At 33.2% G+C, this 144,179-nt stretch overlaps 10 protein-coding genes across 15 annotated transcripts; 6 read left to right on the top strand and 4 right to left on the bottom strand.

The window, feature by feature from the left end:
- The first annotated feature begins 59,298 nt into the window (after positions 1 to 59,298).
- LOC108484271 (galactinol synthase 1) lies at positions 59,299 to 61,048 on the top strand. Its single transcript, XM_017788000.2, has 3 exons — positions 59,299 to 59,760; positions 59,887 to 60,342; positions 60,422 to 61,048. The coding sequence occupies exons 1-3, from the start codon at positions 59,431 to 59,433 to the stop codon at positions 60,647 to 60,649; spliced, it is 1,014 nt and encodes a 337-aa protein (XP_017643489.1). The 5' UTR covers positions 59,299 to 59,430; the 3' UTR covers positions 60,650 to 61,048.
- Positions 61,049 to 67,913: 6,865 nt separating this feature from the next.
- On the top strand, positions 67,914 to 68,462 carry LOC108473798 (pectinesterase inhibitor 5-like). The gene has a single exon (XM_017775565.1). The coding sequence runs from the start codon at positions 67,914 to 67,916 to the stop codon at positions 68,460 to 68,462; it is 549 nt and encodes a 182-aa protein (XP_017631054.1).
- A 2,136-nt stretch (positions 68,463 to 70,598) lies between these two features.
- On the bottom strand, positions 70,599 to 72,015 carry LOC108473807 (putative pumilio homolog 8, chloroplastic). Its single transcript, XM_017775576.2, has one exon. The coding sequence runs from the start codon at positions 72,013 to 72,015 to the stop codon at positions 70,624 to 70,626; it is 1,392 nt and encodes a 463-aa protein (XP_017631065.1). The 3' UTR covers positions 70,599 to 70,623.
- A 16,056-nt stretch (positions 72,016 to 88,071) lies between these two features.
- On the bottom strand, positions 88,072 to 89,439 carry LOC108473814 (nitrogen regulatory protein P-II homolog). Its single transcript, XM_017775587.1, is given in 6 exon segments — positions 88,072 to 88,142; positions 88,264 to 88,299; positions 88,819 to 88,888; positions 89,000 to 89,072; positions 89,304 to 89,358; positions 89,361 to 89,439. Coding segments are annotated over 6 exon segments (384 nt in total).
- A 2,831-nt stretch (positions 89,440 to 92,270) lies between these two features.
- LOC108451960 (probable protein phosphatase 2C 49) lies at positions 92,271 to 94,915 on the top strand. Of its 2 annotated transcripts, XM_017749680.2 has the most exons (4): positions 92,271 to 93,049; positions 93,358 to 93,555; positions 93,646 to 93,881; positions 93,978 to 94,915. In XM_017749680.2, the coding sequence occupies exons 1-4, from the start codon at positions 92,882 to 92,884 to the stop codon at positions 94,546 to 94,548; spliced, it is 1,173 nt and encodes a 390-aa protein (XP_017605169.1). In that variant the 5' UTR covers positions 92,271 to 92,881; the 3' UTR covers positions 94,549 to 94,915. The 2 variants fall into 2 exon arrangements, with proteins under 2 accessions (XP_017605169.1, XP_052886305.1); XM_053030345.1 differs by lacking the exon at positions 93,358 to 93,555.
- Positions 94,916 to 94,955: 40 nt separating this feature from the next.
- Positions 94,956 to 96,745, bottom strand: LOC108452002 (uncharacterized). Of its 3 annotated transcripts, none has more exons than XM_017749731.2 (7): positions 96,269 to 96,737; positions 96,069 to 96,168; positions 95,901 to 95,996; positions 95,767 to 95,819; positions 95,580 to 95,628; positions 95,368 to 95,415; positions 94,956 to 95,300 (listed from the first exon to the last, which is right to left on the bottom strand). In XM_017749731.2, the coding sequence occupies exons 1-7, from the start codon at positions 96,478 to 96,480 to the stop codon at positions 95,214 to 95,216; spliced, it is 645 nt and encodes a 214-aa protein (XP_017605220.1). In that variant the 5' UTR covers positions 96,481 to 96,737; the 3' UTR covers positions 94,956 to 95,213. The 3 variants fall into 3 exon arrangements, 2 of the variants coding, with proteins under 2 accessions (XP_017605220.1, XP_052886307.1); XR_008285460.1 differs by having other exon boundaries at positions 95,163 to 95,300; positions 95,509 to 95,628; positions 96,269 to 96,745; XM_053030347.1 differs by lacking the exons at positions 95,368 to 95,415; positions 95,580 to 95,628 and having other exon boundaries at positions 96,269 to 96,744.
- An 834-nt stretch (positions 96,746 to 97,579) lies between these two features.
- On the top strand, positions 97,580 to 103,921 carry LOC108451970 (short-chain dehydrogenase reductase 3b-like). 3 transcript variants are annotated; one of them, XM_053030346.1, is made up of 5 exons: positions 97,580 to 98,070; positions 98,149 to 98,235; positions 98,356 to 98,445; positions 102,757 to 102,854; positions 102,945 to 103,921. In XM_053030346.1, exons 4-5 carry the CDS (start codon positions 102,841 to 102,843, stop codon positions 103,723 to 103,725), a joined length of 795 nt encoding a protein of 264 aa, XP_052886306.1. In that variant the 5' UTR covers positions 97,580 to 98,070; positions 98,149 to 98,235; positions 98,356 to 98,445; positions 102,757 to 102,840; the 3' UTR covers positions 103,726 to 103,921. The 3 variants fall into 3 exon arrangements, with proteins under 3 accessions (XP_052886306.1, XP_017605179.1, XP_017605203.1); XM_017749690.2 differs by having other exon boundaries at positions 97,581 to 98,070; positions 98,196 to 98,235; XM_017749714.2 differs by having other exon boundaries at positions 97,581 to 98,070; positions 98,196 to 98,235; positions 98,323 to 98,445.
- Positions 103,922 to 108,015: 4,094 nt separating this feature from the next.
- Positions 108,016 to 108,833, bottom strand: LOC108457788 (ubiquitin-40S ribosomal protein S27a). The gene has a single exon (XM_017756969.2). It carries the CDS (start codon positions 108,668 to 108,670, stop codon positions 108,200 to 108,202), a length of 471 nt encoding a protein of 156 aa, XP_017612458.1. The 5' UTR covers positions 108,671 to 108,833; the 3' UTR covers positions 108,016 to 108,199.
- A 6,193-nt stretch (positions 108,834 to 115,026) lies between these two features.
- On the top strand, positions 115,027 to 117,876 carry LOC108470246 (uncharacterized). Its single transcript, XM_017771535.2, has 9 exons — positions 115,027 to 115,338; positions 115,446 to 115,511; positions 115,596 to 115,931; positions 116,008 to 116,257; positions 116,413 to 116,470; positions 116,799 to 116,885; positions 117,001 to 117,126; positions 117,219 to 117,357; positions 117,488 to 117,876. Exons 1-9 carry the CDS (start codon positions 115,250 to 115,252, stop codon positions 117,714 to 117,716), a joined length of 1,380 nt encoding a protein of 459 aa, XP_017627024.1. The 5' UTR covers positions 115,027 to 115,249; the 3' UTR covers positions 117,717 to 117,876.
- A 460-nt stretch (positions 117,877 to 118,336) lies between these two features.
- LOC108467814 (uncharacterized) lies at positions 118,337 to 120,676 on the top strand. The gene has a single exon (XM_017768605.2). The coding sequence runs from the start codon at positions 118,422 to 118,424 to the stop codon at positions 120,549 to 120,551; it is 2,130 nt and encodes a 709-aa protein (XP_017624094.1). The 5' UTR covers positions 118,337 to 118,421; the 3' UTR covers positions 120,552 to 120,676.
- Positions 120,677 to 144,179: the final 23,503 nt, after the last annotated feature.

Genomic DNA, 144,179 nt, shown 5'->3' with positions numbered 1-144,179 from the left:
CCATCCGAAATTGGCTCGTTCAAGAGACTCATTGCCAATTGATAGCAACCCATCGTTTGTAAATAAAACCATGCATAAAATCGTAGGTCATAGCTCACTTAAATTGAGCCAACTTTCATGGCTATATACAAAGAGATAAATATATTTCTACATGCCTTCATTTGTTAAATCAAATGACACATATAACAAAATGCTCAAAAATACTATACATGCCATTAAACAAAATGAACAAAGTCTCGATACCAAAACTTATTTAGTTGATAGTGTGTTGACTCTCCAATTGTCTTCCAATCCTTTCGAGTCCCCGAGCTCTGTGAAATAGGAAAAAAGAGAGGGGTAAGCATTTACATGCTTTGTAAACTCGAATAACCGGAAAGTAAACTTATCGAGTAATTAGCATACATCCATACTTAAATCATGGAATCATCTACTATAAAATGATTTCCTATCACATGCACTCAGTCAATGAGTTAGTTACTTAACAAAACATCATGTAATTTATATAGATGAGTTCATCATTCATCATCTTGTTAGCATACATTATATTAACCCCGTTGAGTTTCTAGGAAATCTAGATGGAATACCCAGTATCCGTCAATTCTCACGAATTATCATTTTACATATATGCTCTCCCGTGAACCTCACATTTCATGGCAGAATTAGCAGTCCAGGCTAAATCCCCCATATCATGAACTCATAAGGTGATGTCGGGATTAGTAGTTCAGGCTAAATCCCTTATAGTGATAAACACCCTTAATGGGTTCGGATCTGAATTACCAGTCCAGGCTAAATTCAGACCCTAATTAGATTACCCGTCCGGGCTAAATCCATAGTGCACACATATTCTTCGGGAGGCTTGATCATTCAAGGAACACCCATCCGGGCTAGATTCCTTTTTATACTTGAGATCACGGATTACCAGTCCGGGCTAAATCCTTATTGCAACACATGCAGGGTCTCATTCCACATGTAAAACATGGTTTATCCATCGAATTCTCTTTTTAATCTCAATTGAGACGGTTATCAACAATTCATTATCAAAGATGCATTTCATACATTTTCATGCCATCAATAAATGAAAATATCATGCATTCATAAATAATGCAATTATACATATTAGGGGTTTACTTTAAGTTATCCAAACTTACCTGGTACTCTTTTCGAAAATGGGTTTCGGTTATTCCGAAACCTTGCGTTTACCACGATCGACCTCCAGAATTTGTTCCTCGGGGTCTATATCAGCAAAATTAGCCCATTAATACCCCACATTATACATTTTGAGTTTAATATCTACCCCTGGTCCAGATGACCATTTTGTCCTTAACCTTTCACTTTTTTACGATTTAGTCCCTAGGTTCGTATACTGAAACACATGCACTTTCTACCTTACCCAAGCCTAACCAAACACTTTTCCTTCTTATGGTAGCCCAAATTATCCATTAATTTCTCATTTCTACCACACATTTACATCTTTTACAAAATGGTCCCTATAAGGGTTTCTTATGAAAATCGACTAGAAAAAGATGTTTAACACACATTAATCTTTCATATTCCTCCATAATCTATTAAAATACAAGCAACTCATGCATGGGTAAATTTTTAAACATGAACCCTAGCATGAAATTTGGGTAGAAATGGAGAGATCAAGCTACCGGGATTTCAAAAATACAAAGAACGTTAAAAACGGGGCTTGGGAGCATTTACTATTAAGCTTGAAAATTTTGAAAACCCTAGCTATGGTGTCTCTTCAATTTTCAGCAGCCATGAAGAAGAAAATGGCTGATTTTGGCTTGATTTTTCCCATTTTAATTCATTAAAATGACAAATGACCAAAATGCCTTTATGCCCTTTCTTTAAAATTTCATCCATGCAAGCCCTTTTTGTCCAAAAGTTTAGAATTTGGGAAAATTGCTCTTCAAGACCTTCTAATTTATAATCTAAAGCAATTTCATATGAATTTCTTCTAGAAACCAAGTTTTGCAATTTATTCAAGTTAGTCATTGATTTCCAATTGGACACCTTATACTTAAAATTTCTTCATGAAACTTTAACACATGCATATACTCATATTCTTGGCCTCATAATAATCATAAAATAAATATTTTGATGTCGAATTTGTGGTCCCAAAACCACTATTCTGACTAGGCCCTATTTCAGGATGTTTCACATGTGAACTAAACGAATTACATTAACATTACCATGCTTGACCTCAAACCTACAAATTCCATAATTAATCCATTTTCATAGACAATTGCCCACCTTGGCCGAATACTGATATAGTCATTTTAAGATATTATTAATCAACTTCCAAACCAAATAGTCATAATAAACCATACATACATTTACTCATATACGCAAGCTCAAGAATCATAGTGTTGTAACAGTCCGATTTAGACCTTAATCGAAACGGTGGCTTCAGGACCACAAATCCGAGTCAAAAAAATATCTGAATATTATTTTTCATGTTTATTATATGTGAATTTGCATGTGTGAAAGTTTCATATAAAAATTTGATCGTTTGTGTGCTTAATTTAATAAAAGGGTCTAATTGCATAAGTTGAAAAATAGATAGTTTATTTTATAAGATCCAATTTGTTAATGGCTTTCTAAATTGAAGTATTTAAGTTGCAAATAAACCTTTAGACTATGTGGTTGCCGAATGTGTCCATATTAAGTATGTTTTATTATTAGTTTTAAAAGGTTAAATATGTAAATTAATAAATAATATACATGTTATCATAAAACATAAAATAAACATAAGTTTCATTTTATTTTCTTGGTGACCGAAACCTTAAAAAAGAAAAGAAAGAAAGAAAGCTTAGGTATTCGGAAACTTTGAAGCTTGATTAAGGTATGGACTTTGCTCGATTTTTTGATAATTTTTACGTTTTTGAGATCGTTGCTTCGAGTACTACCCGACCCATGCTTAAATTTTTGATTTTGGTGAATATTTTGAGTTATGCCATTGATGAATATGTAAGTACCCAAATTTACCTGGGCCCAAAACCATTAACTAGCCCAAACAATTAAAAATATATACATAAAAACAAAAAAAAAACAAATAATTAAATGTCCACTGTCCAATTTACACAGCCCAAAGTTAAAACCCAGTTACAAGCCCAATCCTACAATTACAAAAACCCAACAAAATAGAGCCCGATAGGCCCAATCCTGACAAAGTTTTTGGAAACCCTAACCCCAGCCCCATCTACTTTGCACCGTAGCAGCCTCCAACGCTACCATCGCTTGCGCATCCACGTCGACACGCCCGTACCACCTCCGTACACGCCACCTAGTTCCTCCGTACCTGCGAACCAATGCAAACACAACAGAAAAAAGAAAAAATGGGACAAAAAGATTATATTTTTATTTTTTGGCTATAAAGCCATTTTTCATTTTGGATTGTAACTCTTCTATGCACACAGAAATACACACGCATACTGAAAGAAAGAGAAATCAATTCGAAATCAGTTTTTAAGGGGATTTTAGATCGTTTTCTTCTTTAATTTTCTTTTCTTTTTCTTGAATCTTTTTACACGGAAATTGAAAAAAGAGAAAGCAATCTTAGATCAATTTTTAAAGGGCAATTTTAGATATCGATTTTTTAAAAAAAATTCTGGTTCTATTTCTCTGGTTTTGATCCATTGAAAATATAAAAGGGAAAGAAGAAAAGGGTTTGCATACTTGCCTCTTTAGAGTCGACCTTGTCGACGCTCACTCCTCCTGCTCAGAAGCAAAAGGATCCCTAGGTCCGATTAATGCTGCGGCGGAGATGATGGCACAATAGGTACTGGTCAGAGGGGCTTAGGAGAGTTTTTTTAAAAGAGTTTAGGGTTTTTTTTTTGATGAAATGATCTGTTAATTGATTCCTAGGGCAGATTTTAGCCTTTATTTGTGTTTAAAAATGGTGTCGCTTTAAGCTAGGAATATTGGAATTGAAACGGTGTTGTTTCATGACTTGATCCGATAACCCGACCTGGATTCTCCTTAGATCCGCGGGTCTCATGGGGAGGGGATAATTGCGACTGTAGTCCTTTCACATTTCTGTTGCGTTTTAATGCAGTTTTTCTTTGCTTTTAATTTCTCTCCTTAATTTCAATATTATTTCAAATTAGCCCATGATTAAATACTGCGTTTTGCGACTTGAAATATTTACATTTTTAATCCTCATATGTTTGTGATCATTGCGCTTTAGTCCCTTTTTTATTTCAATGGTTTATTTTATTTATTAAGTATCTATTTTATCTTAATCTTATTTTAATTGAGTCCTTTTAATCTATATAATTCATTTTTTAAATTCACTTGGCATTCATTTTTTATTGTTTGTATATATTTTGAATTACTTTGATAGTTATATTTTGTTTTTTATAAAATTATTATTTTAAAGTTCCTTTTATGCCATATCATTTTAAATTTTTGTATAATCATTAGTTTAAATTATCCTTACATTAATATATATATACATAGTCTATGTAAAAGTTAGTTGTATTTTGTGAATATTATTAATCTCATGTTATTTTATATATACGTAAATTCTTTTTAAATCTATTTATATATATATATATATATTTAAAAAAACCTATCATGTACATAATCCATTCTTTAAGAACATATTTTAGCCTTACATATTTAATTATTTTTGTTATTGTATGTGCAATGTCAACTTTAAAGAGATGTATTAATTTTAATATATTTTGTACGTTATTTGATTCAAATTTCTTCTTTTATAATATATATTTTAATAATCATTTATATATTTGAAGTTTTTTTTGTATACATGTAAATTGTTTTAAATTCTAGCATGTGTTATTTGTTCATCAATTCATCATTTTGAAAATTGTTTTGTATCATATTGGCTCTTAGTTATATTTCATTTGGTACACTATGTGTTGACTATTTTATATTATGCCATATACATTATTGTTACATATTATTTATTGGTTTTTTGGTGTTGTTATCTCAATTGTTCTCCATCCATGCTTGAAAATTTAGTTACATTTTTCTTAGATTAGTTATATTTAATTGTTTGTTTTGTTAGTAGGTTAAATAAAGTTATATTATCCTCATTCGTCAAGTATTGTACTTTATTTGTGCATGTTATCCCATATTTATTATTTCCTTTTTTTGTTTGCAAACGTTGCTTGGTAATTTCTGACTTTTTTTTGTAAAACTGATTATTTTATTTTATTTCAAGTCAAATCAAGGCATTTCAAGCTAGTTTACAAATCATTTATTTAAAATTTTTTAAAACAAGGCCATGTTCAATATTTAGAAATTCGGGAAATTGTGCCTTACCGTGCTGGGTTTCTATTTCTCGTTGGACTAAATAAATGGACATCCTTTTGTAATTTTTAACCTAAGAGCTATTGGAAGTCAAAAACCAATCGAGTTTTCAAAGGAATGAAGAATCGTGTCCAATCGTGCTGGATGTGATGTTATATACCTTTGAAACCAGAGAATTTTAATGACCAGCTTGAACCACTCGAATACTTTAAAAGGAACCATATTTCAATTTTTTTTTAAAAAAAACCCTAGACATAAGGACAATACTTAATCAATTTGGTACCAGTTTTTGGGTGTAGTGAGTGTTCTAACCCTTCCTCATACGTAATCGGCTCCCGAACCCATTTTTAAATTTACATGGACCAAAATTGATATGAATGGAACAAAATGTTTAGTAGGTGATCCAATCACACCTAAACAAAAAGAGTGGTGGCGACTCCACATTTTACTTTAAAAGTCGATCCCATTTTTTCCTAAAAAAATGGTTTCGACAGAATATTTGTGTTTTGTGATGTTTGATGATAAATTATGAAAGATATGTTTTGGATTAATATGTTTTGTATTGGGTTAGTATGAAATATATGGATTAGTATGAGCATAAGGAAGATTCGGCCTAACTATGATGTGGTGAGATTTTGTGTATTTTGCGTTTTGTGCAATTAGGACTAATTTATAAAAGTATGAAATATCAGGGGTAAAATGGTAATTTTCCCATTTTGTGTTGTTGGATTAAATTGAATGAAATTGTGTTTAAATGAGGTTAATTTGAAATTATATAGATTAAGAACAAAAGAAATCGAACTTGGATAGGGGAAAAGCAAAAATAATCGAATAGCCGATTTAAATCATTCGTCGATATCCGAGGTTAGTTTATAAGCAATAAACGTTGTTGAATTTGAATGTGTATGATTTTTATATGTTGAATTTAATTGTATAAATTTCTATGGTTAGAGCCGAATGCATGAATGTTTATGATATTTGGGAATATTTTCGGTTCAATTGAGATATGAATTATGAATAAGATTAACTTTGTAACACTGATATATCAAGCATATTGCCTAGCAGGCTTTGATGCCGGTGTATGATATCAGGCTTATTGCCTAGCAGGCTTTATGCCAGTGTATTGAATCAGGTTTATTACCTGGCAGACTCTGTGTCGGTGTTTTATTCAAGGCTTTATGCCTAATGAATTTTATGTGAGCAACGGTAAAAGCAATCAAATGTGTTAAGTGAGCTAAAGCATTCAGGTCTGTGAATATGGTTTTTCTATTTGAAATGAAAGTTAATTCATTGAAAGATATGTGACAGAAATGTTTTGTGATGATATTGGAAATGTATGAAATTATGAGTAAAGTATTCGGTTTTATGATAAGTATAAGTATGTGATTTAAACGTTTGATTCATGTGATTGTATATATATGAATACATATGTATAATCGATTATCTATGATATTATGACTTTGAAATTGGAGAATATATTGATAATATATATGGTATATGCGACCATGGCATATTAATGTATAAATATATGTTTGATTAGGGTTATTTTATATATAGAGAGAGGTTGTTAATTTGCTTAAATTGCTTATAACTTACTAAGCTATGATAGCTTACTGTAAGTATATTTATTCTTTGTTCTTATGGATTTTTGGAAGTTTGCTACAAGCTCAGGGACCGTCAGTGAAGTTATCCACACTATCGTCAATCTTCTGTACTTTTAAAAGTCTTATTTCAAATTTATGGCATGTATAGGCTAATATGTATTTTGTCTGATCTTGGATATGTATAATTTAAGCCATGCGAATATGGCTTGACTCCTAAGCTTGAATTTGGTTTTGTTTGATTATGGTTCAAGTTCATTTTTGGTTAAAATGCTATGTGCTTTGGATAACTAGTATTTATAGTATGTGTTTGTGTATTGAAGTTGATTAAAAAGTTTTGGATGTGATATGAATGAATTGGCCACAATATATGCATAGGTATTTTTGATTGGTTTGAATGTGATTTTATATGTAAATAAAGTATATAAATGAATTTAGTAATTTGCCTAGTTAAGGTTTATAAATGATTTGGTGTTAAAGGATATCTTGTATTAACCGAATATGGTTGGAGCTATTTTAATATATATATATATATATATATATATATTATGATTTTATAAAATTTGTGTATTGATATGTATGTATATATATATTCAAATGAGTACATATATTTATATGTGCATAAGTCATGAATATTAAAGTGTAATGAATTGGCTAAGTAAAGTCAAGTAGTATATGTTATTTAATCCTATCAATATGCTTTATATGTGTTTGGCAAATATGATTAAATTAGGTCATTATTTGTTCTCTTGTATGTTTATGTTATAAGTAAGATATTGTATATTTACAATTAAGTATTATATGTTATTAAGGTTTGTTAATATTGATAAGTGAAATGGTCATTATCACACATGATATTTATATGAAGTATAATGATGTGTTTTGGTTATGTGTGAATGGGAATGTATATGGTGTTATATGTGGTATAATAAATTATGAAAATTACATGTGTTTTATGTGATGTATAAATGTTTAACTTAATATTAAATGAATACCTAATATGATATGATTTTTATCAAATGATTATAAGTAGTACATTTCGTATAATCCATTTGTGTTTGGTTATAGTATGTGACTAAAGTTTAATGAAGTCTGTTTATTTGCATGTATTATGCGTTTAAATTAAAAGTATATTCGACTATGCGGCAATAGAGGTTAAATTGACTATTGAAATTCAAGTACGTGTATATGATCGTTTTAATTTATGTTCGGCGACGGATATGGGTTAGGGGTGTTACAAGTGTAACATCACATATATATGTATTACCTATATGGTCGAATATACCAAATCATATTTGCATCGTACATATCACAAACACATATATTCTTCATTTGCATCGTACATGATTTAAAACAAATATTCAAAGTACTTATTACCTTATCTCAAGTAGGTATCAAGTTAATTCATACCTGGCCATTTAGCTCGTTTTACACATTCGAACACAACTTATCTTTGCCCGATGAACCATTTAGAATTGGATAGAACACTAAGATAATCACACATATCGTACAATTCCAACGTCCCAGACGTGGTCTTACATGTAATCACATATCAATGCCACTATCCCAAACAGGGTCTTACTCACACACATATATCAGAATCACATATCGATGCCATGGTCTTACTCGCACATCACATATCGGAATCCTATGTCATGACATATGTATCCTAGCTATTCCTAAGGTTCATACAGGGATTTCAGGCATCGTAACTCGATCAAACGAAGTCATAAACATAGTTGCTAAGCTTAACAACATTCGACTATTGCATATATAAATTCATATATTTCATTTCAGCATACATACTTTGTATTTAATTAAAATTAAGTACGTCTATTTGCTTATAAACTTACCTCGGACGATATAAAACGGAACATGACAGCTAGTCGACAACTTTCGTTTTCCCCCGATCCAAATCCGATTTCTTTGGTTCTTGATCTAAACATATTAAGCTCATTCAAACATATTTTCATTCAATTTAGTGCAAAAACAAATAAATCAGCAAATTACCATTTTACCCCTGACATTTACACTTTTTACAATTTAGTCTTTATTGTACAAAATACAAAATATACAAAATTTCACTATACCCATGTTAGGCCGAATTTTACCCATATTCATACAAGTCCATATATTTCATTTATTTCAAATTTTAGTCCCTCAAACTATTATTTTTGCAATTTAGTTCTAATTACTCAAAATCATCAAAAATTCCAATACAAAACATGTTAATCCAAAACATATCTTTTATATTTCATCATCAAATAACAAAAACACAAGCTCTCATCAATGGCATAACTCAAAATATTCATCAAAATAAAAAATTCAAGCTTGGGTATTGAAGATAACTTAGCAACGATCTCAAAAATGTAAAAATTATAAAAAAATCGAGCTAAACACATACCTTGATTGAGCTTAGAAGTGGTCGAACCCTAAGAACTCTTTTTTCTTTTTTTCTTTTCTTTAGTTTCGAAAATAAGAAGAAATATGATGAACTTGACTTTATTTTATGTTTTATTATAACATATATTAACATTTAACTTAATTACATATTTAACCTTTGTTATAATATTATACTATCACATGTTTTATGTCCATTGTCGTCCACCTAATTTAATAGTGGCCCAATTACAACATAAAGGATTCATATTATAAAGACATTAACAATTCGGTCCTTACACATCAAACTATCAAGTTTTCACTTTACGCGATTAAGTCATTTTATTTAATCAAGCACCTAAACGACAAAATTAAATCACGAAAATTTCACACACACAAATTCACACATAATAAACACAGAAAATAATTTTTAAATATTTTTCTGACTTGAATTCATGGTCCCAAAACCACCGTTCCAACTAGGGTCTAAATCGGGCTGTTACAAGTTAAGCCTCGTAAGGATCAAGATCAAGGACAAGATAAAGTAATGAACTAGTCGACCCTATTACATCGTTTTTGTGATTGAGGTAAGTTCGTATGTTAATAAGCATTAATGTAATTGTATTTTAAATGATTTATTATTACATTATCGATGAATATGATTTCACAGAAATATTAGACAAAAAATTGACGACGTATGAAATCTCAGTTGAACCTTAAGAATAGATAGGATACGAATGACATGTCATTAGGGGTTACTGTGTTTTGGGTGCTGGTCCATAAGTTCTACCGGTGGCTAAGTTTTTCAGCATGTGTTGTGGTTGCTCATTTGCTTGTGTGAACAACACTGTGTAGCTACGTCTTGACCGTCAGCTTGTGTGAGCAGACCCATTGATAGCTCGAGAATAAGCATTTATATGAGATATGAGATTGAGATGGTTTCGACCATGTAATGGAACTTAGTATGCGAGATTCCTGAGTATCTGATATTATTTCAAATGGTTCAACGAGTATATTGATGATATGAAAGGGTAAGAGATTAATAAGTATCAGTGCAGGTATGTACGTAAACCATATATGCATTCAATCTATGAAATTTGTGAGTTTAATAATTTACTATGTGGATGAATGTATTTTAGCCTTATTATTAAGTTGAGTTGTAGTATATTATGTTTTATATTACTTAAATTGTGAATGAATGGTAAGTTATACTTATTAAGCATACAAGCTTACTAAGCTTAATAGCTTACTTTGTTTACTTTTTTGTGTTTTATAGTGATTTCGAAGCTTGCTCGGATTGAAAGTTGTCAGAGATCTCATCACACTTTCCAGTAGTTGTTTTGGTACTTTTGAACTTATGTACTTGGTTATATGGCATGTATAGGTATTGTGGTTAATATGGCCTATATGTTTGTAATGTATGTAGCCAATTGATTTGGAGTATAAATAATGTATGTTTTGGTTATGTGTTTAGCCATGAGATTTGGCTTATTTTGGTAAACTTGCTTATGTGAATATGTGTAAATGGCCTTTGATATTTGGTTTATAGTTTCTATGTGAACGCTTTGTTATGAATTGGTATTTTGAGTACAAAATGATTGAATTTAAGAATGTGGTATGCATGCTGATTTAGGCACAAAGTCTACTAGGTGAGTTTGATCATTTAGATATACTTTGGAGGCACATTGGTATGTTTTTTGAATGGCTAATTGTGATGCTTATGAGCATTGTGGCTGTTGTATTGATATTACATGATATAAGCTTGAAATTGGTTGGTTATATGTGTTTATTTATGCATTGGTTGTATGCATTGTTGAACCTTGGTTGACAACAATTTGGGTAAGAAATGTGGCTTAAAAACAAAGCCTATTTTGTCCACACGGGCACGGGCATGTGTCTCAACACATGGTTAGGTGACACGACCGTGCGTCCCCTAGTGCTTATTTAGAAATCAAGTCAGTAGCTTCACATGGCCTAGGACACAGGCATGTGGCTTGGTCGTGTGGCATAAGTTAGTATACCCTCTAGTTTTTGCATGGCCTAGCATACGGCCTGATACATGGGCGTGTGAGACCATTTCGAAGGGTACACGGGCCAGTTACACGGGCATGTGGATAGCTGTGTGACCCAAGTCAGAGAGTTACACGGGGTCGACACGAGCTGAGACACGCATGTTATCCCATTTCGAATGTCCACACGGCCTGTGACACAAATGTGTCACTTGGCCGTGTGAGACACATAGTCAGTCCGCATGGGCGTGTGTCCTTTGTATTCGATTTAGTCTCGAATCATCTCTAATACTTGTTTTGGGCCTCGAGGGTTCATATTAGGGACCATATGATTTTATTTGAATGGTTTTTAATTAGTATGAGAATTGTAATTTGAATTGTATGATTGTTTATAAGATTAGTCCGGTAATGCTCCGTAACCCTATTCCAACAACAGATACGGGTTAGGGGTGATACACTACTTCTTTAATGACAATGGAGAGCGCATGAAAAAAAGTCCATGGCATTGCCAGATGATATTACCTTTCGATGAAATTTAACCCAAAATCAAAAGACTCGAATTTAACCTATATTGTAGTAAACATATAACTGTTTTATATTTATTTGAACAATGAATAAATAAATAAAGTTAATTTCACATTTCACTATTATGTCTTCTGTGTTTATGTCTTTTATATTTTGCATGTATAGCGAACTTGTGACAAGCAAATATTAGCTCATTGATTGTCTAAAGTTCAAGCTGAAGATAAGTGACATTGTAAATAATGTTTACTTGTGAGAAAGAAAACTTCCTTCAATAGATAATTTATATAAGTCTGTAATCCCGTAAAAGAATCAAAGTGAGAATTTGACTCAAATACTGAGAAGGATTATTATGTTGTCTACAATTCCAATTAGGGAGATGGCTAGTCTTGGTTATCGGAGCAGTTGACTCCATGAGTAGAGACATAGATGTATTCATTGGTAGAATGATACATTAGACAGGACCCAAGATGAATTAATTCTAAATTCGTTTGTGAATTAATTCACTTGTGACATTCATGGTGTGATTTACCTAAATCCTGAGTTAGTCACTAATCATGTGAAGTCACTAATCATGCGAATGCAACTCGTGTGTTTTGATATAAGTTAAGGCTTATGCTCTAAAGATGATCGAGCCCATAGTCGGTATGTTGGGTACATGACTTGTGTATGACATGACTTTACTAACAAAAATGGAATTCATTGGTAAAGAGTTAATGATATCCTCTTATTGGCATTGTGTGGATTGTTAAATATGGAACATGACCACGGGTTGCTTGTTCTCGAATGAGTAATTTATCACAATCATTTGTTGATAGTGATCATATTAATCATTAAGAAGACACAATGGTGACAATGAGATACAATAGGGTAACACACACATGCTTGAACCACTCAAATGATTTAAAAGGAACCATATTTCAATTTTTTTTTTTAAAAAAACCCTAGACATAAGGACATCACTTAATCAATTTGGTACCAGTTTTTGGGCGTAGTGAGTGTGCTAACCCTTCCTCATACGTAACCAGCTCCCGAACCCCTTTTTAAATTTATGTGGACTAAAATTGATTTGAATGGAACAAAATTTTTAGTAGGTGATCCAATCACACCTAAACAAAAACATTGGTGGCGACTCCATATTTTTCTTTAAAAGTCGATTCCCATTTTTTCCTAAAAAAATGGTTTCGACAGCTTGGTGACTCCACTAGGGGCTGAACAAGAGAGTCAAGCCATAAAATTGATTTTTTCCTGTCCTTGTGTCTAAAATTGAAAATTTGATTTGAAAAATCATGATTCTTTGTTGCATTCCTTTGTATGATTGTTGTTCGAGTCTTGTAGTGTACTTTTGCATTGCATTGCATGACCATTATGGTCACACCTTCTAAGTGGGAGTGAGAAACTATGCATTCGTAAGGTTTTCATCTCCGCATGGGCTAGTGGATTACTTCCGGGATACATCCGTACCTATGATTTCGTGAGATTTTCATCTCAGCATGGCCATAGGGAAATGTATTCCCCTGAACTGAACTCGATCCATATGAGCCTATAATGGGTGAAGATTGAGGAATTTGCTGGTTCAGGTACCCTTTCTCTAGAACTAAGTGACATATAGTGAACCTTAAGAATCCACCTTAGGTAGAATTTTACCCAAATTTAGTGGTCATCCGAATAGGTACTTTATTTGTTATTTATTTCTTCTATACTAATGGGTTCTGTTTTTTGTTTTGTTGATGACTGCATCGCATTACATCATTATAGAAAGGAGGTGTTGATTCATATTTGATTGCTAAATAGAACTTTTTGTCATAAGAAAACAAATTTCTTGATAAAGTGGATTACAATACAGTTGTCTGAATATGCTCCAAGTAAACACGACAGAAGAAGGTTGACGGTTCGCGGAGGAAAACAAGACCTTACCTAAGGATTCAAACCGATAAAGATTATTCATGAGCCGTCGCGTCCCGACTTTCTTAAAGGAGCTAATTAACATTGTGAGGATAGTAAGTCATGGCCTGGATCAAGCAAAAAGGAGCTAGTAGAGGCATTTATTTTAAACTTGCGAGATTTGACTTTCACGAAGAAAAAGAATTAGTGTCTTCACCTGGAATATGAAAGTAAGGTCGTATACGTAATCCGTTTTATGTAAAGGAATTTGCTTTCTAGAAAAAGTTGTTCTAATGGAATTGAATTCAAAATTAATGCCTTTCTTTCCTTTGCATTCATCCCATGCATTTGCATTGCATTGCATCATTGCATCATTTGCATTACATTTTCATAAAAGGGTCCATAATTATTTGAAATCATTTCAGTTAATCTAGAAACCGATAAAAACTTACCGACCAAGCGTCGTTACGGTACCCGTGCTAAGACAAAAGATATGGACCAAAGATTGGAAAGACTTGAACAATTTCAAAGAGAGATGCAAGACCAGTTACAAACATAGATGCAAGAGCAACTGGAAAAGATTAGGCAAGATATGAGAGACCAGGTGCTAGAGTCTCAAAGGAATATGTTGAATCAGTTGTCCCAATTGCTGATTAACGGGCTTGAAAAAGGAAAAAGTTCCATGATTAATGCTGGGGAGAACAATGAGGAGTCTCTCTACCCTCCAGGTTTCATCCCAACAAATGCTCAGACATGTCCACAAGGTATACCTATTATTAGAACTCAGTAATATCAGGTTGGTACCTCGGCACTAGTGAATTACCCGATAGGCTCAGGCTCCAATCCGGGGGGCAACCCAACTAATCTTGAAGTTCTTGATCTGGATGAAATAAAGAGGGAATTGCCAAGACAACTTGAGGATCGGTATAGGTGGTTGGAGGAAAAATTTAAGGCAATGGAGAATGTTGACTTCTACTGCGGGATTGATGCCAAGGATTTGAGTTTGGTCCCCGATCTAGTATTCCCGCCAAAATTTAAGGTTCCAGAGTTGGAAAAGTACAATGGGACTAGTTGTCCTGAAACTCACATCACAATGTTCTATCGAAGGATGACTGGATATGTTAATAACGATCAACTATTAATCCATTGCTTCCAAGACAGTCTGATCGGGTCAGCAACTAAATGGTACAATCAATTGAGTCGTGCTAAAATCAATTCATTGATGGACTTAGCACAAGCTTTTATGAAGTATTATAGCCATGTAACAGACATGGAACCCGATAGAATTACCTTACAGAATATGGAAAAGAAGCAAAATGAAAGCTTTAGGCAATATGCCCAAAGATGGAGAGAGGTATCAACACAAGTCCAGCCGCCTCTTCTAGAAAAGGAGACCAAAGCCCTGTTCATTAATTATATGTTGGGAAGCGCTACTCTGAGCTTTTCAGATATAGTAATGTCTGGTGAGATGATCGAAAATGCGGTAAGAAGTGGGCAAATAAATGCGGGAGAAAGTGCTAAAAGGTCAACCCCGAGGAACAAGGAAAATGAAGTGAACATTGTGAGCATGCCTTCCAAATTTGTCAATGTAGACCAGCCGGGGGCTGTAACTATTAGTTATCCAGACTCTTCAAGGTCAGAATCCAACTTGACGTCACATACAGAAAGGCTCCGGTTTACACCCATTCCAATGTCATATAAGGAATTATATCAGAATCTTTTTGATGTGCATGTAGCGTCTTCGTTCTATTCAAAACCTGTGCAACCTCTATTCCCAAAATAGTATAATGAGAATGCTCAATGCGAGTACCACGCGGGAATACCGGGGCACTCAATTAAAAACTGCACTACATTTAAAAAGTTGGTCGAAAGGTTCGTTGAAATGGGAATTATGAAGTTTGACGATTCTTCAGAACCTAATCGCACTAATGATGAAATAAATGCAATATTTGAAAGTAGGGGCAAGAGAGTTGCGATGCCTTGAATAAGTCAAAAGCCTGGAAGGGATATCTGGGAATCTGAATGACATATCCGAAAAGGGAACCGGAGGGTAAAAGTTTCTAAACCCTTGCATACTTGGGAATATTTTTAACAATAGGACTATGGAAGAAATTCCTATATTTTTAGAACTAATCTAGAGTAATATTCAAAACACGCTTGTTGCTTTAAGCCTAGAAGCAATAGGAATCTTTTTGTGAAATAGGCTTGTGTACAGAATCTTTATTTCAATAAAATGCATCTTTTTGAGTAAATATTCTTTTATTCTTTCTATTTATAGATTCTATTATTCTTTGAATTTTATTTCGAATATTCTTTCATTTTTCATTCATGATCATAACATACAAATAATCATCCTTAGAATCATTTGGAGCTTGCCTTCGTATTTACAACAGGCCCCCAGATATCAATGACATGAGCAACGTTGTAACTGACTCCCTTTTGGGGTGAGATATGTATTTAAGCGGATCTCAGGACTTTGAAGATGACAGAGATCATAACTTATCTCCTAATTTGTTAAGGATGGTAGAATAAGAGCTTACTCTATGAAGAGTCAGTGGATATTGTGAGCAAGAGGCAAAGATCAGAGCCTGAGTCACTGCGAAGACAAAACGAATCGTCATTGAGTTATTCCATGAATTCAAAGATGTTAAGACCTATGGACGCAAAAAGGAAAAAGAAAAGAAAAGAAAAATATCTATACGGGTGTCAGAAGGACATATGTTAATGGTTTCACAATAGCCACACTAATCATGAGGTTCGGATACTGTTGGTCTACCATGGAAGGGGATTGTATCGATTAGGCCGTATTTAGGGAGACAAGATTCATGTGCCTCATTCATTTCTTCACAGATTTTCTCTATGTAGGTCATGGATGTTATCAGGCCATTCTCGTCTAATATTCATCAATTCACCTTGGCAATCGTCGATTACTTCACGAAGAGGGTGAAGGTTGCTTCATATGCCAATGTTATAAGGTCGATAGTCACCAAATTTCAAAAAATAAAAAAAAAGGGGTGCTAACAAGTAATGTCAGAAAAGATCATGTTTAATAAAACTGCACAATGCCAAAAGTTTGCAGTCTGTTCAAAGATTGGGCACCATATCACAGTGCGTCAAAGGCATTCAAAAAGAAAAATAAAAGTACAAAAAAAAGGTCGAAATAAAAATCAAAATAAAAAAGCAAAAATTAAAAAAAATCAAAAAAGAGAGAAAAAGAAAGAAGGAGAGGCCAAGGCGAAAACCCGCAAAGGGCGCTTTGAGACCAAAAGGGATTTGAGTTGAAAACCTGAAAAGGGCGGCTCAAATTTTGAATCAAAGTGGGGCACACAGTAGTCTTTCTATGCTTGAATTAACAATGAAGAAGTATGCTACGTCTTGGGGCATCGACAAAGTACTTCGGACCCCCTAAACACAGATTAAGCTCAAAATGGCCCTCAAGAAGTTGGTACAGAGAAGCTCAAGCTACGATAACTGGGGCACCTAGTTTTCCATTTTACCTATTTTTGAATTTTCTATCTTTGATTACCCTATTCTTTACAAAATGCATCTAATAAATTTCCTTCTCAATTCCATTTGTTATTGGATTAACTTGTTTGTTTCGAGTTATGCTCTCAATTAATTCCTTTCTTGTCCATGATTATGATCTTTTTTCAAGCATTTCGCATTGAAATAACGATTAGTGGATTAATAATACTTTCATAAAAGGAGTTTCACATATTACTTTGGAAGTTTCTGAATAATACAAGAGCCTGAAACGGGACTATTGTTGAGAACACACCAAGCACAAGGGTTGGAAATATTTAAGCCCAAATTGAGATTATCTCCTTCGATTTTCTTCCAAAAATATTGGTTGAACCAAAAAGAAATTACATTGGTGTTATAATCCCAACGAAGAGCGAGCAATGGAATTGTTCTCGAGAAAAAGAAAAATGGTATTCTGTATTCATGCAGATATCCAGCATGCATATCTAGTCCTAATACCCGGGAATGGTGTAACAGATAAAATTGATTGAAGATGATACAAATCTTATACCTTTAAGTTACAGCAGGATGGATGGAAGAAACCAAATGTTACTCCTCTGAAGTGGCAGCGAGAGGTACAAACTTTATGTCCCAGAAGTTATAGTGTAAGGGACTCTGAAATTACAATGAGGCAAGCTTGCTGAGCAGAATGTGATTATTTCTTTGGGTTTCTTGTCAAGAATACCAGCTGAACAAGATGGCAACATAATACATCAGTGATAATGCCCTGATGAACAACGAGGGATGATACCTTAAGCATTTAAAAAATGATCATTCTTATTTTTGCATTCATATATCATTCATAACACATCTAGTTAGGAGCATTTGATTCATTTCAATCATAGCATCCTAATTATTTGGCATAAGTAGAGATACATGAAACCGATTTTACAGATCATGTCTCTAGAGGACAGTGAAGTGATATCGGTGAATTCACAAGTCTTGTCTCCCTAAGCAATAGTGGAGCAGACCAAAGACGACAAATCTTATCTCCATGTATCGGCAATGGAGCATATTTAAGCCGCTAGTCTTATCTTCCTAGGGTAGCAAGGAAGCAGACTGAAGATTGAAGACCTTATTTCCCTGAAGTTGCAGTGGAGCAGGTTGAAGTAGTGAGTCTTATCTCCATAAAGTTACAGTGGAACAGACTGAAGATAGTGAATCTTATTTCCCTGAAGATGCAGTAGAATAGATTAAAGCTATAAATAAAAAGATATTATCTCTCTGAATTTGCAGTTGAGTAGGTCATAACAAACCTTATCCCCTTAAAGTTGCAGTAGGGCAAGTTGAAGTTACAAGTCTTATCTCCCTGAAGTTGCAGTGGAGCAGACTGAAGATAGCAGATCTTATCTCTTTGAAGTTGCAATGAAGCAGATCAAGCTACAATCGTAGAAGAGCAGATCAAAGCCACAATCTTTATCTCTCTGAAGTTACAGTAGAGCAGGATAAAATTATAGTCTTATCTTCCTAGGGCAGCAAGGAAGCAGACTGAATATTGAAGGCCTTATCTCCCTAAAGTTGCAGTGGAACAGACTGAAGATGACAGATCTTATCTCCCTAAAGTTGCAGTGGAGTAGATCAAAGCCATAAACCTTGTCCTCCTGAAGTTGCAGTGGGACAAGTTGAAGTTACAAGTCTTATCTCCCTGAAGTTGTAGTGGAGCAGACTAAAGATACCAATCTTATCTCCCTGAAATTGCAGTGGAGCAGGTTGAAGCTACGAGTCTTATCTCCCTAAAGTTGCAGTAGAGTAGACTGAAGATAGCAAATCTTATCTCTTTGAAGTTGCAGTAGAGCAGATCAAAGCAATAAATCCTGTACCTCTGTAGTTGCAGTAGGTCGAATCAAACCTACCATGGTGAATCTTATCTCCCTAAAGTTATAGTGGAGTAGATTGAAGTCACAAACCTTATCCCCTTGAAGTTGCAGTAGGGCAGGTTGAAGTTGCAAACCTTACCTCTCTGAAGTTGCAGTGGAGCACATTGAAGATACTTGAAGAAAAGAAGCACCAAGAGAAGTCGAGACTCGGTAGGTCCCAGAAAATTTGGCCCTTTTTATAGTCTTTGTTCTATTCTCGTTGCACGACAATGAGCAAAGAGGGGCAGCTGTCAGTACCCAAATTTACCCAAGCCCAAAACCATTAACTAGCCCAAACAATTAAAAATATATATATAAAAACAAAAAAAAACAAATAATTAAATGTCCACTCTCAATTTACACAGCCCAAAGTTAAAACCCAGTTACAAGCCCAATCTTACAATTACAAAAACCCAACAAAATAGAGCCCGATAGGCCCAATCCTAACAAAGTTTTTAGAAACCTTAACCCTAACCCCATCTGCTTTGCGCCACAGCAGCCTCCAGCGCTACCATCGCTCGCGCATCCACGTCGACACGCTCGTACCACCTCCGTACATGCCACCTAGTTCCTCCGTACCTGTGAACTAATGCAAACACAATAGCAAAAAGAAAAAACGAGAAAAAAAGATTGTATTTTTATTTTTTGGCTATAAAGCCATTTTTCATTTTGGATTGTAACTCTTCTACGCACATAGAAATACACACGCATATTGAAAGAAAGAAAAATCAATTCGAAATCAGTTTTTAAGGGGATTTTAAATTGTTTTCTTCTTTAATTTTCGTTTCTTTTTCTTGAATCTTTTTACACGGAAATTGAAAAAAGAGAAAGCAATCTTAGATCAATTTTTAAAGGGCGATTTTAGATATCGATTTTTTTAAAAAAAATTCTGGTTCTATTTCTCTGGTTTTGATCCATTAAAAATATAAAAGGGAAAGAAGAAAAGGGTTTGCATACCTGCTTCTTTAGAGTCGACCTTGTCGACGTTCACTCCTCCGGCTCAGAAGCAAACGGATCCCTAGGTCCGATTAATGCTGCGGCGGAGATGATGGCACAATAGGTACTGGTCAGAGGGGCTTAGGAGAGTTTTTTTAAAAGAGTTTAGGGTTTTTTTTTTTGATGAAATGATCTGTTAATTGATTCCTAGGGCAGATTTTAGCCTTTATATGTGTTTAAAAATGGTGTCGTTTTAAGCTAGGAATATTGGAATTGAAACGGCGTTGTTTCATGACGTGATCCAATGACCCGACCCGGATTCTCCTTAGATCTGCGGGTTTCATGGGGAGGGAATAATTGCGAGTGTAGTCCTTTCACATTTCTGTTGCATTTTAATGCAGTTTTTCTTTGCTTTTAATTTCTCTCCTTAATTTCAATATTATTTCAAATTAGCCCATGATTAAACACTGCGTTTTGCGACTTGAAATATTTACATTTTTAATCCTCATATGTTTGTGCGCATTGCGCTTTAGTCCCTTTTTATTTCAATGGTTTATTTTATTTATTAAGTATCTCTTTTATCTTAATCTTATTTTAATTGAGTCCTTTTAATCTATATAATTCATTTTTTTAAATTCACTTGACATTCATTTTTTTATTGTTTGTATATATTTTGAATTACTTTTATAATTATATTTTGTTTTTTATAAAATTATTATTTTAAAGTTCCTTTTATGCCATATCATTTTATATTTTTGTATAATCATTAGTTTAAATTATCCTTACATTAATATATATATACATAGTCTATGTAAAAGTTAGTTGTATTTTGTGAATATTATTAATCTCATGTTATTTTATATATCGTAAATTCTTTTTAAATCTATTTATATATATATTTAAAAAAACCTATCATGTACATAATCCATTCTTTAAGAACATATTTTAGCCTTACATATTTAATTATTTTTTTATTGTATGTGCAATGTCAACTTTAAAGAGATGTATTAATTTTAATATATTTTGTACGTTATTTGATTCAAATTTCTTCTTTTATAATATATATTTTAATAATCATTTATATATTTGAAGTTTTTTTACGTATACATGTAAATTATTTTAAATTCTAGCATGTGTTATTTGTTCATCAATTCATCATTTTAAAATTGTTTTGTATCATATTGGCTCTTAGTTATATTTCATTTGGTACACTATGTGTTGATTATTTTATATTATGCCATATACATTATTGTTACATATTATTTATTGGTTTTTGGTGTTGTTATCTCAATTGTTCTCCATCCATGCTTGAAAATTTAGTTACATTTTTCTTAGATTAGTTATATTTAATTGTTTGTTTTGTTAGTAGGTTAAATAAGGTTATATTATCCTCATTCGTCAAGTATTGTACTTTATTTGTGCATGTTATCCCATATTTATTATTTCCTTTTTTGTTTGCAAACGTTGCTTGGTAATTTCTGACTTTTTTTTTGTAAAACTGATTATTTTATTTTATTTCAAGTCAAATCAAGGCATTTCGAGCTAGTTTACAAATCATTTATTTAAACTTTTTTAAAACAAGGCAATGTTCAATATTTGGAAATACGGGAAATTGTGCCCTACCATGCTGGGTTTCTATTTCTCATTGGACTAATAAATGGACATCATTTTGTAATTTTTAACCTAAGAGCTATTGGAAGTCAAAAATCAATCGAGTTTTCAAAGGAATGAAGAATCGTGTCCAATCGTGCTGGATGTGATGTTATATACCTTTGAAACCAGAGAATTTTAACGACCAGCTTGAACCACTCGAATACTTTAAAAGGAACCATATTTCAATTTTTTTTTAAAAAAAACCCTAGACATAAGGACAGCACTTAATCAATTTGGTACCAGTTTTTGGGCGTACTGAGGGTGCTAACCCTTCCTCATACGTAATCGGCTCCCGAACCCATTTTTAAATTTACGTGGACCAAAATTGATTTGAATGGAACAAAATGTTTAGTAGGTGATCCAATCACACCTAAACAAAAAGCGTGCTGGCGACTCCGCATTTTGCTTTAAAAGTCGATCCCCATTTTTCCCTAAAAGAAATGGTTTCGACAGAATATTTGTGTTTTGTGATGTTTGATGATAAATTATGAAAGATATGTTTTGGATTAATATGTTTTGTATCGGAGTTTTTGATGATTTTGAGTTATTAGGACTAAATTGAAAAAATAATAAATTGAAGGACTAAAATGCAAAATAAATGAAATATATGGATTAGTGTGAGCATAAGGAAGATTTCGCCTAACTATGATGTGGTGAGATTTTGTGTATTTTGTGTTTTGTGCAATTAGGACTAATTTGTAAAAGTTTGAAATATCAGGGGTAAAATAGTAATTTTCCCATTTTATGTTGTTGGATTAAATTGAATGAAATTGTGTTTAAATGAGGTTAATTTGAAATTATATAAATCAAGAACAAAAGAAATCGGGCATGTGTCCTTTGTATTTTGAAAATTTTCATTGTTTTTCCAAAATTTCCTTGAGTATTCGATTTAGTCTCGAACCATCTCTAATACTTGTTTTGGGCCTCGAGGGTTCATATTAGGGGCCATATGATTTTATTTGAATGGTTTTTAATTAGTACGAGAATTGTAATTTGAATTGTATGATTGTTTATGAGATTAGTCCGGTAATGCTCTGTAACCCTATTCCGACAACAGATACGGGTTAGGGGTGATACACTACTTCTTCAATGACAATGGAGAGCGCATGAAAAAAAGTCCATGGAATTGCCAGATGATATTACCTTTCGATGAAATTTAACCCAAAATCAAAATACTCGAATTTAACCTATATTGTAGTAAACATATAACTGTTTTATATTTATTTGAACAATGAATAAATAAATAAAGTTAATTTCACATTTCACTATTATGTCTTCTATATTTATGTCTTTTATATTTTGCATGTATAGCGAACTTGTGACAAGAAAATATTAGCTCATTGATTGTCTAAAGTTCAAGCTAAAGATAAGTGACATTGTAAATAATGTTTACTTGTGAGAAAGACAACTTCCTTCAATAGATAATCTATATAAGTCTGTAATCCCGTAAAAGAATCAAAGTGAGAATTTGACTCAAATACTGAGAAGGATTATTATGCTGTCTACAATTCCAATTAGGGAGATAGCTAGTCTTGGTTATCAGAGTAGTTGACTCCATGAGTAGAGACATAGATGTATTCATTGGTAGAATGATACATTAGACAGGACCCAAGATGAATTAATTCTGAATTCGTTTGTGAATTAATTCACTTGTGACGTTCATGGTGTGATTTACCTAAATCCTGAGTTAGTCACTAATCATGCGAATGCAACTCGTGTGTTTTGATATAAGTCAAGGCTTATGCTCTAAAGATGATCGAGCCCATAACCAGTATGTTGGTACATGACTTGTGTATGACATGACTTTACTAGCAAAAATGGAATTCATTGCTCAATTAAAGAGTTAATGATATCCTCTTATTAGCATTGTGTGGATTGTTAAATATGGAACATGACTACAGGTTGTTTGTTCTCGAATGAGCAATTTATCACAGTCATTTGTTGATAGTGATCATATTAATCATTAAGAAGACACAATGGTGACAATGAGATACAATAGGGTAACACACACATGACGAAGTCATTGGACAAAGAAGTTCGATGTATTGCTTTCTCAAAGAGTATACAATAAGGAGTTTTTAATCATATCGAAACAATGCTTCTGGACATAATTGCAATCACTAGAGCCTAATCATATATGTCTGATTGGTCCCTCCGTTAGATTTGACTACATTTGAATCAGAAGAAAATTCTTTGACTTTGGGAATAATTTAATTGAGTCGATTTATTTGATGTGGAATTTAATTAGGGGTAATGAGCATTGTTCAATTAGAGAATTTGATTAAAGTATTTTCTTAAAAAATTAATTTGGAAAATATAAGTGATTTTAAAAAAAATTAATTTTGATCAAGTAAAATTAAATTAATCAAATTAATATGATATTTTTGTAAACTAATTTTCAAGTCAAACAATTGGCTCAATGGGTAATTTAACTTGAAAATTGGACCTGAGATCGTAAATTGGGCACAGGAGCCCAAAATCGAGACCAAGACTCAAGAACTGGTCGAACTGGGTCCGATAAGTGAAACCGGACTGATGGTCCAACCTGTGGCTCGACCTGACCAGTTGGGTCTTAATTGACCCGGACTGAACTGGTAGTAGCCGAACCGACTCAGGGTGCCGTACGGGTGTCGCACCTACATCACTGGACATGGTGATGCCAGTAACTGCGAGAACGGCATCCTGGTGCTTGGCGGCGATTGGTTTTCGATCGTTGAGTAGTGGAATAGTTACACTCCAACTGGGACTCTAATAGAGAATTTGATTTCAAGTTAACTATTTCAAAAATAATATTATTTTAATAGTTTAATATGAAATTTAATTTAATACTTATCTTAATATTATTTTATTAATTTAATATTAAAGTGATTATCTTAATATTAAATATAATTTAATGTTTATCTTGATAAATATTATATTAATTTAATATTAAAGTGATTAAGTTCAATCATAAATGAACTTTCTAAACTCTCCCTATATAAAAAGAGTCTTGGGTCATTGTTTTCATACACTTGAATCCAAGAGAAAATTGTAGAGAGAAAATTCTCTGAAGAGATTATTCTAGAAAATTTCTAAAGATATTTTTCTGATTTACAACTTGACCCAAAAGTTTAGAGAAATTACAAATTTACCCCAGTAGTAATTTTTGTGAAAAATTTTTAGATTCGAAGCGGACCGACACTTGGCAAACATGAGCTTGAGGATAGCAGAGAAGACTACTCGATCGAAATGCTCATCCTAGATGAATAAAAAAGGTACAATTTTGATTAAGTGTTCATTACTTTAGATATCACAACCAAAATATTGTTTTGGAAAAATTTTAAAACTTTGGTTTTTTTCTAAATTTATTTTCTGCTTGGTTTTCCAAACCTCTTTTTTCAACAATAACATCACTCTTAACTATAGCAAATAGCTTGGGTCCGGTAATATTGAAATATTGCATTCCCTCTGTTGGCAAATGTTTTTATATTGTAGTAAACATGTAGTTATTTTCTATTTATTTGAAAGATGAATAACTAAATAAAGTTAATTTCAAATTTCACTGTTATGTCTTTTATATTTTTGTCTTTTATATTTTACATGCATAGTGAAATTGCCACGAGCAAATATTAGCTCATTGATTGTCTAAGTTCAAATTAAGGATAAGTGACATTGTAAATAATATTTACATTGTGAGAAAGACAACTTCCTTCAATAGATAATCTAAATAAGTTTGTAATCCCGTAAAAAAATCAAAGTGAGCATTTGACTCAAATACTGAGAAGGATTATCATGTCGTCTACAATTTCAATTGGGGAGATGACTAGTCTTGGCTATCGGAGTAGTTGACTCCACAGGTAGAGACATAGATGATACATTGGACTGGTCCCAATGTGAATTAATTTTGAATCCATTTGTGAATTAATTCACTTGTGAAGTTCATTGCGTGATTTACCTAAATCTTAAGTTAGTTACTGACCATGCATATGCAACTCATGTGCTTTGATATAAGTGGAGGCTTATGCTCGAAAGATGATCGAGCCCATAGTCGGTATGTTAGGTACATGACTTGTGTATGGCATGGCTTTACTAGCAATAGTGGAATTCATAGCTCAATTAAAAAGTTAATGATATCCTCTCATTGGTATTATGTGGATTGATAAATATAAAACATGGCCACGAGTTGTTTGTTCTCGAATGAATAATTTATCACCGTCATTTTTTTACAGTGATTATATTAAACATTAAGAAGACATAATGGTGACAATGAGATAAAATAGGATTGTATTGAGTGAATGAATTTAACTCAAATGAATCAATGATATCATATGAGGTAACACACACATGATGAGGTCATTGGACAAAATAGTTGGATGAAATGTTTTCATAAAGAGTATACAATAAGAAGTTTTCAATTATGGTACTTTTTCTTGACTAACTCCATGATTAAGTAATTACGAATTATTAAGACGATGCTTTTAGACATAATTGCAATTACTAGAGCCTAATTGTATATATCTGATTGGTCCCTCCACTTGCTCAAAAAAAGATCGATGTGGAGCAACTTTAAAATCTGTGGCCAACATCTATCCTCTTAATGGGCCTACAAAATACAAATGATTAGTTACTAGGCTTGCTCTGGTAGATACCTTGAGAAATAAAAAAAGCTCGATCGAACTGCATTTGAACTAGAAAAAAATTCTACGACTTTGGAAGTAATTTAATTGAGTCGATTTATTCATTGTGGAATTAAATTAGGTGGTCATGAGAATTCTTCAATTAGAGAATTTGATTAAAGAATTTTCTTGCAAAATTAATTTGGAAAATCTAAGTGATTTTTGGGAAAAAAATAATTTTAATCAAGTAAAATTAAATTAATCAAATTAATTAAAATTAATATGATATTTTTGTAGACTAATTTTCAAGTCAGACAATTGACCCAATGGGTAATTGAAATTGAAAATTGGACCTAAAATCGTAAATTGGGCACGAGAGCCCAAAATCAAAACCAAGACCTAAGAATTGGTCGAACAGGGCATGATATGTGAAACCGAACCGACGGTCCAACAAATGGATATGTAACAACACGATTTTGGGTCTAGTCGGAACAATGGTTTTAGGACCACGAACCCGACGTAGAAAGATTTATTTTTATTATATTTTTATGGTCTACAGTTTTATGGAATGATTTTGTGAAAATTTCATTCGAAAATTTTAACGTTTGAGCTCTCAATTTAGCAAAAAGGACTAAATTGCAAAAAGTGCAAAAGTTGGGTTCTAGAAGCTAGAGGTGTCTAAGTGCTATGAAACTTTAAATTGAAGGTCCTTGGATGGTAATTAGACCATTTGTTAAGCTAGTGGACAAAAATGGATATGAAGTAAGAGAAATTTTATGTTTTAAGAAAAGGGGCATTTTGGTCATTTGGTAATTAAATGAATTAATAAACAAAATAAAAGTCAAATTTTGTCCATCTTCTTCTCCTATGGCCAAAATTCTCAAGAGAGGACATAGCTAGGTTTTTTTCATCTTCCAAGTTCGATTGTAAGTCCGTTCTAGCCCCGTTTTTAATATTTTCAAGTTTTTAAGATCATTGCAACCTAATCTAGCTTATTCAACGACTAATTTGAAAGAAAGATGAAGTTTAAAATTTTTACCCATGTTAGATATTTGTGTATTTTGATGTGTAATAGTAGAAAATGCATGTTTGGTGTTAGATAAACAACATTTACCATAAAGCCCCAAAATTTCTATTTCAGCTTTTGTGAAAATGTGACATAAGTGTGTATCTGCTTCAATGGTTAAGTGTTCTGGGTGTGTGTGTGTGTCTAGGCGTGTGAAGTCTGCACCTATTTTATGAAAAATTCTAAATTTTAATTCGACCGCACGGCCTAGCACAAGGGCATGTGACTTGGCCGTGTGTCTTCAATTTGTTCTTGGATGACAAACAAAGAGTTACACGGGGTTGGGGCACCAGCGTGTATAACCAGACAGCATGCCCATACGGGCGTGTCCCATATCCACACGGGAGTGTGACTCCTGTTTAGTGAAAAAATTTTCTAAGTGTTGTAAAATTTTTTAAATTTCTCAGTTTAGTTTCGAACCACTTCCAATGTATGTTTTGGGCCTCGTAGGCTCTTATTAGGGACTTTATGATTAAATACAAAAAGTTTTAAATTGGGACAAAAATTTACGGCTCGAAAATGTATGTTTGATTGTGTTTAAGTCTGGTAATGCCTCGTACCCTATTCTGGCATCGAATTCATGTAAGGGGTGTTATAGGCTAGATCAGACCATTCGGGTCATCATTGACCTAGACTGAATCAATAACAGCCGAATCGGCTCTGGGTGCCGAAAGGGTGTCGCACCTGCACCGCTGGACACAGTGGTGATAGCAGCTGTGGTGGCAGCATCCTAGTGGCCGGCGGCGATTGGTTTTCGGTGGTTGAGCAGTGGAAGAGTTACACTTCTCTTGAGACTCTAACAGAAAATTTGATTTCAGATTAACTATTTTAAAAATAATATTATTTTAATAGTTTAATATTAAATTTAATTTAATACTTATATTAATATTATTTTATTAATTTAATATTAAAGTGATTATCTTAATATTAAATTTAATTTAATGTTTATCTTGTACATAAACATTCTATTATTTTAATAAGATTTAACATTAAATTTAATCTAATATTTATCAAGAAAAATATTATATTAATTTAATATTAAAGTGATTAAGTTTAATCATAGTTGAACTCTCTAAACTCTCATTATAAAAGAGAGCATTGAGTCATTATTTTATATACACTTGAATTCCAGAGAAAGTTGTATAGAGAAATTTATCTGAAGAGATTATTTCAGAAAATTTCTAGAGATATTTTTCTGATTTACAACTTGACCCAAAAGTTTAGAGAAATTACTAAATTACCCCACTGGTAATTTTTGTTAAAAATTTTCTGACTCAAAGCGAGCCCACACTCAACAGACGTGAGCTTGAGGATAGCAAAGAAGACTACTCGGTCGAAGCGTTCATCCTAGACGAATCGAAAATGTACAATTTTGATTAAGTATTTATTATTTTAGATATCACAAACAATTATTAATGTTTGATTTGTGTTTGTTAAATAATTCAAAATGTTTGTCTGTGTTCATTTATTAAACATGTACACGAACAATGTTCATGAATAACTAACAAGCAAACAATAAATAAACCTATGCATATATATATATATATATATATATATACACAAAGATTGTTTTTTATATATAAGATAGTCAAATATAAATATTAATAATTATATTATGAATAAAAATAAGCACACAACCTATAATAATTTTATTAATATATACAAATAGAACAATAAATAAGCTTTAAATAATTTATTAAATAAGATTTAAACAAACATAAACGATCTTGTTAGGGATATTATCGTATCTTATATTTTTCTCGTCTCAGTCTTACTATAATTTCTCTTTAGTTTTACAACATTTATCATAATATTGAAATTTTTGTAATATTTTATATATAATTAATTATACAAATAATTTATATTAATCATGAATAATTTAGCCAAAAATGCCAAAAAAATATCTTTCAAAATACGCTATTTTTTGGAAAATTAGGAAAATAGATTGGTTTTAGAGAGAGTGTGAAAACACATCTAGTTGGACGTGTTTTTTTCATAGTTGGTAAGAAAGCGTGCCCAGTTGGATGTACTTTCCTTTCTCTCTTAGGGTTAGGGTTTTTTAAAGTTTGTGGTTTTAAGTTTTAGTGTTTAGGGTTTTAGGGATTTTACTTTTGGTATTTTATGGTTTATAGTTTTAGGATTTTTAAGGTTTATGTTTTTAAGTTTTTAGGGTTTAAGAATTTTTATGTTTAGGTTTTTTACTATTTTGGGATTTAAGGTAGAAACTGTGAAAGCTTAAAAGTATATTTGAGCTGTTGGGGGTGCAATAATGCTCAGAGACACACACATTTCATATGTTGTGCCGGGATGGGACCATTATCTTAGAAACTCATCCTATAGAACTCAGGTTCCGAGGTGATGGCGCTTTATATGGTCACGGGTTTAAGTGTATGTATGTAAAACCCATAACTCGATTCTATCACTGGACTAGGGTTACGATGTATTATTGTACAATTCAAAATAATCAATAATAGATAGCAATATGTTGCCAAATTAATTTAACATAATTTCAAAATTATTCAGATTAGAGTAATATGTACATATATGGGTCTTAAATTGAGCTTATGTAGCCTTAAAATTAATTTAGAAACAATTAAGGACCAATTCGAAACAAAACAAAAAGTTTAGGGAAAATTAAAAATTCTCTCAATAGGGGTCACACAGCCGTGTGGCCAGGCCGTGTGATTCAACCGAGGTCATGTGGTGCAAGGGTACGCCCATGTGCTTAACCGTGTGCTACACACAACCATGTGACCCCTATTTTGAAAATTTTTAATTTTTCCCTAAACTTTATGTTTTGTTCTGAATTTGTCTCTAATTGTTTCTAAATTAATTTTAAGGCCAGATAAACTCAATTTAAGGCCCATAAATGTATGTACACTCTGATCTGAATAATTATGAAATACTATTAAATTAATTTGGCAACATGTTGCTATTTGTTATTAATTGTTTAGAATTGTATAGTAATACGCCATAACCCTAACTCAATGACGGAATCAGGTTATAGGTGTTACATTTAGTGGTATCAGAGCTATGATTTAGTCGATTCTTGGACTAAACATACTGTGTTTGAAGTATAGAAATTGCATGCCATATAAACCTAAGAAAGTGTGATATTGATTGATCCGATCTAACCCATGTTTCCTTGTATCAATGATGTCATTTGATTCTGAATATGGTGAAACCAATGAAGTTAATAGTAACTTTTCGACTAGTAACTTTGGTGTAAGTTATGGTATACTAGTTCTACAATTGTCTAAAAACGAGGGTAAGAATATTTTCTTATAGATTTAATGAATGTTAATAGAATCTAATTGTATTGACCTTGAAGAGGTAAAAGATAAAGGTGATATTTCAACTTTTAAACAATAGGTAAGTTGTAGTTTACCAGTTTCGTAAATGTCGGATAGTGAAGACAAAATGTCTTTTTGATTTAATGAGTTAGTGATTTAGATAATTAGTGCGAGTTAATTTAGTGGCCTTACAACCTCTACCCCTTTCATATGTTCCTTATGGCATCCTTGGGTCCTCAACAGACTAAAATAGTTCGACGACCTTTGATTAATTAAATAGAAGGTATGATACTGAAAAAAAGGTAAAACAAGTGATGACCTAACTAGGACTTGGTACTGGTTTGGAAATATCTAGGGAATTTTGAAGATATGGCTTGCTTCTTTGATGATTATCTCAGATGCATCATGTCTTTGATAAATAAACAGGGTTTATAATTGGTAGTCGACATTAAAAATGGTTGTACTAAGAAATAGGATTAACTAGGATTTCTTTAGATTTGAATTCAGAAGAGGAATATTGTTAAATGTCATCTGGAAAGAAATTTGTACAGGTCAATGAAGATAATCATGCAAATTGTATTTGTGAATAGTGTTAAACCATATATACGTATCAGAAAAGCAAATGCCTTGGTCAAAGTAATAACACTGGAATTAAATGTAGCGGGATCAAAGACATAGATTGTTAGATCTGAAGCTAACACATTTGAAATTATTTATGGTACGTTCTATCTCTTTGATATTATTTATTCCATATGCACTAGGTGATACTGGATCAACTTACTCATATATTTACACTATATTAGTAGCAGATAAGGATTTATCTCTTGAATCAATCTAGTTTGATATTTGAGTCATAATCTAATGGGTTAGAGTGTAATGGTTATTTTGGTATGTCGAAACTATCTACTGAAAATCTATGACTGTGACTTTCCTATTGATTTGATGGTTTTACCATTTTACGAATTTGGTATTATTCTGGGAATAAATTGGCAAAAGTTATATGATACTGTAGTAAACCGTAGACTGAAATAAATTGATTTGAAATGTCAGACTAGTGAAATGATCGTAGTGAGTCTGGTAAATCAGGTAGTACAACCAGAGTTATTTTAGTTATCTCTATATAGAAAATGATTTAGATGATTGTAAAATATTTCTGATATATTATATGTCTGTCTATTTGATACTCAAGAAATAGGATAAAAAATTTATCATGTACCGATTGCAAAAGGGTTTCTTGATCTATATCCTGAAGAAATTCTGGGATTTCTGTCTGGATGTGAAAATTGAATAAATTCTGGACAAAGAATAAATTATTTTATCTTGTATAAACGACCTGTTTGATCAGTTAAAAAGGCGTAATAGTGTTCTCGAAGATAAATTGTAGCACCCCAAACCCAGCCCAGAAGTTATGGCCGAATCCGGCATGCCACATCAAAAACGTAAAAAAAAAATTTCCATTCTAAGTCTAGAAAATCGTACTTGATGTTCAAAAGATTAATTCATTAAGGGTTAAAGTGAATGGAAGCTGTGCACTAGGTAGGAAACCAGAAAAGAGGAGGTGAGTCCATCGGACTGCTTAAGTACCAAACTCCCTTCGAATCCAATCCTAGACATGCAAACCGCCATTGCCATACCTTAACGTCATGTATATTTCTAGGAAACCGATTTGATTAAGTCATTTTTAGGAAAAGTGATTAATTTTGGAAAATACTTTCAATGCGGAAGCTTTGCTTGTTGTCGTGTTATTTTGAAATCAATTGTTATTTTTGAAAACGCGCCCTAAAGCCATCCAATTTCAACAGTTAAAATAAGTATTACCTATCTTAGTAATACATATTAAAAACCATCAAAAATAAATAAGCGGCCTTATTACATTTAAAAGCCCAAAACCTCAAACGTAATTAAAAGGATGTCCAGTTCACCAGAAGAAAATCAAACTTTCAGAACGGGTGGCCATTCGAATTCCCTCACAGCTCCAAGCCCACTATGGTTGGGGATTTCCTGCGTGGATGAAAATAAAAGGGGTGAGTTTGGGGAAACTCAGTGTGTAAGGAAAACCCATTCAAAGCCTAAGTCAGCTCAAGCCCATTGGGCCTAAGCCCATTCAGGTAATGATGATCTTGGGCGAGCCCTTTTGATTACAATAAAGCGGGCCTTAGCCCTTATTGAGATAATAAGTATGGCCCATAGGCCCATTTCAAAATACATGCAACATCAATAAACATATGCAAGCCCATTTGGGGAGACTACTCAACCCACCAACCACTACACTCCACCCGTACCAGCCACACACTCCATGTGGGGAATAGCTCAACCCACCCAGCCCAACACTCCACAGTTGCAGCATTGCTGCTCAGATCCATAAATGCTGCAGGAGCGTTTGTCAGTCCAAATGGCATAACCAGAAACTCGTAATGACCATACCGAGTCCTGCATGTTGTCTTATGGATATCTGCCTCATTGACCCTTAACTGATGATATCCAGATCGAAGGTCGATCTTGGAAAATACAAAAGCTCCTCTAAGTTGGTCAAACAGATCGTCAATCCTTGGCAGTGGATACTTATTCTTAATCATCAGTTTGTTCAACTGGCGATAATCAATGCACATCCGCATCGTACCATCCTTCTTTTTCATGAGTAGCACCGGTGCTCCCCATGAAGACACGCTTGGCCTAATGAAGTCCCTATCCAACAACTCTTGAATTTGAGCCTTTAACTCCACTAACTCCTTCGGTGCCATCCTATACGGTGCGATGGACACAGGCGCCATTCCAGGCAACAAGTCTATTCCAAACTCAACTTCTCGATTCGGAGGCAATCCTTGAAGCTCCTCCGGAAAAACATCTTAGAACTCCTTTACGGTCCTAACCTTATCCACTGTCAGTCCCTCCTCTTCCGACTGACTTACAAATACCAATTAGGCCTCACAACCTTTCCGAATCCACTTTTCGACTCTTAATGCCGACACCACATTGGACAAATAATCCCTTCTCTCACTTATCACCATAACCTCCTCATCCTTTGTAGTTCTTAACACCATTCGTTTAGCGGCACAATCTCGAGTCGCCTTATGCTTAACAAGCCAATCCATTCCCGAATGAGGTCAAACTCTCCGAACAGTAACTCCATCGGATCTCCGGAAAAACCTTGCCTTGAGTTTCTAAGGGTACATTCCTATCTGTTTGTCTACCCTAACCGAGTGACCCAAGGACTTAGTACAGATACCCCACTCACAATCTCCTCGAGAGCGGTCCAAGTCGTCCATAATCCATTCTGTGGCCTCCAACCAATATTCCGCCACATTCGGGCTATACCGACACGCCTTAAAGATTTCATTTCGTTAGTCCCAAGTCATTGAAATTGATCCACGAATTTCATTGCCGAACTTGCTCAAGCAACCCTTTCCGAACATGAAGCATTGCTCGTGACAAGGCATCATCCTCGGCGGCCCTATCATACGGCCCATTCTCATCATCGGTGGTGGTCATGCTACTCCGGTGGGTATGTGTTGAAGACGAAGATCCACTCGAGCACTTCCTCGGCTCCGTCTACGGACTCTTGTACTCATATCGTATTATCTTGATTACAATTTTTATGCATCAATTAATATTCCGGTGTTTATTACGGATGTTTTATGAATCGAATGTAGTTCGAGTTTGTTTGCGAGAATCGAAGTCTAGCTACGTTTCAATCTCTTATCGATTTTCCTATGGTTTCAGTATCATCCTATCTAGAGTGTCCTAGTAGGGTTTGATCAGACAGATAATTCAGGAAAATATTCAGAAAAATTCAGAATACTTACAGACTTGAGCCGGAGATTCGGAATGCCACCTTCTAAAGATCTAAATTTTGAAAATCGAGTTTTTCGCATTCTTTATAAAATTTTTATTTTCGAAAATCTTTATTTTTATAAACCCATTCCACAGCCGAGTTGTTGTAACCTAGGCTCTGATACCACTAAATGTAGCACCCCAAACCTAGCCCAGAAGTTATGGCCGAATCCGGCATGCCACATCAAAAACGTAAAAAAAAAAAATTTAAGTCTAGAAAATCGTACTTGATGTTCAAAAGATTAATTCATTAAGGGTTAAAGTGAATGGAAGCTGTGCACCAGGTAGGAAACCAGAAAAGAGGAGGTGAGTCCATCGGACTGCTTAAGTACCAAACTCCCTTCGGATCCAATCCTAGACATGCAAACCGCCATTGCCATACCTTAACGTCATGTATATTTCTAGGAAACCGATTTGATTAAGTCATTTTTAGGAAAAGTGATTAATTTTGGAAAATACTTTCAATGCGGAAGCTTTGCTTGTTGTCGTGTTATTTTGAAATCAATTGTTATTTTTGAAAACGCGCCCTAAAGCCATCCAATTTCAACAGTTAAAATAAGTATTACCTATCTTAGTAATACATATTAAAACCATCAAAAATAAATAAGCGGCCTTATTACATTTAAAAGCCCAAAACCTCAAACGTAATTAAAAGGATGTCCAGTTCACGGAAGAAAATCAAACTTTCGAGCGGGTGGCCATTCAATTCCCTCACGCTCCAACCCCATTATGGTTGGGGATTTCTGCGTGGATGAAAATAAAAGGGGTGAGTTTGGGGAAACTCGATGTGTAAGGAAAACCCATTCAAAGCCTAAGTCACTCAAGCCCATTGGGCCTAAGCCCATTCAGTAATGATGATCTTGGGCGAGCCCTTTTGATTACAATAAACGGGCCTTAGCCCTTATTCAGATAATGATATGGCCCATAGGCCCATTTCAAAATACATGCAACATCAATAAACATATGCAAGCCCATTTGGGAGACTACTCAACCCACCAACCACTACACTCCACCGTACCAGCCATACACTCCATGTGGGGAATAGCTCAACCCACCCATTAACACTCCACAATTGCGGCATTCTTTGCTCGATTAACGATAAATTGAGGCAAAGCCTCCAAGATCGTGGACAAGCCACTTTCAGTACTTCCTCCGTCAATATCCCAATCCCATGCATCAGATAATAACAACATGGTATGCGATAAATAACAACGATCAAACATGCATTTAGGTCAATTTAACCCTAGGGGTATTTGGTAATTTTGCACAGGGGTATAATAGTAATTTTCCATACATAGGGGTATTATAGTAATTTAGTTACTTTTAGGGTTTTCATGCATATTCCTACTTTTCACGTACTAATGAATCACTTTCCAAGGGTTCTTACCGAATTGGACTCGTTGGCCCATCATTCCAATTTTGGCCCATTAAGCCCAAAATATCGAGGGCACGAAATCATGCACTTTGGTCCAAATTTTGCAGCTTACCAAAAACATTAATCGATTTACCTCACGAGCATTTGCACACTCGAAATCTACAAAATACCGGTTTTGGCATTTCGACTTTTCGACTTTTGCCGATCTAGACTAAGAAAGATGGTGTTAGTTACACACACATTTGCGACGATATCTTGTGAGATCCACACACGAACCGCCTACAATTGGATTACTAACACGTTAATCTAACTATTCAAATACAAACTACATATTAACCCCTTACAATATTCGGCCAACCACACCTACTGATCATAGTAAGCTTATAAGAAATCAATAAGCAACTCATTAACAAATTTTTGTCAATGTTTACCACATAATCATAATTTCACTGCAAGCTGTCTTCCTGAGCAACAGTCACTAAATCATTTATAAATGGATCTACGAAACTCCAAATCAAGTTCCGTTAATTTTCCTTGAAAATAGACTCATATATCTTCTATCCATAAAATTTTCAGAATTTTTAGTTTAGCCAATCAATACCAGATTTTTCTCAAAGTTTCCCATGTTTCACTGTTTGACTAATCTGACCACTCTTCATTACGAATCAAATTTCTCATTGTACAGAATTCAAAATATGTTCTTGTTTATTTCAGTAGAAACTAGACTCAATAAGCTTTAATCACATAATTTATTCAGCTTCTAATTCATCTCCCACAATTTATGGTGATTTTCCAAAGTCACGTTACTGCTGCTGTCCCAAGTAGATTTATTACCAAATCACTCTTTCATACACCTATCTTGCATGCATGTTATTTAAACATGTATATCACCAATCAATCATCACATATCTATGATTTTACTTAAGTATATTCATCATTTTAAAGTACAACATGTTAGCCGATTTTTCCTTTAGCATCTAAGGCACATGCATGTTCATTTGTTTGGCTCAACTTCACCTATCTTCCATTTTTCATCAAAAGAACATGAAACAACAACCATTTCCTTCATTTTAATTCATGACTAAATGCTCACAACACAACTAAAAATCAAAATATACTTCAAGAGTTAAGGTAGAATCAAGAAGAACTCATGAACCTCAAAATAGAAGCAAGGTACCAAGAACTTACCTTCAATTTTCCTCCTCCTAATGACCGAATACTCAAGAGCTTTCTCCTCTCCTTTCTCTTCTCTAACTTTCAGCTATGATGAACAAAGATGGACAAAACTTTGTTCTTTTCACCCCTTTTTCTTTTAATAAAACTTCATATTTCATCCATTTAATTCTTTAATACAAAAGACATGATATTCTTATCATGAAACATTTACCTAACCCATTATCATGAAACATTTACCTAATCCATTATCATGGAACATTTACCTAACCTATTATCATGAAACATTTACCTAACCCATTATCATGGAACATTTACCTAACCTATTATCAATTTGTATCAATTTGTACCATAAATTATGGATATCAAGTGTACATTTTGTCTACAACAACATGATGGCTGGCCACTTCATGTAAAATGGGAGGTTTATCATGCAAATCCTCCTATTTTGCACTCCTATTTATTTGGCCACTTCAATTTAGCCTATAGCATTTTCAAACATTTTCACATAGGTCCTATTTCATAATTTCACTCCCTTTTTCTTATGGAACAAAAATTAACTAAAATTATCGGGTTCTATCTTAAGCTTGGGCCTTCTAGAGGCCCACTAACATAATTAAACCTAAGCCAACATTCACAGGATTCCCGAAAATTGGGGCGTTACAACTCTACCCTCCTTAAAGAAATTTCGTCCTCGAAATTTACCTAATCTAAACAGATGAGGGTATTGCTGTTGCAACGTCTCTTCTGGCTCCCAAACTCAGAAGTTTCCCCTTCCTTAACTTGTTGAAAAAGAGCGACCAAAGACTCATCGTTCAACTATTTTTCCTTAATCTGATCCACCCAGGTTGGCCTCACTTGCAACTTCACCAGCAGACTTCCATCATCATCTGACTTCAGACGAGCAAACATTGCTCTCGGATCGAATCTGACTCTACAACTTAGAGCATCGGCTACCACATTAGCCTTGCTTGGGTGATACTCGATCGAACAGTCATAATCCTTAAGCAACTCAATCCATCTCCTTTGCCTAAGGTTCAGGTCCTTCTGAGTCGACAAATACTTAAGACTCTTATGGTCAGTGTATATAATACACCTTTCTCCGTACAAGTAATGTCTCCAAATCTTAAGTGCAAATATCACTGCTGCCAACTCTAAATCATGAGTCAAATAGTTTCCCTCATGAGGCTTAAGTTATCGTGATGCATATGCAACCACCTTACCCTCTTGCATTAACACGCAGCCCAAACCCACGTGTGATGCGTCACTGTACACAGTAAAATCATTCCCAAACTCTGGCTGAATTAACAAAAGTGCTTCAGTCAGAACTTTCTTAAACTTCTAAAAAGCTTCTTGCTGCTTCTTAGTACATACAAACGGTACTCCTTTCCTTATGAGTTTTGTCAGAGGTGCTGCCATCACAGAAAAACCTTCTACAAACCTTCTGTAGTATCCTGCCAGTCCTAGGAAACTCCGTATTTCCAACACTAACCTAGGCGGCTTCCACTCCAAAATCACTTCAATTTTCCAAGGGTCCACCTAAATCCCTTCGGTAGAGACCACATGTCCTAAGAAGGTTACCTCCCTCAACCAAAATTCACACTTGCTAAACTTCGCAAAGAGTTCCTTCTCCCTTAACACTTGCAACACTATACAGAGATGCTCATCATGTTTCGCCGGTTTGAGAATATACGGGATATCGTCAATAAAGACGACTCTGAACCGATCAAAAAATGGTTGGAACACACGATTCATCAGATCCATAAATCTTTGCGGAGGCGTTAAATCGGTCAAATGGCATAACCGAAACTTCGTAATGACCATCTTGAGTCACGAATGTTGTCTTATGGATATCGCCTCATTGACCCTTAGCTGATGATATCCAGATCGAAGGTCGATCTTGGAAAATACAAAAGCTCCTCTAAGTTGGTCAAACAGATCGTCAATCCTTGGCAGTAGATACTTATTCTTAATCGTCAGTTTGTTCAACTGGCGATAATCAATGCACATTCGCATCGTACCATCCTTCTTTTTCATGAATAGCACCGGTGCTCCCCATGAAGACACGCTTGGCCTAATGAAGTCCCTATCCAACAACTCTTGAATTTGAGCCTTTAACTCCACTAACTCCTTCGGTGCCATCCTATACGGTGCGATGGACACAGGCGCCATTCCAGGCAACAAGTCTATTCCAAACTCAACTTCTCGATTCGGAGGCAATCTTGGAAGCTCCTCCGAAAAAACATCTTGGAACTCCTTTACGGTCCTAACCTTATCCACTGTCAGTCCCTCCTCTTCCGACTGACTTACAAATACCAATTAGGCCTCACAACCTGTCCGAATCCACTTTTCGACTCTTAATGCCGACACCACATTGGACAAATAATCCCTTCTCTCACTTATCACCATAACCTCCTCATCCTTTGTAGTTCTTAACACCATTCGTTTAGCAGCACAATCCTGAGTCGCCTTATGCTTAACAAGCCAATCCATTCCCAGAATGAGGTCAAACTCTCCGAACGGTAACTCCATCAGATCTCCAGGAAAAACCTTGCCTTGAGTTTCTAAGGGTACATTCCTATACAGTTTGTCTACCCTAACTGAGTGACCCAAGGGACTTAGTACAGATACCCCACTCACAATCTCCTCAGAGCAGTCCAAGTCGTCCATAATCCATTCTGTGGCCTCCAACCAATATTCCGCCACATTCGGGGCTATACCAGACACGCCCTTAAAGATTTCCGTTTCGTTAGTCCCGAAGTCATTCAGAAATTGATCCCTGAATTTCGTTGCCCGAACTTGCTCCGGCAACCCTTTCCAGAACATGAAGCATTGCCTGTGACAAGGCATCATCCTCATGCCCTATCATATGGCCCATTCTCATCCGTCGGTGGTGGTCGTGCTACTCCAGTGGGTATGTGTTCAGAAGACGAAGATCCACTCGAGCACTTCCTCGGCTCCGTCTACGGACTCTTGTACTCATATCGTATTATCTTGATTACGAATTTTTATGCATCAATTAATATTCCAGTGTTTATTACAGATGTTTTATGAATCGAAAAGAGTTCGAGTTTGTTTGCGAGAATCGAAGTCTAGCTACGTTTCAATCTCTTATCGATTTTCCTATGGTTTCGATATCATCCTATCTAGAGTGTCCTAGTAGGGTTTGATGCAGACAGATAATTGAGGAAAATATTGAAAAATTGAATACTTACAGACTTGAGGAGATTCGGAATGCCACCTTCTAAAGATCTAAATTTTGAAAATCGAGTTTTTCGCATTCTTTATAAAATTTTTATTTTCGAAAATCTTTGTTTTTATAAACCCATTCCACAGCCGAGTTGTTGTAACCTAGGCTCTGATACCACTAAATGTAGCACCCCAAACCCAGCCCAGAAGTTATGGCCGAATCCGGCATGCCACATCAAAAACGTAAAAAAAAAAAATTTAAGTCTAGAAAATCGTACTTGATGTTCAAAAGATTAATTCATTAAGGGTTAAAGTGAATGGAAGCTATGCACCAGGTAGGAAACCAGAAAAGAGGAGGTGAGTCCATCGGACTGCTTAAGTACCAAACTCCCTTCGGATCCAATCCTAGACATGCAAACCGCCATTGCCATACCTTAACGTCATGTATATTTCTAGGAAACCGATTTGATTAAGTCATTTTTAGGAAAAGTGATTAATTTTGGAAAATACTTTCAATGCGGAAGCTTTGCTTGTTGTCGTGTTATTTTGAAATCAATTGTTATTTTTGAAAAGCGCCTAAAGCCATCCAATTTCAACAGTTAAAATAAGTATTACCTATCTTAGTAATACATATTAAAACCATCAAAAATAAATAAGCGGCCTTATTACATTTAAAAGCCCAAAACCTCAAACGTAATTAAAAGGATGTCCAGTTCACGGAAGAAAATCAAACTTTCGAGCGGGTGGCCATTAAATTCCCTCACGACTCCAAGCCCACTATGGTTGGGGATTTCTGCGTGGATGAAAATAAAAGGGTGAGTTTGGGGAAACTCGATGTGTAAGGAAAACCCATTCAAAGCCTAAGTCAGCTCAAGCCCATTGGGCCTAAGCCCATTCAGTAACAAGTGATCTTGGGCGAGCCCTTTTCAGATTACAATAAAGCGGGCCTTAGCCCCTTATTCAGATAACGATATGGCCCATAGGCCCATTTCAAAATACATGCAACATCAATAAACATATGCAAGCCCATTTGGGAGACTACTCAACCCACCAACCACTACACTCCACCGTACCGACCATACACTCCATGTGGGAATAGCTCAACCCACCCATTAACACTCCACAATTGCGGCATTCTTTGCTCGATTAACGATAAATTGAGGCAAAGCCTCCAGTACGTGGACAAGCCACTTTCAGTACTTCCTCCGTCAATATCCCAATCCCATGCATCAGATAATAACAACATGGTATGCAGTAAATAACAACAGTCAAACATGCATTTAGGTCAATTTAACCCTAAGGGTATTTCGGTAATTTTGCACCTAGGGTTATAATAGTAATTTTCCATACATAGGGGTATTATAGTAATTTAGCTGCTTTTAGTGTTTTTCATGCATATTCCTACTTTTCACGTACTAACAGAATCACTTTCCAAGGGTTCTTACCGAATTGGACTCGTTGGCCCATCATTCCAATTTTGGCCCATTAAGCCCAAAAATATCGAGGGCACAGAAATCATGCACTTTGCAGTCCAAATTTTGCAGCTTACCAAAAACATTAATCGATTTACCTCACGAGCATTCGCTTTTCGCAAATCTACAAAATACCGGTTTTCGGCATTTCGGCTTTTCGACTTTTGCCGATCTAGACTAAGAAAGATGGTGTTAGTTACACACCTGTTTGCGACGATATGCTGACGAGATCCACACACGAACCGCCTACAATTGGATTACTAACACGTTAATCTAACTATTCAAATACAAACTACATATTAACCCCTTACAATATTCGGCCAACCACACCTACAGATCATAGTAAGCTTATAAGAAATCAATAAGCAACTCATTAACAAATTTTTGTCAATGTTTACCACATAATCATAATTTCACTGCAAGCTGTCTTCCTGAGCAACAGTCACTAAATCATTTATAAATGGAGCTACGAAACTCCAAATCAAGTTCCGTTAATTTTCCTTGAAAATAGACTCATATATCTTCTATCCATAAAATTTTCAGAATTTTTGGTTTAGCCAATCAATACCAGATTTTTCTAAAAGTTTCCCATGTTTCACTGTTTGACTAATCTGACCACTCTTCATTACGAATCAAATTTCTCATTGTACAGAATTCAAAATATGTTCTTATTTATTTCATTAGAAACTAGACTCAATAAGCTTTAATCACATAATTTATTCAGCTTCTAATTCATCTCCCACAATTTATGGTGATTTTCCAAAGTCACGTTACTGCTGCTGTCCCAAGTAGATTTATTACCAAATCACTCTTTCATACACCTATCTTGCATGCATGTTATTTAAACATGTATATCACCAATCAATCATCACATATCTATGATTTTACTTAAGTATATTCATCATTTTAAAGCACAACATGTTAGCCGATTTTTCCCTTTAGCATCTAAGGCACATGCATGTTCATTTGTTTGGCTCAACTTCACCTATCTTCCATTTTTCATCAAAAGAACATGAAACAACAACCATTTCCTTCATTTTAATTCATGACTAAATGCTCACAACACAACTAAAAATCAAAATATACTTCAAGAGTTAAGGTAGAATCAAGAAGAACTCATGAACCTCAAAATAGAAGCAAGGTACCAAGAACTTACCTTCAATTTTCCTCCTCCTAATGACCGAATACTCAAGAGCTTTCTCCTCTCCTTTCTCTTCTCTAACTTTCAGCTATGATGAACAAAGATGGACAAAACTTTGTTCTTTTCACCCCTTTTTCTTTTAATAAAACTTCATATTTCATCCATTTAATTCTTTAATACAAAAGACATGATATTCTTATCATGAAACATTTACCTAACCCATTATCATGAAACATTTACCTAATCCGTTATCATGGAACATTTACCTAACCTATTATCATGAAACATTTACCTAACCCATTATCATGGAACATTTACCTAACCTATTATCAATTTGTATCAATTTGTACCATAAATTATGGATATCAAGTGTACATTTTGTCTACAACAACATGATGGCTGGCCACTTCATGTAAAATGGGAGGTTTATCATGCAAATCCTCCTATTTTGCACTCCTATTTATTTGGCCACTTCAATTTAGCCTATAGCATTTTCAAACATTTTCACATAGGTCCTATTTCATAATTTCACTCCCTTTTTCTTATGGAACAAAAATTAACTAAAATTACCGGGTTCTATCTTAAGCTTGGGCCTTCTAGAGGCCCACTAACATAATTAAACCTAAGCCAACATTCACAGGATTCCCGAAAATTGGGGCGTTACATAAATATAGATCTGATTATTATCAGTTGCAAGTTAAAGATTGTGGTATATTGAAAAACTGCTTTGAAGCTTGATATGACCCATATGAATTCTGGTAATGTTGCTTGGATTAATTAATGTCTCTGTTAATGAAAGGATTTGATAAAATGAGTTTTTCAGTTTCATCTAGATATATATATATTGTTACAATTGTGCTTAATGATAATATCCTGATCTATTCTAAAACAGCATCTGAGCATGCACAATATTTGAGAAATATTGTACTACAAACTTTCCATGGGAAACAGTTTGAGTTTTGGGTCAGGGAGGTTGATTTTCTTGATTATGAAAACTCAGCAGACTAAATTCGTATAGATCCAAGCAATTTCTTTTATATTGCTATTTGGAAAATTCTAAAAATACCTCTGAGTGTTATGACTAGTCGGAAGTCTTATTGATGGAAGTTTTGTATTGACCCAGTTTGAATCTGGGAAAGAATGTTTTGATTTTAATAATTGTTCTATATTTTTCGAATTGAAAACTAGACTGTTGTTTTTATAAAGAATTCAGGAGATTGCAAGATGATGATTTGGAAACTAATAGCCAAACGAGAGTAAATCCAAAGTGTACTGTCTACGAGATTTGCAGTGGATACCGATAGCATGAAGTAGTATCGTAATAGATTGTATCTAAACCTCGCAACAGCACAGATCTTATTCTTTCGAATAAAAACTAAATATAAAGTATTGTCGGAATTATTACAGCTTGACATGATTCCTAAGTGGAAATGGGAGTGAGTCACGAGGGATTTTGGTATCTGGTATTCCTATATCACCGAGAAAGAAATATTGAACAGAGTTATAGTTGATAGATTGACAAAACTAGCTTATTTACTCCAGACAGAACTGATTATCTGTTTGAGAATGAGCCAAGTCATATGTGTCAGAGATTGTCAAATTTCATGGAGTGTCAATGTTTATTATTTTTTATACTGATCCGAGATTTACTTCTAGATTTTTAGGGTAAACTTTGCGAGGCTCTGAGCATCAAAATTAACTTTAGTACAGCATTTCACCGCAGGCAAATGGGCAAGTAGAGTGGTAGTACTAGTACTGGAAGACATGTTATGATACTGCATATTCAAGTTTAAAGATAACTAGGAAATGTAGAACCCCGTTATATTGGTTGAATTGAACGAAAACTAAATAGTGAGATAGGCCTAAGTAGTGAAACCGAAGATAAAGTTCACGTTATTCGATATGGTTATTGGATTGTTTTCTTTCATATTTGGATTAGCCAATGATGATTTTAGTTCGTGAGGCTAATTTCAAAATAAATAGGTACTGCGAGGTAAAATTTCAAAAATGAAATTTCCTATGGGGGGAGAGTTGTAATAACCCGTTTTTTAGTGGTGTTGGAAATAGCGGGTTCAAGACCAAAAATTTGACGAGTGAGTTCGTATAATTAGTATTTAAATTATACGGGTTAATAATAATTTTTATAATGAATTTTGATTTGAGGATTTTAACTAATTGAATTAAAAGTTAGTATAAGTGGTTTAGTTCAAAAGGCAAGTAGTTATTGAAAGTGAGATATTAAGACCTCGTTTCTGTAATTTAAAGCTATAAATATTTTTATTAAATATTTACAGAGTCGTATTATATATGAATTGATGTTTGGCCAACTAATTTTGATGATTTCTTGCATAATTAAGGTAAAAGGATTAAATTGTAAAAGATATAAAAGTTAATTCTGTAGATTTAAAATAGTAAAATGACCAAAATGGTAATTAAACCATTGTAAAAAAAATCCAAGCGGTGGTAGATATGATTAAATCTACTAACTTTTGGCCTATTTGCTCATATAGTCCTAATTAGTTTAGAGTTAAATTCAAAATAAGCTTATTTAGTTAAAATTTAAAATAATTGAAGGACCAATTGTGCAAATAAACCTTCCTTAAATTGTAGTTACACATATTCTCATATGATGGAAAAATATTGACATGTTTTATTTATTTTATAATTCATAATGTAAAGGCTAAAATTGTAATTAGGTAAATAAGTAAATTATAACTAAAATAAAAGTCAAATTAATGTGTTATCTTTTTTATTCTTCTTCCTAAAGGTCGAAACACCATTTTTAGATTTGGAGGAAGCTTTAGGCAAGTTTTCTCTTCAAATTGGTAAGCCAATTTTAACCCACTTATAATTTTTATGTTTTTGAGATTGTTTCAACTAGGTCCAGCTAACCTATAACTCCATTTTCAAAACAGTAAAAGATTAGGGATTGTGCCATTGATGAGTTTTGGATATTCTTGAAGTTTTATGGTAGATTATTAAATTTGGTTGTTAAATAGAATTATTTTGTAAAGTAGTTTTTGATTATTTTAATGTTTAAGGACTAAATTATCAAAGTGATAAAATTTCAAGGACTTGATGTGAATTAGCTATAAAAATGGGTTGTAGTAAGATTATACATGATACGACAAGGTTGGGTTTTACTTAAAATTGGTCAAATTGCATGTTTTGGGCTTAGGGACTAAATTGTATAAAAGTAAAATATTGAGGTAATTTTGTAAAAAAGTAAAAAAAGGACTTAATTGCATAAAATGATTTAATTTTATTTTTGGAATTAGTGAATTGAATGAAATTATTATTTTAGATTAAGACCGAATGGAAAACCGGAGAAAAAAGAAAATTACAGAATAGTCCTTGTACTTTTGTCACTGTTACAACTTAGTCATGTAAGTTCGTTCAGTTTAATTTTAAAAAAAATTTTAAATTTAATATATGAACTTAATTGTATAATTTCGGATTGTATTGATGCATGTAATTGAAAATAGAAATAATGAATTGATATGACTTCGAACACTGATTGAGATATTCTGAGTCGATGAATGTTTCGTTTTCAAACTAATGCTTGTATTAGGAATATGAGATAGTGAGACATTTACATATTGTTCTGTGATGGAATGCCTTGAACCAATGAACGTAGGGTAGAGTACAATCGGCATGTCAATAGGTTATTATGTATGCACTACAGGTCTGAGTAGTGAAGATGATTTTTGTTTATTCTCTATTCACTGGATATGTCGAGGTATTACATTTGTTACAGACTATCGTGTTATATTACAGTGTTACCTGGTGTGCTAGATGGTACTGACTCTTATGAGCATCTGGTGTGTTGGATGGTACTGGCTTTTAGGAGCATCTAGTGTGCTAAATGGTACTGGCTCTTAGGAGCATCTAGTGTGCTGGATGGTACTGGCTCTTATGAGCATATGCTGTGTTGGATGGTTAACCGTGTACTCGTATCTATATATCGTTCATCAGGCATTGTTTTAATGATCACTAAATGTTATTGAAATGTGAAAATTAATTTGTACTATTATTTGAGCATAACTCACCGTTGTAAGCTGTTATTGACAGGAACTCTGTTAAGGACCTTATTGTCGGGAACACTCTTTATAAATTTTATTATTTGAATTATTATGCGTAATTTGCTAAGCTTTATAATTCAATAGACGGACTTGCTAAGCTTTACAAAAGCTTACTCATATCAATTGTCTTATTTCTTGTAGATATATTCGTGAATCGGGAGATCGAATTAGCACGAAGAAATCACACTATCCGGGGATCATTTGGTAGCTTCTGAACACATCTTGGCTTATATATCATGTAATAGGAACATTTGGTCATGATTGTAATGGTTCATAAGTATTTTGTAATGAGTATGTGATATGCTTTGTTATTGTGTTATGAGTAACTAATGTGGTATGCGTGTTAGTCTCAAGATAAAGTAAATGGATGAGCATGAAATGGTAAATTAGCATGAATTAGGTACGATAGGTGAAATTGAATGCAAAGTATTTTGTGTGTGTAAAGATGCATAATTGCTTATGTAGTATAATTTTATATGCTTATATCCTGTATATATTTATAACTACTTGATGCATGAATGTATGGTACCAACTTAGGTGCAAGTTATATGGTTGTATGAAGTAATAGGGCAAAGGTTATAATGCTATATTTCATAGATAAGTGGAAATTTGGTATGCTTGATGTTTGAATAATAGTCTTTATGAGATATTTGTTAAACTTTAAGTAGGTTTGTGTAAAGGGGTCATGAATTAGAAGTAACATGCTAAGTTGGTATGGTTTATAATTGGTTTTCTTGATAATGAAAAACATGAACATTATAATGTGATTGGTATGTGATACTTTAGTGTGTTTTGATGAATAAAATGGCATATTTTAGTTGTCCTAAAGTGTATTTATAGACTTGTGGACTTGTAAGATAAATTGGTTAAAGTAATTGTGCATTTGGGTGAGATATAAGAATGATTTTGGATATTTTTAAGCACACACGACCTTGGACACGAGCTGTCACACAAGCATGCCCTTGCACCATACGGCCTGGGCTGAGTCACATGGCTGTGTGACCCCTGTTTTGAAATATTTTAAATTTTCACTGAACTTTCTATTTTGTTTCGAATTGGTCCCTAACTGTTTCTAAATTAATTTTAAGGCCACATGAACTCAATTTAAGGCCCATAAATGTATGTATTACTCTGATCAGAATAATTATGAAATTCCGTTAAATTAATTTGGAAACATGTTGCTATTTATTATTGATTATTCTGAATTGTACAGTAACACGTCGTAACCTTAGTTAGGTGATGGAATCGGGTTATGGATGTTACTAAATAAAGGTCTCAATTGATGGTCGTTATGCGGTCATAGGTTAGAGTATAACTTGGGAGACCAATTGACAGTCGTTATGCGATTTCAAGTTCAAGCTTTTTGGATACCTGGATGTGTTGGCTTATAAACATCATGAGAAAAATAAAATAGAATAAAATAAATAAAAATAAAGAACACATAAATTTTACGTGGAAACCCTTTCGGGAAAAAAACCACGGGCAGAGGAGAAGAAAATTCACTATGTCGAAAAATTTTTACTCAAAATACAAGAGGAATAGACTATGTCTATTTATAGGCTTGCAAAGCCATATTCTAGTAGGATTGAAACACCTTATCCTAATCAATATAAAATAGATGGAGTTTAATAAGGTTTAAAACCTTATTCTAAAATAAAATAAAAGAAGTCTAGTTCTATATGGATTTTACTTTTATTTTATTTTCCATCGTATTTTATTTAAATAAGAATTTGGGTCACTTAATTCTAACAATCTCCACCTTGACACAAATTCTCAATGAACAAGTTCTTCATCGCGAACTTTCAATAAACAAGTTCTTCACCTCTTCCAAAAACCCTTAAGGGTTTAACTTCAACAATGAACACCAACCAAGTCTAAGCAATGCTCAAACTTGGTTGTAGGAAGTGACTTAGCCATCATATCTGCAGGATTTTCATGAGTGCTAATTTTGCTCACAACAATATCACCACGAGCAATAATATCACGAACAAAATGATACCGAATATCAATGTGTTTTGTTCTCTCATGAAACATTTGATCTTTTGTAAGAAAGATGGCACTGATTGTCACAAAATCTTGTCTGATTTGAAGGTCTTCATTGAGTTCACTAAATAGTCCTTCAACCAAATAGCTTCTTTACAAGCCTCATTAATCGCCATGTACTCGACTTTGGTAGACAAAGCGATGTAGTTTGCAAAGTGGCTTTCCAACTAATTGCACAACCTCCGATTGTAAAGACGTAACTTGTGAGAGATCTTCTTCTATCAAGGTCTCCAGCAAAATCAGCATCAACATACCCTATAACTCCATCTTTAGTTCTTCCAAGCTGTAAGCAAACATTAGTAGTGCCTCGTAAGTATCTTAAAATCCATTGAAGCGCTTTCCGGTGTTCTTTACGAGGATTCGCCATGTATACGCTAAGCTGACCTTGTTGCATATGATAAATCGGATGTGAACAAACCATAGCATACATGAGAGATCCTCTGCACTAGAGTATGGAACATGTGACATGTACTCAATCTCATTATCGATTGAGGAGATAAGGCCGATCAAAGTCGAAATGGGCTGCTAAAGGAGTACTAACGAGCTTAGCACTCTGCATATTGAACACGCAAAGAACTTTCTCAATGTACCCCTTCCGACTTAGGTACAATTTACTTGCTTTTCTATCTCGAGAATCTCCATACCAAGTATCTTCTTTGCTGGTCCTAAATCTTTCATCTCAAATTCTTCACTTAGTTGGGCTTTAACCTTTCTTATCTCTCTTTTATCTTTTTTGCTATCAACATATCATCAACATAAAGAAGTAGATACACAAAAGAACCATCACTATTTTTCTTAAAGTAGACACAACTGTCAAAACTACTTCTTTTGAAATCATGAGAAGTCATAAAGGAATCAAACCTCTTGTACCATTGTCTTGGTATTTGTTTCAAACCGTAAAGGGACTTTTTGACAAGCAAACATAGTCCTCTTTTTCGAGACTATAAAACCCTCCGGTTGTTGCATGTAAATATCTTCCTCAAGTTCTCCATGCAAAATGCAGTTTTACATCTAAGCGCTCAAGCTCCAAATCATGCATGGCAACAATACCAAGCAAAGCTCGAATCGAACTATGCTTAACAATTGGAGAGAACACATCTGTGAAGTCCACTCACGGAATTTGGTGTAACCCTTTGCAACAAGCCTTGCTTTATATCGGGTTCTTCAACTCTGAGTCCTTCTTTCTTTTAAACACCCATTTACAACGAACAACCTTTTTACCTTTAGGAAGTTTTACAAGATCCCATGTTACTTTTTGTGGAGTGATTCCATCTCCTCTTGCATAGCAAACATCCACTTTTACGAGTCTTCACACTAATCGCCTCAGAATAATTAAATGGCTCTTGATTAGCATCTATATCTTCACCACATTTAAAGCATAAGCAACTAGATCAACCTCGGCATACTTCTTTGGAGGTTTAATTTCTCTTCTTGTCTGTTTTTGGCGATAGAGTATTGCGGTGAAGAAGCAACTCTATTCTCAATTTTGTCTTGGCTTGAGGAGTTGATTACGTATTAATCGATGCTCCACCGCTTTTGGTTTTCTTTATTGGAAGAGTCTTTAAGAGATAAGTTAGGTAGCATAGCGGTTTCATCAAAAACAACATCTCTGCTAATCACAACTTTTCTATTTTCAGGACACCATAACTTATAGCCTTTTACACCACTTTATAACCAAGAAAAACGCATTTAATGGATCTCGGTTCCAATTTTCCATTATCAACATGAGCATACGCAGGACACCCAAAAATCTTTAAATCGAATAATTAGCGGGATTACGGACCATACCTCTTATGGAGTCTTTTCTCAATGGCAGCGGATGGAGATCGGTTGATCAAAAACATGCGATGAGGTCGCTTCGCCCAAAATGACTTGGTAAGTTGGCATTTGACAACATACATCGAACCTTCTCCATGATCGTTCGTTCATTCGTTCGCAACGCCGTTTTTCTTTGTGGAGTATGATGAATCGTCAAGTGTCTCATGATCCCTTCGACTTGCACAATCTATTAAACTCATCGAATAGAACTCTAAGCCATTATGCATGCGGAGGTATTTTATCTCATTTTCTCGTCTTTTTCAATCATAATTTTCCAAGACTTAAATATGGAAAACACATCGCTTTTTCGCTTGGGAAGAACGCCCAAACTTTTCGGAAAAATCATCAATAAAGGTTAGCATATAATTAGCTCCACCTCTCGAAGGCACTCGGGCGGCCCCACGGATCGAATGGATATACTCCAACGTTTCCTTCGTGTTATGGATTCCTCTAGTTAATCGAACTCTCTTTGCTTCCCAAAACACAGTGCTCACGAAATTCGGTTTGCAAATTCCTTGCCCATTAAGAAGTCCTCTTTGCTTAATTTCGCCATGCCATTCTCACTCATATGCCCTAGGCGCATATGCCAAAGTTTAGTAATATCATCATCTGACAAGGAAGAGGAAGCGACAGCTGCATCACCAGTAACAGTAGAACCCTGTAAAACATATAACTTGGCAATCTTTCTTTGCCCTTTCATCACAACAAGGGACCCTTTGGAAATCTTTAAAACCCCACTTTCAGCTGTGTATCTGTACCCTTTTGAATCAAGAGTACTCAACGAAATTAAATTTCTTTTCAATTACGGAACATGCCGCAGTCACTAAGTGTTCGACAACTCCATCAAACATCTTAACTTTAATTGTTCCAACACCTGCGATTTTACATGAAGCATTATTTCCCATCAAAACAACACCTTCAGATACTGTTTCATAAGTTGTAAACCAATCCCGATTGGGACTCATGTGGAAGGTGCAGCCTGAATCAAGTATCCATTCCTCGCTTACTTTAGAATCATTGACAGAAGCAACTAGAAGTTCACCATCGCTGTAGTCTTCTACAACATCAGCTTCACCGGAATTTTCTGGCTGTTTTCCCTTTTGATTCGCAGCCTCCCTTTTAATCTTATTTTGTAGCTTATAGCACTCAGATTTAATGTGCCCTTTCTTCTTGCAGAAGTTGCAAGTTTTACCTCTGTTTGAAGATTTCGATCTACCCTTAGATTTACCACGAGGATTCCGTTCCTGTGTTCTACCACGATCATCATCAACATTCCGGTCTTGTCTCCCACGAACAATGAGACCCTCTCCCTGAGAGTTGGGTTTAACCACAAGATGCTTCATCTTATCATACGAGGTTAAAGAATCATAAACCTCATCAAGCTGTGAGAGACTCGCGGCTATATAAAATCGTGTCTCTAAAGGTTGAATAAGGCAGAACAACGAACAAAGTAGAATCAACCCTAGATCTTCCTTATCATCTTGAACCTCCATGGCCTCCAAGTTTGAGAGAATTTCTTTAAACACTGTTAAGTGTTCGTGTCTGACGCACCTTCCTCCAAACGATGAGCATAAAGACGCCGCTTCATATGCAACTTGCTTGTTAGAGTTTTCGACATACATATTTGTTCTAGCCTCTTCTATAATGCAGTGGCGGTTTTCTCTTTCATCACACCCGCAAAATTTCGTTGGACAAATGCGAGATGTAATTGTGTTAATGCCTTTCGATCCTTACGCTTCTTCTCTTCATCTGTTAATGTCGAAGGCATCTTATCTATCCTAGCGGGGCATCCTCTAGATCCATCGTGCAAGAAGCGCTTGCATCTTAATTTGCCACAACGCAAATCGGTGTTGCGATCCAACAGCTGAATTTCATACTTCAAAGACGCCATTACCGTGATCGAGATGAATAACCCGGAAGCTCTGATACCAATTTGAGAAAAATAAAATAGAATAAAATAAATAAAAATAAAGAACACATAAATTTTACGTGGAAACCCTTTCGGAAAAAAACCACAGGCGAGAGAGAAGAAAATTCACTATGTCAAAAATTTTTACTCAAAATACAAGAGGAATAGACTATGTCTATTTATAGGCTTGCAAAGCCATATTCTAGTAGGATTGAAACACCTTATCCTAATCAATATAAAATAAATGGAGTTTAATAAGGTTTAAAAACCTTATTCTAAAATAAAATAAAAGAAGTCTAGTTCTATATGGATTTTACTTTTATTTTATTTTCCATCGTATTTTATTTAAATAAGAATTTGGGTCACTTAATTCTAACACATCATACATAAGATTGAAGTCATAATCATTGGGAAAAGTAAAGAGGCTTTCTTGTGCAATCAACTTAAGTTTTTTCTCCATCTTCACGAAAGGTAGTACTTTAACATTCCTTCTTATTTGAAGCTCGAGACCAACTTGGATACAATAAGACTCTCAGGGGGAGAGCGAATGTTTCCACCGTCACAATAGATCCTTTATAAGAGTCCTCTTTCCTTGAACTCAGACTAGGGTTTCGGATAAGATGGAGATTGAAGACACTGCCTTTGATGGATATGGGAACAAATAATAAGTTGATTATATCAAGAAGCCCTTCAGTTTTTCCCTATGATTATGCTTTCAAACTTATATATGGTATTTATAAGGCATCATTTTCAGGTATCCAAAAATCTTGAACTCGTGACCGCATAACGATCATCAATTGGCCCCCAAGTTATATTCCAACCTGTAATCGCATAACGACTGCCGACTGGGACTTTTATTTAGACTTAAACCCGTGACTGTATAAATCACCATCACCCTGGAACCTGACTTCCATAAGATGAGTTTGTAAACTTTAAAAATATAGATATTTCAACACTCTTTTCTGTTCAATTTATACTAATTCCAAGTAAATAAATAACACATTCTCATAGGGTCAGTCGTTCGGCCTATCGGATGGAGGTTACACGCCTTTTTTTTAATTTAAAAATGGTTCCTGCTTGATCTCAAGTCAGTATTAGATTTTTCATAAGCTCGATTTAGACTTGGATTTGTTTGTAAAACATGATTTGTGTATATGTGTGAGATAATTCAATGTTTAATTAAATTTTGGATTTAAAATTTTGCATGCAACTATTTCGTCAATTATGGTAGCTTCTTATAGCTTAGGTTCGGTGACTGGACCGGGTGAGGGATGTTACATGTTTTATTTTGAGTTTTTCATAGAAATTAAGTGATAGATAGTTTTTACCCCATTCATTATTTTGTATTCCATGTTGAAATAATGAATAAGGATAAACTAGGTGTAATGAGTAGGTTGAGGCTCTCTCTCAAAGTATCGGATTTATTTTTTGGGTATATTTTATTTAATATTATTAAATTATGAGTTGCTTTACATTTTAATAATTTAACTTTAAGATTTTATAAAATTATCATTAAATTATTGATATCAAATATTATGGATGGAAAATTTGTATACAATATACATTAGAATCTAACAAAACAAATTATAAGTTACAACATAAAACTAAAAAAATGATAATATTTTATTGATACCAAATATATTTACATCATAAAACTAAAGGAAAACAACATCATCAGCGTTGTCGGGCCGAATGTGTACCACAAGACGGTGAGTGATAGTTGCAGGTAGGATATCTTCGTACAAGTTGGGGTTTCGGCTCTTTCTTTTCATCGTATTCATCTTCACCTTGACCCTCGTCTTCATCTTCATCTCCTTCTTCAATGGTTGAGTACGGTGTCATCTTAGCCTCCTATCATGTTACATCTATTCTAAGAGAAGGTGGTTGCGAAGATGAGCCACTTTGGTAAAATAATGGTGTTGGGGTGTTTGCGACACTATCAACGAATAAGTGTACGGTGTCGCATAAGCCGATTGCAGATAATATCCCGGAATCATTGTTTTTGGTGGATACTCAGCATTGGGGTCGGGGTCGATATTGTCATCGAGGTGTAATATGCGTAATATGTTGGTATAGAGGTTTTGCGAAAAACAAACACAAAAGAAGGTGTAGTTGTAGGGTGTTGCGATGGTGCATAATGTCGTGCTTGTGTAAAATACATGAGATTAGTGAAAAGAATAGGAAAATCCGATGGGAACTAACCAAGATGTGGTGCAGACATCGGTGCCCCTTGTTGAGTTAGAACCGATGACAAACTCGTAGCGCCAAGTGGTCCGAACTTAGTATTTCGGGGCAGTCGTCGTAGCCTTTTCAAACGAATTTGCGTATTCCTCGCTTCTACTGATAGTTTATATGACTTCCCATAGTGTCTAAACCATAGCATGTACTCTACAAAGGTTGTCATTTCTAGTACATAAAAAGTTTCACACATGGGTATGAATTTGTTCCTACAATCCCAAATGTCGATATATTCCTTGTGGAATTCCGACCAATTTTTGTTAGTTTTCCCCCACAAATCAAGTTTGGGTAGTGTTTTCAATTGAACGTGTTTTCACACACTCACTCCATAATTAATCTTTTTTTTTTTTTAAAAAAGAGATATTTTGAAAAAAAAGTCAACATATTTACCTAATTAATCATTAATTACTTAAAATGTATTTAAAATTTATATTTCATATACTATCAAATTAAATAATTTAAAATAACTAATATTTTTTACTTTCCAATGTTATATCTAAAACGATATTTTAAATTTCCATCACACTTTTAATAAGCATGTTTTAAAGGAAATATTAAACATTTGAAATTACCAAACTATATTTTTACACCAATTTCTTACTAACACTTTTCAAAAATATTTTCAACCCTAAAAATAAAAGTGAGTTAAGAGGGAGAATTAGTGAAGTAATGCGAGTTACCATATGCGATGTTTTTACCCTGATTTTCAAATAAATAGACTATTGAGGGTTTTTTTTATAAAATTAACCTAAAAATTTTAATTAATTACATAAATGATCTATTTTTTAATTAAACACGTAAATGACCTAAAATTTACAGTAATAGCTAGTAGAGCCAAAGAGTTTGGAGTCACCAACATACCACGTTAGCAGCCGAGATAAAAAAAATTAATTTTTTGGTAGAGCCATTTAGAATGGCGCCACCTGTTTAAAAACTAAGAAAATATTGCAATTTTTGAAAAATGGAAGGACTTTTAAAAAAAATTCATTTTTTTTGGAGCCAAATAAATTAGCGCTACCAGTTTCCAAAGTTGTTCACACCTTTTTCTAATGACGCTTTTTTTCTTTAAAGTTTTTTAAACTTTTAAATATATTAATTTTTTTTTTGTCTTTACCTATTTAAAATTATATTAAATATATTAAAATTTTAAAATTGGTTATACTTAATTTTTTTAATATGTTCAAATTTTAATATATTTAAATATATTAAATATATTAAAATTTTAAATTTGGTTATACTTAATATTTTTAATATATTTAAATTTTTAAATTTTTAAAATTTTAAATATATTAAGAAAATATTTTTGTCTTTTCCCATTAAAATATATATTAAGTATATTAAAATTTTAAAAATTTTAAAAAATCACATTGCGACTTTGGAAATTCTTGACACTAATTTATTTGGCTCCACCGAAAATGAAAAATATTTTTAAAGTCCTCTCATTTTTTTCAAAAATTATAGTATTTCACTAGCATTTATAAATGTGGGGGCCATTATACATAACTCTATCAAAAAATTAATTTTTTCTTAGTTGCTGACATAGCATGTTGGTAATGTCAAATTCTTTAACTCCTTTAACGCCATCAACTTTCACTATAAATTTTAAATTATTTACGTGTTTAATAATAAATGAGTCATTTATATAATTAATTAAATTTTTAAATTAATTTTATAAAAATGCTACTATTCATCTAAGTACACCGACAAATACGCTGCCTAGAACGACAAGAATTTACGGAATGTGTTTCTGAAAAAATAAGTTTGTTAAGAAATTTTTAGGTTGAAAAAAGTTTTCTTAAAAAGTATGCTAACAAAAAAATATATATGATTTTAAAATATTCATTTGTGAAAAATATTATAAGCGAATGATATTAAATTTATTTAAGGGTTGAGTTAATTTTTCAAGTCAAAAGTTTTATTTTAAAATTGGAGGTTTTAAGAAATAGGTTGGATTTGAGTTCAAACTTTTAAAATTCGAGTTTGGCTCAATTTGCTTTTTTATGTTTATAATATAATATAATATTTTATTTTATTTTATTTTTATATATTATATAATTTATGATGTATAAAAATTAATTTTATAGTAATATATAATATTATAATATAAATATTAAAAATATTAAATTATTAAATATAAATATAGTAGGAGTTTAAAATAATTTTAAGTTAATCATTCACAAATTTTAAATTTATATTTGAGATGAACAAATTTAAAATATATTAGCATAATGTTTAAATTCAATCCCACTCGTTAAATTGAAAATACTATACATTTAGATATGAAATGAATTTATCCAAAAGCAAAATTTTAAAAGTTGATTTGTGAAATCCTTTTAACAATGGCTTTGTAATATAAGATGGATTTTTACCTAAAGACTGCGCCAACAAAAATATTAAGCAGGCAAACGAAATAGTGGAAACCAGGTTCCTCACTTGACCGATGTGGTACAAACATGTCGGTGATTCAAAGTTCGGAGAAGGTGCCACGTGGAGTGACATGACCACCAAACATGCTGGGACCCTATTTCCACATGTTAAACTAAACATTTCAGTGCTGGAGTTGGGCCCCACCCTTCCCACTTTATTAAAAATTAAAAATTATGCATGTTAACTGTAGCACGCAGGCCCAGAGGAACAGGAAAATCTCTTTCACTTTACCTCCTACGCAGTCAAAAGTGAGATTCCTCCGTTGTCTTAATTCCGTAACTTTTTCACGTAAATTATATTGTCATATTCATGAGACTTTAAAAAAAAAAATTAGATTTCAAGAAAAATAATAAATTTCGAAATACTAAATATTAGAATCACTTTTTATTAATCAAATTCTTAAAAAGTGATATTTTCATCATACCAACTATTACCTTATATCAAAAATTATTATTAGAATTAACAATTACTAATATTGAACTAAATAATTGATTCAACTAAAGTTAACTCATTCACACTTAATTTATACATATATGATTTCAATTTTCAACAACTAAAATCTCAAAAATCTTCAATTTATCATTTCAACTAAAATATAGTTTCCACTGAAAATTTATTTTAAGTTCCAATTTTAATTGACTTGATTTAACAAATAAAGACAAAAAAAATAGACAATATCTTTAAAATATACATTGTAAAAGTGACAAATTTCTTTATGTTCTTTAAAAGATCATTGATTTTGTTTTTATATATATAAAAAATTGATAACATAGTAGTATAATTTAAAGGACAATTTAGATTCGATAAGTGGAAGTACAATTATAATTATAAATATAAATAATATATATTTGAATGTATAAAATATAATCAAATTTATAAATGAAATGATTTAAACATAACCCACTATAAATTAAAAATCTCAAAAATCATCCAAGGCAAGTTTGGATTGACATTTTATTAAAACTATTGAAAGAAAAGAAAAAGATATATATTACATTAGAGGGATCGACCATAAGCATCAAATTTTAGAATTTAGATAGTAAAGTAACCTCAATCAGGGCGAAGGCGAGCAATTAAAGGAGGCAAAAATTAAGATTTTAGTTTGTAATAGTAGGAACATTTTATGAAGAATAAATATGGAATCATGGTACTAATGGTCGTGGAAATTGCAACAATTAGAGCCACTTTCACATGCCCATAGCCTTAATCATTCTAATTACCTATTAAAAACATATGGCATTTACAAATATTTTATATGGGTAATTATTAATTGTTGTAATATTAAGTATGCACTTGTCATTTAGGTGGCAAAAATCAACAAAATCTCCTTCATAACTCTCGAATATTCATGATTCTACCAATAAAAGAGAGGTTTTTTCCTCCATTAATGCGCCTATATTATAAGTTGATTTATTATTAGGGTTACAAATACCATTTGGTTGAAAAAGAAGGATTCTTCTACATGATTCAAGGCTTTGATTTTGGTCCAGAATCTTGCTGCCACATCCCAACACCAAGCAAGGCATAAATCACAGTGTTTCTGCTTCCGCTTTTCTTCTACATTGGAAATTTTAATTATTTCCCACTAAATTACATTTACCAAAATAAATACAGATCTCCCCACTATCCTTGGATACTCGAGTTTTGATTGGATGCCCTTGATTTCATAATCATAGATTTGATTTGATTGGATACAATTTTAAAAGGAAAGTTTTATCTTACATTTTTAAGTATTTTCACTTTTAAATTATCCGATCGATTAATGAAAAAAATAAAATTAAATAATAATTTAATTATCATTTTATAATTTTTTATAATAGTAAAAGATGGTTCTAGCTAGCTAGCGTCTTCCACTACGCTAGGCCCATGTCTAGAACCTTCTCCGAATCAATGCTGCCACCATTGGATCATCTTTTAGGACACGTGTATGGCACACATCAAATTATCACCAGAAATTAAAGTATGAAACATAATATTTTCAGCTTCTATTTAAACACCCTTCGGCTGTCTCTAGTGGTACAACGAAATAAACCCCATAAGTAAAGCTTATAACTGTAAGAGCTCTCTTCAGTCCTCCTTCATCAGTGATCTCAATCTCCATCCTATATATCTCACCAAGTAACACACATTCTCATGGCTCCTGAACTGATTCAAGCAGGTGTTAAACCAACTGTGTTGGCTAAACCAGTCACCTTGCCCAAGCGAGCTTACGTTACCTTCTTGGCTGGCGATGGAGATTACGTGAAAGGCGTTGTAGGGTTAGCCAAAGGGTTAAGGAAGGTGAAATCCGCATACCCTTTAGTGGTTGCCGTTTTGCCCGACGTTCCCGAGGAGCACAGGCGGATTCTGGAGAACCAGGGGTGTATCGTCCGAGGGATCGAACCCGTTTACCCGCCCGAGAATCAGACCCAGTTCGCCATGGCTTACTACGTCATCAACTATTCCAAGCTCCGTATTTGGAAGGTACGTCACACTGAATGAACACGTGGCAACCTCTCGTGCAAAATCTTTGCATGATGTTTGAATTTTAGTCGTATAGTTTTTTTTTTTCTTTTCCATTAATGCCGGGGTTAATTTTGGTGGGTGCAGTTCGTGGAGTACAGTAAGATGATATACCTGGACGGGGATATTCAGGTGTACGAGAATATTGATCACCTATTCGACTCGCCTGATGGGCAATTCTACGCAGTAATGGACTGTTTCTGTGAGAAAACGTGGAGTCATACCCCACAATTCAAGATCGGTTACTGCCAACAGTGCCCTGACAAGGTCAAGTGGCCCGCCGAGATGGGTCAGCCACCTGCACTTTACTTCAATGCTGGCATGTTTGTGTTTGAGCCCAGTCTTACCACCTATGAAAGCCTCTTGGCTACTCTTAAAATCACCCCTCCTACCCCGTTTGCCGAGCAGGACTTTTTGAACATGTACTTTAAGGACATTTACAAGCCAATTCCTTTGGTCTACAACCTGGTTCTCGCCATGTTATGGCGTCATCCTGAGAATGTGGAGCTTGACAAAGTGAAGGTTGTTCACTACTGTGCAGCGGTAAGAAGTTTAACCAACAACGTCTATAGATACATATATATTTTGTATCATAACGGTCACTGAATAAAATTATTAACAGGGATCGAAGCCATGGAGGTACACAGGGAAAGAAGAGAACATGCAAAGAGAAGACGTGAAGATGTTGGTTCAGAAATGGTGGGATATTTACAACGACGAGTCTCTTGATTACGAGAAACCAACCATTGTTGAAGGAGAGGCGGCAGAGTCGGTGAACATGCAGCCGTTCCTGGTGGCACTCTCAGAAGCTGGTAAAGTCCAATACGTAACGGCCCCATCAGCGGCTTAATAATAAACAACATGGCCAGCTCTGTTTTAGAAGAACAACGATCCAGAAAAAAAAAAAAAGAAACTACTACTAAACGTATAGCTGTAGAGAAAAAGTAAGCAATGTCCTTTTCCCTAGAGAGGTTGAGGAATAAAAGCTATTAGGTTTTGCTTCTTTTTTTTTTTCTTTTTCTTTCTTTATTTCTCTTTTTTTACTTCTTGATGAAAGTTTATGGTACCAACTTGTGGTGTGGTGTCCGAGTTGGAAATGTGTGTTTTAATTCCCAAACGAGTCCTGTTAATCAAAGAGAAGGGTCTGCAGAAATGGACGATATTGTAATGTTTTGCAGCTATATATACATATGGTTATATGTATCACACTCTACTATATCTGAATCAGAAGTGCCCATTTCCACTAAAATCACCTTTATATCTTTATTGCAACCTTTTCGATTGAATTACACCAATATATCTTTGCTAAATAGCAAAGTGATTTAAAGACAATTCTCATGAATCTTTAAACGTCTTCTAGCTTCTTAAAAAAAATTTACACCTAATGTGAATGTAGCTCTTTAACGTTTTGTTTTATTTTTGAATTTAACTTTAATTTCTTTTAAACAACTCAACCCTTGATCTTTTAATTTTGATAAGATGAAAAAGGTTATGTATTTGTTGAGTCATTAACAAATTCAATTGAACAGCTGAAGTGATCCTCCACATCAATTACAATAAAAATGATGTGATATAATACGATCCTCAATGGTAGGCGATGGGGTCACCACTCAGTTGCAAAAGGATGTTGGTCACCTTTAGCAGGAAGTTGTCAAACTTCAAGTCGAACTCTCGCAGTGGGACACTAAGTTAGATGCTTGTTTGAGCAGTATTTGGGTAAACCAACTAATGCTCCTTCTGCTGGTCCATCACCAGAAATGGGCAAAGGCATCTTAGGTGATCCTCCACCTGGTTTTCCTCCTAAGGAAGCTTCGCCTATTTCTCCTATGATGGATCTGGGAGGTATGGGTACCTCGTCTCGTTCGAGCAACATGGAGATAGTCCCTCGACCTTATAAGCTCAAGTGCCAACGGTTTGATGGCTCGAATTTTAAGGGAATAAATAAATATGAAATGCTAGAGTAATTAGATAAAATTAGATGTGTTGTAATCATATTATCATATTTCCTTGAATCAATAGATTGCATACGGTTTTATTTTAATTTTTACTTGTTTAGAAATTTTTAATATATTGGTAATTTATTATAATCGTTAATATATATTTTTAAAATATAAATTACCAATTATATAAATATTTAGACTGAAGTCTTGTAATTGAAAATCATACATAATCTTCAAGTTTTATGAGTAGCAAAGCAATGCTCCTTAAGCTCTTTTTAGAACGTTATATCTGTCAAATATTAATTTAATGACAATATAAATTATTATAAAAACCATAAATAATGTTTTTTAAATGTTGATAAATAGTATTTAACAAATATTTCATAATTTAACTCACGGATAAATCTCGAGTTATACATGAATTTTAGTTTAATGTGCAATACTATATACGTATTTTGATTTTGTATAATTTTATATATGAAATGTAGCACCCCAAACCCGGCCTAGAAGTTATGGTCGGATCCGCATGCCACATCAAAAAGTAAAAAATTTCCATTCTAAGTCCGAAAATCCGCATGCCACATCAAAAAGTAAAAAATTTCCATTCTAAGTCCGAAAATCGTACTTGATGTTAAAAGATTAATTCATTAAGGGTTAAAGTGAATGGAAGTCATGCACCGGTAGGAAACCGGAAAAGAGGTGGTGAGTCCATCGGATGCTAATACCAAGCTCCTTCGGATCCAATCCTAGACATGCATACCGCCATTGCCACACCTTAACGTCATGGATATTTCTAGGAAACCGATTTAATTAAGTCATTTTAGGAAAAGTGATTAATTTTGGAAAATACTTTCATTCGGAAGCTTTGCTTGTTGTCGTGTTATTTTGAAATCAACTGTTGTTTTTGAAAACGCGCCTAAAGCTATCCAATTTCAACAGTTAAAATAAGTATTACCTATCTTAGTAATACATATTAAAACCATCAAAAATAAATAAGCGGCCTTATTACATTTAAAAGCCCAAAACCTCAAACATAATTAAAAGGATGTCCAGTTCACGGAAGAAAATCAAACTTTCGAGCGGGTGGCCACTCAAATTCCCTCACGACTCCAAGCCCACTATGGTTGGGGATTACTGCGTGGATAAAAATAAAAGGGTGAGTTTGGGAAACTCGGTGTGTAAGGAAAACCCATTCAAAGCCCAAGTCAGCTCAAGCCTATTGGGCCTAAGCCCATTCAGAACAACAGTGGTCTGGGCGAGCCCTTTCAAATTACAATAAAGCGGGCCTTAGCCCTTATTGAGATAACAAGATGGCCCATAGACCCATTTCAAAATACATGCAACATTAGTAAACATATGCAAGCCCATTTGGGGAGACTACTCAACCCACCAACCACTACACTCCACCCGTACCAGCCATACACTCCATGTGGGGAATAGCTCAACCCACCCATTAACACTCCACGATTCTTGACCTTCTGCTCGATTAAAGATAAATTGAGGCAAAGCCTCCAATACGTGGACAAGCCACTTTCAGTACTTCCTCCGTCAATATCCCAGTCCCATGCATCAGATAATAACATCATGGCATGCAGTAAATAACAACAGTCAAACATGCATTTAGGTCAATTTAACCCTAGGGGTATTTGGTAATTTATCTCCTAGGGGTAAGCGTAAATTTTCCACTTTTAAAGGTATTTCATAATTTATCTATTTTAGGGTTTTCATGCATATTCCTACCTTTCACGTACTACGAATCACGTATCGAGGGTTCTTACGAATTGGGCCGTTGGCCCATCATTTCAATTTAGCCCATTAAGCCCAAAAATATCGAGGCACGAAATCATGCACTTTGCGGTCCAAACATTGCAGCTTACCAAAACATTAATCGATTTACCTCACGAGCATTCAGACACTCGCAAATCTACAAAATACGGTTTTCGGCATTTCGATTTTGACTTTTGCCGATCTAGACTAAGAAAGATGGTGTTAGTTACACACTGTTTGTGACGATATCTTGTGAGATCCACACACGAACGCCTACAATTGGATTACTAACACGTTAATCTAACTATTCAAATGCAAACTACGTATTAACCCCTTACAATATTCGGCCAACCACACCTACAGATCATAGTAAGCTTATAAGAAATCAATAAGCAACTCATTAACAAATTTTTGTCAATGTTTACCACATAATCATAATTTCACTGCAAGCTGTCTTCCCGAGCAACAGTCACTAAATCATTTATAACTGGAGCTACGAAACTCCAAATCAAGTGCCGTTAATTTTCCCTGAAAATAGACTCATATATCTTCTATCCATAAAATTTTCAGAATTTTTGTTTAGCCAATCAATACCAGATTTTTCTCAAAGTTTCCCATGTTTCACTGTTTGACTAATCTGACCACCCTTCATTACGAATCAAATTTCTCATTGTACAGAATTCAAAATATGTTCTTGTTTATTTCATTAGAAACTAGACTCAATAAGCTTTAATTACATAATTTATTCAGCTTCTAATTCTTCTCCCACAATTTATGGTGATTTTCCAAAGTCACGTTACTGCTGCTGTCCCAAGCAGATTTATTACCAAATCACTCTTTCACACATACCTTGCATGCATGTTATTTAAACATGTATATCACCAATCAATCATCACATATCTATGATTTTACTTAAGTATAATCTCCATTTCATCATTTTAAAGCACAACATGTTAGCTGATTTTTCCTTTAACATCTAAGGCACATGCATGCTCATTTGTTTGGCTCAACTTCACCTATCTTCCATTTTTCATCAAAAGAACATGAAACAACAACCATTTCCTTCATTTTAATTCATGACTAAATGCTCACAACACAACTAAAAATCAAAATATACTTCAAGAGTTAAGGTAGAATCAAGAAGAACTCATGAACCTCAAAATAGAAGCAAGGTACCAAGAACTTACCTTAAATTTTCCTCCTCCTAATGACCGAATACTCAAGAGCTTTCTCCTCTCCTTTCTCTTCTCTAACTTCAGCTATGATGAACAAAGATGGACAAAACTTTGTTCTTTTCACCCCTTTTTCTTTTAATAAAACTTCATATTTCATCCATTTAATTCTTTAATACAAAAGACATGAAATTCTTATCATGAAACATTTACCTAACTCATTATCATGAAACATTTACCTAACCCATTATCATGGAACATTTACCTAACCTATTATCATAAAGCATTTATCTAACCCATTATCATGGAACATTTACCTAACCTATTATCATGGAACATTTACCTAACCTATTATCAATTTGTATCAATTTGTACCATAAATTATGGATATCAAGTACTCATATTGTCTACAACAACATGATGGCTAGCCACTTCATGTAAAATGGGAGGTTTGTCATGCAAATCCTCCTATTTTGCACTCCTATTTATTTGGCCACTTCAATTTAGCCTATAGCATTTTCAAACATTTTCACATAAGTCCTATTTCATAATTTCACTCCCTTTTTCTTATGGAACAAAAATTAACTAAAATTACCGGGTTCTATCTTAAGCTTGGGCCTTCTAGAGGCCCACAAACATAATTAAACCTATGCCAACATTCACAGAATTCCCAAAAATTGGGGCGTTACATGAAATTTTGATTTGATCTAATTCTTATAAATTATTAACACAATTATTAATATAACATAATTTTATATTTATATATTGCATATGCATATAATATTATTTATCCAATATAAAAATAAATTGATGTGTCTATTTCTTTAGGTGTAAATGACTGATTCAAAATTAAAGCTTAATGTTTATACATTTGAACCACAATCCAAGTTTCATGTGTATAATTGCACCAAAGTAAAGTTCATATATCAAATTGCACATTAAATCAAAGTTCATGTATAATTTTAAAATTTATCCCTTTTGAAAACAAATCAATTACAACTATTTAAGGAATATAATATAAATATAAGGTTGAATATGAAAGATTCCAGGTTTTTTGGATAACAAACTTAGTGCAGAAAATTACAAACTAGTAAATTACAAAATAAACTTAAGCATAAAAACTGCATGTATGCCTATCCATATCTATAAAGGAACTAGTAATTTCGGGTGGAATATCGAACACTTGCAAGTTAGCTTTTTCCATCAAAACTTGCTTAGCTAAGCAATCCACAACCTGATTATACTCCCTCGGAATATATCTCAAAATCTAATGATTTTCCTGAGACAAAATATTGCAGAATCGCCTAATCAAAGCTGAGGTGAATTAGTAGAAGAGTTGCCGATCGAGGATGCTTTTGACAACTTCCAAGCTATCAGTTTGAATGGTGACACGAAAATGTCCTTTGTGTTGGATAATTTTAAGACCGTCGAGAATGCCCCAGAGTTCCGCATCAAAAACTGAACATTTACCGAGGAAGCGATGATATCCAACGATCCAATTTCCTTCCTTATCACGAACAACTCCCCTTACAGCAGCAAGACCAGATCCCAATTGCACTGCTACATCAGTGTTGAGAAAAATCGAATCCTCAAATGTATTAGTGCAGAAATATTGAATAAAAACGTAATGCAGAAATTGGGGGTTTACTAAATGGACACACTTTTATGGGAATGTTAAACATATATAAAATCTCAATACTTTCCAAAATGTTAAACGTAATTTTAGTTTTCCAATTACTGATTCAGGAGTATTGGAACTGATTTTTATATTATTTTCTAAATATAATTAAAGTCTATTTAAAAAGAAATAAAAATATTATTTTCTAAATATAATCAGTCAAAATAAAAGCAAATAATTTCATAATCAATACTAATTTAGGCCACTACTAAAAATTAACTTGTGTATTTAATCATTTTAATATTTAATAATTATAATTAAATCAATATTATGGTTTTTTGTACCAAGTAATTAACAACACTTCACGTATTAATAATAAGTATAAAATCAAAAATAATTTAGTTTATAAAGGTTTGCACGAATGGTTGTCTCTTAATCTTCAGGTCAACCCAAATTTTCACGGTGGAGAAACTAGTGGGCGTGCCTCTTCGGACTTTTGGCTTGGCGCCTATGGAAGAAACATAATCTCTTCATTTGCCAAGAAAAATCGTGGAGCATGAAGGAGATAATTAAAATTTCGGTGTCTTGGGCTAAGCACTTCTCCTTGGCAAGTAGACAAGTTGCGGATGTTGAAACTGAATCGACCCATGGAGAACCATTGGCAGGAGAATGGACTTACCTTAACACAGATCATGCTGTTAGAGTGGACTCAGAGGCTAAAACTGCAGGGGTAGTGCTGTGAGACAGAAATGGAGAGTGGATCTTAGGTTACAATAAATACCTAGGTAATTGTTGAATCCTTGATGCGAAACTTTGTTTTTCTTGATGGCCTAAAACTCATCTAGCAAAGTGGCGAGGTTAATGTTGTAATTCAATCTGACAGTACGAAGGTAGTTAAAGCTATTCACGGAAGTGTCTTGAAGACCTCACACTCTACTCTAATCAGAAGGATACAACGCATCTTATTCCAAGAAAGTAATCGGATCCTACGCTACATTCCTAAGGAGCAAAATCAAAGTGCCGATTTTATAGCCAAATTGGCTTTTAGAGAAAAAGAAGACCTACAACTAATTGAAATCCCTTGAACCAATCTCAGCACTAATCAAAGTTGACAAAGAGAAGAATCTTTGTATTCCATTTTCCAACCATCTAACTTAATTTTGTAAATTTCTTTTTTTCACCAAAAAAAAAAAGTTTAAACTAATATCTATTGTAATGTAATTTATACAAAATCTTTTTAAAATGACAGTGCATTAAAAAATCAGATCATTTACGTAGGATTATTACCCTTTTTTAATTAAAGCTTCATTTTTAAAATAAGAATATATAAGATATCAAATCAATTATATTGTTAAATCTATAAAATTTATTCTTATTTTTAAGATATTCTTTTGAAGAGATTTTCATCATCGTCTCTCTCTCTCTTTCTATATATATATAATCTTGAACACATGGTATGATAATTTTTTATCAGTACAACAGTGCATGAGGGCAATTAAAGTTTTATGGAAAACTCCATTAATGCAAATTAAAATCATAAAGCTGAAAAATCACGCTCAATCTTTATATAATATAATATAATGTAATCTCTATTTCACAAAAATAAAAAATAAAAAAATGGGTAACTTGAATTCTTTATGTTCCGTCGCTACCATCTTAGTAGCAATCGCCTATTTTTGTTTCAACGGAGTCGTCGTTGCGGATGTAGCCTTGATTAAAAGCATCTGCAAGCAGTCCCAAGACTACGACTTTTGCATGACAAGTCTCGGCACCGACCCTCGCTCCGAAACGACCGACGTACGTGGCCTTGCCATGGTCTCTGCTTCACTCGCGGTTATCCAAATTCAAGATACCCTCGGTCGCATTCCCGACATTATCAAACAAACGACCGACCCTGTTGCTGTTCGGCGACTCGGGGTGTGCGAAAATGATTACGATGGTTTGTTGGGGAATTTCCAGAACGCCTTCCGCGCTACTTCTAACAATGCTTTTCAGGATACCGTAAAGTTTGTTAGAGATGGAGAAAAACAAGTTGCTGATTGCCATAACATTTTCAGGAAGGATGGACCGATTGCTACATCACCGATTGAAGGGGATGATGTCAAAGTGTTCAAATTAGCAGAGCTGGTTTTGATAGCCATTTATCGTCTAATACCCAAAATATAGTAGAGTTAATTTTAGTTACAAAAATAATTGACACTGGACAACAACAGTTGATGATTTTCATCAAAATATCTCACCATTTTATCGCTTTTTGTTTAAGCAGCTAATTCTTTTAAAGATGGGATTCCATTTCTCTCTCAATAACTGAAGCAGCAAGTAGACAGCTTTTATGATCAAGATTTAGCTGTGTAACCTAAATACCAAAACTCTGCGTTTCCGGTGATACTTGCAAAACAGCGAATGCCTTTGTTCTTTTTTCTTCTTTCAGTGGATCACAGAAATTTGGCGTCCCTTTTCGTTTTATCTAAATGCTTATTTTCTGTGTTAGGATAAACTTGCACGAATTCGATCTAAGTAATTAATTTGGTGATTTAATTAGTTTAATTAATTCATTTAATTCAATTCAATTAAATAAATTATTAAAAAATTGTACTAATTAATGTTTGAATAAAAATTCTTTTTAAAAGCGTCATTTTTTAGGACTTATAAAAATCTTTCGAGTGGTACCATAATTTGTTCTATGTACAACAATGTGTTGAATTATTTCAACAAGTTTGCGCGTAAAATATTCAACATCTCGGTGGTATCCACAACCCCTTTTCGGGCTCCATAGCAAGAAATGATATATTCTGTTAAAGACAATCTTTCGCGTAAATTGCTTTGAATAGGTAGATTGATAATATGTTCTTGGGGATCTAACATTAATCCTTTCATACCTACTAATTTGTGCACTTAAGATGCATTTCCTCTAGCTCCTAAAATAGACATTATATGGACTGGGTTAAACAAGTCAGTCATCCTAAAATTAGGATTCATTTCTTGTCGCAAATATTCACTTGTAGCATACCATATCTCACTTGATTGGCGTAATTTTTTTACCGCGTGTACATTCCCAAAATGATGGTGTTTTCCCAAAAATCAAACTTTATTGTTTAGCATCTTGGACTAGCCATCCCTTAGAAGGTATCGTTAAAAGATTATCAATTCCTAATGAAATGGATGTAACAGTAGCTTGTTGGAAACCCAGAGCCCTGTCAGTTGAACTAATTTTTTGTTTGGTTCAATCAATTTTCAAGTTAATCAGTTCAATGCCTTTCTATGTATCAATACCTGACTAATTCTCGATTCAACTGGTTCAGTCTGATTCAATCAATCTTGATAATCAGGAATTTAGATTTATAAATTTATTTTATATTAAATAAAAAATTTGAACTCCAATTCCTTAAATTCAAATTTCAATTTTTCTTATTTATTTTTGATATATCAAATTTAGAATTTGAAATTTATTGAGTACCTTATTTGACACTTTTCTTTTCTTTTCTTTTTTATATACAAATATAATAAATTTTACATTGTTATGAGAAATTCAAATTTATCTACAATATATACACATATTTGGACAAAGTTTGAATCCCAGAGTCAATCCTTATTATTAAGAGAGTTTTATTTGAATGTCACTTTCGATCCAAACATGACTAATTTCAAATAATAAAACAATTATAATGATCGGTTATAAAAAAATGTATCACTTAAGTTTCTATACTAATTTATAAATGTTTGATTGAGTTAGTGTTACCCATTAACCGGGTTCCAACTCAGTTAAGAAATTACCAAAACACTTCTTTTATAAAATAATAAATAAATATTATTATGAGGGTATTCTTCATCTTTTATATTTTTATATAAAATCTAAAAATTATATACACCATAAAATTTAAACATAAACAGGCTGGTATAAATGGTTTTATATTTTTCTAAATATAATTGTGTTTGGGTTGTTTTTTTTTTTATAACATGAGTGAAAAACAATATTATATAACATATAATATTTCACATTAATTGGGATTAATACATATATTTTATCTTTTTCCGAAACAAAGGATTTAATGAAAAAAATTATTCATGTGTGCTAAATATTAATTATTGAAAATCCATTGCATTTATGATTTTAAAAAAGAAGAAGAAGAAAATTCATTACATTTGATAACAAAACCAGGGACTCCATAGCTAACAAGTAACAAATGACTGTGAACAAAAAAAAGAAAAGAAAACCAACTAAGAATGGATGCTACACTAAAAAATACTGGAACTATCAACAAAGATTTCACTAAAATCCAACACTTAATTATCCTAAAAAAAGCTAAATGAAAGACGTGTAGCTTGTTTATTGCAGAGATCTCAACACTGACAGAACATTTCTTCCATATCCATGTTGCAGACACTTGAAATGTTGTTCCAGTTTCACAACCAGACTTCCATGAAGTGAAATTTCCCTTTTCTTACTCTCTTTCAAAGCTGTTTGAACAACATAGTTTCCATACCGATCTTTCGCGACCGAAACCAATCGATCACTTCGAAGAAGCTCGTTTATCACCCGATCCAACCCTGACGATAGCAAGCAGTGCTCCACCACATAACTTCCGGTTTTCGTTGTCGACAATTTCACATAGTAACCTTCCAAATTCCTGAATATTTGGTCATTCATCGCAGGGTTTTGGAGTTGTATCACACATTGGACAACATAGTTCCCTGTGGGATCTTGTGCTAGGAAAGCCGAATTCCTACTTATCAAATTCAGCAGTTGATCTCGTCGCGGTCCTTTGATTCGGGTCACAAACCCGCTCATCGACACCGATCCTTGCTCGTGTCTAACGAGTTCCAAACACTGTTTCATTGCTTGAATGTTGAACGGATCGTTAGTCTGAGAATCAAGAACATCGAGGCACTCGAATATCACATAGTGTCCGATCGGATCCATCATCAGTTTTTCGAATGTGTCACTCAAAGCTTTGATGACACAAGTAATCAATGGTGATTTCTCAAGAACAGTGATTAATTTCTTGATTGAACAGCTTCCATATTTGAGAAGTGATGCATAGTAAATGTAATTGTGAGGAACTAATAGCTTTTCCAGTATCATTTGCAACTGGGTTTCGTCTGCAGATTCAATCAATTTTTGGAATAAATAGCGACCGGATTGATCGATCATCAACTCCACTATGAAGTCGAAAACCCAACTAAATATCATATTGCTATTTGTTGAATTAGATAACAATTTCTGGAGATCTTTTGATCCCTCTTCAGTCTTTGCCATATCGATAACCCAATTACTGTAACCATAAGAATACTCTGAATCCAAACTGAAGATAGGTTGAAACCCAGGGCTTCCATTAGAAAAACCATTGAACCAGTTAACATTATCGAACATGGAAGAACCCAGATTCGTAGATTTTCCCGTAAAGTCATCCAAACAAGACCGAAAACTCCCAACCCTTGAAAAACCTAAACCATGGTTCCGTTGAGGATCAGGGAAGACGCCAGCTGAAGAAGCATTCAAAGACAAAGACGACTTGTCGAAAAGATAGAGATTTTCAAAAGGAAGCTGAAGTGCTTCAAGAGAAGAAGAATACATCGAAGCCATTGTGTTGGGGTTTTGGGGATGAGTTGAATTCTCCATTGAAACAGGAAGAAGAGAGAGGATACAAGGAAAGACAATGAGATCTTTGGTATTTACAACACTTTGAAATTGTTGTTGGATTCTAAGTATGTTTTCCATGTTCTTTTGGAAGTAGGAAATTCGTATTATATTTCTCCGTAGGATTTTAAACTTCTCAAACTAGGAATTGAGATATATATTTTCAATAATAACGTGATTACTTGTTTGACAAGAAATCGCAATTCTAGTTAATGTTAAGAATTAACCCTCTCTATATTTAATTTTTTATTTCATTAAGATACAGGTGTCCATGGGTCGAGCCGAGCCGAAAAATAGGTCTAAAATTTTGTCCAGATTCAGCCCAAATAAAAAATGTTGAAATTCGAACTTTGTCCAATCCGTCAGATTAATTTTTTATATAATTTTTTAAAAATATATAAATAAATAAAAATACTAAAAACATTAAAATAATTATTTCCAACAAATTGAAAATAAATTTTAAAAAGTATATACACTTAAATAACACTAAAATAGGTGCAACTTAACAATCAAATGCATCTAAAATAGTAACAAAATTAACAATAAAATAAAAGTTATACAATATATAAACAATAACAATAAAATAGTATCAACATAACAGTGAAAAAAATAATAAGAAAATAACAAAAAAGTAATAGAAAAAACAACAAGAACAATAAAAATAGTAGCCATTTTTTTTATATTTGGGTCGAGCTCGGGCCAAAAAAGCCTTACCCGAGGCCAGACTCGTTTTCAAAATGAGCTTTATTTTTTTTGCCCAAGCCCATTTTTCGAGACTATATTTTTACTCAAACCCTCCCACTTTTCAAGCGGTCTTTCGGGCCGGGCAAACAGGTTTATTATCAAACTAAATATTTAAATTTTAGGCTTTTTTACGTATATAATATAAAAAAATTTAATAAATATCTAAATGGTATACCAGCTCAATTAATTACGAAAATGGTATGGTAGGGGTGGTGGAGAGTGTCAAAGAGACAACATCACCCCTCTTTTTTGACACATGTCAGCCACCATTTTTTTAATGGGTGAAGGCATCTTCATTGACGACACTAAAAACCCGTATACAGGTCAAAATGGGATAAATACGAGTCAAAATGGGTTAAAATAGGGGTCAAAATACGAAAATGGTATTTTTGGTGGAGCCTTATTGATAGGTGCCACTAGTGGGTTAAGCCTCTTTGACAAGCAACATCACACTAGTGAAATCTTACTGATAGGCGACATTGATATCAGCGGAAGGTCTCGTCGACGAAAGGAAGCTAACATGATGGGATGAGGCAATGGTACTTCACGTGAGTAAAGGTTTAAATTTGGGGATCTGATAACCAACTATGGTCCCTTGTTCGATGCTAAAGAAATAAAGGAGGAGTTTTGGAGTTTAAAAAAAGAAGAAGAAGAAGAAAGCAATAGAGAAAAGAAAAAGAATGAAGGTATAAAAGAAAAAAAAAAGTTAGTAAAGAAGATAAAAGCGAAAAAAGGAGAAGGAAAAAAAGAAGAAAAACTCATATGCTAGGGTAAAGAAGATGAAGAAGAAGGTATATGTGTTTGTTTGTTTGTTAAAAAAAAAAGAAAAAGAAGAGGAGATTAGAGAATAAATTTTTGTTTTAGGGTTTTGAAGGAAGCATTGAAATAAATTATTTTAAAGGTATTTATTAGTAATAATTACAAATTATTTGTTTAGTTTATTGTTTATTGTGATTTAGTGTTTATTGTGATTTGTTCAACATGAATGTAATTTTTTTGTTTTTGATTTATTTGACAAATGTTTTTAATTTATTGAGATTTTGATTAATTTTTTATTTATTTATTTTTGTAAGAAATATAGGTTGTTTGAAAGAAACTTAGCGGTATGTTGTAACACCCTATATCATGTTCGACTCAAGGAATCGATATAGGAATATTACATTTGGTGCCAAAGAAATTTTAGCTAATCACTAAATATATTTGAACATAAAAAAAAACAAATAATAATTTAAATAATTTATATTTTAGTCCCTATTACTACTTGGAACATACTTGGAACATACAATAATTTTAGCTAATCACTAAGTACATGCCATTCTATTTAAAATTTTAAAACATACCCTCTTGATACTTGAAGATGTGATGAGATGAATGCTCACAATCTCAAATACAACTCTTCAAAATTATTGTACCTAATCTGCATGACGAAACAAACCGTCATGAGTATACACTCGATGATATTACTATAATTCAAATACTTAAGGTAAAAACAATAAATATGCACATCTAATATTACCACCATTTACTTTCAATGAATCATTCATGCATTTAAACTTTAAATTTTCTTAATAATAATATATATCCTAAATAGTTTTTCTTCATTTTAATTTATATATCTCCTTACTATATCAATATCCATTTCATGCATTTCATCAATAACCATTTCATAAACCATTATTTCATATATTTCATTTTCATATCCCAATTCAATATCTTATTCCATTTAATATCTAAAATCTTACAACATTAGTCTTTCAATAATCAGTTCATACGTTGTTCTATCATTTCTTATTAATAGCTATTTCCAAATAGCACTTCTTTACTTAGATTTAAACATTATCTCACTATATCAAAATTATATATTTTTTTAATATTTCATTTTAATATCTTCTTTCAATTCTTATTCAAAATCACTCAAGATCTTTTCTATTACCAATTCATTTATTTACCCCTATTAATACGACTCGGACTTTAGCGGATACACGGATCCAATCAAAACACACCAGTATGACACCCAGTGCCTCATCGGATAATTCAAAGTAATAGTTGACACCCATTGTCTCATCGGCCTAGCCGAAGTAAGTTAGTACCCAGTACTTCATCGAATCTATCAAAAGTAACAATATGACACACAGTGTCTCATGACTCGAGGTCGAAGTATCCCTGAACACTTCCAATCCTATGGCATGCCAACTATATCCGACTTAACTCAATTAGTTAATAGGGAATTCAAAACACATTTCAATTTCACTCAATATTTATATCAATTTCACTTCAATCACAATTTCTCATACTTTCAATTCAAATCACTTTCCACTTTCCAATCAATATACATTTCAAATACTCACATATATTCATAATTCAATTCAATGTTATTCAATTCAATATCAATACTCACCTAACCATGCATTTTAATTAAAATATAACAATTAATAATAAATAGATTTGAATTATAGTAATACAAACCGTATATCCTCGTGTTATTCCTCGTCAACTTTCTCTTTCCCCTTCTTAGCTGATGTTTCTGGCACGACGTTAGCTACGAAAATTAAAATAATTTAATTTTCTATTTAACTTTTGCGTAAATTCCAATTTAATCTCTAACTAAAATTTTCTCCATTTTCATCTTCATTCACTCTTTATTTTCACTCAATTTCTACTTAACTAAACTTAACTCTCTAATTTTCTCCATAAAATCCTAATTTTGAAATTCTCTCAATTTAGTCCCTATTACACAAAACTTATAACTTATTTTACGATTTAATCCTTTAACCAATTCTAACTTGAAATTCTATCAATTTAACTCCTAATTTATCAATTTATTGAACATGAACAATATCTAAAATTCACTAACTTTCAAAATTTAACATAAATCAAGTAATATTTTGTTCTAGGACTCCAAAAACATTAAAATTACAAGAAAATTGACTAAATTGACTTACCAAATTAACTTTGAATCTTTAGAACTCTAATTTCCCTTTTTTTTTCTTTCTCTCTTTTCTCCCCTGTTTTCGTTTCAATTCTGTTCGTTCTTTCTTTTTGTTTCCTTTATTTATTTGTTTAATTATAATATAATAATATTTTATTCATATACTTAAATATTAAGTATGTATTTAATATAAATAAATATATGTACATTATACATGCACATGGAATTATATTTCCCATACATTTATTTTACTTCTTTTATTTTATGTCATTATATTAATATAATATAATTTTTAATATAATATAATAATATTTTAATGATAAAATAATATTTATTTATATAATAAGTAAATAAGTAATTATTACTAACTTATGTATTTTATTGCACCACATGTGTTTTACTATTACCACACACTTGGCACTTATAGCTTAGTTGTTGATTTAGTCCCTTGACTTTTGTCTATTTTATAATTAAGCTTTTACACTTTATTCAATTTAATCCTTATACCTAATCAACCTTAATTCAAACTAATTCACCTAACCAAAACCTAATTAACCACACAACTAATTTCATAAATATTTATTAAAATATTTACAAATCATTTTCTAAAACAAGAACCCTAAAATACACTTTTCCTATACTTGTAAATTTTGGGTCATTACATATGTTTTTGGGTTTCTTTATTTGTATTTTTTTATGTTTAGATAGTTTCTATTTTTTAACAATTTTTTTTTATGTAGGTAAAAGATGAGACCATTGAGTTGAAATTTATGAGATATTTTTATTTTGTTATTTACCGAACTAGTATAAATAAAATAAGTTTATTATATACTACAATAGTATGGCCAAAAAGTGATGTGGACAAAACTGTTTAGTATTTTTGTAATGATATTATTGTATTACATTTATTGTAATATTTATTGTATTATATTTATGTGTTTTGATAATTATTTAAAATGGACCACCTATCAAAATGTATTATTAGCAACTCCGTGTCAGGGTGTCTCATGTCTGTATTTTAATAATGTTTTTTCCTATTAGTGGGATAAAAATGCCCAAATACAAATTAGTTACCAAAATGTGTTTTTTGCAACAAACTAATTGAACTGATTTTTTTTTTAAATTACATATATCTAAATGGATTCTTTGATTAACGATGATAATCACATATAAAAAACAGTCAATGTGATGGTAATAAAATTGTTGTTTGTTACTCACGGGTCCTCTTATAAAAATTGCAAATTCATTTGCAGAATTAAATTAGGTTATATTAACTAATTGGTAATTTAATATTGTAAGGGCCCGTACTGCGCATTGAAGGATCGTGTGAATGGCGTAGGCTATCTACTAGATGAACGCCTTATCCCATATTGGGAGTTAGCCAGATTTATAGATCTGAACATTTGATTTACAATACGACTTAATATTCATTTTGGTCGAGCGGTTGCGCTCGGAGACCCACACATTTCATTTGCTGTGTGGGGAGTGCACAATAACACTGGAGGATGTTGTATTGCAACTCGGGCTCCCTATCAATGGAAGTGCGGTTATAGGCGTAAGTACGATCTTTGAGCCGATCGTTCTTTATTATAACTTACTGGGTTTAAGGTTTTCATGGTTGAAGGTCAATTTCGAGCATTTATCGAGTACTGCTACTGAGCGGGACGTGATGTACGTAGCTCAAGCGTACATTATGTACATTATAGGGGGTGTATTCATATCGGATACGAACAACAAGGTTCACTTGATGTACTTGACCCTGTTAACTGATTTGCATAACATCCGTTTGTATAGTTGGGGTTCAACTATACTAGCTATGTTGTATCGCAAGTTTTGTCGGATGACAAAGCTTTGTGTCGTGGACATAGGCTACTAGTTCATATTACTACAGTCTTAGGCCCTTTTTCGGATGCCTTTCTTGGCATCAATTAGTCACCAAGCATATGTATTTCCACTCGTGAATAGGTGATAAAATTTAAGCATTATAACAATTATTTGACATTTTTTGTGTAAATTTGTTCTAACAAATTTTCTTCTTTCGTAAATGGAGTACCATTTGGGTATCGAAAGGTCATACATGATTTCGATATACTATCAGATAATTGAGACACACATCGGGGAAGGGTTAAGTTATTCGTGATATGTAATTACTTTATTTATCTTATTTGATCTGTGTTAGTATAACAATGTTATTAATTGTGCAATTCATCTGGATGGCCTACTCGTTCCTAGACATTGCGATTGTTACTCTCGCATCTACTCACATCCACTCACATGTGTGGTGCATTAATGCACCCATTATCAATTTCCATACAATGGATTGGTATCACGAGAATCAAGTAATGCGACAGTTCAGGTGCATACAGTACATCCCGACAACTCAGTGGAATTGGGGAAGATCCACAGAATTAATAAGAAGGGGGAAAGAGGATTTAACTGGGCGGTAGTGCATCAATAATATATTGTAATGTGGAACAATCGGATGGGGTGGAGATCTCATATAGATCTTTCTTCCGATTTGGAGCCCTTATTAGAGTATATACAGTGGTACTTCAAAATGGGGAAACCGTATTTATTTGGTGGGTAATCGATGTTAGTCGCCTTGCACATGCGATGAGTTGGGCAACACTCCCATCCACTCACACATCTGCCTCTTGCACCAAAACACGAGACGTAGCCCTTGCCTGAACTGGTGTCAAAGCCCTTGCCCAAACTTGAGCCAACGCCCGAGTCTAGGGGTAGTTCTTATCATCTAGACTTGGGCATCGATAATAATTTCCAGGGTTTTTTAGGCCACGGATATCAATCAGAGTTTCCTGGATCCAGTTTTGATGATTTAGATACGAGATCATTAATGAAATTTGATATCTTCAGCCCATTACCACCGTAGTACACCACTCCTCCTCGATAAACATTTGGGGCATATGATTTTTTTACTATGTTTAGCACACCTCCAAACTCGGCTGAGGACAACGTTGATCGCCGAAAGTATCCATAACGTCAACGTCAAGCACCACAATGATTTACCCCTAGGACCACACCATCAAATCATCAATTTTAGGGGTTTCTGTAATTTCAATGTTCAAGTTTGTATTTATTTAATTATATTAATATTTAAGCATTTTAACTCAATTCTCATGGAACAAACTTTGGATATTTTGCTACTAAATTTAAATGAGATGGTGTCTAAGATATAAATTATCGTCTTAAAAACATGCAAAACATCCATGCAAAAATTAGATGTATTGGAAAAAATTTGGAACAAACTTTATAATTTAAATGAGATGCATTGCACCAAACTTGGAACAAACTTTGTAATTTAAATTAGATACATTGAAACAAACTCTATAAAATACATATCCATATTTAACATGGAGTAAATTAGCACAATTCCCACCCGATCACGACAATTGTCCAATATGGTAGGTTCGTTGCGGGCATTTACTCTGATTATGCCCAGCTAATCTGCACACGCTACAAAGCTTTTCGTCGGTTTTCTCCCTAATGTCTATTTCATTATGGATTTTGGCCACTTGCGAATGACCTTTCGGATTCCTCAGTAACCCTTTTTCCAAGACAAGTTCGAAAGTCATCGGAGACACCTCCCATGTAGATAAATCACGCAGGACGGGGAACTCATTTTCCCAGACACTCAATGTGCGCTTGAGAGTGTACACTTAAGCGATAAACTATTCAACTGTAATTTAAATGAGATGCATTGCACTAAACTTGGAACAAATTTTGTAATTTAAATTAGATGCATTAGAACAAACTCTGTAAAATACATATCCAAATTCCACATGGAGTACATTAGCACAATTCTCACCCGATCACGACAATTGTCCAATATGGTAGGTTCGTTGCGGGCATTTACTCCGATTATGCCTAGCTAATCTGCACAAGCCACAAAGCTTCCCGTTGGTTTTCTCCCTAATATCCATTTCATTATGGATTCTAGTTACTTGCGGATGACCTTTCAGATTCCTACATAACCTTTAGTCCAGGACAAACTCGAAAGTCATCGGAGACACATCTAATGTAAGCAGATCACGCAGGACAGGGAATTCATTTTTCCAGACACACAATGTGCACTTGAAAGTGTACACTTAAGCAATAAACTATTCAGCATTGATCGAGGAGTGAGCACAATCTGTAATGGTATGCGCACAAGGATAACGAAGTGTCTGGAACTTCCCTCAACCGCACCGTCAGTTTTGAAGATCAACTCCATAGGACCTAAGTGGGATATCGAGTCAATGAACAATAGACTCCGTAACTCGAAACATTTCAAGCTATTGTGAATATATTTCTACATTCATTGACCTCACCCTTCGATGATTCGTATCTATTGCATTCCTAACATATTCGAAAAACACGTGTCTCGCTTCCATCTGGTTGACTTGTTTTAGCCCCATTCTTGGCATTAAGGTAGCTAGCCTGTAGAACGTAGCCAAGAATACAAATGAAATCGGAAGATTTTGTGATTTTCTTAACACGGAGTTAACTGCCTCTGCTAGGTTGGTGGTCATATGACCATATTGAAATCTGTCATAAAAAAAACTTTGAGCCCATTTTCATGGCTCCATGGTACCCATCCACTATCAAAAAGGAGTGTTCGTTTCACCTTCCATGTCACTCTCAAGTCTAGTCATCCTTTGTTGGAAAAGGTGAGGCTCTAGCTCGTACGTTGTATGTGTATTAAGAAAAAACAAGCTACAGTCTTGAATTAATTTATTCTAGTATTGATAACAACAAAACATATATTAGAACTAAATTTTACCCATTTTCACAACTAGTCTCCGCCACTTTGCATTTTTATACTCCCGGTGGAAGTTAGCCGCGCTATGCTGGATGCAGTAAACGAATCTACATGGAATACCAAAGCGCCTAATGGTGACAATTATTCCCTTCCCTCTATCGAGTATGATGTAAATATTATCATCCCTAACAACACACATCCATAGGTTTGTGAGGAAGAATTCTCATGATTCCATGTTCTCCTTGTGCACAATGACAAACGCTATCAGGAGTATGTTTTTGTTCCCATCTTGAGCAACTGCAATAAGAAGGATCTACGTATATTTCCTGTATAGCTAGATCTACGTATATTTCCTGTATAGGCAGGTTCTATCTACCTACACAAGCGACTTGAAATAGGAAAATGCCTGTATGCATGGATCAAACGTCTAGAACACTCGATAGAAAATTCTTATTCCCGATTGTAATTGGTCATCCGGGCTATAATAAGGTTCACTTATATTCAACTGATAATTAGTTATTTTTTTAATCAGGTGATTTCTTCAATTCAATCTCAATTCTAACATTTTCTTTCAGCTTGTGACCACACCCCCTAACCAAAGCCACGTTACAACCCCTCTAAAGACCTTTTTGATTGATGTATCATCTCAATATATAGTGGTAGAGATTTGATTTTTATGCAAGCCTATGGTAATAACTTTTCATGTAACTAATGAGTGCTTTATTTGATATCCTTTAACACCTTGAGTGATTTGAGTGAACCTTTAGTGAGGATGTTAAACTCTGTGATATTTTGTTCAAAGGTGATTACTTAGATGAGGGGGGACACCTATGTTTTCATGATAAAATGCTCAACTTGGAATGTTTGAAACTTTGATGTACTTTTAGTTAAATTTTCAATGTATGATTACTTATGGATTATTTTGAGATATTATTGATAGGGATTATAAATTGAGAAGAATTTATTTTGATTGTGAGTTGAGAATTTTGCTTGAGGACAAGTAAACGCTTAAGTGTGAGGGTATTTGATAAACCGTAATTTATACATATTTTTATCCCATACTTAGCACATTTATGGATGATTGCTCCTTAGATTTGGTGAATTCGATGCTCCTAATTCTTTAATTTCATGTTTTATACTTAGGTGAGCATATGAGAGTAAAAAGAGCGAGAAACAGGCCAAAAATGGAGAAAATGGACCCACATAAGAAATCAACACGGCCTGGACTTCCTTACACGGGCGTGTCACACGGTCGTGTTCATTTGGCAGGATCGAAGCACGACTTACATGGGTAGACTACACGCCCGTGCCTATTCAACAGCCTTGACCACGGGCTGGAGTAATCGCACACGGGCGTGTCCCTGCTGAGCTTAAGTATAGTCCTATTCAGAAAAGGCCACTTTTGAGGGCTCTTAGGCATTCTAAAGCCTATTTAAACACCTGATGAGGCACTTAGAACAGACACGCGGATTAGAAGGCAAGGAATTACTCAAGGGAAGCCGATTGATCCATCTCAGAAGCCGAATTCATCATCAAGACTGAAGATCTCCCTTCAATTTCTATTCAGGGGTTTTGAGTTTTCTTTATGTTTTGTATTCATTATTCTTCTGAGATGTTTTCTTTTATAATTATGAACTAAACCCCCTAAATACCTAAGGGGAATGAAACCTAAGACAGATTTTGTTATTATTATCTGAATTGTATGATAAATATTTGACTTGTTCTTAATTATGTGTTCTTAATTCTTGTTTTAATATTCCAGGATATTGACTCAAGTTAATGCTCTTATTCAGAGGAGGAAAAGACCCTGTCTAAGAATAAATTTGTCGTAATTAAGTGGAGTTGATTAGGGGTGTGCACAATTTGGTTAAAACCGAAAAAATTCGGTTAACTGACCCAATTCGGTTAATTGGTTGGTTAACTGAATTTTTTCGGTCGGGGGTCGGTTAATAATTTTTTGAATTTTCGGTTAACGGTTAATTCGGTTCGAAACATGTCGGTTAACCGAATTTTTTCGGTTAACCAAAAAAATTAAATAAAACCCAAACCCAATCCAACATAAAACCCAATCTAATATATTTAAACTTAAGTGGCCAACCCAACCCAACCCATTTACCCAACCTAATTATCCAACCCAATACCAATAATTTAATAAATAAAAATAAAAATCTAAAAGTAAAACTATAGTAAAACTAAAACTTCCCTGCTCACTCACTAATCACACACACACACACACGCGCGACAGAAAAACAAAAAAACCCTAACTTTTCAAGTTTCAAACCCCTAATTAAAATTTTCAAATCTCTCAAAACCTTCAAAACCTTCAAAATCTCCCAAAACCTTCAAAAGTATCATAGTTGGAGGCTAAGGCTACGGCTACCCGCTGGTGTTGTCGTCGAAGCACGGAAGCAGGCAAGCAGCTCTGTTACCTGTAGGTAAGAAAACTCTTTGTTTTCTTGATTTTTGAGGTATTTTATGATCTTATTTAATATTTTTATAATGATATTTAATCATATATGTATTTAAAATTTAAAAACAGATTTCAATATATAGTTTATTCAGTATAATCCCATTGATTCATTTACAGTCCTACAAGAAAATGCAATGCAAGTTACATAAACATAAATTTGAGCTAAAAAATAAAAAGGGCAATCATCTTCAACAATCCGCAAATTAAATTGATCTTAACATTAGAAATAACCTTCATTTGGTAAAAGTTTGAACTTTATTAAGAATAAAAATAGAAACTTTATTTTTCAGTTGCATTTCAAGCTAATCGGCAAAGTGAAAGACAAAAAATGGAGATACCCACCATTATAGTCATAGATCTTAGAGAAGTGAATTAAAAGAAAACCCCAAAACTAGGCAGATACAAGCAAAACCAAAATACCCATTTTTCAACTCAAAGTTTCTCTTATGAAAAAATCTACAAGAGAAAGAACACCAAAAATCCTTTCTTTAAAGAAGAAACCAGACATGAAAGAGCAATTAAAATTGTAAAAGAAACACCCAACAAAAACAAAAGTACAATGTAAAAGCAAGACATAACAAGAACTGGAACAGTAACTAGAAAACAAAAGTATGATATAGACATAAAAAGCATGCCTTGCCTTGCCTCTGCCTTTGCTCCTATGCGGCTTTGCCCATTTTCCTTGACTAAACCCCCACCTTTTAACTTTTAAGGACATAGCTCAATTATATCTGCACAAAAAACAAGCTAGTTGGGCTATAACATATTAACTCACAGTCGGCTCATGTTTTTGATTTTCTCAAATTTAGTATTTTAATTTAAAAAATCAAATTAAGCATCATATATAATTGCATCAAATCAAATTTTTAAATATTTAAAAATATATATATAATATTTTAGATTATTTTTATTAAATCAAATAAAATATTTAATTTGTACATTTTATTTTAATTACGAAGTACATTTTTATAATTTCCTTACTAATTTGTAAGTCGATTAAGGGTGACACTAACTCAATTAGGGTTTAATAAATAGTATTAGACATACAACTGATGAATATAGTGAATTGTGTATATTAAAATAATAATGTATAAAGTATATTAAAATTAAGTTTTGATTGGATGATAAATTTAAAAGTTTATTAATCCAATTTACTTAAGTTCAAGTTCCATCATATGCATATTTTTATTGATTTTATTAAAATAAAAAGATTAAAATACCTACTAGTATAAAAAACAAACAATGACTTTTGATAAGTTATATATTTAAAAGAAAAAATAATGGTTATACATATATATATGTATAAAGTAATAGGTAAAAGAATTCAGAGAGAGTTTGTACTTTTGTTCTTTTTACTTAAAATTGAATAAGTTAATATTTATAGTATAAGACCGTATGAGTACTTTAGGTTAATCTTTGTACTTTTCTTTTGGTCAAATGAAAGATTTGATTTCATAATAAAGGAAAGCAGTATAAAAATATGTTTAATATTATTAATATATTTTAATTTATTATATAATTTTTTTCTTGCGAGAATGTCCACCGAACCAACATCTATTGAGGTAGTGTTACACCTCCTACTTGATAGATTCGAAAATTCGGAGTTGGAGCTTCAAGCCAAGCAAATGTGACTCTTGGGAAAAGAAAAGCCACTCCTCAAAGGTCAAAAGTTTGGTCTCACTTCACTAAGATTATTAATAGTGAGGGTGCAAGTAAGGCTAAATGTAATTATTGTCAAAAGGAATTTTGTTGTGATGTGAAAAGAAATGGTACAGGGTCATTGAAATATCATATCGGTGCATGTAAGAAAAATCCTAGCAATGTTGTTGACACTAGTCAAGGACAACTAGTTTTACCTAGAAAGGGAGTTGAAGGGGGGGAAGGGCATCTTTCAACTTGGAGATTTGATCAAGAAGCATGTAGGAAAGGATTAGCACAAATGATTGTGATTGATGAATTATCTTTCAAGTTTGTTGAAAGTGAAGGCTTTAAGAAATTTATGTTTGTGGCATGTCCTAGGTTTCATATTCCTTCACGAACTACTATGACTAAGGATGTTTATCAACTGTATTTAGATGAAAGGGTCAAGATAAAACAACTTTTGAAAAGTTCTTGTTCTAGAGTTTGCTTAACTACTGACACGTGGACTTCTTTGCAAAGAGTTAATTATTTGTGTATCACTGCTCACTTTATTGATAACGATTGGAAATTGAATAAAAAGATTTTAAACTTTTGTCCAATTTCTAGTCATAAGGGTGAGTCCATTGGGATGGTGATTGAGAAATGCTTGTTGAATTGGGGGATTGATAAGTTGTTTACTATTACTGTTGATAATGCAAGTTCAAATGATATTGCTATTGGTTATTTGAGAAAGAAATTTAACCCTCGAGGGGGTTTAGTTCAAAATGGTAAATATCTTCATATGAGATGCATGGCACACATTGTGAATTTGATTGTTGTTGAAGGCTTAAAAGAAATGAATAAATCTGTTGAACATGTTAGGGGGGCTGTTAGATATGTGAGACAATCTCCAGCTAGATTACAAAAGTTTAAGGAGTGTGGTGGAAAAGGTAGAGTGCAAGAAGATGTTGTGTCTTGATGTTTGTACTAGGTGGAACTCAACCTGCTTAATGTTAGACACTGCTCAGAACTTTGAGAGAGCTTCTGAGAGATTTGAAGAGCAAGATACAAACTTTAGGGCTGAACTTGAAAGGGGAGAGGGTTGGCCTAGTATGGATGATTGGGCTAATGTTAGAGACTTGAGGGATTTCTTGGAACACTTTTATGAAGTCACTTTGCATATATCTGGCACTTCATATGTCATATCCAATAATTTTTTTGATGAGCTTTCTGAAATCGATATTCTTTTACAAGATGCTCAGTTAAATAGTAATGTTGATTTCAATGTTATGGCCATCAAGATGAAAGAGAAGTATGATAAGTATTGGGGTGATATTGATAAGATGAATTTGCTTATGTTTGTTGCTTGTGTTTTAGATCCTAGACAAAAACTAAAGTATCTTGAATTTGCACTTAGTGAAATGTCTAGTTCTGAAAAAGCTTCTGAAATGATGCAAAAGTTGAAGGAATCTTTGTATGAATTGTTTGATGAGTATAAGCCTTCACTTCATAGTACTTGTAGCCAATCGAGTGTGCCAACACATGTTTCTCTCGGCGAACCACAACAAAAAATGAAAAGGCGAATGTAAGCTTTGTATAAAAAGCGTAAATGGGAAATTTGTGGTGAGGATAAAACATCTGAGTTGGATAAATATATAGTTGAGGCTAATGAGGAATTTGTTGAAGATTTTGATATTTTATTGTGGTGGAAAGTGAATAGCCCTAGATTTCCCACTCTTTCGAAAATGGCCAGAGATGTGTTAGCTATACCGGTTTCTACGGTTGCTTCAGAGTCTGCATTTAGCACCGGGGGACGTGTGCTTGATCAATATAGGAGTTCTTTAACTCCTAAAATTGTACAAGCTCTTGTGTGTACTCAAGATTGGATTCGAAAATCATCATCACAAGAAGACATCAAAGAGATTAAAGAACAAATCCAAGAGCTTGATAAGATTGAAAATGGTATATTTATTGTTTTATTTTAATAGTTTCAATTTTTTTACCATATCACTCCTATCACTCCTACTTATTTATTTGATTCAATATTTAGACTTTTCTTGGAATGCATTAGAACCTACCCTAAATTCATGAGCTTTCGTGAGTTGAAGGGTATACTTACTATCTTATTCTTATTAACTTATAACCTATTTGTTTGTTTATATTATTTGATTTTTTAAAATGCATATATTTCTATTATATGCTAAATTGTTGCACATGTTTTTTTTTTTTGTGTAGGTTTAATGCAAATGGAGATCTTTTGGAGAGAAGAAATGGATACAAATGGAAAATATTAAAGACTTACATTTCAATTATGTGTTAATTTCAAGACTTATGTAATGTTTTTAATTGTTTAGTGATTCAAAGACTTATGTAATGTTTTTAATTATGTAGTAATTCAAAGACTTATGTAATATTTTTAATTATGTAGTGTAGTGATTCAATTCGGTCAATTCGGTTAATTCGGTCAATTCGGTCAATTCGGTTAATTCGGTTAATTCGGTTAATCTGGGTAATTCGGTTAATTTTTAACCAAAAATAAAAAAATATAATTTTCGGTTAACCGACCTAATTAACCGAAAAATTTCGGTTCGGTTAATGTTTTTTAAAAAATTTTTGGTTCGGTTAAAGGTTAAAATTTTTGAAAGGTCGGTTAATTCGGTTAATAATATTTCGGGTCGGTTAATCGAATGAACACCCCTGGAGTTGATTGCATGCCTAGAGATAGGGTGATAAGATTTTGTCGGATTAGGGTGAAACTTAATAAGGGGATCCATAGATTGAGTTAATGCAACACTAGGGCGTTAATTAGAAAGTGATTTCAATTAATCAACCTAGGGTTAGACATTATTAGTCTCGAGAGGGATAATAATATAACTTAGGGATTTCTACAGATCAAGTCAAATGAATAAATCGTCTGATTCAGAGTTAAATAACAAGTGAAATCTAGGTGGATTTTTCCTTGGTTATTGTCTTAATCAATCGAATTTTCCCAAAAGCTTTTCCCCAATTTCTCTCTGTGCACTCTTAGTTTAGTTAATTAGTTTAGATAAACAAATCCTTTAATTTTTAGGCTAGATAATAAAAAGAAAGTAATTACTAGTACTGTTGGTTCTTTGGGTTCGACAATCCGGTCTTGCTAAAGCTATACTACTTTCGATAGGTACACTTGCCTTCATCGTGATAATAGTTAGTTTCAAGAACGATTAATTATAAATTTTTAAAACCCGTCACGAGTATCACGTATCAAAAAGCATAATTAACCTCCCTAAAAAAAATCTTTCTCCTTATTAAAACATTTTAAACACCTATATATTCACCTTTTCTTGTTTCTTCTATATAGATTCCCCCTATGTTCAACTGAAGCTGTTAAAAGAAAAGAAAACCCAACATAATCATCCTAATTATTCAATTCTTTTTATTATGTGATTCTTAGAAGGTGTTAAAACCTCATAAATAGTAGTCCTTTCTCTTAATTATCTTTTTCAGTATTAGAAAAAATATTTATAGAAAACAATGGTAGTATCATAAGCTTCTATGTCTACAACATGCAGCAGCAAGCAGTATGATTAAGTATGCTCTACTAATCCTCGAAATCAATATCATTGATATCACAACTTAGGTCAATGTAGTAGCTGACATATCAAGACGTCCTCTGGTCATCCTCTCAACTTTCTTTCCATGCTTGCCTGAAAATTGTGTCTACAATTATTAAGGCTTGCATAAACAGGCACCCATCCTTGGTATGGTAGTTGTTAAAGTAAAGAAATGATTGAGCTACTATTATCTCAAATAGTATTTATAATTTACCTGTGTGGACTCTTATAACATCCGTGATAGGTATCACTTTAGAACCGACAATTAAAATATTAGTATTAATCAATAGCAACAGGTTAATTTTTTTACACGCATGAAAATCAAATCAATTAAATTCTTTTGCTAACAATTTCATTCATTCATTTATTGATGGTTGGACATAAGAATAAGAGACCCCAAGACAATTTTGAAATGTTGTAGTCAGTAAGGTCAAGTATAAACTATTTAACAAATGGTAGTAATCATGATGCAACTGCCAATTGTTATGACATTTAGACTTAGACATGCAGATTTTAATAAATATTCCAATTTTTCCAAATGCCAACACATACATATAGAATTCAATCCTTATTCCCATCACACCAAACATTGCATCACATGTTCAGTGACGAAACCATTTTCCGTTCATAAAAGAACAAAACTAGACTAAAGTTTTTCTATAAACAGGCTTTTTACTTAACCTGATAGTTTAGAGCGATATATTTCAGTTAAAAGATAATTAAAGGACTTTACTATTAAATATGGAGAGTAAAGAGTTTGATCTCTTACAGAAAATCTTGCCATCACCAATCTTGTCGATCATTGCTTCCTCAACTATCTTGTCTATTACAGCTTCCACCTTTGGTAGGATGGTTATTTAGAAATGCACATGGTTTGAAATAAATATAAACATACAACAAAATCATTCATATATAGGAGAAAGGACTCTTTAGCTTATGTATGTACATACCTAGTCCTTGCTCACCACAATCTCTATCTTGACTTTAGCTACAAGCTTGTCTTTAGAAAATTCAGAGCCTATAAAACAATAAACACAAAGAAAATTTAATCAACAAAAGGAATATTGGCTAACTTAAGCCTTTCCAAGAAAGAATAGAAAAGTTTAACTAAGGTACATTAACTAAAAATCTGTTGAATTCCTCCAATATCATTATCAACACATATAGTTGATAAATTTGATAAAGGGAAAATCAAAACAAAGAAGGAAAAGGTATAACTTTCAGCCTCTTGTATATAATAAGAGCTTATCATTATGTTTATCTGTTGAACCTCCTCAAGCACCGAAGCCTCGAACATCAAAGACTGTACACCACAAATGCCCATTTTCAGAAAAGCCTTTTTGTTCACAGAAAATAAACTACAAATTAGATCAACCTTTGTGGGGTGCATTTGTGGGGTCCTTTGAGAATATCTATATATCGAGGTATTAATCATTTTTTAATCCATTTTTTATTTCTTTGATTTTCCAGGATTTTCCTGTGTTTTTCCTTCAATTGTTGCAAGCTTTTCTTCAGTTGTTAGAGTTAAGGGCTTTCTTGTATTCACTGCTAGAATTTCTATAAATAATTTTCTTCTCTACTATTATTGTCACAAGGATTAACTATGGCTAGAACTCAAAGATCTAGATCTACAAGAAGAAAGAGGGCTACGAAGAATCAACCATCAAGGGGCAAGTCCTTCACCACAGGAAATAAGCCAATCACGACGAGTCTAAGCTCGAAGAGAACAAACCTAAATATGATTTTAATGCTCTAAGTGGGACACGCCATTTAAGTGTTGTATTTGGGCTAAATTATGGTAGGGGCAAGCCTTAGTTTTATTTGCATTTGTACGCATTAGAAGTAGACTTTCACTTTTCCCTACACACATTCATTCGGGATCTCCTAAACATTTATAATGTGGCACCCATGTAGTTGATTGGTAGTTCCCAATGGCTAATTACAGGATTTATTATATTGCGTGAACAAAAAAATATATGTCCCGATGTGTTGTTGTTCCAATATATGTACTACTTTTAAGGAAAAAATGATGACAATTGTTTTGGACATTTCTACGTAGCCTAGAAAGAGGGAACAAAACAACTTATTTTTGGAGGGGTAGGCAAGTTGGCCCTAAACCTAAAAAAATATATATTGGTGGAATTGATGTTTGGGGGGATCTTTTGGGTTTCCTATCGAATGAAAGAGACCTACAACCTTCCATTGTACTTATCACTCAAGGCTTGAGGATATTCACAATGGGCATGAACGTTATTCTTTTATTAATATTCTTGTGATCTTAGTCTTCCCTTGAGATATCTCATCCTTGGGGGTATTTTGCATTTGTCTTCACAATCAAAACACTATGAGATATGTGCAAGGTGACATAGTGGAAGGGTTGAGACACTTTAGGCATTAGAAACCCAGAACATAGCCTTGGCCTTTTGATTCGAGAGATACAATTGCCTAATATCTTCACGAATTAAGGCCAGAACCTTGGATTTTCTTTTATGAGCACACTAGACTTCCAAATCGTAGATGAAATGGGCATCCCCATATGGTATCGATATAATGACCCGAAAGTCAATGGTGTTAGAAATTATGATTACGAGACCTCATTTCTATAAATCAAGTCCGTAAATATTAAATAAGGATATTGACGGAGTTAATATTTGGATGAATTGAAATTTGGTTAGTTAAGTTAACTGAAATTGTGTTTAATTAAGGCCCAATGACTAAATTGTAATGTCTAATCGCTATAGATTTTTAATTAGAAAATTGCTTGGAGAGTTAAATTACAATTATTCAAAGTACCAAAATGGTTAATAAACCATCACTAAAGACATTTTAATGTACAGTATCATTATATGCCAATTAATATTAAATACTTTAATATTTGTTTAGTTAAAATTTAGTTAATTAAGTTTAATTAATAAGTTAATGATGTATAAATAGTAAATTTAACAGAAGGAAAGAGAAGATACTATCATCTTCTTCAAAACCGTGAAAACCAAATTGTAAAAGAAAGAAGAAAGCTTTTAAGGTTCAACCATTCAACCATTAAATTGGTATGTGCAATTAAATTCTTTTCTTGTAATTTTTATAGATTTAAGGCTATGGGAGCTTGATTTAGGTGTTAAATTTTAAAAACTGTTAAATTTTTAAAAAAATATTCGTTGTTGGTTTCTTGAAGAATTAGGTGTTAAATTGATAGAAATTAAGCTTAGTTTAAGAAAAGGACTAAATTGTAAAGCTCAATTGTTAGTTTTGTACATTAGGGACCAAATTGAATAAAATGTAAATTTGACATGAAATTTTAATTGGAATAAGAAATATGAGGTCCCTAGTGAGTAATTGTTAAACCGAATTTCAATCCGAAGCTTTAAATTGGAATTTATGTTTGCCTCGGGCTTAGGGACTAAATTGACTAAATTGTAAAATATGCTTGATTTTGTGATTAGTTCTAATTTGAATGAAATTTGATAATATTATGTGTTTTATGATTTTATTTAGCTAAAGTTAACACGAAACTGTTGAGAGGGAAAGGAAAATCGAAAGTTGAAGATGAATAGCTTAGAGTTTCAATTTGTATCTCTATGATCCGAGATCAATCTAATTACTGCATATTCATGACATTATGCATTATATAATGTTGAAGTGAGTTGTTAATGGTTATTAAGTTGAAATGCTATGGTTGAATTGAATATAGAGATAGAGATTAAATTTAATAGAATAGAAAGTTGTTTGACTTAACTGATATAGGAAATTGGTGTGAAATTAAGTTGAATTATGTCATAATATATATAATGAAATGATGAATTGGTGTTGAATTGAGAATGATGGCATGTGAATTAAACCATGTAATGAAATTGAAAATTGATTACTCTATTAATTGTATAGGTTTATGCTTTGGTATAGCACTTACATGTCAGTATATTAATTTCGATTTATTCGATAATGTATTTACGTGTTAGTATAATTACTTTAGTTATCCGATGATGTACGACGTGTGCTAGTATAATTGATTCAATTTATCTGATAATATATTGTGTGTCAGTATAATTGCTTGAATTCACCTAATGATGCACTACAATGCTAGATTGAAATACAAGGCGGTGGATCCGTATATGCGTTGATTAATAGGATTACAAACGAATGAGTTGCTTAAATGATATGCGAAGTAACGAGTAGTACAAACCAACAAAAGTCATATATACAACCGACGAGTCCATAGTTTCCCAAGGTGAGCAAGTTTGTTGTTTATATTTTACTCCAAGTCAAATTTGACAACCGGTGGAAGCGTGGAAGGTACGTGAAGGATGAATTGGTCATTTTACCCAACGACGCAGGGCATTCGGCAAAGTGCTTGCTTTAAAACACAAAGAAAAATAAACAAACAAACAGTGTGACGCGTCGACGTAAAAACTACAAGAACTTTCACGTGTCCGTCAAGCCAAAGCTGCTTCCTATTATGTTGCGTATTTCTGAGATTGATTTTGATTTTATTATGCTTTTAGTTGGGTAGAATTTGCAAATGCTATAAGCCTATACCGATGGATATATTCAATAAAATCATAAGGCTGTAAGGCTTACACGCGTCAATCAACAGCAACTTTTAAACCCGTTGCTAATTACATGTCCATCCCCATTTCCGAACTTATTTCAGTTTAAGCCCACCAGCACCAAGTTTGATCAATATTTTTGCTGACCCAAAAAAAAAAAAAAATTCAAATCAACCGCGAGTAAGGGAGGAAAAAGAAAAACCCAAATCGTTTTAATCTGAGTTTGAATAATTTTAATTTTGTTGTGGCGCTTTTGCTTTTTGTTTATGGTAATTGTCTGAAAGTAGAGAGATGGTAGCTGAAGCTGACGTTGTTTGTCACCAGAGCGTGCCGGTGTCGGACGTTCCCTTTTTTGTTAAAGGAAGTAATATTGAAGAGATCGATGAAACTCTTGCGATTCGATCGCCGAAGTTCGGACAAGTTCGTGTTGCTGAGTCCGATTTGTCCTTCTCTCAACAGGTTACTCTCTCTCTCTCTCTCTCTCTCTCTCTCTTTTCCCCAACTAATTTTTTCTAGTACGGTTAGAAAGTTTTAGATGGAATATGTTCATAGCATAGCTTTGGGATTCGTAGATTTTATGTTTTCGGGTGTTTTGAGAAGGTGTTAAACTTACAAGCTCTGGTGAATGGAATCTAGGGAATGAAAAATGAATCCTTTAGGTGCTAGTAAATGTATTATTAGTTGCTGTAATCTCAATTTAAGAGGAGATCTACTTGGTAGATTAAACCTTAAACCTTTTACCAGATGAAAGTTTTTTCCCATTTCAGGATGCGAAATCTGTAGAAAATGTCCCGGATCCATGTGCTGAATCCACCATTCTGCAATTTTCACCGTGCATCCGTTCAAGTAGTTTTGCCGACATCGGACCGAGAAGATACATGGAAGATGAACATATTAGAATAGATAATTTATCATCACATTTGGGATCCATTTTCAAATTTCCAAAGCCTAATGCGTTTTATGGGGTAATTACTTTTCGGCCAATGTTGCTACTGTCTTAATTCGATGATGTTGTACGACTTGTTAACTAATTTCTGGTTCTATTTTGTATGCAGGTGTTTGATGGTCATGGCGGTCCTGAGGCAGCTGCGTATGTTAGGAAACATGCACTTCGATTCTTTTTCGAAGATGTCAAATTTCCCCAGACATGTGAGGTTGATGATGTTTTCTTGGAAGGGGTTGAGAACTCGCTCCGGAAATCATTTCTTCTTGCAGACCTTGCTCTTGCAGGTGATTGTACGGTGAATAGCTCTTCTGGGACAACAACACTTACTGCTCTGATATTTGGAAGGTAACTTCATGCTTTATAGCATTGATTGCTATATATTTACTTGAGTGAGTATTGTTTTCAGCTTCTAAATCTATGCCTGATTTCTGTGTGCTTTAGGCTTCTAATGGTGGCCAATGCTGGTGATTGCCGAGCAGTTCTCTGCCGAAAAGGGGACGCAATAGATATGTCTGAAGACCACAGACCTATATATCCTTCAGAACGGAGGAGAGTAGAAGAGCTGGGAGGGTTTATTGATGACGGGTATCTTAACGGTGTTCTGTCAGTTTCTCGAGCCTTGGGGGATTGGGACATGAAATCCCCAAAGGGTTTGCCATCACCTCTCATTGCAGAGCCTGAGTTCCGACGGATGGTTCTTACAGAGGATGATGAGTTCCTCATCATCGGGTGTGATGGGATTTGGGATGTTATGTCAAGTGAGCATGCAGTAAGCCTAGTTCGCAGAGGGTTGCGACGGCATGACGATCCTGAGCAATGTGCTAAAGACCTTGTCATGGAAGCCTTACGTCGCAACACATTTGACAATCTCACGGTGATTGTTATATGCTTCTCCGCACCTGACAGCCGGGAGCAACCATCACCTCGGCAAAGAAGATTGAAGTGTTGTAGTTTATCAGCAGAAGCCCTATGTAGTTTGAGGAGTTTGTTGGATGGAAATGCCAATTGGTGAATTTAAATACTCAAAAAAACTAATACTCAAAAAAACTAAATCCAACAAGCTTTTAGTATTACAAGAATCAAAACATGGTAACGTTTTACATCATGTAAATGAGGTCTTCCGGTGAATGTAAATACAATTTTTAGATGATACTATTTGTTAGTAGGGGTACATTCGTACTGTTTCTGGCTGCTTCAGTTAGAGTCTATAAAAGCAGCTACCAGTTTTGCAGGGCTTTAAGGGGAATGTACATACAGATGGTCCTATATATATATTGTTGGTTAGTTATACTGTCAATAGAGATATTTATCAATTAGGGTTTTGCAGAATATGAACATTGAAGATCTTATCAATGAAAATTTGATGCATTTATTTCCAACTATCAATTAGGGTTTTGCAGAATATGAACATTGAAGATCTTATCAATGAAAATTTGATGCATTTATTTCCAACCCCACAAAATTGCATCTGGTTTAATGGAATTACAGAGCTTATGCAAAAATAATAATAATAATAATAATAATAATAATAATAATAATGTGATAAAATCTTCAAATCAGAGATGAATAAAGAACTATACAAGACGAGATTTGATTGTCCCACACGGTGGGTACTGGGATTGAATATAGGTGAATCAGCGATTATTATTGGCAAAAGGACGCACCCAGGTGAAATGATTATCTTGTTGAGCTTGAACTTTTAGCAAATTTTGCAAATCGGTCCATACCTCGTTCCAGTAAATTTTCCATGAAAGGTTGAAGTACCTGAATATATCAGAAAATTGACGGATTACTTCATGTTAACCTCAAAATGATGAAAAAGATTACTTACGGAAGCCACCGGAATCAAAAGTTGAGGAACTTCATATGAAATTCTTAGCTGAAAAGAAAAAAAGGTTTTCAGCAAGCGAGTACAGTTTCGAATAAAAACACTCATTAGCTCTCGTCTATGGTTTTATCATATTGGTCTTACAACAGCAACATCAATCTAACAGGTTATATATGCTCATAGTGTGATGAAAATATAGTGTAGAGCTGCCTCACATCTACTAAACAGGATGAGGGACCTTTCGGATAGAATCGAACAGCACCCCTACCATGTTAAAAGCCCAGTTAGTGCTAATTTATAAAGCTTTAGATGTCAAAAAACACAGAGCAGAAGTAAACCCAGAAACTGTCCTAAAAGAAATGAGTGGATAACAAATTGGGCACAGGGTTCTTTTGTGCTTGCCTGTTACCAAGTCCTTCCAAAGATCTCCAGTGAATTTTCTGATTGGGAATGGGCTGCACCATAAACACTAGTTGAATCAAAATTTGCAACAAAAACTTATCAAATTGAAAGGATAAGAGATGATTGATACATACTTGCATATTTTTAGCAAGCCAAGAGTATTCAATATTACGACCAAATGCTTTATATTTCACGAACCACCGTGACAAATCAGGCTTGTCTTCTAATACCTAGTTACACAAAACAAAGAAGCAAGCTCACAAATTTCCTGCCCTTGTACCATATATACATACAATACTTGCCTTCACAGATGAAACGAATGGCATCCAATTGGGAATTGCTTCTCGATCAGAGTACAATTGGTAAGCCACCGAGGCAGGAACATCAATTTCCATTTTTACCCTGAATTCAGTCAACAAAAATTCAGTCCAACCTATACTTGCTTGTTTATGAGGAAAAAGAAAGGAGAGAGAGAGAGAGAGAAGAAGATTATGAAACAGACGTGCAATCCTGCCATTTCATGAGAGGAGAAAAGGGCTTGGAGGAAGTGAAAAAGGAGGGCTTCTTAAAGGAACCATATGGGATTCTGATGAAGGAAGGTGGCTTCAAAGGAGGGACTCTGCAATTGAATATTGGATTTGTTTTAGTTGGGAAGACATGGGTGAGGCTAAGTGAGTGTGGGCTTGAAATGAAGGAAATTGCAGACGAACACATATCTGCTAGACCTTTTTGTTGCAGAAAACAAATTTTCAACAGAAATAAATGAAAGATTGAAGGTGACCGGACTCCACACCAAACTCCACCCAAAATTTCTGCTCTTCGTAATTAAATAATTTTTATGTAATATATCTGCATGACAAAATTTGTGGAATGAGTAGCAAAGTAGGAGTTTGATTGGATGTGGTCACTGAGGCCTTTGCCACGCGTTTTAGTTTTGCACAAATGAAGGAAAACGTGAAAATCAAGATGAAACAAATTATGGTTAGATATCTTTTTTAACGCCTCTAATTATTATTTTAATTTAATATAATTTATTTCTTTTATTTTAATTTTACGAAATTTGGTCAACTTATCTTTTAATGTTGATGCCAGATCCAAATCTATTATTTGTAACCTTTTTTAGTTAAATAAACTTTTAATCTATTATTTTTACTCATTTAATTTTAATTTAAGGTATATTTTTTATCTTTTATTTTTACACAGCTTTTAATCTACCCACTTTTTAAAAGACAATTAACTAATTAAAAAAATGCTAATTATTCAGCTACAATTCCTTTCCTACTAGGCTCTGCCTTCCCTACCTCTCTAAGCATAATTATTCAGCTATAATTGCTTTCCTCCTACATGCCTTCCCTTTAACTAGGTGTTTGGCCAATTTACTTTTCCTCCTTTCAATTTCTTTCATATCTATTAACTTTTTAATTAATTTAATAAACTAAAAATTATGAATTTAAATTATAAAATTATTTGATGTATTACTTAAAATTAATTACAGAATATAATTAAATTATTTGATAAATATAGATTTTAAACTATAAAAAATAAATTCTTCATTTTATCTCTATTTTATATTCAAAATCAGGTCCCTAAATTAATTAAACAAACAAATTTAAAACATTCATCTCACCAATAATATTTTAAAATTTATTCTTAAATGATAAAAGGTCTTTGAAAATGATAATTAATAATAAAAATAATGAAAAATTAGTGATTTTTTTTTGAAAATATAAATTTCTTAACCATATATAAAATAGACATTTAACATATTCTTTTAGAATAATATTTTTGTTTTATTAATAGGATAATGGCCAGACAACAAAATCAAATACAAAGAGAAATAAAGGAAAGACACACGGGCACACTCTAAGCCTAAAAAGTAAAGTAAAACTGAAAAAAACAACTCAGAAAATCCCAAATTCCAAAATCAACACAGCTTGAAACCTTATAATTAACAGAAAACAAACGACTGACTGTATCCTTGCGAATCGACCAAAACGATGAATCTCCCCGCAAAATGCACCAAAGGGGTTAAGACAATGAGGGAGATTGAGGGAACCCTTTTCCCAAATCATGAAACCTCAATCCCAAAACCCAACAAAGTAAACTAACTCACGGTGGGTCAAGCCAACACCAATCCTCCACTGCAACTTCCTGACCTCTGAAAGGGCATCTTCCAACCAGAATCGGTCAATTGAATATCTCCGACCCAGCACCGCCATTGCATGCGCGAAAAAATTACATCATCGGGGCTCGAATTTGAAACAACAGAACTTAAATTTTCTCAAAAGAGCTTTCACATCCCAGGTAATCGACCGAAGAGCTGAGTAATCTTCATCATTTGTTTGCAATTTCAGTATTACAATTTTTGAATCACTCTCCAAGATGACTCGTCGAAATCTCATTTCTTGGACAAACTATAAACCATGTAGGACCGCCATCGCCTCCACCATACAAATTGTAGAAGCCCAGGTATAGATACGATACTCTGATCTTAAAATTTGTCCCATATCATCCTGTACAATAAACCCTGAACTCACTTTATTTCTTGGTCCGGAGCGTGTCCATATTAATCTTGACCCACAATGGCAGTGGGGGGACCAATGGACTACCGTAGTAGGAGGAGGGTGTCTCAACACAAATCTCAGTCCTCGATATTCACTTTCATAGCTATGAATAAAGGTAACAACTTCGTTTATACTCTACAAAATTCCTTTATGGAGATATTTGTTTCGTGCATACCATAGCGCCCAAACTGTAATAGCAGCAATTTCCTTATTATTTGTGGTTGAATGTTCAAAAATCTAGCATAACCAATCCAGAAAACCGACTTTAGCCACCACTTCAGGCTATTGGAAACCCAACTTTCCCAAACCTGCTTTGCAAAATAACAATCACAACTAGCATAAGTGGTTGATAGCCATAATTACTTAAAGATAAAACGCTCAGTAATACTTACAGCACATGGACTTAATAAAGCTTTATAACCACTGCGTACTGACTATTCACTTGTATGTTCGCCAAACCAAATAAGTTTATCATTCTGGTTGTTCATTGATAATGGGATGCTCATAATGGCATCCGCCTCTTCTTCTGTGAATAAAGATCTAATGAGTCTAGTATCCCAACTTTTCGACTCTTGTAAAATTAAATCACTAACACAACCCATCCCTGCAACTCTCTACGTGGTGACCTTTCCCATATCCTTACCCAGCAACCAATAATCTTCCCATATTGACACCAAGTGACTTGAACTGGTCCTCCATTTTAGCCCCAATTTCAACAAACCTTTTACACTCCAAATACTCCTCCATGTCATAGAAGGATTTGAGCCTAAATTCGACTCAATGAAACTTGTGTTTGGGTAATACTTCGCACAAATCAATTTTGCCAGAGCGATCCAGGTTTCCAAGCAACCTCCATCACTGTTTTACCAATAGAGCGATGTTAAATTTTGCCAAATCCCGAAAACCCATCCCCTCATCCTCTTTCAAATAACATAATGTCTCCTAAGAACACCAATGCAACCCTTTCCTTCCTTTTGGTTTCTGCCACCAAAAACGGGCCATCATAGCTTTTAGCTCTCTGCAAAAAAAACTGGGCAACAAGAAACATGACATGGAAAACATTGGGATGGCCTGTAATACAATTTTTATAAAAACTTCACGTATTCCAATAAATAAAGTTTTTGAGCCCCAACTATTTAATATACTTACACATCTCTCCTTTAGTCCCCTAAAAGCCTCCCTTTTGTTCCTTCCCACGATCGACGGAAACCTCAGATACTTCTCAAGATTTTGAATAGAGTGCACCACTAAAATTTGACACACATTTAATCTTCAAGAGTGGGACACATTCGAGCTAAAGAAAGCTCCTAATTTATCAAAATTTACCAATTGGCTTGAACTGTCAGCATATTTCTCTAAAACCCTTTTAACAATGCCTCTACAAAAATCATACTATCATCAGCAAATAGTAAATGAGTAACAGTAAGGGCATACCGGTTAATACGAATTCCCTTTAGTCGGCTTTGCATGGATGTCGCGCGCAATAATGTAGATAAGTCTTCACTACAGGTTCGAAACAAATATGTGCTAAGAGGGTCCCCTTGACGTAGCCCATGACTCGGTTGGAAAGACTCCTCCACTTTTCCATTAAACACAACCAAGTACGAGACTGATTCTACATATTTCATCACCATTTCGATCCACCCATCCGAAAAACCCATCTTCCCAAGCATCCGCCTTGAGAAAACCTACTCAACTCTATCATAGGCTTTGTTCATACCTAACTTTAGGCAACAGACCCCAATCTTCCATTCCTATTATTCTTTAAGCAGTGTAATATCTCGTAAGCTACTAGAATATTATCTGATATAAGCCATCCATGTACAAAGGTGCTTTGAACCTCATCAACACATAAATGAATCATCGACTGTAATCTATTCACAAGCATTTTTAAGATAATTTTGTAGAGAATATTACACAAACTTATCAGTCTAAATTGAGTCATGTTTTGCGGGTTACTAAGTTTTGGGATCAAAACCACTCGGGTCCCATTTATCTCTGTAATGTCCTGCTCATCGGTCAAAACTTTTATACAATATGCAGCCAGCTCCATTCCCACAATGTGTCAAAATCTCTGATAAAACACTACACCGAGTCCATCCTTACCAGATGCTTTTAACGGACTCATGGACTTAATCGCATCGCACACCTTCATAACCGAGAAACCCTGTAACATTTTCATTAATATCTGCCGAAATGAAAGTCTCAACCCCTTGTAAAACTTCATCAACGTCCGTCGAGCCCGTCGAAGAGAAGAGAAAAAGAAAATAGTTTTTGGCAATTTTCAATCGATCTGAATTGCCCTCATACAAAGTGCCACTCTCATCTCTCAAATTTGACACATGATTTCTCCTTCTCCTGCGCGAAGCAAAATTATGAAAATATATAGTATTTATGTCACTGTTTTTCAACCAGTTGACCTTCGCCCATTGTTCCCAATAAACCTCCTCCTTATCAGCCTTTAAATTTAGAGCTAAATTCACATCTACTGTGTCCCCTAAAATTACATCCGTAAGGTAAGTCTCATTTAACTGTTGGAGTCTCTTCTGTAAATCATATTTTGTTATTGAACAATTTTTGTGTAATATATTCAAATTAAACACACTTCACCCAAAAACAAACAACCTAAAGAAATCAAAATCACAAAGACGTGCAAAAAAGCAGAGACCGTGCTAAAAAGCAGAAAAATACATGCCAAAGCGGAAGAGAAAAAAATAAATAATAGTAAACATAAACATTTAACATATTTAAAAGTAAATATGATATGACTTTTAAATTGGTCAAACAATCAACATAAAATAGCCTTCAATACATACATAAATACAATTAGGTACTACATGCCTTAATCTATATAACCTATGCTTAATGTCTTAACATTTTGGTTAAAACATTTAGTGGTTATATATAATTTGAATACCTTAATAGTGTTAGAGATTGACATATGACTTCTCATTTCTTTTAGGTTTACGTAAGTGCTTACTTTTTTTTTTTTTGTAGTTTTAGAAAATGGTTAAATTTTAGATTTGGTTCATCTATTATGCCTATATTTGAAATTTGGATACTACACTTTAATTTCTAATGTAATTTGGTCCATGTAATTTTATATTGTTATTAATTAGACAAAATAGTTAGTATTTTTAAATTTTCAATTAAGATATTATTAGGTTATATATAATTTGAATGCCCTAAGGTATTAGAGATGAATACATAGCTTTCTGTTTCTTTTGGGTTTGCCTTGTTTTATTTTTTATATTATAAGACAATGATTAAACTTCAGTTTTAACCTTACACTACGTTGAAACTTCTTTATACTTTATTTTTGGCATAATTTTATCATTCTACTTTTATAATATCATTAGTAGGTTTAAATATTTAATATTTTCAACTATTTCAACCAAACTGCTTACATCAAAATTGTTTTGGTAACACTATTCCAACAAAAAATTTATTTATCATAATGAGTTCGAATGAATGTTTTAAGAAAAATAATCTATATGAAAAATTTCAATGTTATTTTTTTTTTTGTTATATGACTCTTGAGTAATTTTTGTTTTAAATTTCAAAATGTCACACTAATAAGTTTGGTAGAAGAATTTTAGTTGAGGTAACAATTGGACCAAAATTTCTAAATCCAGAAAGTAAAGAGTGTAAATTTCTAAAAATAAAAAGTAAGATTAGACCTTCAAATTTATGCTCTATAATTTAACACAAACAAATAATCAAACTAGTTATTATAATATAAGAATCTAACATCAGTTAATTAATTAAGCCTAGTCAAATCGTAGAAATAATCTTATTATGTTGAATCTTTTGAAGTTTCCTCCAAAAAAAGATGGATTGGTTATGAAAGAAATTGAAAGGATAGGAAGTAAGCAAAATAGTTGGGGAAGGCATCGAGAGGTTAAGGGGAAAGGAGTTGTCGGTGAATGAGAAACTCTTTTAATCTATTAATTTTTTTATAAATATTTTAGTAGATTAAACGAATTTTAATCCCATAAATCTAAGGTTTTTTGTAGAGAGATATTTGTAGCTAATAAAATTATGACATGACTGAAAATTAAGGGCTTTAATGGTAAAAACAATAAATTATGGACTTATTTAACTGCAAAATAAATTGTTTAAACATACCATAATAGTTTTGAGGATTGCCCCTTCGGCAAAAGTCATTAGGGAAAATAATCAGTGTCTTTGTCTGCGAATTAAATATTTAATAGGGTGCTTACCAAAAGGAAAATGTCAGAGCTGACGTAATAGGGAAAAGGGATTTATGTTTATATAATCCCCTTGTAATTATCTACAAAATATTTAACAATTCAGTTTGACCGGCGGCTTGCTACACAACCTAAACTTTCGCCTAGTTGCATACAAAAATCTAAAATAATACATGGACTTCCCTAAGGCGAACGATTGATTATAAATACAACAGATCACGAGGTCGGAAAAAAACAGCAGAACCCAGGGGGCGCCTTATAAAAAAAGTTGTAGCAGGCAGGCCGGCAGGCTCACTCAGATGTCTAAGTCAAGGTATGCTAGATCTTACTTTGTGTTTCTCCAATACTGTAGAGAGTAAACATGTTGTGTTGTTACCATTCTATGTGTGAGATGTTGTTGTAGGTTGGAAGGTAAGGTAGCTCTTATCACTGGTGCCGCCAGTGGGATTGGTGAGGAGACGGTGAGGTTATTTGTGGAACATGGGGCTTTTGCTGTCATTGCTGATGTCCAAGATGATCTCGGGAACAAAGTCGCGGCATCCATCGGCCTAGACAAGGTTAGTTACTGTCACTGTGACGTAAGAGACGAGAAGCAGGTAGAGGCAACAGTGAGTTACGCGGTGGAGAAATATGGAAGGCTGGACATTTTGTTCAGCAATGCTGGTGTCTATGGACCGTTACCTGGGATCTTGGAACTTGACGTCAATGGCTTCGACAACACCATGGCCACAAATGTTCGAGGTGTTGCAGCCACGATCAAGCATGCCGCTCGTGCTATGGTGGCTAAAAACATACGCGGATCCATCATATGCACTGCGAGTGTAGCATCTTGTATAGGAGGAATTGCAACGATTGGTTATACGACATCGAAACATGCTGTTGTAGGACTTGTTCGAGGAGCATGTAGTGAGCTAGGGGGTTACGGGATCAGAGTGAATTGCGTTTCTCCATTTGGAGTGGCCACGCCTCTTGCTTGTAAAATTTTCGATATGGAACCAAGTGAAGTAGAGGCCAATACTTGTTCTAGGAGCAACTTGAAAGGTATTGTGTTGAAGGCTAGACACATTTCGGAGGCTGTATTGTTTCTTGCTTCTGATGAATCCGTTTACATCAGTGGCCAAAACTTGGCAGTTGATGGAGGCTTTTCAGTGGTTAATCGCAGTTTTCCAGAAGTTCAAAACTAATGCTAGTCGTCACTGTTAGAACGCAATATTTAATAAAGATTGGCCATTAATTCGGCTCCTATTTAAAACTTTTTCAGCCAAGTTCGACCGGCACATTGCATGTGCATTTTTCTTGTAATCTGCAAACACACACACACGGACATATCTATATGTTATATATACATATTCACAAATCCATCACTCTTGTCTGCCAAAATCTCAATTGTTTCCTGAAACTTTTTTTATTGTTTTAAATAAAAGAAGGAAATAACCCTTCCTTGAATGTGGGAGGGTTGAAGTATAGAAGCATGGAGCTAGCAAATTAGGTCAATTAGCCACGCAGTTCAATACCACTAATGATGACTAAAAAACTTGAAGCTGAAGCCAAGAAGACTGGCACATTAATTCAACAACAACTACAATATAATAATATTGTTTCTAACTTGATGAGATCGAAAATCAGTACGAATTAATTGAATTAAATAAAAAAATCAATTATATTAAAATTATTTATTTTAATCTTTAATAAATTTTCAATCGAATCAGATAGAATAGCAAGCCAATAACCATCTATCCAATTTAAAAACATTAAAATATACATTGAACAACTAAAAAAAAAACAAATGTTATTTATTTACTGTTAGAAAACAGCCAATAAAACATTAACAACGGGTTTGGTTCACTAAAATAGAATGGAATTGTATTCTATGAGAATGAAATAGTATTATGGGGGAATGGAACAGAGCTTCAATAAAATATAATAATAATTGAATTGAATAGACATTGTTTGGTTGGTAAAATAATATTACCAAATAGGTATGAAATAGTTTGAAAGTAACAATTATACACTTATATTAAAAAAATTTTTGGTGAATTACGAAAGGGTAAAATCCTACCAACAACGCGACTAGTATGATTAAAATCTAGGTTATACTTGGGACGATGAACACCTTATCCATCAGTCCAACACACGGGGTTCACATTATTAAAATATTTTTATAACTATAATATAAATGATATATAATAAATTTTAGGGTAAACTATTAAAATAGTCACTTTTGTTTGCCTAGCCGTTAATTATCGTTAACAATGTAACTATAAACTGACGTGGCAATAAACTGACGTGGCACTTTAAATCATCATTTCAAACAAAACTTTCAGGTTAAATTATCAATTGGTCCCTATATTTTTTTCTTTTTGAACAATTTAATTTTTTTATGTTCTTTTAACCTTTTTTTCTTTATTTTTCATTCTCTTCCATTTCTCTCTCTATTTTCCTCCCTTCTATATTTCTTTTAACGTAGTTTTTCTATATTTTCCATTTGTTAAAACTTTTTTATACTTATGGAAAAAAAAAAGGCGAAAGCTGAAACCAAAATAAAACTTGTTTCGCATATTCTCACCCCACAATTACAAACCCTCATCATCCATCATTGCTTTAACTAATTAAGTTGGATCTCTCAATGACTTAGTCTACAAGCTCGTCTTACTCGAAGACCTCGTCAGTCGTGACTTATGGCAATCTACTCTCAACAAAGTTTCCCGAGCCCGTTCCCTCAACCTCCCAAACAACCCCCACGACCATCTTATCTACCTTACCTACAACATTCTCGTCCTCTTGAAACTACGTTGTTTCATGAATTCTTCAAACAAGCTTTACACTCTCAATGAGTAAAATGACCATCATATGAAACTACCCTCAATTTTACCCAAACTAGTTTGGTTCCATGCTTCATTTCTCTCTTCAGTTCATCCATGCTCAGCTTCCAATCAAGATTGCTTGGGAATATCCAAGAAAATTTAGATCAATTTTATCATTTGCTTAATTTTATTCGTCAAAAAACAAAAAAAAAATAAATATAAAGAATTCAATTTATGTTTAGATTTGATTAAAGATATGATTTTTTATATTAATTAATTAGATTCGATTTTAGTTTCAAAATTAGGTTATATTCAAATCGGGATTTGGTTAAAATGATTTATATTTGGTTTTGATTGAAATTTAATTTAAGAATCATGCGAAAGAAACAATAATTTGGTTTATTTGGTGGGCAAAAATTATATTTATGTAGTGAAGAATATGAGACTAGTTTTAAAGAAAAACTAAAAGGAAAATAAAGAAAAAAAATTATTCAAAAAAAATATAAAGACTAGTTTTAACAAATGGAAAATATAGAAAAACTACTTTAAAAAATAGGGAATGGAGGAAAACAAAGAAAGAAGAGGAAAAGAATGGAAAAAAGAAAAGAAAAAGTTAAAAGAACATAAAAAAATTAAATTACTCAAAACAAAAAATATAGGGACCAATTTTACAATTTAACCTAAAATTTAAGTTTGAAATAATAATTTAACGTGCCATGTCAACTTCATCATTACACGTTAACGACAATTAATGGCTTAATGGCTAAAATGTTACAACATGATAAGGTAAGTGACTAAAACGTAATATTTTAAATATAAATAACTAAAATATAACCTAAGACAAATAAAATTGACTATTTTAATAAGTTAATCTAAAATATTACCAAAAAGGTTTAATATTATGCATAGACCTACGTAATACAGGCTTCAAAAACTTTTATTTTATTTTGGATTATAATTGTTTAATTTGATATATTGTTGTTGGTTTTAAAATTGATTTTTTATCTTTATTAAAGGAAAGAATGAATTGAAAAAATTAATTTGATTAAGGGTTAGTTTAGCAATACTTTTAAAAAGTGTGGTGGAAAAGTATTTTTGAGAAGTATTCTTGAAAAGTTTGTTGAAAATATTTGAGTATTTAGCATTCTTTGTCAAAAAGTACTTTTAAAAATAATCTTCAAATTAGTTAAAATTATTATATTTTAATAATAAAATAAAAATAATTTATCATAACTTCTTGTCAATATTTTAATATATGAAATATAAACTTTAAATATTTTTAAACAATAAGTATTAATTGTTTATAAAATTTAATTAAAATATATAAACTATATTTTAAATATTTAAATATAATCATTAAATATTTGTAATTAGATATTAACACATTTGTATTATTTCAAAAAATAATTTTTTTTAATTTTTAGTTAATGATCTTAACACATTTGTAATTAAACACCAAGAAAAAAAAAGAAAGTACTATGTTATTAGAAGAATGAAAATGTAATTAAACACCAAAAATATTTTTGAGAGAAAAAAAACTAAAAATTTTAACTTCTCTTTTTCAAAGAGTAAACACTTTTAAAAAGCTAAAAAATTCAACTAAAAACTATTTGTTTAACACAACTTTTCTTCATAAGTGTTTTTCAAACCAAAAGTGTTTTTTTAAGCATTACTAACCAAGCCATAAGTCATGTTAAGCCAATTGGGTTAAGTCAATTATGGTCCAATTCGATTATTTTATATTATAATCAATTTAGTTAACCGAATGCTCATCCTAACAAAAAAGGCCCGTTTAAGCTTATTGAAGAATAAGCTGGGCATGAAAAAACATAATAGTAACATTAGAGCAATCTGATTTGGATGTGCTTAAAGCCTTTGAACTCCAATCCGATAGTGGTGAAAGTTGGAACTCAGGATGATGATAAACTAGAATGTTTAGGAAAACTTCAACTCCATCCATTTTCCCACTCTTCATACTCGTCATAAACAGACAAAAGAAATACTCTTTAAGGTCTCATTTTCCTACAGGTAAAACATTTCATAAATAACACCAGAAGGTACCATTTATCTACTGTTTCCGTATCCTCCACCAAAGCAATTGATGCTTCACATTCACCAAAAGACATAATCACAAGTTCTAGCTTGAAATATTTCTTTCGATAAGCCTAATGAAAACAAACTCTATAATGGTATGGAATTGAGAGAGCAAAGTAACAAGCCAGTAAAAAGACTCGGGCAACAGACAATAAGTATTTTCTTTGACTAAACCCCATTGGTGTTCCATAATTCCATTGGTATTCTGGCCCTAGGCAACAGACAATAAGTACTTGTTTTTCTCTGACTTCATTTTCAACATACAAGACTTGTGCAACTCGACCATCTACTTAGTATATTGCTCAGGGTTCCACCCCCCTCAATATCATAATGCGGCCAAACCCCATAACATACATGGCACGTATAGCAAACAACAGGTTTGGTCAGAAATAGCAAGCATTCTAGTGCAATCGTTACACTTTACCATCGTTAAACATTCAAATAATACCCAACAAAGGTAGGAGATATAGATAAAATGATTCACGGTGCTTGGAAATATCCAAATTCGCCAATCCACCGAGCCCAAAATAACATAAATAAAGCATATACAAAGGTCATCAGTCAAACAAAAACAAGTAGAAAAACCCATAATTCAATTCAAATTGGTAAGCAGAAGTCGAAAATCATATCCAAAGCATCATAACATTAGAAATATATAAAAAGATCCAAATATTATCGAATATTAATGCTACTCATACTGATAAAAATAAACTATTGATTTCAGTTTTTTTTTTTTACTGAAGGTGGAATCGGACGCTGCTCAGTCTCCACCAGCCTTCTGGTAAACGTAAGTGAGCCCACACTTACCACAATAGTGCCTATCAAAATGATTAGCCATGAAAGTCCCGGCCCCACACTCCGCATTAGGACACTCTTTCCTCAGCCTCTGAACCTTCCCGGACTCATCCACCTTGTAGAACTGGAGCACTGCGAGCTTGACCTTCTTCTTCTTGTGCTTCATCTTCTTGGGCTTGGTGTAGGTCTTCTTCTTCCTCTTCTTGGCGCCACCCCTGAGACGGAGGACGAGGTGGAGAGTGGATTCCTTCTGGATGTTGTAGTCGGCTAAGGTGCGGCCGTCTTCGAGCTGCTTCCCGGCGAAGATAAGGCGCTGTTGGTCGGGTGGGATGCCCTCCTTGTCTTGGATCTTGGCCTTGACGTTGTCGATTGTATCGGAGGATTCAACCTCTAAGGTTATGGTCTTCCCCGTTAGGGTTTTGACGAAGATCTGCATCTTGATGTGGAGGTGACGATGCAGAGAATTGGGGCGGGGGTCGGCTAGGGTTTCAAAATGGGAGATAACTAAGGATGTGAAATGTGGGATTAGGGTTTTGTTAGAGGGTTGGGATGTGAGATTGAAAGTACGTAGTTGCCCCTGCTCTTTTTATGGTTTTGGGCTTTTCGTGGACTACTAATTGACTCAATTTATCATGTGACGCCACCCAACCCCAAGTGAAGGAAAAAAATTCGGTAAGAAAACTTACATATAATGCTTGATATTGAGTAAAATTGATTCCACACAACAAAATTTAAAATAATTTAATCTTTACCATATTCAAAACTAAAATAATTAAAGATAATTAGTTTCGATTCTCAATATTTTCTATTAATTGTACATAACTTTAATTGATATAATAATAAATTTAACCATCAAAGTTTAGACATTTTATTAATGTAATCCGATTTAACAAATTAATTCTATTTAATTGCTTGCTTTCAAAATTAATAGGGATTAAATTGTTCCATCTTTTAGAAAAATTAATTTGCTCATTTTCAAAATCGAAAAGAATTAAAGAGATCTTTTCCAAATAATTCAAATATATATCATAATTAGAAAACTCCCTTTATTTAATAAAAATAATTTCTTTACTTTAATTTATTCAAATTTAATTTTTATACTTTATGAAAAATTAAAAGTTAATTATTAAAGGTTAAATTTTATAATAATAATAGTAAGAAGTCTTTGTAGTATGTATTTTTGGTATATTTAGTCTTCTATTATCATTTCTAGTTATTCGACTTTTTGAAATAATTATTTTCAATCCTAAGGCCAATTGTTTTCCATTAACTTTGTCAAAGAATTTTATATGACTTAATTTCTGATACATTTTATTTTATTTTTTATTGAGTTTGATAAATATTATACTTTTTTAAATTATAATTTTGAACACCTTTAAAATTTTTAAAACTTTATAAATTTACGAAAAGAAAAACCAAGAATCCTAAAAGAATATGAAAAATCAAGTTTTAAAATTATTAAATTATAAAATGTAATTTTTTTAAAAAACTCCTTAAATTTCTAAAATAGTCTTTTTTTTTAAAATCATAAAATTTTAAAAAAATCTTAAATAACCCATACCCAGGTTTTCTTTGTCCAATACCAAATTTTAATATCTTTTTAGTGTTTTATAAAATTTTATTTTTTTATATATTTTTTGACATTTTGATCATTTTAAGGATTTCTTTAATTTTTTTATAATTTTTAAATAAATGTTTGCATTTTATAATTTAAAACTGACGATTTTAGAAATTATCAATTTTTGTTTCTTTCGGAGTTTTTGATATATATTTTAAAATTTTATGAATTTTTCATCAAATTTTAAAAATTCTTAAAATAATTCTTAAAGTAATTTTTACAATTTAAAAAATAAATTGTGTTTTAAATTTTCTAAAGAAGGCTTAATTAAAAAGTTATCTCCTAATCTATATCCATTTTACTAAAGAGATACCTAAATTTTTTTTATCGATTGTGATACTTAAACTAACGTGTCATATTCCATTTAACCCCAAATCTTAATGCCACGCTGGTTGTAAAAAGAAAAAAAAATTGTCCAATCAAGATCTGTCACCTCACCATGTGTTACAGAAGAAAAGTTTAGTAGCAATCAAGCACCAGTCGAGCATCACAAGTGTCTTTATAATTATGTTATTTTCACTTATTTTAATTGTTGTAAAAATGTTACATCTTGAGTTTTTTCATTTTAAGAATAAGGTGCATTTTTTTTAAAAAAAAATAGGTCAGTATAAAACGACTCATTTTGATGGTCAGTAACCGTTTAAGTGAAACAGTGCGGTTTGGAGAACACCTGGACTAATAAGTGCCAAGTTGTTTTGAAGTCATTATTCTGACAATTAGGGAAAAGGGGGTGATTAAGCAATTTTATTGACATAATTCTCAGTCTCTTACTCTCTAATTCTCTCAACTCTCTTTCTTTTTGTTTCTTCTGCAAATTTTCTATTATTTTCGTTACAATGTATCGAGCCACTTTTTCCTCATGGCTAATGAAGGCGTCACCACCAGACTTCAAAAGGAAATGAGATAGATACTACAAGAGCTATCTTAGTTGCAGCTGGAGGTTTCTCAGATTGACACCAAGATCAACTCGCGTTTGAAGGACTTTAATAAAAATATCAAAGGTGATATTCGTTCATAACTTCATTCACTCTTTGAATAGTATTTTGGCCAGTCACCATCGACTAGTGCTATAGGAGCTAGGGTAAACAAGGGAAAAGGCATTTTGGGAGGCCATCCCTCAAGGGCATCTAGCTCTATCTCCTATGTCAAACTCTCGAACATATGAACACATCTCCTCAAGTAGTTTGAACTGAGCCAGCAAACAAACTTTTGAGGTTAGATTGTCCACGTTTTGATGGAGTAGACTTTAGGAGTTGGTGGGCTAGGCTTTAGTAGTTTTTTTAAGCTAAATATGTGGGAGACCTAGCTAAGGTGAGATGGTGATCTTTCACTTAGATGGGAAGGCTTTGGATTGACATCGCTTCTTTGTGCAAAGACAATGGGGTTTGCATCACCTAACTTGGGAGACTTATGCTCGAGTATTACATGGAAGATTTTAATCTAACGCCTTCATAGATCCCATGTTTGAGTTAGTTACCCTTAAATAGCAAGGCTCTGTGGATCTTTTCTATGATCGCTTAGTAAGCTTATTCAATTTAGTCCCTGAGCTTAAAACATGCAAATTAGCTATACTAGCTGAATATTCATACATATTTTCCTCATCCTCCTCTCCATTTCACATCTTTAATTTATATAATATGCTTATAAGTAACATTATCTATAATTTCACTATATACTTATATGTATATTCAAAGTTGTCTATTTGAGTCATAGTCACTAAATTATTTATATCTTGAGCTACAGAACTCCAAATTAAGATCCGTTAATTTTACCTGAAACTATACTCACATGTCTTCTTACCATAAAATTTTCAGAATTTTGGTTTAGCCAATTAGTATAGTTCATTCATTAAAGTCTCCCATGTTTTGCTATTCAACAGTTCTGACCACTCTTCACTAAAGTCTAATTATCTCTTTAAACATAATTTAAATGATGTTATCATTTGTTTCTTATAAAAATAGACTCATTAAGGAATCTATCCATATAAATTATGTCACAAAATTATTTTTCTATAATTTTTAATGATTTTTCCAAGTTAGAATAGGGGATCTCGAAATCATTCTGAACTAGTCTCACAAAAATATAAATATCTCAGAATAAAAAATTTCTTTACTTTCTCTATTTCTTTTATATGAAAACAGATTCAATAAGATTTAATTTCATATCTCACTCAGCTTCTAATTCAATTTCTACCATTTTTGGTGATTTTTCAAAGTGAGCCTATTGCTGCTGTCCAAAACTACTTTAGTGCAACATATTGACTACCAAGTTTATAACACTCTTATTTCCATTCTTTACCATATTTTCCATTATTTTCTCTCATTTCCCTTCACTAATATATCAAGAACATGGATCCTTATATAAGAAAACTCTACCTTAACATCATTTTCATGCTTTTGATATTACTTTACATGAGAAACTCTACTTAAAACATATTGAAATATTAAAATTCTTACCTTCTCCCATTGATTTTAAATTTTAACTTGATTTTTCTCTCTCTTCCAGCTTCTATTTCTTGAATCCAACTTGATATTCCAACTCCCCTTGGTCTTCTTAACATTTTTCTCTCTTGATAGCTATAAAAATTCTTTTGATTTTTAGGTGAAAAGGGTGAATTTTTGGTTGAGGGACTAAATTGTAAAGAAATGAAAGTTTACTCTTCTCTTTTCTTTCTAACGTGGGATGCATGAAAATGATGGTGTTGTTCCCTCTTTTTTTTTTCTTTCCATGCATACACACATATATATACTAAATAAAATAATAAAATAATAATAAATATCTTATTATAATATTAAATAAATAATAATTATCTAATTAAATAACTATAAAATATCACCAACATCATCATTACTTTCTAGATTGCTCTCTCTTTCAATTGACCATTTTGCCCTTTGTGATCTTTTAAAATTTCATTCTTGAGTCATCACTTAATTTGGTAAAATTACAATTTAGTCCCTCATAATTCTTTACCTATTCAATTTGGTCCTTATTCATCAATTTTCCTTGGTTTCTGGATCATTCCACCTTTAAAATATTTTCACTATTAGTCCTTCAACTTTTTCATATTTACACTTTAATCCCTAAAATTTTGAGTATTTACTCTTGGGCCACAAAACTTTTCTCACTTTTATAATTTAGTCCTTTCTTGAATCAATGTCATAATATACTTCCCAGTGACATAACTCAATTTTCCTCTTCTTGTCACTTTATTTCCTTATTTTACTGTATTAAGGATAATATCTTACTGTAGAAATTTTCGGGGTCTTACAGTCCAACTACTGAAGAGTTCCAGGATTGCAAGAAGCAGTTGGAACCAATGATCAAGACACATAACCTACTTCACTGATTTTGTCCTTACATGTTCTCCAATGGTCTCAGCTTACATATTCCAAGTTCAGATGATTGTTTTGGTAGACTCTTGAAGCACACACAACTTCCTGGACTCTAGGGTGGCTAGGAGGTTAACTATTCCAGTAGAACAATCTACTCTACTGATTATTACGGTAGCTAATGGGGTTAAACTCTCTAGACAAGGACTTTTTCGAGATGTCTAATGGGAAGCACATGGCTCTAGCTTTAACACTGATTTTTTGATACTTTCGCCAATGTGCCAGGTGGCACCAAAACAACTTTTTCTCCTTCCCCTGGCTTTTTCAACTCTTTTTTTTTGTCAGACCATTTTTTTAAAATAATATTGGTGTCGCAAATGTTTCAAGCGACACCAGCATATTTTTTTTTTGTATTTGTATAATTTACGTTTTGTATTTACAAAATACTAATTTTTTTTGGGTGTCGCCTAACCACTTGGCGACAACAGTTAACATTTTTTTTTACTTCATCGAGATTAACAACAGCGAAAAATTTTAAGGTGATGCTACCTGACGATGTGGCAGTACCTAAATTTACTGTAGAAAATGACTTATTCTTAAAATTAATTAGGATTTTATTCCATTTTCGTATTTATTATAATGGTAATGTTATAATGAAGAAGAAGTAGAAGATCAACCAATGATTTTTTGGATTTTTATTTAAAATATTTAATTATTTAATGGAATTAATGGGTTTCAATTTTTGGTGTAGAGATGAACAATTAAAATATTTAATCATAAATTTTTGGATTTTCAAAAATTTATATATTTATTTTTTTATATATATATATATTTAATTTTATGTGTATATTTAATAAAAAATGTATATATTTATAATAGAAGAATCAGTGGCATAATCTGATTGGGTTTCTATTTTTAAGGTCATTTGATATTTTAGATTGAAAATCTTATCCGCAAAGTTGAGGTGTCAATATGAGACAAAAATATATATATATTAATATTGGAAAATGAGTATAATTTAGAGGCTAAAACATGAATAAAGTCTTTTAAAAACATTCGACGATATGCCATACACACATTGTCATTTTTTATAGAGTTTAACAAATATTATACTTTTAGCCTATTGTATATTAACTTGATTGACATTGATATTGTTGTCAGTGCAGTAAGAGGTGAGTTTGAGTACGTTAAAACGCATTATCCTCTTATTTAAGGGTTGGAGAGAAGCTATGAGTAGTTCAGGCATTATATAAAAAAAGTAGATATGATAATAACATATAATCGATTAATATTAAAAAACAAATATTATACTTTTGAGAACTAAAAACATTTTAAAACATTTTAAAATTTTTATAAAATAAAAATATATAAAACCAAGAAACCAAAAATCTAAAAATCAAGGTTTTTTTTCTAATTATTAATTTTAAATAAAAATGTAAAAATATATAAAATTTAAAAAGTTGTTAAAAATCCGTTTAAATTCTAAAACCAATCTAATTCTTAAAAGTCATAAAATTCTGAAAATAATAACCTAAAACAAGCAATCTTTGTCCAAAATCCAAAATTTAAGATCTTTATAAAGTTTTTTCCTTTATTCTTTTTTGAATTTTCAAAATTTTAAGAATTCCTTTTATAGTTTTTAAATAAATGTTTGCATTTTATAGTTTAAAAATTCATGATTTTTAAAAGTATCAATTTTTGGTTGCTTTTGGAATTTTCGATATTGTTTAAAATTTTATGAATTTTTAAAAAATTAAAATTTTGAATAATGTTTTATAATTCCAGAAAATAAATTGAATTTTAGATTTTTTAAAGAATATTGTAGTTGAATATATTTTCGGTATTTAGATATCTATTTTTCGACGCACATCCAAAGTTCGAAATTACCCAATGTGATTTCTCAAACTTGAACCTGTGTTCTAATCCTACAGAGTACAACGTGACTTCCACTTGATCGCCCCTTAATTGAATTTACCCTAATTAGTATTTACTAAAATGGAAAAGAAAAACATAACGGAAAAACAAAGCTCTGGTTGTACCGATCAAAGCCAAAGCGGTCTCTGGTGAAATGAAGACTAAGGTGATGAAAAATCGCTGCAAATTCTGGGTTCCCAAAAAGAGCAGATTCTGTGCAAACTCCCCTCTCCAAAATTCCTTGTTAGTTCGATCTCCCTATCGCTCTTCTCCTTTCTTGTCTTTTCTTTCCTCCTATCTCTGGAGTTCTTTTCGGTTTTTTTTTTCTCTAATAATCAAACTGTTTCAAGGTTTTGTGGCAATCACACTCCGAGGACCAATAACCAGTGGATCCCATGTCCGATTGATCCTTCCCAGTAATACCCTTTCTCTCAATCCTTTTTACTTATCCACCAGAAACAATAAAAAAATTAACATTTCATTTTGGCTTTATTTTGAAGTTCTGTGCTTCAGGAAAACCTGGGAAGCCATCTAAGGAGATGCCCCTTAGTCAAACAAGTTCAATCCTTGAGCACCCAACCTTTTTACCAAAAGGGTGTTAATGCTGGCAAAGAAGACGAACAAGAAGAACCGGAAACTGGAATTCCCACTTCTGGGTGTTTTGATATTGTAACCTCTGAAATGAAGAGAAATGCTGTTTATAGCTTGAACACATCCGAGTTCTTTGAGATGATTAGAAAGATTGAGTCAGTTCATGCTCAAATTTGTAATGATATTAAAGACTCCTATAAGATACCTGAAGCTTGTGGCGTATGGATTAAGGGAGAAGTAGAGAGGTATTTTAAATTCAATTGCTGGGGTTGTTTTTTGTGGGAGTCGGTTTGCTTTTTAACTTGAGTTGATTTGTAACAGGAATGTGCCATTTCAGGAGAAGCATGTTGCACAACAGGCGTCAATGCTTGGGAACTTGGAAGAGTTTGGGGTTTTGGAAAGGATTGATGGCAAGGAAAAGTGTGAACTTGTGGAGCGAGCTGAAAATAGCAACGGTGTTCCAGCAGTGGTTGAATTTGGAGCAGGGAGAGGGTACTTGACACAAATGCTTGCAGATTGCTATGGTATTAGAAGGGTATTTCTTGTTGAGAGAAAGGCCTACAAACTAAAGGTTAATTGAATTGAGATTAAGTTTGTAGTATTTGCAAAGATTTTATTTACTCTAGGTTCATGCCATCTATTTTGGATGTGTTTCTATGCTCTTTGAACCTTCATTGATTTTTTCTTTTGCCTTTGTTGGTTTCAATATGCCAATGCTATTTCTAGGCTGATCGATCTTTGCGACAAAAAGAGAGCTTGATATTAGAACGTTTGAGAATTGACAGTAAGGTTTTTCAGAACTTTATTTTTGCAGATACTTTTTTTTTAACTTCTCCATAGAGTCCTCATTCTCCAATGCTTTCTTTCTTAGTTTTATTCTGAACATCTTGCCGAGTTCTATGATGCGTTATGTTTGTAGAGATTAGAATGCTCAAGTTTTGTATGGCTTCCCCTCATTAAAAATTGTGAGATGCATTTTCTATTTCACTTTGAGACCTATCATTTGCAAATTCACTTGTGAAAAAGGGTAAATGGCAAGCATGTTCTTTTAAGCATGCGTAACTTCCCTACCCTTCTTTTTGTCATCATATCATGAACTTTTACTTTCGCAGTTGAGGATCTGAACTTGAATGCTGTTGAGTCATTGCAAGGACTTCCTTATATAGCTATTGGTAAACATCTCTGTGGCCCAGCAACAGGTAAGTTATTATACCTGCATTTTCACAATGATTGTTATAATTGATCCAACGAAATACTAGAGCGGTGAAAAGCATTCTCTACTGTCTCCCACTATGTTGAAACTTTTCACTACAGATTTGACACTTAGATGCTGCCTGGCAAATGAAAGGAATGCTGAACAATGTGGAGTTAATTGTTACTTGAGAGGTCTTGCAATAGCGACATGCTGCCATCACCTTTGCCAATGGAAACACTACATAAGTAATCCAACTTTCTGCCTCTATAACATCTATATAAAAATTCACGATATCTTTTCCTCGTAAACCAATCGTATAACGTGCTTGGCTCTACAGATAAAAAATACTTAACTAGTTTGGGTATTAGCAAAGAAGAATTCCATGCAATTACGTGGTTGACCAGTTGGGCAGTCGATGCTGATCATGGTTCAGATCTTTCTGACGTTATTGATATCAAATTGCATCCAGAATCAATGTAATATAGCTTCTTTTTTTTCCTTATGGCCATACCTTTATAACATTGAGGATGCTAAGAAAAGTGGCATTCCATTTTGAGCATTTTCTCGCAATTTCCTTCTAAAAGCAGATTCATTTTCTTGTGACAGTGAGGGGGAAGAATGTAATGGGGATGCAAATGGAGTGGAAGCCATTGCAAAGAATATGAAAGCCATTGAGAGGGCAAAGCTAGGTTTCATGTGCAAGCAGATAATTGATATGGGAAGGTTAATGTGGCTCAAGGAACATGGACTCCAAACTCGGCTTGTTAAGTATGTTCCATCAAGCATCTCCCCAGAAAACCATTTATTAATAGCCAGACATGTCGGTGGTCGCTAAGTTGCATGGCTTTTTCCCTCTCATCTGACATTGTATAACTAAAAACAACAATTTTGTATTGAATTATATCATGTTCGGGATTCAAATGCCTTTCTTCTTTGAATATGTATCAGAATTTGTCATTTCGTTCTAATAGTCTTCTGTTTTTTTCTAGTGGAAAGGTAGAGAGCCGTGACATCTAAAAATTAGTGGTGTCCCCCCAATATGATGTCCCCCCCAATATGATGTTGTATAACTAAAACAACAATTTTGTGTTGAATTGTTATGTTCGGGATTCAAATGCCTTTCTTCTTTGAATATGTATCAGAATTTGTCATTTCGTTCTAATAGTCTTCTGTTTTTTTTCTAGTGGAAAAGTAGAGAGCCGTGACATCTAAAAATTAGTGGTGTCCCCCCCAGTATGATGTTGCATAACTAAAAACAACAATTTTGTGTTGAATTGTTATGTTCGGGATTCAAATGCCTTTCTTCTTTGAATATGTATCAGAATTTGTCATTTCGTTCTCTGCTCCTCGTTGTTACTCCTGCTCTGCTATGAACAGCTGTTTTCTTACCAGTGGAAAAGTAGAGTGTTGTGGCATCTAAAAACTAGTGGAGGTTTAGGCGTTTATATTTCAGCAGCCAATCCTGACGTTTGACAGATAATTTTTTATATTAAAGACAACAAGGGATAAATTTTGGATTTAAAAATTCATAATTTCAAGAATGAAGATGATAAGAGAAGCAAATTTGCGTCATCTCCTACGCAAGCAGGTAAACAACCGACGACCTGTCTACCTTTCCTCTCATCCACTCACTTCACTCTTAGGTAGTCGCCGCTTATTTAAAGCTGTAAATTTAGACACACTGACTCCTACCATGCCTAGTTCAATGGATCCTAAAGGCATCGTCGTCTTCACATCCGTTGGAAGGTCACAGTACGGCTTCGACATCTTCACCGTCAATCTTAATCAAACTCCCATCACAGGTTCGAACTCCGAACACCGCCTCACTGACGGTATTTCCATCAACTACAACGCTCAATTTGCAGACGAAGGACAGTCCATCGTTTTTATCTCTGAACGGTCGGGTTGCCCCCGGATTTACCTCACCCGCCGGGGCCTATCCAAGCCCGAGCAGCTTCCATCTGTTCCCGACAGCCTCTTCCACGATCGACCCATCATCAAAAGCCACCATCTTTACTTCATTTCAGCTCATGAACAACCTGATAAACCTTTCCAGAGCTGGTCCGCTCTTTATTCAACCGAGCTCCATGGTAAAAGGAAAATTATACGACTGTCTCCCTACGGGGTTGTTGACTATAGCCCTGCAATTTCAAAATCTGGAACATTTGTAGCCATTGCATCGTATGGTTCCCGTCCCTGGGAAGGTGATTTTCACGAGCTGAAAACGGATATCGTTGTTTTCCCAAAGTCCGATCCGAATAATCGTTTGGTTGTTTGCAAGAGAGGCGGTTGGCCCACTTGGTCTGGTGACTCAACCATTTTCTTTCACCGCCAAACTGACGATGGCTGGTGGAGCATTTTCCGGGTACAATTTCCAGAAAATCCTCTTGAATTTTCTGAATTCCCAGTCCTTCCTCTCCGCATCACTCCTCCTGGTCTCCACTGCTTCAGTCCGGCAGCCTTCAACGACGGAAAACGAATCGCAGTCGCAACTCGGCGACGCGGCAAGTGTTACAGACATATCGAGATTTTCGACCTCGAGAGGAAAGTTTTTCACCCAGTGACGGAGTTGCTGAACCCAGCTTTTCATCATTATAATCCCTTCGTCTCTTCCGACTCCGAGTCCCTCGGGTACCACAGGTTCAGAGGTAAGTCGATTGAGGGTGAGTCGAGGGTTCCACATCTGGAGCCAGTTGCGTCTCCCATCAAAGATCTAGGCATGCTGCGAATCAACGGGTCATTTCCTTCTTTCAGTCCCGACGGTAGTTTCCTAGCCTTGAACCCCGCTTTGGATGAAAATGGAGGCATTAAAGTTGTAAAATCGGACGGCTCAAAACGATGGACCTTGATCAAGGGCCGTGTGGCATTTTGCAACTCCTGGAGCCCAACGGAAAAATACGTGATTTACTCTTCCTTGGGTCCAATATTCGAGTCAACTGAAACGACTGTCCAGATCGCACGAGTCACATTTGAGCCTTCATATCTCAACAGTGATCTTCAAGAGATCCCGTGCGATGTAAAGATTCTCACGCGAGAAGATACAGGGAATAACGCCTTCCCGTCCTGCTCTCCCGATGGGAAGTCCCTCGTGTTCCGCTCAGGCCGTTCTGGACATAAGAATTTGTACATACTTGATGCGGTTAACGGCGAATTCAACGACGGTATACGTAAGGTAACTGATGGCCCTTGGATTGATACGATGCCCTCCTGGTCTCCTAACGGGGATCTCATAGCCTTTTCATCCAACATGCATAATCCGAATAACGTGGATGCCTTCAGCATTTACGTGATTAAACCTGACGGCTCTGATCTTAGGAGAATTTACGCGGCGGGACCGAAGGGATCGAATGACGTGGACATAGAGAGGATCAACCACGTGTGTTTTAGCCCGAATGGGGAGTGGCTGGTGTTCGCAGCTAACATAGGTGGCGTGATGGCTGAGCCGGTTTCGTTTCCAAACCAGTTCCAGCCGTACGGAGATTTGTATGTGATGAGGTTGGACGGGAGTGGATTGAGGAGGCTGACGTGTGATGGATATGAAAATGGGACGCCAACGTGGCATTTTGGGGGTGAGCTGGATATGAGGCGTTTGTGTCTAGGAAATGATGCTGGGGTTGAACTTACCGGTGAATTTGACGAACCACTGTGGATTACTTGTGATTTTAATTGAAGTTACTTTTGGAATATAATCAAGTAGAATTATATTTTATTTTTATTTTTATATTTATAAATATAAATTAAAAAAAACATTGTAAATATCACTATTATTAATAATAAAATGCGGACTTTTCTTTATTCTCATTTTCTTTCTGGTTTTTTAATACTAAGAAAATATGAAATTGTGAAAATATAAAGTTATTAACAACGATATAATATTATTTTTGAAATAATAAAAGAAAAAGTAAATCTTAAATAAATTCTGTCAAAACATATTTTATATGTATATTAAATAAAATATAAACACATATTACACAAGATGAGTTAGTAAATTTCATATTAATTTACCTATTCAAATCATAAAAGCAGTGAATTATTTAAGGATTAATATGCAATTTTAGTTTTTTCTCAACTAGCTCTACTTTGATCTATACAATTATTTTATATAATAAATCAATACCAACATTTTTACAAAATGTCTTGATATGTATGATGTTATAAATTCCATTTTTTTATTTTCTTTCATATTTTACATTTTATTCAATTTAGACCCTAACTCGGGATAGACATAACTTTCAATCCATAGCTTGATTAAAATCCAACTTCATATATTCTCATTAGAGACTTTATGTTTTCTATTTCTAACATAATTTCATGATAAGTTCTATATTTATTCTTAGTCCTTAATGTAACAAAGTTAACAAACAAACTAAATTAATTTTACATCTAATCATTTTCATAATCTAAGCTTAAATTCTATCAATCAATAAAATCAACAATAGAAGCTTTCTAAAATTTTAATAGTTTATTAAATTGATACATGAGCTATAACTAAATCAAGCTCCCATGAACTCAAATCTATAAAAATTACATACCTTGAATAATATTTGTTTGAATGTTGGAATGAATGAAAGTGTTTCTCTTTAAGTTTTTCTTTCTTTTGGACGGTGGCACAATATGGAATATGACAATCTTCCACTGTAGCAACTATTTATACCTAGTTTAGCTTTAATTTAGTTTAATTAACCTTGCTTAATTAACTAATTAAGATTTAATTAAGCATAAATTAATCATAATCAAGTCTAAGTGAATTATGCCATCATTAAGCACTATCTCATATTCTAAAATGGTTTATTTACCATTTTGGACCTTTAGTTAATTTCTATTTCAATTCCTAAGCCTTTTGTTAATTAAAATTCTATAGCGATTAGACTTTTATGATTTAATCCCTAAGCTTTAATTAACTATTTAATTGAAAAAATTACTCGACCAGTCTTCAATATATTTTTATATTACCTACGTAAATATTCATATTTGATATCAATGAACTCGATTTATAAAATTGGGATTCTTAAACCACATTTTTCAATACCAATAAAAATAAGTCTGTTACACCTCCAACATCCTCTAAAATATCAATTACTAGTAACTCCAAAGAAGTAGAAAAGGTGCAGTACAAATCGAAACTAGCTCGTATTCATTATGCACTCCTCAAAAACCAACTGAAGCGTTTGAGGGTCCTAACGATTGAACCATCTTACGAGGCTTCTCTTTGCTCAATATAGTCACCGAGTTTCAAGTAACTTGTTTTTCACTAAATTGTACTTGATTTCCCAAAGGCCATTGATTCTCATCTATTTTGAAGACACTATATTTATCCTTACTCAGGCTGGTGTCAACATTCACGATTTGAGCAGGAAATTGAAAGTCTAACTTCATTTGTTACGATTGATGAAGTCAGGAATTCTCGTTTTGGCATGTCTCCGTTTAAGGCACTTAGTGTAGATGGTTTTCATGCAAAATTCTTTCAATCTCAATGGGACATCATGGGCCTAGCATTTTTTATATGGCTAGAAAAGTCATGTTGGGTGAGGCTATGGAAATTGATTTGGATCGGACTCTATTGGTGCTCATTCCTATGTTGGTTGAGCGCGAGTCTTTCACAATTTCGACTTATCAACCTCTTTACATTGGTATATAAGACCCTCACTAAGACAATTTTGAACCGTCTAAGACCAATCATTGATAAAAATCATTAAACCCAAACAAGCAAGTTTTATTTTGGGGTGCCAAACCATTGATAATATTTTGATTACATAAGAGACCATTCATTCTACGAGGACTTTGAAAGGCAAGGACAAATGGATGGCCATCAAAGTCGATTTAGAGAAAGCTTATAATTGCATCATATGAGACTTTTTGGAGGATACTTTGGTGGATTTGGGTTTCTCGAGACTTTTTATTCAAGTGAATGATAAGATTGCTGAGTCTTTTAAGCCTTCTTGAGGTATTTGCCAAGGAGACGTGCTATCACTTTATCTTTTTATTCTTAGAATGACGAGGTTAGGTCACTTGATTAACAATGTAGTGGCTAGGCTTTTATGGGAACCCATCAAATCGTCGCAATGAGGATAGACGATTTCCACCTCTTTTTCGCTAATGGCCTTTATTAGAGTTGTGTGACCCAAATCCTTGTTAAATAAATATAGTGGTAAAACAAACGGATTTGTGTAAGTCTTAAGGCCGAGGGCCGAAATAGAATTCATTTAGAATTACACTTCTTCTATTTGACATTGATTAGAATAAAGTTTTCAGCCTTTAAATAGATGTAGTCGAAATTTCTTTTGTATCATTTATTTTTCAACATTATTGAACTTTTCTCCTCTACGAGTGGTTTTTTTCTCAAAAAGATTTTCATATAAAATCTGTGTGTTCTTATTTTTATTTATTTTTGTGATCATTCTATTGCCATTATCAGCATCTATTTTAACAACCTTATTCTTTGACCTAAGGGATGCTAAGACCATCAATAGCATGTTGAACCTTTTTTTTGCAAGCATTCAAGGCACAAAGTTTGGCTAAAACATAAATTTGTTTCTTTGAAAATGCAAAGGAGGCAGTTGGTAATGCCATTAGTGAAAACCTTGGTTTTGCTAAAGTAGAGGATTTAGGAAAATATTTGGGAAGCCTGCTTTTCCATAAAAGAGTTACGAATGAGACTTTTCATGTCATTATTGACTATGTGCGCAAAAAGTTGAGCGAGTGGAACGAGAGAAAGATTTCCAGGGCAGGTAAGTAACACTTACAAAGGTTGTTCTTTTAACTACTCATAATTATTTCATGAGCACAACTCTTGTACTGATCCTTTGTTTACAACGAAATTGAGAAGATTGTATGAGTTTTCATTTAGGGGCAAATAATGAGACAAAAAAGACGCCTTTGGTTAACTGGGACCAGTAAGAGTGTGTAAAAAAAAAAATTAACCAGTAAAGTTGAAGTGAACCAAATCGAAAAAAACTGAACTATTTCAGTTTTTATTTTTACTTTTTGATTTAACCGGTTCTCATGTTCAGTTTAATTGGATTGTTTGATCGGTTTTGGGTTTTGATATTTTAAACCGAATTTTGAATTTTTAGCCCATTAAAATAATTTCCGACCCAAATCAAAAGTGTTGTTTTGCTAACCCGATTATCAATTAGGCCTGCATTTGCTTGCCTGTTGGAGGCCCGAAGTAGCCCAAACCCACTTGACCCATCATGCAAACTGTAGGGTTTTGGAACCTAAAAGCTCTCAACCGCGAGCGGTCCCCAACTATCCGTTAACAGAAAACAAGATTGCAAAACCAATTATGCGCACACACAGCATCCGTAACAGATCCGATAGCAGAAAAAATGATTCACAAATACTAAATGAACAAAAACGAGATTAGAGCACAGTGATTAAGCATAATAAAAATGAGGTGTTGGCTATAAAAAGAGAATATGGATCGATTAGTGAGAAAGGAGAGACGATAGCAGAAAATCAAATCTAATTTGGAAGGTAGCTTCTCGGTTTTTCCCTTTTTCTTCGCTTTCTCCTTATTCTTCTCTATTTGGGTGAGCCAATCGGCTTTCTGGGGTTTGCATGTAAGGTTGAAGGTAACTCCGATGAAGGGACCATGTTGGTTATCCGTTTCCGGTCCCGAGGAGGTCGGTCAAAGCCTGCAATCCAATCTGTCAAAACAAAAAATGGATCATGATTATTGTTTTTCTATGTTATTTTTGGTGTATTTTATGTTTCTTAATCTTTACTTGAATTTTGAGATTTCATAGGATAAATTTCTCTTAGATTATGATAGATTATATTTTAGCCTACTTTTTTTTTCCTTCTAATTTAGATCTAAGGATTCAAATAGGTTGGAATTTTATTTTCTAATTTAATTTTAGGATTCAAAAAGATAGAATTTTATTTTATTTTTCTAATTTAGATCTTAGGATTTAGATAGGTTAGAATTTTAATTTTGTCATTTAGAACTTAGGATTCAATTAGGTTAAAATTTATTTTCTAATTTAGATCTTAACATTCAAATAGGCTAGAATTTTATTTTATTTTAATAAACCTTCAGTTTTGATTAAGTAGATTTTGAATTTTCTTTATTTGATTAAGTTTGTAGATTTTTCATAATTTTAAATTTGGAGTTTCATTCAGATATTAAATTTGTTAGTTTAATTTTCATTTAAATCTTAAGCTTTAATAGGTTAGAATTTAAATTCCTATGTTAAGTTCAATTTGAGTAAGATTAGACTATTTGGGAGTGATAATTTTTTATTATTATTATTATAGGAAACATTAATACCGAATCTCGTAAGATTGTCTTTGAACAAACGTTGTAATGGTGCTATAATCTTCTCTACATGTAATTAAAATTTCAAACATAGATTTACATAAATTTTGGTACGTGGCATAGTCTTAATTCTTATGATTTTTTTTATATAATTAATCCTAAAACTTTGTACTATAGAGAGCCTACCTAACTCAAATTGATTAGTGGTGACTCTGTGTTTAGGATTCTACATGTTCAATCTTGCTTAGGATTTAGACAACATTTTGACACCTAGTACCTATTAAAATTTAAAACCCAATTTGAAATGATAATTTTTTCATGATATTCAATTTATCCTTTATTATATAAACGAAATACAAAAAAAAAAAAAACACAAAACCCCTAAAAGCTAAATGCATTGTGTAGCTCTTCAGACATAAAAAAAAAAAAAAACCGTCTTACTTTCAAATTCTCAGTTCAGTTCATCCGTTCTATCTACTCTTTCCCTTGAAAGTTATAAGTGAGATGATAAAAAAATTCTAAAACAATTAAAATTAAAATTGAAAAAAGAAGACAATTGTGAAAAAAAAATAAAGGAAATAAAATTATGAGTACTTCAATTAGAAAATAAATTTTTTATCTGACTTAAACAACACAAAATTTAAAAACTGAAAAAAGTGAACTGAACCGAAAGAATTTTCGACTTGATTTAATTGGTTTTGTTCCCTAAATTGGTTCAATTTATTCAATTTGAATTTATAATTTGGCTTATTCAGACTTCGGTATAAAAAACCGAATCGACTGAAAGCTCAACCCTTGAGACCAGTGTTGTAGACCGACTGTTCTTGGTGGCTTGGGGATAAGGCATTTACGTGATCAAAATAAGGTTTTCTTTCTTAAGCTTGGTTCTAATATCTCTCAAATGTTGATGCAATTTGGGTGAAAATCCTTAGAAGCAAGTGTAACGTTGATGGAGTGTGTCCAATGTCCATTGCCTGAAGTTCATGCTCTCATTTTGGAGAGCGTTATCGAAAGATTGGAGTGAGGTTCTTAAAGGCGTCCACTGGCCACTTGGTGATGGGAAATTGGTGAATTTTTGGAAAAAGAATTAGATTCCTAAAATTGGTCCTCTAAAACAATTGTATATTGGTGGGAGACTATGACGGAAGATATTAATGAGAAAGACATGGTTAATTCTAATGGGGATTGGGATTGGGATTGGCGCAAATTACAATCGATTTTATCTCAAAGTATCTTGCCTCAAATTGTAGGCGTATTGCCACCTTCGAATGAGAGGAGAAGACAAAATTGCTTGGTCTTGGAACATTAGTGGGCCTTTCTCGACTTCAACTACTTGCATGGCAATTTCGGGTGACCTTTGGGAAGGTACAGATGTGAAGTGGGAGCTGATCTGGAAATGCCAGGTGCCACAAAGAATCAGGCATTTTATGTGGTTACTGATTTGTGATTGCGAGGCATTGTCCAGACGTGGGATGACTGACGATAGTTTTTGCACTAGATGTGCTGCTGGTATGGAGGATAGTTTGCGTGTTACAAAGACTTACACTTTCGCTAGAGGGGTTTGGGGTTTGATTTTACCATTGGCAGTACATTCTAGTTTCTTCTCCTTGTGACTCAAGGACTGGATCATGTGGAATCTCGGTAATACAGGTGCTTTAGATGTAAGAGGATCTACATGGATAATTTTCTTTTTAGTTATTGTTTGGTCTTTGGAAAAACAAAAATGAACTCATATTTCAAGGAGCGTATAGCAGTAGTGCAGACATCGTGATAGCTAGTTCTCCTAGGCAAAAGCATTCAGAGTTATCTAAAGGTTCAGCACTTGACATAGCTTACATTGGCAACCTCCAAATTTAAATTAGATCAAGTTGAACTTAGATGGATCGGTGAATCTGGATAAAGAACTTGCTGCTATAGGAGGAGTCCTTAGACATACAAATGGCAAGTGGATTCTCGGTTATGTGAAAAAGCTGGGTAGGAGAGGCTAGAGCAGTTCTCGAGGGTCTCAGAGTGACATGGATTAATGGGTATCTAAAGGTTGAGGTCGAAAGCGATAATGCTCTTCATCTGGTACTGGTTTGATAGAGATTAAAGAAACTGACAAAATGAGGTCATTGACTCATTGGATTGGAAACTCTCCTTCATGCACATTAGGTGTGAGCGGAATAGAGTTGTTGATTCTTTAACTAAAATTACAGTTGATTCATCATATGTTTTACATGTGCTTTGGAAAATCTTCTGAAGCAGGACAAACATGGGCTTTTTTCATGCTTAAATTGATTCATGATGTTACTGATTTGGCTAATTTAAGCCTCTTTGCTCACCCAAAAAAAAAAAAAAAAATTATGTGATTGCATTGCTATAGTAAATATTAAAGGTTAAAGGGAGGCTGAATTTATTTGGTTGCAATAATAATATAAGAGCTTAATTAGATAAAATGATAAAATTTAAGGTTTTTATTGTTATTTTAACATTGTCAAAAATGAAATTATGCCATCAATTGAAAAAAAAAAAACCATAAGTAAAAGCTAACGTTGACTTCATCTATTAGCAAATTCTTTTAATTTATTGTTAGTTTTGAGTAAAAGTTAGAAGTCAAATGACAGTAGCAGAGAGGTTTTCACATTTAGAATTAGGTTAGGCGTGGGACAGACTCTTGTATAGCACTAATATTATACATCTCAAAAGCTCAGCTCATCTCAAAACATGTACCCAACTGTTCAAGCTTGTTTATTTTACTTTTTATTTTGTTATTATTTAATAGTTACATGTTCCTTTTACAACCATATTATATATAAATCAATTTCTAAATATAAACAATTTAATTTTTTTATAATATAATATAATATAATATAATATAATATAATATAATATATTTAATTATCATATGATATAAATTACATAATACATAAAATAAAATAAAATATTATAAACTTGAAAGCAAGTCAAATCAGGTTAGGTTTAGACATTGAGTATTAGAATCTGCCCGTAATTCATTAATTCATTTCATGAATGAGACCATATAATTTGGGGAAAAAATAACAAACACCCATCGTAGGTGTGAAGGATAAGCTCCATCAACACAGCAAACGTTTCAACCTTAGCATTAAATGAACATTATGGCATGTTAACAATTAGCTCTATCTCAACTCAAGTACGATCAATTTGGAGCGATTGTAAGCACTTAATACGATAAGGAAATTAGCCTTGGATGGTTCAAAGTGGCGCACATAAATGGGAAAAAAATTAAAGCGTCCACCAACTTATGAAATTATTTATTATTCTAAAATACTGTCAAAATAGAAATAGATTAAAAATTCGACGAAGAGCCACCCACTTTCCAAGAGAAATTGCTGGTGGCCGGTTGAGGTTCAAATATTTTTCACTAACTAATAGTATCACCAATTTTCAAAGCTGAAACATTAACTGCCACTTCTAACTCATATATCAGGTAATTCTTTTCATACGATTTTTAATTGTTTAAAAGTGTAGACTATTACCTTGTCTTACTGCATCAAAACACAGTTTACCCACTCAATGATATATCACTGTAAATTACAATTTTCTTACCCGATTTAGGCTGAACCAGAACTGATGCTTCAATCAACAGAACTTTTATCTGGTCAATATTTTGCTAACATTTATTAAACTGTTCAAACTTTACATCTTTCTGTAATAACTGTATCATCAGTATAACTATCAATTATTAACCCCGAAACTTTAAATTTTTTGAAGTTGTAACCATTATACCAATTGAAACCATAGTACCATAATAAGGTCAGCGTTTCAACCTTAGAAATAAAATAATACTTCAATATCAATAGTACTTCCCAAATAGAAAAGAAAAGACTAAAAATAGTCCCAACAACAACCAATGCAATAACATGATATCCGCAATCTGTGATTCATATTACTAAACTTCCATATTCGAATCAGGAGTTATAACAGTAAATGTAATGGTCTCCGACTAATAAATATCTTTCTCAAATATATATATTATATTATATTTACAATTCAGAGCTTCAATCAATAGAAGTAGAAAACAACATCATATGAATATTTTTATCAAATCTTCTCTTAAGTATAATTTATTAGAAAATCAGAGAAGAGATAAGCAGTACCGCTCATATTTTAATCAGACTTTCAACAATTCCATTTAAAATCATAATCAGCCAACCTTTCTATAAAATAGTAATCACATTTGAAAATGAACAATTACATAGATTTCTATATATATACAAATCATGTAGAATACCCAGAAAAGATTGCTGTAAGATACATAATCATAATAGTTGTAGTCAAATATCTTTTTCATTTTACCACTGTGCAACTGACTACTAAAATCATCAATAATTCTACATTATACAAGTCACTAAAAGAACTAATTAAGAAGAGATTTCCAGTAAATTCGTTTTGTAGATACCATACCTAAATAAATTGATTACTCATGAATAACTTCTTTCTTAACAGTAACATTGCGTATTCTGAATAATCCTCAGAAAAATTGTCTGATATCTCAGTCATAATTATTTTTACTTACTAATCCATTCTCTATCCTTTCATTTCACAATTTATTTTTAATTCAATCTTTTAAACACAAATTAAAGATAATACTTTACATTGTAACGAAAATTGTTTACCTTTTTAACAGAGGCCCACTAGACTAAACAGAGCACTTAGAATATACGGAACTGATATAGAGGTGCATTATTATGCACTATTAAACAGAGAGCACTAAAGTGTTATATAGATAGCACAGATGTGCTAAACGGAGAGCACTAATGTGCTAATAATCAAAGAGCGCGCTAGAGTTCCTTAATAGTATGCCACTAATATTCTAGTAGTTCTAAATTCCATCTACTTAAGCATTAAAATTGAATTTCATACATTTAAATACTTTACAATTTAATCCTTGTACCAATAATCTGTATATTTATATATTCTCTATCTTTAGTACATGTAATATATTTCAAAATTCACTAGTCATTCGTAATTTACTAATAATTCTTATCATGTACTTCATATATCACTATACAATTCCAATTTCACTTTCAATTCATTCGCAACTCAATTTAATTTCACTTTCTCATCAATATACAATTCAATACTAATATTTATCCATCACTCAATTCAATTTCCATTCAATTCAACAATAACACTTACCTCATACTTCACTTACCATGCACATAATTTAAATTTAACATTTAATAATAAATAATTTGAATTATAGTAATACAAGCGTATCTTTGGGTATGTCGATACTCAGTGGTATTACAGTAATTCAAATTATAAAACTATAATAAATAATAGAAATTAAACATGTAACATTATAAGTCATATGTGTTAATTTATATTTAATTTTGTGAAAAATAACATAAAATAAAATAAAAAAACACACAGATTTTTACGTGGAAACCCTTTCGGGAAAAAACCACAGGCAGAGGAGAAGAAAATTCACTATGTCGAATTCGACTTATTTACAATAGGAATAGACTATGTCTATTTATAGGCTTGTAAAGCCATATTCTAATAAGACTGAAACACCCTATTCTAATCAATATCAAATAGATGATATTTAATAAGATTTAAAAAACCTTATGCTAAAAAATAAAATAAAAGAAGTGTAATTCTATATGGATTCTTCTTTTATTTTATTTTACCACTGTATTTTATTTAAATAAAGATTCGGGTCACTTAATTCTAACAATCTCCACTTTGACACGAATTCTCAATGAACAAGTTCTTCATCGTGAACTCTCAACGAACAAGTTCTCCACCTCTTCCATAAAACCCCTTAAGGGTTTAACTTCAACAATGAACACCAACCAGGTCTAAGCAATGCTCAAACTTGGTTATAAGAAGTGACTTAGTCATCATATCTGCAGGATTTTCATGAGTACTAATTTTGCTCACAACAATATCACCACGGGCAATAATATCACGAAAAAAATGATACCGAACATCAATGTGTTTTGTTCTATCATGAAACATTTGATCTTTTGTAAGAAAGATGACACTCTGACTGTCACAAAATACTTTGCTGATTTGAAGGTCTTCATTGACACTAAGGAGTCCCTTCAACCAAATAGCTTCTTTACAAGCCTCAGTAATCACCATGTACTCAGCTTCAGTGGTAGACAAAGCGACTGTAAATTGCAAAGTGACTTTCCAACTGATTGCACAACCTCCGATTGTAAGGATATGACCTGTGAGAGATCTTCTTCTATCAAGGTCTCCAGCAAAATCAGCATCAACATACCCAATGACTCCATCTCTAGTTCTTCCAAACTGTAAGAAAACATCAATAGTACCTCGTAAGTATCTTAAAATCCACTGAACTACTTTCCAGTGTTCTTTACCGGGATTCACCATGTATCTGCTAACTGCACTGACTGCATATGATAAATCTAGACGTGAACAAACCATAACATACATGAGAGATCCCACTGTACTAGAGTATGGAACATGTGACATGTACTCAATACCATCATCTGATTGTGGAGACAAAACCGATGAAAGTCTGAAATGGGCTGCTAAAGGAGTACTAACAGGCTTAGCACTCTGCATATTGAACCTGCAAAGAACTTTCTCAATGTACCCCTTCTGACTTAGGTACAATTTACTTGCTTTTTTATATCTGAGAATCTCCATTTCAAGTATCTTCTTTGCTGGTCCTAAATCTTTCATCTCAAATTTTTTACTTAGTTGGGCTTTGACCTTTCTTATCTCTTCTTTATCTTTTACTGCTATCAACATGCCATCAACATAAAGAAGTAGATACACAAAAGAACCATCACTGTTTTTCTTAAAGTAATCACAATTGTCAAAACTACTTCTTTTGAAATCATGAGAAGTCATAAAGGAATCAAAACTCTTGTACACTGTCTTGGTGACTGTTTCAAACCGTAAAGAGACTTTTTCAGTAAGCAAACATAGTCCTCATTTTTTGAGATTGTAAAACCCTTTGGTTGTTGCATGTAAATATCCTCCTCAAGTTCTCCATGCAAAAATGCTGTTTTTACATCTAACTGCTCAAGCTCCAAATCATGCATGGCCACAATACCAATCAAAGCTTGAATCGAAATATGCTTAACAACTAGGGAGAACACATCTGTGAAGTCCATTCCTGGAATTTGATTGTAACCCTTTGCAACAAGTCTTACTTTATATCTGGGTTCTTCAACTCCTAGAGTCCCTTTTTTCCTTTTAAACACTCATTTACAACGAACAGTCTTCTTACCTTTAGGAAGTTTCACAAGATCCCATGTTTTGTTTTTGTGAAGTGATTCCATCTCCTCTTGCATAGCAAACATCCATTTTTATGAGTCTTCATAGCTAACCGCCTCAGAATAATTAGATGGCTCTTGGTTTGCATCTATATCTTTAGCTACATTTAAAGCATAAGCAACTAAATCAGCTTTGCCATACTTCTTTGGAGGTTTAATTTCTCTTCTAGTTCTATTTTTGGCGATAGAGTATTGTAGTGAAGAAGCAACTCTATTATCAATTTTTGTACTAGCTTGAGGAGTTGACTCTGTATTAATTTGATGCTCCACCTGCTTTTGATTTTCTTTTTTGGAAGAGTCTTTAAGAGATAAGTTAGGTAGCATAGCAGTTTCATAAAAAACAACATCTCTACTAATCACAACTTTTCTATTTTCAGGACACCATAACTTATACCCTTTTACACCAGCTTTATAACCAAGAAAAACGCATTTAATGGACCTCGGTTCCAATTTTCCATTATCAACATGAGCATACGCAGGACACCCAAAAATCTTTAAATCAGAATAATTAGCAGGATTACCAGACCGTACCTCTTGTGGCGTATTTTTCTCAATGGCAACGGATGAAGATCGGTTGATCAAAAAACATGCAGTAGAGGTTGCTTCTGCCCAAAACAACTTTGGTAAGTTGGCATTTGACAACATACATCGAACCTTCTCCATGATCGTTCTGTTCATTCGTTCTGTAATGCCATTTTGCTGTGGAGTATGGCAAACTGTCAAGTGTCTCACGATCCCTTCTGACTTGCACAATCTATTAAACTCATCAGAACAGAACTCTAAGCCATTGTCTGTGCGGAGGTATTTCATTTGTTTTCCCGTCTATTTTTCAATCATAATTTTCCAAGACTTAAATGTGGAAAACACATTGCTTTTCTACTTCAGAAAGAACGCCCAAACTTTTCTGGAAAAATCATCAATAAATGTTAGCATATAATTAACTCCACCTCTCGAAGGCACTCTAGATGGCCCCTACAGATCAGAATGAATATACTCCAACGTTCCTTTCGTGTTATGGATTCCTTTGGTGAATCGAACTCTCTTTTGTTTCCCAAAAACACAGTGCTCACAAAAATTCAGTTTGCAAATTCCTTGCCCATCAAGAAGTCCTCTTTTGCTCAATTCTACCATGCCATTCTCATTCATATGATACAGACGCATATGCCAAAGTTTAATAATATCATCATCTGAAAAGAAAGAGGAAGTGATAGTTGCATCACCAGTAACAGTAGAACCCTACAAAACATATAACTTGACAATCTTTCTCTGCCCTTTCATCACAACAAGGGAACCTTTGGAAATCTTTAAAACCCCACTCCAGCTGTGTATCTGTACCTTTTTGAATCAATAGTACTCAATGAAATTAATTTTTTTTTCAATTCTGGAACATGTCGTATGTCACTAAGTGTTCTGGCAACTCCATCAAACATCTTAACTTTAATTGTTCCAACATTTGCGATTTTACACGAAGCATTATTTCCCATCAAAACAACACCTTCAGACATTGTTTCGTAAGTTGTAAACCAATCCCGATTGGGACTCATGTGGAAGGTGCAGCCTGAATCCAGTATCCACTCTTCGCTTACTTTAGAATCATTGACAGAAGCGACTAGAAGTTCACCATCGCTGTAGTCTTCTACAACATCAGCTTCACCGAAATTTTCTAGTTATTTTTCTTTTTGATTCGCAGCTTCCCTTTTAATCTTATTCTGTAGCTTGTAGCACTCAGATTTAATGTGCCCTCTCTTCTTGCAGAAGTTCCAAGTTTTACCTCTGTTTGAAGACTTTGATCTACTCTTAGATTTACCGTGAGGATTCCATTCCTGTGTCCTTCCACGATCATCATTAGCATTCCGATCTTGTCTCCTACGAATAATGAGACCTTCTACTTGAGAGTCAGGTTTAACCACAAGATGCTTCATCTTATCATACGAGGTCAAAGAATCATAAACCTCATCAACTGTGAGAGACTCGTGGCTATATAAAATCGTGTTTCTAAAGGTTGAATAAGACGGGGGTAACGAACAAAGTAGAATTAACCCTAGATCTTCCTTATCATATTGAACCTCCATGGCCTCCAAGTTTGAGAGAATTTCTTTAAACACTGTTAAGTGTTCGTGTACAGATGCACCTTCCTCCAAACAATGAGCATAAAGACGTTGCCTCATATGCAACTTGTTTGTTAGAGTTTTCGACATACATAATTGTTCTAGCCTCTCCCATAATGCAGCGGCGGTCTTCTCTTTCATCACATCTTGCAAAATTTCGTTGGACAAATACAGATGTAATTTTTGTTAACGCCTTTCGATCCTTACGCTTCTTCTCTTCATCTGTTAATGTTGAAGGCATCTTATCTATCTCTAGTAGGGCATCCTCCAGATCCATCAGTGCAAGAACTACTTCCATCTTAATTTGCCACAACGCAAATCTGGTGTTGCGATCCAACAGCAGAATTTCATACTTCAAAGACGCCATTACCGTGATCTAGATGAACAGCTTGGAAGCTCTGATACCAATTCGTGAAAAATAAAATGAAATAAAATAAAAAACACACAGATTTTTACGTGGAAACCTTTTTGGGAAAAAACCACGGGTAGAGGAAAAGAAAATTCACTATGTCAATTCGAATTATTTACAAGAGGAATAGGCTATGTCTATTTATAGGCTTGTAAAGCCATATTCTAATAAGACTGAAACACCTTATTCTAATCAATATCAAATAGATGATATTTAATAAGATTTAAAAACCTTATTCTAAAAAATAAAATAAAAGAAGTGTAATTCTATATGGATTTTTCTTTTATTTTATTTTACCACTGTATTTTATTTAAATAAGGATTCGGGTCACTTAATTCTAACAAATTTCATATCTCAACAATAGTCTTCCATCAAAGGGCATCACATATCATCTGTATTATCTTTAATCAATTCATGAACCTTTGGTTCAAGCTTTCAATCTCATATCTCAATTTCAATTCACATTTCAATTCATAATTCCACTTTTTCATACTTTCAATAGTTCAATCAATCAAATTTATTCGATTTTCTCATTTCATTTATTCAACCCTATTAACATAACTCGGACTCAGACGAATACACGTATCCAACCAAACACACCAGTACAACACATTGTGCTTAAAACGATATATAGTACTTAATCAGTATACGACACATAAGTGCCTGAAACGACACACGAGGTGCCTGATATATGACACATAAAGTGCCTGATTGGCAAAGCTGATATATCCCGTACTCTTTCAAATCCTATGGCATGCCAATTATATCTGAATATCCCAATAAGTTAATAGGGAATTCAATTCTCATTTCAATTTCACTTAATATTCATATTTATCCCTATTAGCAAGACTCAGACTTTGGCGGATACACGATCCAACCAACACAACAGTACGGCACTAAGTGCCTTATCGATTTTGCCAAAGTAAAAAAGAATAAGACGCAGATTTTCGAAGACCTCATCGGATTAAACCAAGTAGCAAGAATAAAGATCGAAACACAAGGTGCCTCATCGACTCTAAGTCGAAGTAACAGTACGACACTTATAGTACCTCATCGGCTCAAGGTCGAAGTATCCTTGAACACTTCCAATCCTATGGCATGCCTACTATATCCGACTCAGCCCGACTAGTTAATAGGGTATTCGATTCACTTTCCAATTTCCAATCAATACACATTTCAATTAATCACATATATTCTCAATTCAATACAATTCAATTCATTTTTCAATAACAAATATTCAAATTTCGTAATAATCACATATTCATATCAATTTCATCACATTCCCAATCAATAAAATTTTCAAATATCCAATATTCTATTTCCACATCAATCATATATATCCATACAACTTCAATTCAATATTGATACTTACCTTAAAATTTTACTTACTATACACATAAATTTAAATATAACATTTATTCATACCTTTATGAGTTCCAACTCATCATAATCAACTTTTACTCATACATTTGAGTATCACTTTCAACATTATCAGAATTAGTTCGATTGGGAAAACATCTTTATCTTTAAGTAAAAAAAATCTCATCAGAGTCGGAAGATATCACATTATCACAGGTTATATAATGGCATGTATTTCTAGACTTCACATATGCTACGTTTGGTCTGAGAACCGGCTAAACCGTAGCTCTGATACCAATAAATGTAACACCCCCTACCCGTATCTATCATCGGAATAGGGTACGAGGCATTACCAGAGCTTATCGAATCATTATTAATTAGGGGAAAAAATAAAACAAAGTAAAAATGTAATATTTAATAAATTTATATAACATGGTAATTAACTTATCGCTTCTCTATATTCAACATAATTATGCAAAGCATAATTATTCGAATTGATCATGAGCCCTAATACCTATTCTTATCACATTGTTAGTCATATAATTCATATAAATATCAAGAAACATGTATGGGCTCAACTTTTATTAAATTTCTCATATGCATATACTTTTACACATCATTTATTCACATAACTTATAACAATCATATCTATGTATTTTAAAGACGTTTTCATAAAAATTTGTCTTGATTTCAGACTATCTCACATTGGAGCTTTACTCATCAAATCATTTGAAATACTATCTTTACACAAATAGTACACTTGAGTTGTACAATTCTATAATTATGAACGAACACATTTATAAAATATATTCCATGTTCATATATCATAGTCTCATGTCTCCATATATCAAATATTTAACCATCATTTTCTTATGTTTCAGATAAATACATGTAACCATACATAAGCATGCCATTCACTATTTCTTCTTGTCTATCACAATTTCAAATGATGATTCATGTAAATGAGCTCAATAATAACCATGAAAATACTTACCATATTCTTTCACATATATTCCACTTATAACATATTTTTTTTATATTTAGTTTGACATTTACTAAGCAATATCGGATATTCATTTATTAGGCAATATCAAATATTTAAATTATTTTTAACATATATAACATTTAATTCAAACATGAATTTATAACATTTTTCATTTTAACAAAGTTTAACATTTACCAAATATAATCGAGCATGTGATCAATTTATGCATAAGTCACTCACATATTTTCCTCCTCCTTCTCTCCATTCCACATCCTTAATGTATATAACACACTTGTAAGTAACATTATCTATTATTTTTACTATTTACTTATATGAATATTCAAGCTATCCATCTGTGTCATAGTAACTAAATTATTTTTATCTTGAGCTACAGAACTCTGAATTAAGATCTGCTAATTTTCCCTTGAGCTAGACTCACGTATCTTTTTACATAAAATTTTCAGAATTTTTAATTTAACTAATAAGTACAATTTATTCTTTAAAGTCACCCCTATTCTACTATCTGATAGTTCCGACCCTTCTTCACTAAAAATTAATTATCTTCTTGTACAGAATTCGAATAATGTTCTCGTTTGTTTCTCTTGAAAATAGACTCATTCAGGATTCTAAACATATAAATTTAAGCCACTAATTATTTTTATTCAATTTTTTATGATTTTCCAAAGTCATAATAGGGGAACCTGAAATCATTCTCACCTTGTCTCATAAAATTTATTATATCTCATGATTTACAATTACATTGCTTACATACTAGACTTAATAAGCTTTAATTTCATATTTTATTCATCCTCTAATTCGATTTTTACAATTTTTGGTGATTTTTCAAAGTTAGACTACTCCTACTGTCCAAAACAGTTTTAATGCAAAATGTTGATTTCCATTTTACCCCAAATTTCACAGTTCATACAATTCAGTCCTTGCTCAATTAATCCCTCAATTGAGCTAATTTTTCTTAATTAATACTTTAGTCTATCATTTTAAGCTACTTCATAACCCCTGAAAATCAAAACTTTAGCACTAGACCTTAATTCCAAACTCTTTCATTAGGTCCTAAAATCAATTTCCATCAATTTTACTTGATAAAATCATCATACATCAAAATTAAAGCTTCAATTCTATATTTATTCATCATATGCTTCTAGCACTCATCCATAGCAACTTTAAAAATTAGCCATGGAATCAAAAACTAATGACATAGTAAGTTGGACCCAATTATAAAAGTCCAAAATCTTAGAAATTTCAAGGAGAAAGCAAGAATTAAACTTACATGAAGCTAGAGTATGAAAACCAGCTTGAACCCTCTTCCATGGCTGTTTTTCAGCTGATGAAATTGAAGAGAAATGAAGAGAATTCTAGATATTCCATTCTAGTCCCTTTTTTATTTACTAAATTTTGTTATTTTCCCATTTTGCCTTTTTTTCCTCAATTTTCTTGATTTTTCTCTGCTTGTACCGGCCAAAGTATCTCTTTTAGGCTTATTTGCACTTTAGGTCCTTCCTGATTTGACAATTGATCTATTTAATCCTTCTAGCAACTTTTACACCTTTTTCAATTTAGTCTTTTTTATTTAATTAATCACCCAAACGTCAAAATTTTCTAACTAAATTTTAATACTACCTTATTGACACTCCGTAAATTTTTATAAAAATATTTATGGCTCCGTTTATAATACTGAGATCTTGATACTTTTTTTCTTAATTTCTTGATCAAATAAATCTTTATAAAACACAATTTACTATTACAAAAATCTTTTAAAAGCTACATTTGGCTCATAAATATTAAATAATATAATCTACGAGTTTATTTTTCAGATTTGGTGGTCTCGAACCACTATTTTCGACATCGTTGAAATTTGGGCTATTACATGTTGTCTGACCCATGAACAAGTCTATTAGTTTACTCCATGAATAGTAATAAGGTCTCCATACTTTAAGTAATTAAAAACAGGTTATTTATCTGTTCATGGAATAAATAATTTTTAAATTTCTAAATAGATTTAGAGTTTGTATCATCATTTAAAATTATTTTATACTAATGTTTTATGAAACATTATTTAGCACCTAATCGCAATGGAGTTTTTAGACTCCACAAGTAAGATTAGGGTGTTGACAAGTGTCATATTAGGGTATAGTAAATTATTAAAAATAAATATTTAAAAAAATACATGTCAATTTTTCAAAACTACTTGTGGAATAAAAAAAAAGTACACTACCAAGGTATCAAATACTAACCCATATTTTATATATTTTATAATTAAAGTTACTTTAAATTATTTTTTACATATAATTAATATGACTGAAATTTAACCCAAAAGCTTGTTCAAATTTGGTTTAATATGGAAAGACCTTGTAACACCCCTCACCCGTATTCAACTCTGGAATAGGGTTACGGAGCATTACTGAACTTATAACACTTTTAAACATATGTTTCATATCTATTTTTATCAACTCAAATACAATTTAATCACAACCAATCATAGTGTTCCTTAAACAAGCCTACGAGGCCTTAAGCATGCATTAGAAGAGGTTCGAGACTAAACCGATAACTCGGGAAGCTTTTCTACACTTAGAAATTTTTTCTCAAAATAGGGGACTCACGCCCGTGTGGCCAGACCGTGTGCTAAGCTGTGCCAAACTTGTAGGGTATACTGACTTATGTAACACGCTCAAGTCACACGCCCGTGTGCTAGGCCGTGTGCATATTAGGGGGTATACTGACTTGTACCACACGGCCAATCACATGACCGTGTGTGAGACCGTGTAGAGCATACTGACTTCATTTCAATTTCAACACCATGGGACACATGACCGTGTATCATGACCGTATGTCACACACGGTTGAGACACACACCTGTATGGACAAAAATAGGCTATTTACCAAGCTAATTTGCCACCCACACTTATACTCACCTAAATGACACCAATCCATAGTACAAATAAACATCCAATTTAGCCACAAACAAGGCTAATTCATACCGTTTCCAATGCTAGCAACCAATATGCTTATACCACAAGTTTTATCCATTCAAAACATACCAAAATACATAAACAAATCAAATAGTTAAACTTTTAACTAACATACATCATTTTGCACCAATTCACAAGCATGATACCAATTTCACAAACCACATAATATAAGTCATTCACATATACATTTATGGACTCAAAATATCAACCATATATGCACATATATGCACATAATCAAATCTACCAAATTAAGCCAACATTGATGGCCATATTTACAAACCAAAACATATGACATTAAAAGTCATTACAATTGACCAAAATCACTATCAATTCATAATCAGAATGACTCAAAACACCTATACATGCCATATACTTAATATACCAAAGTTCAAAGGTACCAAGTGATAAGTGGTAGTGTGAAACGATCTTCGACGATCCACGAATCTGAGCTAGCTTCGATATCACTATAAAACACAGGAAAATACACAAAGTAAGCTAATAAGCTTAGTAAGCTTGTATGATATAAACTTAACTAATCATAAATACACCATTCATCAATTTAAACATATTAACATGTAATTTATGATAACAAACAAACCTTTCTCATACCTATTCATATAATTATATACAATTTCATAACTTCTTCTATTTAAAGTTCATATTTTCCATGTACATACCTGTACAAATTCATAACGAGCTCATACCTATTCGAAATATTGTCGAATACTCAATATCACACACACTAAGTGCCTTAAATAGCCGAAGCTATCTCAATCTTGCACACTAAGTGCCATATATAGCCGAAGCTATCTTGAATCGCACACTAAGTGCCATACATAGCCGAATTGTTGTCAAATATGACTATAGTCTCGTATACACAATTTATGTAATATCAAAGCATTTATAACATATTTATAACAATGCTTATTATATAAGAACTTACCTCGGATGTGAAAAAAGCGAATCGAGTCGATTAGTCGATAACTTTATCTTTTCCCTGATCCAAGTTCGTATTTCGCTTTTCTTGATCTTAATTGGCAATTATAGCATAACCGAATGAAAACCCTAAGAATGGTGTATTTGGCTCTTGAATTTCGGTTGAAATGTTTGGTTTTATTTATTTTATGTTAATTATGCTAATTACCAATATAACCTTAATGAAATACCATTAATATCATCCATTTAATGTCCAATATTGTCCACCCACCATTTTAATGGTATAATTACAACATAAGGACCTTAAAATTAAGATTCTATAGCTATTAGACACCTTTAGCTATTAGAACTCAAGTTTTACACCTTACACGAGTTAGTCCTTTTTATCAAATTGACCATTTAAACGATAAAATTTCTTAAGAAAATTTTCACACCAACATAATATCATAATGCAAACATTAAAATAATAATAAAATAAATATTTTGACCTCAGATTTGTGGTCCCGAAACTACTGTTCTGATTTGACTAAAAACGGGCTGTTACAGACCTTATTTCCATTAATTGAGTAACTTAATAGATTTTTCCATGGTCTAAGTAGTCAGCCCAGCCTAGTAAGTTTAGTTAGACTTGGATTGGGCTTGGACAATGTTTTTTTATGTCTTGGGTTAGCCTGAATTCAGTTTAAATAATAAAGCCATTTTTAAAATATAATTTAATTATAAATATTAATATAAAATATAATTAATATTTTATTAATTTTGAACAATGAAATAGGGTTTTTTAACGGGCCTAGGCTTAAAATTTTTTAGATCTAGGTCACGGCCCATCCATAGACAGATCTAAGTAAATAACTTTTTTTTAATTTTTGGAAACTTTTATCTTTTAAAATACTTTTTAATTTTTTAATCAATGAGTTTTAGTTTTCACATTTTTTTATATTTTATTGAAAATACAAGAAAAAACATTTAACTTTTAAAACATGCTTTTAATTGTTTATGTACTTTTAAAGAGTAAGGACGAAATTGACACAAAGCTGAAGGTTGAAAGAGTTATTTTACCTTTTTATAACAGTAAAATCAACCATTCTAATGGAAAAAAACTAATGGAGTGACCAAGATGTTCAAAAAAATATATATAAAGACTCAATGTCTCAAAATTAAAGTATAGAGATTAAATTTAAATTGAAGAGAGTACAAGGACCTTTTAATTATTTAAACCACTTTCAAGTAAGCAATATAAAGCTTGAGAAAGGCATTATTTGAAATAATAAAAAAAGGAATCTCTTAGATGTTAGATAGGTAAACTTGGAATTAAGTAGTTAGCAAATATTGGTTCAGGGTTTAGTGTTTTATTTGATTACCAAGCTAGAAGCTTTATAGGTTCAAGTCTTAAGGAGTAAGTATAAGACGGGTGTCGGCTACCTAGTGCATTTCTTGGATTGTAGGTGATGGTAAGACGGTGAAGTTTTGAGAGGATAGTTAAGTTCCAAAGATGGGTCCTTTGATTGAATATCTCAAAGTTTCAACGAAGGTGCAATATATGACTTGAGTCATTGAGTATGTGGATGAGATGGGCTGTTTGAAATGGGATCAATTTTCTCTTTTCATTGATCAACAAACGACTCTTAGAGTTGCCTCGATTAAGCCACCCTCTAAGGCTGTTAATCCAGACATGTATGTGTGGCGAAGGACAACTAGTTGTATGTGCTCTGTGGTTACGACATATGAAAAAATAGCGAGTGTTTCTTGGGAACGAAATGATCGTAAGTGGAAAGCGATTTGGAAATTTTGAGGCCTTTAAAGGGTAAGATAGTTCCTATGGTTAGAAAATAGAGAAATATTTTTGACTAATTATAAACGGACGATAAGAGGCATTTTGAACTAAAATGTATGCCAAATTTGTAGATGTCACCTTGAAACTTCTCTTCATGCTTTAAGAGATTGTGTTAGGGCCCGAGATGTGTGGAATGTAGATTTTGATTATTGTAACTTAAGAAGCATTGGGGATCATTGTAACATTTAGAGAATAGGTGTAGACTAGAATCTTTGGTTTGCTATAGCTTGTTTCAATATTTGGAAGCAATACAATTGGTATATCTTTTAAAACAGGGAATAGACCCCTAAAGAGGTAGTATTGCACAACTTGTGTATGGCTAGATCTTTTAACAATTTTGGCAGCAACTCTGTAGGTGTTAACAAACCTCTCAACCTTGCAGTAAGTTGGTTTAAAATTCTATTTGGAGCTCTAAAAATTAACATTGAATACTTGTTCTCATCTCTTTTGATTCTTTTTTTTTCGTTAAAGGTGTTAGAGCCTGATTTTAACCTTAAGTTAATGTTAGGCGCAGCGGTGGTAAGGGAAAAGGGTGAAGGGATTTCTTTCCTTTCATCCTAGAAGATGGCTAATGGCGTTGAAGTACTTCGAGTAAGTAATAGGAATGGTGTTAGAAGATATGAAGGAAGAAATCGTAGGAATACCTTGTTGATGGCCACGTACGAGATGGTCTTTAATGTTAGAAGTGCTCATTATGACCATTCTTTAGAATGGGCTACAAGGTGTACATCTTCCTTTACTTTTGTTATGTTTTTGCATAGATTATCTATTTTACTTTCAAGTTTTGTTTTGATTATTTGACTTTGTGCCTTTGGCATGAACAAAAGAATTGTGATTTTTGGTTGCCTTTATTCTCGTCTTTTGTGATAAGATGATATTTTGTTATGTTCATTTTCTTATACTTTATGATAATGTGATTTGGGTCGTTAAGGGCAGAGGTGTTTTTGATGGTTCAAGCTACTTGTTTGGTGGAATTGTCATTAGGTGCCTTTGTCTCTTTGTATCTCTTGATTTCTTTGAAGTTTATAGCCCCGTTATTCTATTTGTCATCTTGCTTGTTAAATTTTTTGTTGTTTGGTTCTATCACATGATATGTTGTATTAGAGTTGATTTGTTTTTTGCTGGTTTGAAGGA

This window comes from Gossypium arboreum, chromosome 7 (assembly GCF_025698485.1).
Source record: "Gossypium arboreum isolate Shixiya-1 chromosome 7, ASM2569848v2, whole genome shotgun sequence".
Classification (NCBI taxonomy): Eukaryota; Viridiplantae; Streptophyta; class Magnoliopsida; order Malvales; family Malvaceae; genus Gossypium; species Gossypium arboreum.
Note: the sequence above shows the minus strand (reverse complement) of the source record. Positions and strands in the feature narration are given on the sequence as shown.

Excerpts from the sequence above, each read along its gene's own strand:
- LOC108473798 (XM_017775565.1), top strand. The coding sequence starts at position 67,914 with ATGGGTAACTTGAATTCTTTATGTTCCGTCGCTACCATCTTAGTAGCA.
- LOC108467814 (XM_017768605.2), top strand. The coding sequence starts at position 118,422 with ATGAAGATGATAAGAGAAGCAAATTTGCGTCATCTCCTACGCAAGCAG.
- LOC108452002 (XM_017749731.2), bottom strand. The coding sequence starts at position 96,480 with ATGTGTTCGTCTGCAATTTCCTTCATTTCAAGCCCACACTCACTTAGC. Across the intron at positions 96,169-96,268 it reads ATGAAATGGCAGGATTGCAC|GGTAAAAATGGAAATTGATG; the intron begins GTCTGTTTCATA and ends GACTGAATTCAG. Across the intron at positions 95,629-95,766 it reads TTGGAAGGACTTGGTAACAG|GGGTGCTGTTCGATTCTATC; the intron begins GCAAGCACAAAA and ends TTAACATGGTAG.
- LOC108451960 (XM_017749680.2), top strand. The coding sequence starts at position 92,882 with ATGGTAGCTGAAGCTGACGTTGTTTGTCACCAGAGCGTGCCGGTGTCG. Across the intron at positions 93,556-93,645 it reads AGCCTAATGCGTTTTATGGG|GTGTTTGATGGTCATGGCGG; the intron begins GTAATTACTTTT and ends TTTTGTATGCAG. Across the intron at positions 93,882-93,977 it reads ACTGCTCTGATATTTGGAAG|GCTTCTAATGGTGGCCAATG; the intron begins GTAACTTCATGC and ends TGTGTGCTTTAG.
- LOC108457788 (XM_017756969.2), bottom strand. The coding sequence starts at position 108,670 with ATGCAGATCTTCGTCAAAACCCTAACGGGGAAGACCATAACCTTAGAG.
- LOC108484271 (XM_017788000.2), top strand. The coding sequence starts at position 59,431 with ATGGCTCCTGAACTGATTCAAGCAGGTGTTAAACCAACTGTGTTGGCT. Across the intron at positions 59,761-59,886 it reads CCAAGCTCCGTATTTGGAAG|TTCGTGGAGTACAGTAAGAT; the intron begins GTACGTCACACT and ends TGGTGGGTGCAG. Across the intron at positions 60,343-60,421 it reads TTGTTCACTACTGTGCAGCG|GGATCGAAGCCATGGAGGTA; the intron begins GTAAGAAGTTTA and ends AATTATTAACAG.
- LOC108473807 (XM_017775576.2), bottom strand. The coding sequence starts at position 72,015 with ATGGAAAACATACTTAGAATCCAACAACAATTTCAAAGTGTTGTAAAT.
- LOC108470246 (XM_017771535.2), top strand. The coding sequence starts at position 115,250 with ATGAAGACTAAGGTGATGAAAAATCGCTGCAAATTCTGGGTTCCCAAA. Across the intron at positions 115,512-115,595 it reads TGTCCGATTGATCCTTCCCA|TTCTGTGCTTCAGGAAAACC; the intron begins GTAATACCCTTT and ends TTTATTTTGAAG. Across the intron at positions 116,258-116,412 it reads GAAAGGCCTACAAACTAAAG|GCTGATCGATCTTTGCGACA; the intron begins GTTAATTGAATT and ends TGCTATTTCTAG.